The sequence below is a fragment of the Silene latifolia genome, chromosome 6, assembly GCF_048544455.1.
Source record: "Silene latifolia isolate original U9 population chromosome 6, ASM4854445v1, whole genome shotgun sequence".
In the NCBI taxonomy this organism is placed as follows: domain Eukaryota; kingdom Viridiplantae; phylum Streptophyta; class Magnoliopsida; order Caryophyllales; family Caryophyllaceae; genus Silene; species Silene latifolia.
In genome coordinates, this window is record NC_133531.1 from 44,125,567 (window position 1) to 44,269,745 (window position 144,179).

The following is a 144,179-nucleotide window of genomic DNA, read 5'->3' on the forward strand; positions in this document are numbered from 1 at the left end:
TATGTCACTTAATTAATCAATCCAAGTTCAAAATGGAGGAAAAACTCATGTATACACGACTTCAAAACTTTTATTTTAGTACTACTAATATTAGTGAAATTATTTTAAGTTAGTATTTTTTTTTTTTTTGAAAAGTTGTTAGATTAGAGCTTGTCGTCGACTCCCTAGTCTAGCTAGTCCAATAAGCACAAAGGTTGTTTACTTATCAAATACCAATTTTTGACAAAATTTTGACAGCACTTCCCCTAAAAATGGACATATCCAAAAATTTACCACCTGAAAGTGCAACAAAAATATATATGGCAACCCGCCAGACAAAACCACAACTCCAATAATTTTTTTGGTAAACCCAGTTTTTTTAACCCAGTTTTTAGGCCTTGCCTCTCCCCCACACTTAAACTCGACATCGTCCTCGATGAGATTAAACATATAATAAAAATAAGAGGGATAAAGGTACTTAGCGGATTCAATTTATAGGCAACTTTCAGCTGTAAATCTCTCAAAACCGCACAAGTCCCTTGATCTAGTACTGCTGCCAACAGCTCTCAAGCACATCAATATAGTATGATTAACCTCCAGTATGATCTCATCTGCAACTTGCAGCAGGCTTTTTTTTTTTTTATTCCATCATCAATTCAGAAGCAGTCCGACAATTGCATATCATTCCTGCAAAATATAAGAACTCGACCAAGATTCGTGAAATATGGAAGCAGCAAAATACCCAGAATACCAGCATCTAATTTTTATTCTTAACCTAAACTAATTTTTTTGTGCAACCGACACTATTAACATCCCCCTACAAAGGTTGCGAAACTCAGGGAGGCACTTAAGCCGACTCGATGAAAGAATATAAAATAAATACACATGAAAACAATAAATAAGTAAACTTGGGTTGCCTCCCAAGAAGCGCCTTGGTTAATGTCGTGGCTCGACATACTTCTATTCTTCTCAAAAATAATTAAACTTATCAACAACCAGCTCAGTTATTTTTCCATAACTAATATTGAAATCAGCTCCTCTACGGCCAGCCAACTCCAAATGTTACTAACAGCGGCCTTATAACTTAAAATCTTAAACCCACTCCTCTCAAAAATCAGCTAAAACTTGTTATCAAATCACATCCTGTATCAGCTTTCCAGTAATATCTCGTCACACCAGCAAATTATACGTCTTCCACCTCAAATTTCCCTTCCTGTCATTCAAAGTGTCACTCGACTCATAGCAATCAATTAGTACCATAATTTTCAGTCCAGAATGTCACTATTTCAGATTTTCAACCTACTGTTTGCTCCTTCATTTTATCCTTATTCTACAAGGTACTTTATCATAGTTAGTTTAAGTCTTGAAATGATCCTAGCATGGTTACCATATTCTCAATCTAGAGCGCAAAAATCAGGCCTAAAAACACTGTAAACAGTCAAGAAACACATAGCTAGGTATTAAACTCATAGACTAACTCAGTGCTAGTTTAATACTTCACTGACTTAATTATGTTCATGCTCATAATGAATCACTTAACCAATTAAACTTACAGTCCCAAAGCTCCATATCTCCAAATTTTTGCAATCGAATGTCTATGAATAGCCATCGATACTCTTACACCTGCTTGTATCCTTTAACTGACATACAAATCAACTTATATGGCTCCACTGACAATTCAGGAAATTAAATGAGCAACTTTGCTTATGTAGAATAGGCATTCATGAATAGTTACTCTTATCAATCTAACTATGAGTTAAGCTACAAGAATACTACTCAAGATTTTAAAATCAGGCAGAAATAAGAACAAACAACACGAAAACAAATGATTAGGAAACATGTCGTCTACCCAAATCTCCACCTATGTAGAATCCATGATAAATTTTTCAATACAAACTATTAATCTGCCAAGATTCAAAAATAAGAGGAACACGAAAGCAAATAACATGCAAAAATTGTTAGCTAACAAGTCATCTACTCAAAGTGTCCATCCAAGAAAATCTGGCCAGAAAAATAACCTAAAGTATATATAAATGAAAGTTAGTGTTAAACTTACAAATTATATAGAAAATTAATTTTAAATTCAATCTCCCCGGCAACGGCGCCAAAATTTGATACGTGTCGTTAAGCGTATACAAATTAATAATTTATAATCCTATCTTAACCTCAAAAATATAAACATAGTAAAGGATAAGTAGGGTCGATCCCACGGAGAGATTGGAAAACTAATTAACTATTGAGTACTTTTATTCACTAACTTACATATATACCATTTATTTACATATTTACGGCTATTAACATTATATACGATTAAGGGGGGTTTCATTGTAGTTTTGGACTAAACTTAAAGGACTAAATACTAAAGCTAGACGCGAAGTTAAATACCCCATTAAGCTCATATTCTTATGGTAATTTTAGCTTGTCAACCGATTATTGTTTACGTCAAATCTCCGGTTTATTTATAGATTAACTGTGGAATTAAAGATAACAATAACTCCCTATCCTCTCTTAGATTACAACCGACCTGAACTAAGCCTAGATCGATTCTTAACTAACCTACCGATGTAAGTTTGTCGCACCCTACTAAAGACCGGGTTAGAAGCATTATCGAACCAAGAAGACGTCATTAACCCAATTAATCCCTTCAGTGTCGTCACTACCTAAAGATTAATAGACCAAATTTTACTCCTAGCTTAAACTAAACCCCAATTTGCAGAGATCAATCTAAGGTAGCTGCCACTCGTATTATGCAACTCGAACTAAGCCAGAATCACACAAATAGCAGAAGTATACAATTCCAATCATAATAAGATAACAAATTACCACTGAAAATTGCAACTGTCAATCAAGATTGAGTAAAGCTTTGGATACAAATTACTGAACGATTAACAATTAAACAACGACGGTTTCAATACTAAAATTAATCAACGAAAATAAACCATAAATTGAATACTAGAGAGGTAGAGAGAACTTAATTACTGCCCGGAATTTGTAGTCGGAACTTCGGATGTCGCGCCTCAGAAACCGCTTCAAATTCGCCCTTACTCGAACGTGTGCTAAGACTACGCCGGAGTACGGTCTCCTACTACTCTCACGACCCAATTAGGTCTCAAATCGTCACTTTATATCGCTCAGTATCGATGAAATATTTGGGTATTCTGCCTTTCGCCTCCTCGGGAGGAAATCATGAGTATTTATACTCATGATGATCCGTGTTTGGGATAGATTCGGGATAAATTTTGCAAGGAATAGGATAGATTTTGGGATTAAAATATGGGAAGAGATTAATTCCGAGAATTAGACGAGACCCGGTTTCTTTATCTGCTGAGCTCTTCGCTTGGCTTCTCGAATTATACGCTGGTCTTCTCTCTTTTTCATTTTTTAATGATTTGTTGTGTTGACTTCTTATATTAGTTAAATTGCTGCTATTCACCTTCAAATCCACGTGATGTTGGGCTCATTTACTTGTGGTCCATCGTCTTCTTGTTAATTATCGGCCCATTTGATTGGCATCCATCTAATAGTCCAAATTACATACAAATTAGCTCATCTAGTACAAAAAATGATAATTTAATGATTAAACTTGTAAAATGACAAGAGTATATTATGTAGCTCAAATAACGAAAAAGACGACTGTAAAAATATATAGATAAGGGGTATAAATATGAATAAATATCGTCTTATCACCAACCAACCAAAACAATATTTATAACTAAACAAACTACTCTTAGTAGAGTGGCAAGTAAAGGTCGGATCCCAAAGGACGGGTATTGAATTAAGTTATTGGTTGTGAATAGCTATGTCTTAGGGTGTCACAAATTGGGTTGAGATTTGAGGTATCAAACTACACTACTTAACAATGAAATGTAAAGAAATGAAAGTAAAACAAGCAAGTAAAGTAGGGGTTTGTAAACAATAGATTAAGGCACTAGGGTGTCATGGGTTCATAGAGGATTCATGGTGGTGATCATACAAACATGTTTACATAGTTGCAAGCAAATTATTGTTGTAGTGGAATCAAGTTAGTTTATGTCTTAAAATTCCTAGGAAGATTTGGGTCTCGGAGCCGAGTCGGTTAAGACTGTACAATACCTACAAGTCGACTTAGTTTCTTCCTAGTTACTTTTATGCATGGTCTAACAAGACTCCAGTTAGTTTATATCTTATAAGTCTTGTTGAATAGATAAGAGATGTACACATGCAAGGTTTGTTAATCAAGTAATTTATCAAACATATTGTGTGCATAAGTTGACACTACAAACAAGCAAGCAATCTTATGAGAACAAATTAGATTAAGTATGAATCTGCCCCTATGTTATAGTTCCCCTAATCCCCCATTAACCCTAGTTAGGAGACTACTCACTCATGACTATGGTAAACATGCTAATGAAGGTGTCAATCATATATTTTTTTTGCTAAAAGGTAAGAATTTTTATTAATCAATGAAGAGCAGCATTACATAAGTCATTTTCCAACCTTATATTTTCAGTGCTAATGGATTACAATAATTGCACTCTAGACAACCAACAAGCATCCTTATTAGAGATGACTTGAGGTTTACAAGCGCTAAATCGTTGATAAATGACAGACTTAATGAAATTGAAAATATAAACAGGCCTCATCACTGTACCATTGATCCAGACTTCATTTCTCTGTAACTAAATCTGATACCAAATAGCCAGTAGAGCAACAAGACAGATTTGCTTTCTTAACTTACTCTATCTTCTTTTAGCAATGCGATTCAGAATAGTAGGACTTCTGAAATCAGCATGCAACCAGGTTCCAATCAGCTGCAGAAATTGTTGGCTATAAACACATTCAGAGAATAAGTGCAAATGTGTTTCAGTCTGGCATGAACATATGCAGCATAAATCATCAGAACTTATACGAAGCTTAAACAATTTTTGCTTCAACATCAAGGCTTCATTTGAAATTATCCAGGCTATGAATGAATGTTTTGGTATGGCCATTGGACTCCATACAACTTTACATCAATTGACCCGACTTCTTTTAACTCTCAACCAGTTGTAACAAGAGTTAACAATATACTCACCAGTACTTAAGCTCCAACAATAATTAACAAATCCATCTTGAATTAAATCTCTCACTTGACAGATCTTCCTCCAATGTCACCTGGAATTAGAGGAAGGTTGATGTTGATGCCAAGCTTGTTGGAATATGTGTCCTCCGACAATAATGCGATCACAACTGTCGATCATGATGATCACATGTTTAAGTCTCATTTTAAGAATACATGTGGGAAGTAATATTTTACTGTCAACTGGTCCACACATATCGGTAATGATTGACTGACTAGAGTTTGACATTACTGTCGTGCGACGGTGGTGATCAGTGGATCCCCTTAGGTCATACCTAAAGGGTAACACTCTTAATTGAATATTTAATTGGTCGTATGACGATACGAGTCAATTAAATTGCTTAAAATTGACGGACGATTTTGGGAGTAATATTTACGTGTCTCGTTGTAATTTGATTAAATTAGACACGGTCTAAGTAATCGAATTGTTTTATTGCTTAGATGAAATTATTGTTTACGGAAACAATTGAACTGAATGAATAATTTATTATAAATACAAGATGTTGTAATTTATAATTGGTAAAGTGTTTTGGTACAAGTAATTGTGAATTACTAAGTCGATTTTGTACATGACGTATTTTATTAATACGTTGATTTTTAATACGTTAAAAATACATGACAATTTTACATGACTTGTGACATGTGACAAATTGACAAAAATAAAATGAAATCCATTTTATCCAATATAGACCGAAATATGGGAGGGAGTATAATGTTTAATTTGTGTTAAATTATTAAGTGGAGAGCATAATGATGATAACTAGCTTATAGCCATGCAAGCCTAGTTTTTCTTGAGAAGAATTACTTGCCCATGCATTGGCTCACCTCTCCTCTCCTCTCCTCTCTCCCCACCGGTTTTCCAAGTGCAATATAGAGAGTTTTTCTCTATTAGTATTCATTGATACTTTACATAATATTTCTAGTGTAAGAAATATAAAACTCTCTAAGAAAAACTAGAGAAATAAAAACTCCAAATATCTTCCTCTCTGGGCCGAAATACAAGAGATAAAAACAATAGTTTTGGGTCAATTTTATTAAGATTAATATTGTTCTAGTATTAATAATATTAGTCTTTTAGGAGGTTATCTTGGGTATAATTTCTTGGGAGAGATTCTATCCTTGAATCTTTGTTCATCCATATTAGGAAAGCTCAAGAACAAGTAAGAAGGAGATCTTACTTGTGCCCATTGATCCAAATCTCAATGTAAGGATGATGATTTCTTCTCTACATTTTATTTATGTTTGCATGCATAAGATCTAAATTAATTTTATGACTAAATTAAATTGTAACATATAAGAATATGTTGTTTATGAGATATAGATTTCTAACAAGCGGTATCAAGAGCCTTAGGTTGTTTGCATGCAAATCGGTTATAATTTTTCCGAGTTATACGATTAACATATAAAACTTATAAATTTGTGTTTATTATGATATATCACGAAATTAATTATGCATATTAAAGTTTCTGGTCCTAAAATGTATTTAGGATATTTTGGTTAATTTATGGATTTTTATTGTTCACTTTATATTATAATGGCATTAAAATGTGATTTTATGATAAAAATGTCATTTTCGGACTAAAATTAGCTAAACTTCGTTTTTTCCAGTGGTTTTTGGATATGTTTTCACATATATTATATTTAGATGACCTGTAAATTTTCATAATTTTATGAGTTCTTATGCTCGAAATATGGATTTTTCATGATAAAATCGAATTTAAATGAAAAATAGATTAATTTGAGTAATATTTCGAATCTGGTCATAGAAATTTAGTATGTTGTCACATGCAATTTTACAAGATGTGTGTAAAATAATTGGCTATAATGAAGTCTTTATGCATGATTTATGAATTTTTGATGAAAAATAACATAAATAGTGACTTTAATTAGTATAAATTGCTAAAACATACTTCATGACTAAGAAAAAACGTCACATGTTGCATTTTATCTTACTTTTCAGATCTAAAAGTGAAAAGTTAATAAAAATTATTTTTCTCATTTTTTATGGTAATAATTGATAAATCCGATAAACCGCAACATTGTTTTTCTCGATAAATTTCGAAATTTTTAACCTAAGTTTTTGAACATTATGAGTGTCATGGTATTTTTCCAGAATGTTCATGAGTTTAAATTTCAAATTTCAAATTTATTTGAAATTTTTATGATTTATTTGAAGTTTATGGCATTATATTGTAATTTTAAGTCCTTTTATGAACAATATTAAGAAATATAAGTTAATTATTGTCAAATGTTAGTGGAGACTAATTTTGAGTCCTAAGTTGGTTAGGGTAATTAACTTGTACATAAATATGAATTTATGTAATTATAGTGATTATAAAGGGTTAAATCACGCAAATCCGTAAAAACCGATTAATATACGATATTGGCTCCTTAAAGGCGATTTAGCATAAAATTGGGCATGTTCATATATATTATAATGCTGCATTTATTTATGATTGTCATAATTTTATTTTATGTAATTTTTGAATTATGTAATTTTACTTAGTATGGCCTTAGTTTTTAATTGGTATTACCCGAAATGTATGGGAATATCGATTCGGTTGTAATTTATTGTGATCTCGTATCACCGTTTTGTAATTTAATAGATTTATTTTTATTTTAATTACAAATGTATAATAGGAAATTATGTAATTTGTTATGTAATTTATTTATTCCGGAGATCCTTGAAGACGGTGCCACTTAAGAAGGTGATCCATTAAAGACGGTGTTACCTCGAGATGCGTGCTAAAACCGAAGTTCATGGGACCAATGGAGTTGGTTTCCGAATATGTAATAGTCTATTAGATTTACTATTTTTTAGGAAGGCCATACTAGGATTTAATTTATGCTTTGCATTTTATTTATATGTTGCATGCATCGCTAAATCGCCATAACTAAAACATGCATTATAATTTGATCGAGTATTTCGACCGTGTCAATTACAATTATCGTAGTTCACCACTTTAGTTCACTTAAAACGTGATAGATAATAAATTGACATGACCTCTCGCTAAAATAAACAATTGAGACATAGCCTTACCAAAAAGTAGAAACCATGAAAACCTATTTCGTGAGGGAGTGCACTCGGCTTTACCGGGGTACAAACCTTGTTACGTAGGGGAAGTGGGTGATAAATGTCTACCCACCGAATTTATAAAGATGAGGGTTGTTTTCGGCTTTACCGATGCCCAAGTTGATGTAAATTTGGATCATGGACACATTTATTCAAAATTTGGGTTGAACTCAACGAAAGTATTCTCGACGATTGCCGGATGTGTTTCGGGCTAAAGATAAATATTAATGTAATTTTATCAACCAAGAGTTCTAAAAGTAGAATCGATTAAAGCGTTAATCCACCGAGTTATATTGATAAGGGTTGTTTTCGGCTTTACCGATGCCTAAGTTAATATGAATTTGGTCTTGGAATCATTTATAATAGTTGGGTAGAGGTCACTATATAAATGTTCATATCTTGTTAAATTTATTTACAAGTATGATTTAAAAAGACAAATGTTAATATTTCCTTTTCCTCCCTACTTGTAGTTCATTACAATGAATCCATCAAACGCTACCGCACCGATAACTATTGAGTCTTGCCACAATGTTTTTGACGACGTTTGCTTCAACAATGATTTCGACACTACTAGAGAAATTTCTTTTGGGATAGGTTCGGATGGAAACATAAACTTCATCACTTCTTCTAAACCTCCTACTACTACTACTACAAGATCTCTTGTGAGCCGGTCTCAGGAAGACCGGCTCATAAAATCTATAGGATCTTTGTCTTTGGAAGATAAAGATGCCAAAACTAGTGGGAGCTCAAGCAACCAAGTTCTTGCTTCCAAGGGCAAAAAGTTTAAGAAGAAGGGAAAGAAAGGGAAAAACTTCAAGCAAGTTGAAGATGAGTGCCATTATTGCTATGGCATGGGACATTGGATTAAGAATTGTCCCGTATATTTGCGAAATATAAGGGAAGGAATCATCGTTCCAAAAGGTAAAATTCCTAAGGAAATTTATGTTATTGATGTAAATTATACTTCCACTACAACATGGGTACTGGATACCGGTTGTGGTTCTCACCTTTGCAATCATTTACAGGGGTTAAGAGACGTGAAGAGGCTTAGCAAAGGAGATGTGGATCTACGCCTTGGAAATGGAGCTCGAGTAGCGGCCGAATCCAAGGGAACTTATGTATTAGCTTTGCCTAATGGGTTTGAGTTGTATTTACATAATTGTTTTTATGTGCCTACACTTTCTAAAAACATTATTTCAATCGCTATGTTAGACATGGACGATTTTTGTTTTGTCATTAAGAACAATCATTGTACTATTTCAAGGAACGACTTGGTTATAGGCCAAGCCCCTTCCATTAATGGCATTTACATTTTAGAAACCTCGAATCCGACTAATGACATCTACAACATTAATTCAAAGAAACTCAAATCAAGTGATCCAAATGAATCGTTCATTTGGCATTGTCGATTAGGTCACATAAACGAGAATCGCATCAAAAGATTAATTTCGACTAATGTGATTACACCATTTGATTTTCAATCATATGGAACATGCGAATATTGCCTTCTTGACAAAATGACTCGAAATCCTTTTAGTGGTAAAGGGACACGAGCAAGTGAACTATTGGGACTCATACATACCGATGTGTGTGGACCAATGAGTATCACCGCTCGTGGAAATTATGACTACTTCATAACCTTCACCGATGACTTGAGTAGATATGGGTATATCTATTTAATGAAGCATAAAAGTGAAGCTTTTGAGAAATTCAAGGAATTTCAAAACGAAGTAGAGAACCAATTGAACAAAAGAATTAAGGCACTACGATCCGATCGTGGTGGAGAATATCTTAGCCTTGAATTCGATTCACACTTGAAAGGTTGTGGTATTATATCACAACTTACTCCACCCGGAACACCACAACTTAATGGTGTTGCCGAAAGGAGAAATAGAACCCTACTTGATATGGTTCGATCCATGATGAGTCAAACCGAGTTACCAAATTCGTTTTGGGGATTTGCGATTCAAACCGCAATAAGATCTTTGAACAATTGTCCCACCAAAGCCACCGAGAAAACTCCATTTGAGATATGGAAAGGAAGAGTTCCTAATCTATCCTACATGAAAATTTGGGGTTGTAATGCTTATGTCAAAACCAAAAATGACAATAAGCTAGCCCCGCGATCTGAAAAATGCACCTTTGTAGGCTATTCTAACACCCGAGGTTATTACTTCTATAAACCTCAAGAAAACAAAGTGTTTGTGTCTTCTGAGGCTGTCTTCTTAGAAAGGGATTTTATTTCTAAGAGACAGAGTGGGAGAAATTTTGAACTTGATGAAATTCAAGAGCCACAAACCGAGGTAGAGACGCAAGAACATGTTCCTTCGTCGTCTAGCGCGGTTGTCCCTCCTCCTCTTAGAAGAACGGGCCGAGTTATTCGCCATCCCGATCGATATGTGGGACTTATCGAAGAAGATGGAACACTCGATGTGTTGCTTTTAGAAAGTGACGAGCCCGCCACCTACAAGGCCGCAATCTCTAGTCCTAATTCCTCCTTATGGCTTGAAGCCATGAAGTCCGAAATGGATTCTATGCATGAAAACCAAGTTTGGAACTTGGTAGATTTGCCTAAAGGGGCAAGACCCCTTCAATGCAAATGGATTTTCAAAGTCAAGAATGGCATAGAAGGACATGATGATGTCTACAAAGCTAGGCTAGTGGCAAAAGGATTCACCCAAGTCCAAGGTCTCCATTATGATGAGACCTTCGCCCCCGTAGCCATGCTAAGATCCATACGGATTTTGTTAGCGATTGGCGCATTTCATGATTATGAAATATGGCAAATGGATGTCAAAACCGCTTTTCTGAATGGGCATTTAGAAGAGGAGGTGTACATGATACAACCCGAAGGTTTTGTTGATTCCAAGAATCCTGACAAAGTGTGCAAGCTTAAGAGATCCATTTATGGTCTTAAGCAAGCATCTAGAAATTGAAATCATCGATTCGATCATGTTATAAAAGAGAATGGTTTCACTCGAAGTGTTGAGGAACCATGTTTATACATGAAATTTAGTGGGAGCAATGTTGTGTTCCTAATCTTGTATGTTGATGACATACTACTCATTGGAAATGATATTCCGATGTTGTCTTCTGTTAAGAAGTGGTTAGGTAACCACTTCCAAATGAAGGATTTAGGAGAGGCACAACGCATATTAGGTATCCGGATCCATAGAGATAGATCCAAGAGGATATTGGCACTAAGTCAAGAGTCTTATGTTGATAAGATTCTTCGACGGTTCAGCATGGACAAATAAAAAAGGGGATTGGTACCTATGGTAACTGGGACTATATTGAGCAAGTCTCAATCTCCCTCCGAACCTCAAGATGTTGAACGCATGAAGATGATCCCTTATGCTTCCGCTGTTGGATCAATCATGTACGCCATGATATGCACACGTCCTGATGTCTCGTATGCCTTAAGCATGATGAGTAGATATCAAGGAAATCCAGGTGAGAGTCACTGGATAGCCGTCAAGAACATCCTTAAGTACTTGAGAAGGACTAAGGATTCTATCTTAGTGTTTGGAGGAGACACCGAGCTCCGTGTTAATGGTTACACGGACTCAAGTTTCCTAACGGATAGAGATGACATGAAATCACAAGCTGGTTTCGTGTTCATGCTCAATGGTGGTGCCGTTAGCTGGAGAAGCTTCAAGGAAGTCGTGGATCATGATTCAACAACGGAGGCTGAGTACATTGCAGCATCAGAAGCCGCCAAGGAAGCTGTGTGGATCAGGCAATTTACGGAAGGTCTAAGAGTAGTACCTACCGCCAATGATCCCATCACTCTCTATTGTGATAATAGTGGGACGATGTAACACCCCGTAATTTCGGACCGTTAATATATTGCGGAAGTAATTTATTAATCAAGTAAAATTTGATATTAATGTATTTGAAGTAATAATAATTCAAAGAAATATAATTTTATTATATTTTGAAGTAAAGTATTTATTTTGATAGTTTCGAAATGTTTAAAAATAATTTAAACCGTGTAAAAACCTTTTATTTCGAAATAAGGGCATATCGGGAGAAATATGACAACTCTTTTGAAAATTGGGCAAACGATTTTGGAAATGGGTCTTATGAGTACTCAATTTTCTTGTAATCTCGTGTTTAAGATCTTTGGTCTTGTCGGAATTTGCGTTTGACAAACGGTTTTAATTATTGTCGAAACGAGCCAAAACCGACTCATAAAATTCCGTCTCAATCCCGCTCTTTTCTTTCCTTTCCCGCGGCACCTCCCTTCCCCTTCCTTTCTTTCTGATTTTCTCTTTGTCCTTCTTCATTCTAAACTATTCCAAACAATAAAACACCATTATCATACCAAAACTAAGCTTTTTAAGCTAGTTTTCACCATAACTTCCTCATTTCTTGTCGGATTTTCACAAAATTTATATTTCCGGAATCCTCTCTTCAAGATCTACATCCTAGTATGTTTTAATTTCAGTTTTCTTGATGTCGATTTAAGACGATTTTGGCATAATTTCGGTTTTTGTACTTATTATTGTGTTTTTATTGTTTATTTAGGTGAAGATTTCGAAGACGAGTTTGGGGACTCGTATATTGTTGAAGATAGTGGCTAGTTGTGTGTTAGGGTTTGGTATTCAAGGTGCTAATTGCTCATTTTCTAGCTTAAGGTAACATATTTCGAGTTACTCGACGAATAATCGTCACATTCTTTGCTTTTTGTATGTTTTTGTGATTTTTATTTGAGTAATTTGTTTCACATGATAATATGGGTTGCATGCATGTCTAATTCATGTCTTTTGTTAGTTTAAGTTAACATATTAGTATTGGGAACGATTAATTGATGTTTCAGACGATGTTAAACCGAACAAAAATGGAGAAATGGTGGGATGGGGTGGCGGCCGCGAGTTCGGCAGGCCCAGCAGCCCACGGTTGCGCTTGGGGTTGGCCCGGGTTGGTCCGTTGCTTGTTTTGCGGTTTTTCATGCATTGTTCGTCGTTTTAGGTTCATTAATGTTATAGTTAGAATAAGTAACATTTGGTTAAACTTTTGAAATGAATAATGTTTGTAGTAAAGATAATGAGGTTGGAAAAATTATTCTTATATTTGTAGTTAGCACATGTTAGGATAGATTATGATATGAAATTGTAATGAAAAGGCTTAAAGTGAATTTTATAGCAATAATTGCAATGTTTTGATGATTGTGCTTTAAAATCGAGCCTTAGTCCCTTTGATGATTCGATGTCAGTCAATTGCGTGATTGATCAGCCGCAATTTAACCCGTACCTGTCGCAGGACTGGGGTTGTGGGTAAAAATTCGGTTGGATGAAATTTTATATGAATTGGATAATCGGCCTTTTCCTTGTTTTAGACCATTTATTAAGTCTTAGTTCACATGTATTGTTGGTTGAATTTAATAGTTCCTTATATCGTAGAAACGGCCCTAGATTCCCTGAAACCTTTAATATTGTTTATAATGCTAGAATTGGAATTGGTATTAAATACTTTTTGCAGGTTGTTGTGTTTGTCATAGATAGGTCTTTATAGTCTTTGACGAGTATATGTTCACTGCTTAATAGCCTTTGTGTTCCTGACTTGGTGGGATTATATCCAAGTTGGGGCATGACCTCGTTACTTATTTTGATAGTAAGTGGTCAGCTTAAGTACTAGCCAACCCTTTGGTGGACTCCTTAGGGTACTCACTTTGTTTTAGAAAAATTGTGGGTCTTGGGTGCGGTGGTGTGTATCCGCATGTCTAGGTCTGCGCAGATTTTAGGCTAGGGTTGTGTTGTGTCTTGGCCATGTTTTGATAGAACCTCTGAGCCAAGATACCGGTTCGATTACCTTCCCTACCTCGTGGTATAGACTCGAGTTACAGAGTGACTATTGACGGTGCTAAGAACTTATGCTTGTCTTTGATATATTGCCCTTTCTTGTATGGTGATTTTATGAATTGTAATAGGTGAGATGTACGCCGGTTACAATTGATAAAGTTTGGATTACTGCTTGTTATATGTTTCACATGATAGTTTAATTTGGTCAGTTTAGTGTTCAAAGGTTAGAATACTTGATAATTAAATTGTTTATCATATTGTTTACATGTTACACTACATGTTACATTAAATATGACATTTCGTGGCTGGGAGGACTCGAAGTTACTCCCCACTGAATTGTGGCTTTCGTGTTTGTATAAAATGCGATTGACAGGTTGAAGATAACTAGATGGGGTACACAGACGAGCTAGTGAGCAAAAGAACCTTGGACTTAGTTTGGTTATATTTTGTAGAAACCTTTTAACTTTTGGTTGTGTATATATTTTGAAGGGACATATGTCTCCCTCTTCTATTGTGGTTTGTATCACTATATCCCCACGTCTTTAGTTATGTTATGTAAATTAGTTTGTTAGCATTTGCAGGTTTTGGGCACTCTTAAGTTGGAAATGTTTGTGAATGGTTTAGGAAAGTTTTAAAAATTACAGGTTTTATCTAGTTGAACCAATTACAAACATATCCTGTCAGTTTTTCTGTAGAATTTACGTGTTTATTTAACGCTAAAATTTAAGGGTGTCACAGACGATCTTCCAAGCTAAAGAGCCTAAGTCTAGTAATAGATCTAGACATGTACTTAGAAAATATCACGGATGACAACATAGCCGATCCGCTCACCAAGCCTTTATCGCAGGCCAAGCATGATGGACATGTTGTGTCCATGGGACTTAAACGTGTACCAAGTTTATGTTAGATTTTGAAATGAAATAAAAGTGTTGTTTTTGTTCATGTTCATAATCACATTTGTCTTTTATCTTTTCTTTATACATTGTTACATCCAAACGGGTTGTAGTGACAAATTGAACCCCGTTAAAGTGAACACGGATTAACATAGTATTTGCCCATAGTCACTTGTATGAGGTGACGTCTCGAAGTGACTAGAGTGTGATGCGATTGATGGCAAGTTCAAGTGCCATGGAGTCATATGAGAATGACTAGTCGATCACATAGGCAGACTGTTAGGAACACTTTGTCGGGCCTTATGACCGCTTATAGAGTTCTGGCAAATTTATATAGCCTGGTCGTGGCGAGAGCTACTATAGTCTTCTAATGAGTCGATTCTTTTGACTAAAGACTGTTCGCCTAAGATGGCACAGTTTCAGATTAACCTTGATTTGAGTCAAATGGGCATATTTTGGGTTATGATGGCTGTGGCTAGTCGAAGGGAATAAGTGCGATAGGAATTGTCCACCCCTTGTCAGGGTTATAACAATATCTCAGGGCCACTCGAGGAGTAATGAACTGGAAATGCGTGGCCACGCTCGGAAGGTATCCATGGTGGATAAATTCCGGTCAATCAGTTATTCTCCAGATCGAGGAAACCACTCTTGATATGATCACTTGCAAGTATGACCTGAAAGACACCTTGCATTGAGTGGGAGATAGTAATAGGACAAGAGAATTGGTGACGCACACTTGTCGAGGACAAGTGGGAGATTGTTGGAATATGTGTCCTCCGACAATAATGCGATCACAACTGTCGATCATGATGATCACATGTTTAAGTCTCATTTTAAGAATACATGTGGGAAGTAATATTTTACTGTCAACTGGTCCACACATATCGGTAATGATTGGCTGACTAGAGTTTGACATTACTGTCGTGCGACGGTGGTGATCAGTTGATCCCCTTAGGTCATACCTAAAGGGTAACACTCTTAATTGAATATTTAATTGGTCGTATGACGATACGAGTCAATTAAATTGCTTAAAATTGACAGACGATTTTGGGAGTAATATTTACGTGTCTCGTTGTAATTTGATTAAATTAGACACGGTCTAAGTAATCGAATTGTTTTATTGCTTAGATGAAATTATTGTTTACGGAAACAATTGAACTTAATGAATAATTTATTATAAATACAAGATGTTGTAATTTATAATTGGTAAAGTGTTTTGGTACAAGTAATTGTGAATTACTAAGTCGATTTTGTACATGACGTATTTTATTAATACATTGATTTTTAATACGTTAAAAATACATGACAATTTTACATGACTTGTGACATGTGACAAATTGACAAATTGACAAAGATAAAATGGAATCCATTTTATCCAATATAGACCGAAATATGGGAGGGAGTATAATGTTTAATTTGTGTTAAATTATTAAGTGGAGAGCATAATGATGATAACTAGCTTATAGCCATGCAAGCCTAGTTTTTCTTGAGAAGAATGACTTGCCCATGCATTGGCTCACCTCTCCTCTCCTCTCCTCTCTCCCCACCAGTTTTCCAAGTGCAATATAGAGAGTTTTTATCTATCATTATTCATTGATACTTTACATAATATTTCTAGTGTAAGAAATATAAAACTCTCTAAGAAAAACTAGAGAAATAAAAACTCCAAATATCTTCCTCTCTTGGCCGAAATACAAGAGATAAAAACAATAGTTTTGGGTCAATTTTATTAAGATTAATATTGTTCTAGTATTAATAATATTAGTCTTTTAGGAGGTTATCTTGGGTATAATTCCTTGGGAGAGATTCTATCCTTGAATCTTTGTTCATCCATATTATGAGAGCTCAAGAACAAGTAAGAAGGAGATCTTACTTGTGCCCATTGATCCAAATCTCAATGTAAAGATGATGATTTCTTCTCTACATTTTATTTATGTTTGCATGCATAAGATCTAAATTAATTTTATGACTAAATTAAATTGTAACATATAAGAATATGTAGTTTATGAGATATATATTTCTAACAAAGCTTGCCCTTTACAATACACATGATGGACCTATTGCACCTAAAGCTTGTCAGGTTTCTCTGTCAGCCACCAGACAAGCTTACCAATAATAGCTTGATTCCAAATCTGACTTTGCTTTAACCCTAAACATGGTAAATGAGTAAAGCAATAATTAAGCAAAGGTAAAAAGGATTATACCAACTTAAGGATGATCCAAATAATAAGCAAAGAATAATAGAAGAACACTTGATGAATGATGAAGAGTTGTCAAGTCTTTAATAAACCCAAATAGTCTTCAAATTACCCAACTAAAACTAAGAACACTTGAAGGATTAAAGAGGAATTAAGATTTGATTAATATTGAATTGAGTGAATACAACTTGATTAGTAATCTCTAAACTTTTTGGTGGAATGTGAAACTTCTCATTAGAATATTGGCAAGTTAAGTACATACACCATACTATAACAATTTCATCACAACATTACATAAGTTAACACAAGATAACATCCTGAACCCAAGCCATATCCCTACTTGGGACCTTCTCCATTTTTAGAGTATGTATTCTCCCATGAAGCACATCATGGATACGCTTCCTAACAGTCTAAGGCCGAGGAACCCAGTCTCCTATTCTGCATTTGTTACGTCCCTCCCAGATGTAGTAGACCAAACTAGCAAGAGCAGCTAGAATAATTTTCTTACACAACAAGGATCTACCTCTCCATTTCAGGCTGTTTTCAACAACATCAGTAGTCCAGTAATCCTAGGGTAACTAAGTACAAGATGATTAGTGCTTTGCAAGTCTTAGAGAGAGCCGTCCGGATTGAGGATTGGAGCAAACTCGTGCTGCCCAGGGATCCGCTTGACCTGAAGGTGAGATGCCCAGATTGAGGCTTGAGACACCCAGATTGAGGCTTGAGACGCCCAGATTGAGGATTGAGACGCCTGGATTAAGGATTGAGACGCCCGGATTGAGGATTGAGACGTCCGACCTGGGCTCGGGACGCCCGGATCTTTGATCAGCTCTTCTTCTTCTTCTTCTTTGACTGCCTAAGGATCCGTGGGGATCGTTGGGAGGTCGTGGGGGTCTTCATCATTGCCCATTCTACTTCATTTATTCACTTAGGCCTTTAGTAATTGTATCCTCTTTGATGCTTGGTCATTAGATGCACTCCATTTAGCTTTACTTTGCTCCATAAATGCAAGGCTAGCAATCCTCTCCTACCAAGGACACAAAACCTCAAAGAATATGCAAAGTAAGGAACTAAAGATAAGAAACGACTCTTGTAAGCATTAGAAAGCATAGGGACGAGGCTAGTTCGGGGACTAAATGTGCACAAATATGAGTCACATCACTTGTGCCCTTGGAAGTTATTATTCAATTATACGATAATTGATTAATAAATTTATTGAGACGTGTTTTGGTAATTAAATGTTAATTCACTAAAATTGTACTACTTATTTTTTTTTTAGGTGAAATGTGAGTATATTAATAATATAAAAAATAACCAAACATAATTACAAAGGCTAGGTTCGAACCACCCTTAAGGCATTCTAACACGTAAAGCCTATGCTTGCCTGCCAATCAATGTCAACATTGCTATCTATTTTGCACATTTTGCTACGAATTCGTCTTTGAATTAGCTGCTTCAGTTGATGGGCTATAATGTCAGGTCTCATTACATAAAGCTGGTGTCTCGCATTGTTTCTCTGAAACCAGAAAGTATACCAGAATGCAGATTGAACAACCGCAAGAGCCTTCCATTGCAGGCTGTTCTTGTTTGCAGATAGTAATGCACTAAGGCTAGGAAATGGCCTACCAATCCATTCTGCAATACTTTCCTTCACATTACTGGTGAACTTGCACTCTGAAAAGAGATGTGCAATTGTCTCAGGCTGATCCCCACACAAAATGCAGGCATCATCAGGGCATAAACCAAAAGCATGGAGTTTGGTTCTAATGTTTAGTCCATCTTGCATAATCATCCAAGAAACAAAAGAGTGTTTAGGTATATTCCAATTATTCCACACAAGATTAGACCAGCCAGTTTTGGGGTGCTGACCCATCAGCCAGTCATAACCACTTCGAATAGAGTATCCTTTGGTAAAAGGAGTCCAAGAATTGTCAGTAAAACCACTCTTAATCCTTTCCTTAACCTTACAAATGCTCTTCCAGGTCCAAGTAGAATTATTACCAGGGATATAATCATGCCAGTCTGCCCCTTTTAAATACACATTCGCAACCCATTTTATCCAAAGTCTGTCAGGTTTGGTGTAGAGCCAATTCACCAACTTCCCCACTGAGGCAGTGTTCCACATATCTGCTTTTTTAATACCTAGGCCTCCTTCATCCTTAGGCAAGGTAACTCTATCCCATCCCACCAGTGGGACTTGTACTACTTAACTAATATGATTAGTGTTAGTGTTATATACGTGTAAGTGTACATGTGTATATAAGGAGTGTTATTAGACAAAATAATTGGGAAATACTTAAACATATAAGATGATTAAGTGGGTGATTCACATTATATTTGTAAGAAAATATAAGAATTAAAATGGAGCCCATTTCTTTAAAAAAACCGGCCATTAAGAGCATGGCAAATAAAATGATGATTTTGCTTTTGCTTTTTCCTCTTATCTAAGCATTACTCTTCCCAATTCTTTTAGTTTTTTTGCATATTCTATGTAGACCTGTCAAACGGGTCGGGCGGGTCGGGTCCCACGTCGGGTCATACGGGTCGGGTCAGAATACGGGTTGGGTCAGATACGGGCCGGGGTCATACGGGTCACGGGTCGGGTTAGGGTCAAAATACGAGTCAAGAAATAATTTTTAACGTCTTTTTTAAACGATTTTTTTAATTAAAAAAATATTTTTTTAAAAAGTAAAAGATATTTAAAACTATTATTTTAATCATATTCAACATTTACATTAATTATATTGACATAATTATTAAAATAAAGTTTGTTTAATAATTATTTTATTATTAAATATTATAAAAGTTATATAAAATTGACTTTTTAGTTGAATTTGCAATTTTAAGTAATAAAAATAATAATTTTCTAACTATATTTTCAAATATAATATATTAATATTAATATTTTTAATAAAATTCATGATTTTCCCTTGACCCAACGGGTCGGATCTCGACCCTAAAATAACGGGTCATTTCGGGTTCGGGTCAAACGAGTCGTGGGTCGAAAAAACCGGGTTTGTAACCCTAAGACAACCGGGTCGGGCGGGTCGGCTTTTCGGGTCGGGTCGAGTTTTGACAGGTCTAATTCTATGCATGCTATGATGAACAACATAGAAAGCACAAAAACACTCTCCTTTTCCCCTATATCACACGCCCCCTCCTCTTTATAGGCAATTGTTGCTTATAATTTTCTATGATTATTGCACTTTTACAATTTGCCATTATCTCTCTAATAAAACTCTCCCAAAAGATTAGACACATTTACTGAGAGTTAGTGATACTAGATCTAATATTATTCATACTAATTGTTAGTAGTATTTATTCATATTAACAAGGGTTAGTATTATAAATATCAGGTAATATTCTTATATTAGTTAGAGCAAATTCTTGGGTGCAATCAAAGAAGACCTTCTATTTTGGAGGTTGGGTACTTGGAGGATCATCCTAAGCGTTGTAGAAATTCCTAAGACAACAAGTGTTGTTGTTCTTATTGCATTTACTCAATGTGAGGAAATTTCTACTCTATTTATATTTATGCTTTTATATTTGCATGCATGTCACATAGATCCATTAATCACGAAATTATTGTAGTTTGGTAAACTAATTAGAGGAGTCTAATTAGGAGTCCTTGACTTTCATGGGGTATCAGAGATAGCTTGTAGCATGCATGTTGATTTTAGGCATTTTTATCGAGTTATATGATAACTTGTAAAAATCGAAATTTTGTGTTAAAAATGGTTTACGAATTTTTATTTCATGTGTACCTACTGACCTTAAAATCTTTGTGGTAAAATTTGGTCTGATTTGGAATTTAATTGTTATATTTTACCATTTTTAACTAAAAACCGAGTCAATATGCTGTATTCTGGTTAAATGTTAACTTAAAATAGTTGCATATTAATAATGGCCATGAAATTTTGATATTATCCCACATGCATGTTGTACTTAGTTAGTGCAATCTGGAAATTGTTTTTTGGTGATTTTGCATGTTTATTGATTTTTTTTATGATAAAAATCGATAAAAAGGGTGTTTATATTGGTTAAATATAAAAACAAAATTTTTGGGACATTAGAAATTTATATAAATTCACATATATGTTTACTTACTGGAAGTTAACTTAAAAAAAAAAAATTTAATTTTGGATGTTTATTGGTTTTTATGTGATTAAAACTGGTAAGTAGTGATTGTATTTTTCTCAAATTTTGATCGAACTTTTTTGGGTGGTTTTTGGACATTTTTGTGTCTTAGAAATGTTTTAGAATGTACAAAATTTTTACTTCAAATTTTTATAATGGTTATATTTAATTTAATTCGTAAATGTTATGGTAAAAGCGATAAAAATAGCACATATAATCAAATCAAGCTAAATAATTTTCAACAAATTAGTGGGGACTAATTTTTGAGTTATAAATCTGTTTATATAATTATCTTGACCTTAAATATGATTGAAGTATTAATTATTGATTTTTAATGGTTAAAAACCAATGAATTCCATAAAACCGAGCTAGATAAGCATGATTGTTTAGTGGGGCGATTTGGCAGGAATTTTATTGCATTTAAATTATTACATAATATTTATATTATGTTATATTATTATGAATATGATTTATCTATTATTTCAAGTATTTTGTTCCTAGTATGGCCTAGTTTATTTAATCGGTTTTACCCGTAATGAAAGGGAAAATCGATTGGTTTGTAATTAATTGATATTTCGTATCGTCGGTTTGTAATTATAATAGAATCATTTTTATTAGATAAAATGTATAATAGGATATTTGTATGTATTCAATTGTAAAATTTGTAATTTATTTTTACGAAGACCGGCGGATTCCTAAAGACGGTGCCAATCGGAAGGAATTCCGATGAAGTCCGGAGGTTTCCTTTTTTGAAGGTGTTCAAATGAAGATACAAGGGACCAAGGAGTTGGTTTCCGAATTTGTAATCATCTAGTTAATTAGATTAGCTAGGTGGTCATACTAGGAATTTATGTTTTTACATGTTTATACTTGCTTGCATTCATGCGAAGTCGTCGTATCATACATTTTTATTTTTCCCCTATTGTCAATTCACGGTTATTCACAATTTACCGACTTAGTTCCCTTATAGGGAATTAAAAACTACATTGACAAGATCTCTCACATATTTCAAATTGAGATTAACCTTACCAATTAGTAACACCTACGAATCCCTTGTTCATTAGGGGGCGCGCTCGCCCAAGCGAGGTGTTTCCTCTTTACCTTGGGTAAGTAGGGTGATAAGGGTAAGTAGGGTGATAAGGGTTATCACATGCCAAAGTTAGTTGGACTCAACGGGATATAAAGACGGTCTTGTGTTCCGGGGCTAGGAGATGGATTTATTTGAAATCCGTCGATCGAGAGTTCTAGGGGTAGCAATAGTCAAGAGTTGACTTACCGAATTTACATAAATATAGTATGTTTCACCCAAGCGATGCCCAATTTTATCTAAAAACGGATCTTGGGATCATTTTTCTAATTTAGTGATGGGTCATTAAATAAATGCTAAACTTGTTAAAATTGTTTTACAAGTAAACTTACAAAACAATGAATATTTATATTTCTTCTTTTATTGTAGTAATTTAATTCACAATGGCATCATCATCGACATCCGCTCCCATATCGAAAGACTCTTGGTTACGCTCCTTCATGGAAAAGGTTTCCTTAAAGGAAGATGGAAGCAATTTCATCGAATGGGAGGAAAACCTTCGCAATGTCGCCATATCCGATGGCAAACTTCGCCACTTGGTTGATCCCTCCCCTCCCAAACCCACTACTAAGGCATTGACGTCGGTTAGGACCGCCTATAAGGATTACCAAAGGGAATCTAGCGCGATCAAGAATATCTTGATCTTTGCAATGGCTCCTTATCTTTAACGTCGTTGCATCCACCTTAATGCATATGAGATATTCACTAAGGTTACCACAATGTTTTCTCAAGCTCCGCGGATCCTCCAATATGAGGCCGCGGCACGGTTTTTTGATGCAAATCTTGGGAAGGGTCAATCGGTTGGTCCTCATGTGCTCAAGAGTATTGAGCATGTAGAATCTCTAGAACGTCTAGAGTGTCGTATTTCGCAAGAGCTTGCGGTTGACCATTGATGCGTGTATTTTATATAAGGTTTTTACCCTATATTTACACGCATTTCTATGTTATTTATGTGGCATCTAGCTACAAATGCCCCCGAATAGTCTACTTTGGTTTGTCTTGTATTTATTTGCAGGTATGAACCGGAAAGGAGCGAAATTGAGCCTGAACCTGTCCCAATCTCATGCATTTTGGAGAAGGAGGAATCGGAGCTTGGAATTTGTCACTTAGAGATGCGTGAAGTGGCTTCGGAAGGTGTTCAAGAGTTCACCCATGCTAATATAGCTCGATCGACCTCGGTTGCTGTTGTTTCTGGTAGATCGAATGCTTTATGCTGCTGGAGTACCTCGATCGAGTTCTCTCTTTACTCGATCGAGATAGTTGTTTGTTGAAGTCCTTGATCGAGTACCTGTGTTACTCGATCGAGAGGTTTGCTGAGCTTTATCCTCAATCGAGTGGTTTCATTTCACTCGATCGAGAGGTTCGCTCTTATATGCGGATTTTAGTTAATCTTTGGATACTTTTTTTTTTTTGTAATTAGGAATAAATAGGAAGTGAAGGCAGTCATTAGAGGACTTATTCCTTTTCTTTTCTCTTACTCTCTATCTTAGAATTTTACACTGGAAACCTAATTCTCCAGTGCTACTCTCTTGTATTCGGTATTCTCTACTCTTTATTTCAATTAGTTATTTTTGCTTTATTGTTCTTGTTCCTTTAATCTCTTTGCTCTTTTAATTCTCTCCTTAGATTATTATCTACCGATTTGTTATTATGTATAACTCTCTTAGTATATGTATTGTTGTTGTTTATTCAATAATCATGCATAGCTAATCTCCTTTGCTAGGACAAAGGGGAGCCATGATATTAAGGAGATTATAAATAGGTGACTAGGGTTTAGTGCGAATTAGATCTGTGTTGTTAATCACTGCAATAAACTGTACTTGTCTGCTTGAGTCGACGCAACTAGATGATTAACTTTGGTACACCTTGACCTGGATCGAAAGATTGGAAGGGGTAAGACATGCAGTGAACATTAGAGCGTTCTAATGAGGGCGAAACCTAAGTTAGTAATGTTTTAGGGCGAATAGCGGACCGAAAGGACCTTTTTACTACCCTGCAGATCGAATTTGCATTGACTTATGACCCTAGACTAGACTTCTTGAGAATCATGGTAAACCGACTGTCCTAGCTTTTTCTCTCTATTTGGTAAACTCGTTAAGTCTCTACTTTATTTCTCTTTACTCTCTTTTTGTCTTAATCTCCGTAGATTAGAACAAACCATTAAAACCCCCAAGAACTGGTTACTCAGACGGACTTAGTCTAGCATACATTTTCCCATCTCCCTGTGGATTTGATACCCGACTGCCTATACTGCATTTATTAGAGACCGGTTGGTGTTATTTTTGATAGGGTTGCGACAGCCGTGTCAAATTTTAGCGCCGTTGCCGGGGAGGTGGCATAATTCTGTTGCTTTATTTTAAGTTTGTCTCTCGTTTCAGGGAATTTATTTCGTGAGGCTGATCTCATATTTTTCTAGTGCTTTAATAGTGTTGCAGAAAGTCTGTCCTAGAAGAGGACATTGTCATACCTGCCGTTCTATCAACTCTGCTTGCTAAGATGCCGAATATCGCCAGTCACTCAGAACCTACGGTGGATTTTCTGCCTAAAGGTTTCCTTCTTCCTACTACAGATGCAGGCACCTTTGGGATTCATCCATCCTACATACAACTGGTTGAGAGAAATCTCTTCAAAGGGGTACCTGGTGAGGATCCATGTAAGCATATAGAGTTGTTTACGGAGTATTTCTCTACCATTCCTTTATCTGTTGGGGTGACACAGGATAGGGTTAAGGGAGTCCTCTTCCCTTTTTCTTTGACTGATGACGCCCGGGAATGGTTGAGAGACGTGGATAGGGAAGCTGCTGGTGTTACTAACTGGATTTCCCTAGCTTTAGCCTTTTACAGACGGTATTTTCCACCGCAACGCACCAATGCGCTGAGAGACTAAATCACCACTTTTACACGATTGGCCACTGAAGATTTGAATGAAGCTTGGACTATGTTCAAGAAGTTGGTTCGCTCTGTGCCTCACCATGGTTTCTAACGATGGTTCATATGCACCCAATTTTACAATGGGTTGTATGATGATCAAAAAGCCGTGTTGGATAGTGCAGCCAAAGGGAGATTTCAGAAAAATGTCGAAGATGATAAGGGATGGCGTCTTATTGAGAAAATGGCCATTCATGTAGCTGAATATGGGAATCCCAGAGGCGGTAGACGGGCAAGTGAATCTTTAGTGGCTGAAGTGGAAAGTCCTAGTGGAAGGTTTGATAATACGGAGATTCTACAAACTTCGGGTGCACATGAGCAAGTCCATGCTATGATTGAGCAAGAGGTAATTTGTGGTAGATGCGGTACAGAAGGACATGATCCTATTACTTGCATGGCAGATGTAGAGCGAGTCCATGCTTATCAACAATTCAAGAAAGTAGTTTCGTTCTCTAAACTTTATGAAGAATTGACCATGTCAAGTACCTCTAGTCCTCCTAATCCGATGCCACAATAAGACGATTCATCTTCTACAAATGTGGAAGTTGCAGAGTTGAAGTCCTTGGTGCTATACTTAGCACTTCAACTTGAAAGGAAGTCGGACAAAGCTAAAAATTCCATAGAAAAGTTGCAAGATCAAGTCGCGTAACTTACATCAGAGCAATTAAGTCAAGTGAATCACTCACCTCACTGTGATCCGATAAATGCGATCAATCTCGGCAGTGGTCTTACCTATGATAGACCGAAAATGCCGGAAAATGATGATATAACTGTTGACGAAATTCCGGAAATTGTTTTGGAGGAATTAATCGAAGATGCCCCTGCTGAGCATCGTCAAACCACTCGATCGAGTGATAATTCTTCTCGATCGAATGATATGTCCTCCGAAAACACTCGATCGAGCAATCCAAGCATTCGATCGAATGGTGCTCATTCTGATATTCTCGATCGAGGAGATTGTGGTACTCTATCGAGTTGCTTGTCCACCAAAAACCTTCGATCGAGTAACCCAGACCTTCGATCGAAAGGTGCCAAATCTGATGTTCTCGATCGAGAGGTATGCATTCCTCGATCGAGTAATTTACCTGAAGAAAACACTCGATCGAGTATTTGTACCAGCGGAGATACTATTTCAAAGCTTACACCCGCTGCTGTGTCGTCTTCCCCTGCTGTGGAGACGCCATGTTTAGACAAAGGTAAAGAGAAAATCGCAGACCCACTTATTGTTACCATAATTCCTTATCCGGGACTTCTGAAAGATGCAAAGGTTGAGCGACAGTATGGTAAATTCGTGGACGTGGTTAAGAACCTTCAGGTAACCGTCCCTTTTACTGAACTAATTACCAAGGTACCTACTTACGCAAAATTTATGAAAGACATTTTGACGCGTAAGAGAGAGCTTAGTGAATTCGAGATTGTTGCATTTATGGAAGTGTCTAGTAATTTACTTCTCAATAAAGCTCAACCTAAAATGGAAGATCCGGGTAGTTTTTCTATTACCTCTACCATAGGAAATGAAGTGATAGACAAGGCTCTCTGTGATTTAGGAGCCAGTGTCAGCGTCATGCCTTACTCTGTCTACAAGAAACTTAATATGGGTCACCTTAAAACGACTAATATCACCCTCCAGATGGCTGATAGATCAGTTAGACGACCCTTAGGTATCCTAGAGGACGTGCTTGTTAAAGTAGGCAAGTTCTTTATACCAGTGGACTTCATTGTTTTAGACATAGCTGAGGATACCCGGATCCCAATTATATTAGGAAGACCATTCTTATGTACAGTTGGGGCCATTATTGATGTCAAACAAGGGCGTTTGACTCTTACAGTGGGGGATAGTGCCGTCACTTTCAGTTTGCGTAGTACACTTGCCAGACCAATGATAGAGGATACTTGTTATTCAGTTGCTATCGTTGATGAGTCTGTTTATGAGTTCTGGTCAAATTCCTTGATTAAGGATCCACTGGAAGCTTTGATATTGCTAGATGAGTGTGCACATAATCAGGAGAATAATGACGCTGTGTTGGATTTGCTTGAAGCTACATTAGATGAGCGTGAACTAACCGACGCAGAAGGAGAGAGGGTAGAACAATTGGTAAACACTCTCTGCGCTATAGAGGTAAAGGTACCCGAGCGTGAGCCTCTTCCTTCTCACCTTAAATATGCATTTTTAGATGATACAGAGCAATATCCAGTAATTGTTAGTGCTAAATTGGATAATGATCAGCTGACCGCTTTGTTAGCTGTTCTTAAGAAAAACAGGAAAGCTATGGGTTATTCATTGGATGACATTAAGGGCATCAATCTTGATATTTGTATGCACATAATTTAACTCAAGGAAGATCACAAACCTTGCAGACAAGGTCAGCGCAGACTGAACCAGAAGATGCAGGATGTTGTGATGGCTGAGGTAATGAAGCTACTTGATGCGGGTATTATCTACTCTGTTGGTCATTCTAAATGGGTGAGTCCAGTTCAGGTAGTTCCTAAGAAGGGAGGAACTACTGTGGTCAAGAATGATAAAAATGAATTGAAACCTACTAAAATAGTAACTGGTTAGCGGATGTGCATAGACTACAGACAGCTAAATGCCGCCACAAAGAAAGATCACTTTCCCCTTCCTTTCATTGATCAGATGGTAGAAAGGTTAGCTTCTCATAATTTTTTCTGTTACTTAGATGGATACTTAGGGTTCTTTCAGATCCCTATTCATCCGGATGATCAGTAAAAGACTACTTTTACTTTCCCTCAAGGTGTTTTTGCTTATCGCAGGATGCCTTTTGGTTTGTGTAATGCCACCGCCACCTTCCAAAGGTGCATAATGGGGATATTTTTTGAGTATATAGAGTCTATTATGGAAGTCTTCGTGGACGATTTTAGTGTCTATGGAAGTGATTTTGCTAATTGTTTGTCTAACCTTGATAAAGTGTTGCAACGCTGCATTAAGGTTAATCTTGTGCTTAACTGGGAGAAGTGCCACTTTATGATCAACGAGGGAGTTGTTTTAGGGCACTTGGTTTTTGACAGGGGCATTAAGGTTGACAAAGCAAATGTGCAAGTGATTCAGCAATTGCCTCCTCCTGTTAATGTTAAAGGAGTGAGAAGTTTCCTTGGTCATGCTGGTTTTTATCGCCGGTTCATTAAGGATCTTTCAAAAATTGCTAAACCACTTACACATCTGTTGCTTAAGGATGCCCCCTTTGCATTTACTGATGACTGTCTTTCTGCTTTTAACAGGTTGAAGTAGGCCTTGATTTCAACAACGATTATCCAGCCCCCCAACTGGGAACTGCCTTTTGAAATTAAGTGCGATGCTAGTGACTATGCACTAGGAGCGGTGTTAGGCCAGCGGGAAGACAAAGCTTTGAGTACAATCTACTATGCGAGTCGAACTCTAGATGAGGCTCAAGTGAACTACATCACTACTGAGAAGGAGCTGTTAGCTGTGGTTTATGCGCTGGAGAAATTTCGTTCTTATTTAATAGGGTCAGAAGTCACTGTTTTTACTGACCATAAAGCGTTTAGACACCTTCTTGCTAAGAACGAAGCTAAACCGTGGTTGTTAAGATGGATACTCCTTCTTCAGGAATTTGATCTGCAGATCAAGGATAAGAAGGGTGCAGAGAATGTAGTTGCTGATCATCTGTTGCGATTATCGCAGCAGGAGGGGGAGGATTCCTTACCTATTGATGATTCTTTTTCCGATGATTCCTTATTTTCTGTTCTTACTAATACTAACCATGATCCGTGGTATACAGATTTGACTAACTATGTTGTCAGTGGCGAGCTGCCACCTAACCTGTTGATGCGTGTATTTTATATAAGGTTTTTACCTCATTTCTACACGCATTTCTGTACTATTTACGTGGCATCTAGCTACAAATACCCCCGAATAGTCTACTTTGGTTCGTTTTATGTAAATTGCAGGAATAAACCGAAGATGAGCTAAATCAAGCCTAAACTCGTCCCATTTGCATGCATTTATGGAGGACAAGGAGCCGGAGCTTGGAATCTATCACTTTGAAGACGCGTGAGCTGGTTTCGGAAGGTGTCATAGTGTCTAACGTGCCAAAATAGCTCGATCGACTACTTTTCTAGTCGATCAAATGCTTTATATACTGAAGGTTACTCGATCGAGCAGTCCCAGTATCTAATCGAGAAGACAATACAAGGAGTTACTCGATCGAGTGGTTTATTTCCACTCGATTGAAGGGTTTGTCGCTGAGTTACTCGATCGAGTGGTTTATTTCCACTCGATCGAGTGGTTTGGCCCGTATAAGAGTTTTTCCGCCTAATTTCGTATGGGCTTTTGTAATTAAGCTATGGATTAGGTTTAAGGGAGAGATTTTCGTATGCTACTAAAGAGAGTAGAGTGCGTAACTCTTATTTCATCTTTTCATTCACTGAGACTTTTATCTACTTCTACTGCTTATTCATTTTTACTCTTCTTCTACTCCTTTCTACTCGGATTCGGATTTGTAATTGGTATTATTTCTCCAATCATTTCTTAATCGCAATTATCATTTTGTTTCTATCTTTCCCTTATTGCTTTTATTACTGTTTACTTAATTCTCCATTTTCTGTTGTTATTATGTTTAATTCCTATTACCTATATGTTATTGTTGTTGATTCGATAGTAATGTGTAGCTAATTCCCCTTTGCTAAGACTAGGGAATCCATGATTATGATGGAATAGCAATTGCCATATTAGGTCTTATGCTTGTACAGTCTCTGTTGTTAATCGCTGCACTTATTTGTATCTGTCTAATTGAGTCGACGCAATTAGGCATTTAAATTATAGTAAACCTCGACCTGGACCGGAAGGTTGGAAGGGGTGAGACTCGTAGCGAACATTAGGGCACTGTAGTGAGGGCGGAAGCTAAGCTATTTGTGCTTTAGGGCGAATTGAGACCGGAAGGAGATATTCACTGCTCCTCAGACCATACTTGCATTGACCTGAGATTTAGATTGCTTGACTGAATGATCATGGTGAACCGTCTGTCTTAGCTGCTTTCTCTATTTTTTCTTAATCTTTATTCTCTTGCTTTTCCTCTCTTTCTTGGGCTTTTTAGTTTAAAACAAACAAACACAACCCCCCAATTTGGTTACCGTGACAAACTTAGACAAAGCTGACATTTTCCCATCTCTCTGTGGAGATCGACCCGACTTCCCTAGCTATATTAGTTAGAGCCAGTTGGTTATTTTTGATAGGTATACGACTGCCCTGTCAAATTTTGGCTCCGTTGCCAGGGAGGTGGCGCAATTTTGTTGCTTTATTTAAGTTTGTCTCTCATCTCAAGGAATTTATTCCTTCAGACTGATCTCATTTTTGCGAAGTTTTTGATTAGTTTTGTAGGTTATCTGTTCTATAAGAGAACATCGTCACACCTGCTTTGCTTTGTAAACTCTATCTGCCAAAATGCCTAATATAGCTAGCCATTTAGAGCCTAATGTGGATTCGCTTCCAAAAGGTTTCTTATTACCCACTACTGAGTCGGGAACCTTTGGAATCCACCCATCTTACATACAGTTGGTCGAGAGAAATCTCTTTAGAGGGGTACCTGAAGAAGATCCGTGCAGGCATATAGAGCTATTTACGGAGTATTGCTCTACCATTCCTCTTGCTGCTGGGGTGACACAGGACAAAGTGAAGGGAGTTCTTTTTCCCTTTTCTTTAGCTGATGATGCTCGGGAATGGTTGAGGGATCTAGATAGGGAGGCAGCCGGTGTAACCGACTGGAGTTCTCTTGCTTTGGCCTTTTACAGGCGATATTTCCCACCGCAGCGCACCAACGTCTTGAGAGCTCATATCACCTCTTTTGAGCAATTTCCCACTGAAGACTTGGATGGGGCTTGGACTAGGTTCAAGAAGCTTGTCCGTTCTGTGCCTCATCACGGTTTCAAGCGTTGGTTCCTTTGCACCCAATTTTTCAACGGGTTATATCGGAATCAGAGAGCTATTCTTGATAGTGTAGCTAAGGGGAGGTTCACGAAAAATGTAGAGGATGATCAAGGGTGGCGTCTTATTGAAGAGATGGCTATCCATGTTGCAGAATATGGAAATCCCCGAAGGAGTGGGCAAGTTAACGAGTTGGCTGCAGCTGTAGTGGAAAGTCCTAGCAAAAGTCTAGGTAATGTGGAGATTACGGAGACTATGAGTGAGAGTGCACAAGTTTATGCAATTACTGAGCATGTGGAGATATGCGGTAGATGTGGCATGGAGGGGCATGACCCCATTGATTGTCTGGCAAGTATAGAGCGTGTCCTTACTTATCAGAAATACAAGCAAGGGGTTCCTTTTTCTCAATTATATGAGGAAATGAAAAGTGTTTCTACTCCTTCTACGCCAGCGCCGCAGCCGGTCTCTCCTTCTACGAATGGGGAAATTGCCGAATTGAAGTCCCTAATGTTGAGTTTAACACAACAGTTTGGGGAGAAATGCAATAAGAATGAAACCGTTATAGTGGAGTTGAGAGAACAAGTCGCGCAGTTAACACTCGCGAAAGACCAAGCCAACCATCCATCGACATACGACCCAATTAATGCTACGAATCTCCAAGGTGGTCTTGCTCATGAGGAGCCAAAAGTACCAGAAGACGGGGTTGTGACAGCTGATAATACCCCGGATGATGATTTGGACGAGTTTCTGGAAGATATTCTTGCTGCGTGCTGTCCAGACACTCTATCGAGTGAAATTTCTACTCGATCGAGTGAAATAGTCCATCAAATCACTCGATCGAGTGATAATTATGGTCGATCGAGTAATGCCCAAATCATAGATGCTCGATCGAGTAACAAAGTGGTCGATCGAGTAAGTCTGAAAAAGAAATAACTCGATCGAGTGAAGAAAATGATCGATCGAGTAAATGCCAACATGAAACCACTCGATCGAGTGAGGAAAGTACTCGATCGAGTGCTAGAAGCAGCGGAGACCCTATTTTGATATCTAATTCCGCTACCGTGTCATCTTCCCCTGCTGTGGAGACGTCACGCACTGATAAAGGTAAAGAGAAAGTCGCGGGTCCACTCATTGCTACCAGAGTACCCTTTCCAAGTCGTCTGAAAGACGCGAAGGTCGAGCGACAGTACGATAAGTTCGTGGACGTTGTGAAGACCCTCCAGGTAACTGTCCCTTTTACCGAACTTGTTACCCAGGTACCTACTTACGCTAAATTTATGAAAGATATTGTGACGCGTAAGGGAGAGCTAAGTGAATTTGAGACCGTTTCATTTATGGAAGAGTCTAGTAATTTACTTTTAAATAAGGCTACGCCTAAAATGAAAGACCCGGGTAGCTTTTCTATTACCTGTATTATAGGCAATGTGGTTATTGATAAGGCTCTTTGTGACTTAGGAGCCAGCGTCAGTGTCATGCCCTTATCTGTCTGCAAGAAATTGAATATGGGTCATCTTAAGTTGACTAATATTACCCTACAGATGGCTGATAGATCTGTTAGGAGACCCTTGGGTGTCTTAGAGGACGTGCCTGTGAAAATAGGCAAGTTCTTTATACCATGAACTTTATTATTTTAGACATATCTCGAGGACACCCGACCCCAATTATCTTAGGAAGACCGTTCCTTTGTATAGTCAAATATTATTGATGTCAAACAAGGGCGTTTGACTCTTGCAGTAGGGGATGACGCGATTACCTTCAGTCTGCCTAGCACTTTGGCTCGGCCAATGATAGAGGACACATGTTATTCAGTTGATATTATTGACGAGTCTATTTATGACTTCTGGTCGGGTTCTTTTATGAAGGACCCACTAGAAGCTCTTATGCTTTTGGATGAGTGTGCAGATAACCCAGATGACGATGATGCTGTGTTGGATTTGCTTATAGATGATTTAGATGAGCGTGAGCTCACCGACGCTGAGGGAGAGCAAGTGGAACAGATGATCAGTACCCTTTGCTCCATTGAGGTAAAGGTGCCGGAACGTAAGCCTCTTCCCTCTCATCTAAAATATGCTTTTTTAGATGATACTAAGCGATATCCAGTCATCGTTAGTGCTAAGCTTGATAATGATCAGCTGACTTCTTTGTTAGCTGTGCTTAAGAAAAACAGGAAAGCTTTGGGTTATTCTTTGGACGATATCAAGGGGATTAATCTCGATATTTATATGCACAGGATAGAGCTGGAGGAAGATCACAAACCTTGAAGACAGGGTTAGCACCGGCTGAACCAGAAGATGCAAGATGTTGTGATGGCTGAGGTAATGAAGCTGCTCGACGCAGGTATTATCTATTCTGTTGGTCATTCTAAATGGGTGAGTCCAGTGCAGGTGGTCCCGAAGAAATGAGGGACTACCGTGGTTAGGAATGACAAAAATGAGTTAATACCCACTCGAGTAGTGACTGGTTGGCGGATGTGTATAGATTACAGACAGCTGAATGCCGCCACCAAGAAAGATCACTTTTTTCTTCCTTTTATTGATCAAATGGTAGAAAGGTTAGCTTCTCATAAGTTATTCTGCTATTTAGACGGGTATTCAGGGTTCTTTCAGATCCCTATTCACCCAGATGATCAAGCTAAGACTACATTTACTTGTCCTCAAGGCGTGTTTGCTTATCGCAGGATGCCTTTTGGTTTATGTAATGCCCCTGCTACCTTCCAAAGGTGCATGATGGGGATATTTTCAGAGTATATTGAGTCTATTATGGAAGTTTTCATGGACGATTTCAGTGTTTATGGAAGTGATTTTTCTAACTGTCTGACTAACCTTGATAAAGTGTTGTAGCGCTGCATTGAGGTTAATCTCGTGCTTAACTGGGAGAAGTGCCATTTCATGGTCAACGAGGGAGTTGTCTTAGGGCACTTAGTTTCTGATAGGGGAATAGAAGTTGATAAAGCAAAGGTGGAAGTGATTCAGCAATTACCACCTCCTGTTAATGTTAAGGGGGTGAGGAGTTTCCTTGGCCATGCCGGCTTCTATCGCCGGTTTATCAAGGATTTCTCGAAAATTGCTAAACCACTTACACAGCTGCTACTTAAGGATGCCCCTTTTGTGTTTACTGATGAGTGTCTTTCTGCTTTGAACAGGTTAAAGCAGGCTTTGGTCTCTGCGCCGATCATACAGCCTCCCGACTGGGACTTATCGTTTGAGATAATGTGTGATGCCAGTGACTATGCACTAGGAGAAGTGTTAGGCCAACGGAAAGACAAAGCTTTAAATGCAATCTACTATGTGAGCCGAACTCTGGATGAGGCTCAAGTGAAGTACACTACCACTGAAAAAGAGCTGCTAGCTGTAGTTTATGCCTTAGAGAAATTTCGTTCTTATTTGATTGGGTCAGAAGTTACTGTTTTTACTGACCATGCAGCTTTGAGGCATCTCCTTGCTAAGAAGGAGGCTAAACCACGGCTATTGAGATGGATACTCCTTCTCCAGGAGTTTGATTTGCAGATCAAAGATAAGAAAAGAGCTGAGAACGTAGTAGCTGATCATCTGTCGCGACAAGAAGAGAAAGATTCTTTACCTATTGATGAGTCTTTTCCTGATGATTCTTTATTTGCTGTATTATCGTCAATTGTTAACCAAGAGCCTTGGTATGCAGATATAGCTAATTACGTTGTCAGTGGCAAGCTGCCGCCTGACCTTTCTCATCAGCAGAGGAAGCGTTTTCTGTATAACGTTAAGCAGTATTTTTGGGACAACCCTTATTTGTTTAAAGAATATGCAGACGGTCTCTACAGATGGTGTATTTCGCAGTGGGAGACCAAAGTAGTCCTGGAAGGCTGTCACTCCTCTTCCTATGGTGGTCACCACGGTCCATCGCGCACCGTGGCTAAGGTACTTTCCGATCTGGTTTTTACCGCCTTCTTTGTTTGCTTGATGCTAAGTCTTTTGTTTCACTTGTGATGCCTCGCCAACGATCGGGGAACATTTCAAAGAGACATGAGATGCCACAAAATGGTATCTTAGAGGTTGAGGTTTTCGATGTCCGGGGCATTGATTTCCAAGGACCGTTCCGTCCAAAGAAAGGTAACAGGTACATTTTAGTGGCTGTAGATTATGTGTCGAAGTGGGTCGAGGCAATTGCCTCACCTCATTGTGATGCCAAGACCGTGATAAAAATGTTTAAAAAGGTCATATTTCCCCGATTTGGTGTCCCTAGGGTCGTCATTAGTGATGGGGGAATGCACTTTAAAGAAAAGAAACTAACTTCCATTCTGTCTAAAGTTGGTGTTCAACACCAGCGTGGTTTAGGGTATCATGCACCCCCAAACTAGTGGTCTGGTTGAGGTCTCTAATCGCGAGCTAAAAGAGATCTTGTCTAAGGTAGTTTCTAAATCACGGCAGGATTGGAGTCTTAAATTAGAAGACACATTATGGGCCTACAGAACTGCCTTTAAGACACCAATTGGTGCATCACCTTATAGGTTAGTTTATGGGAAATCATGTCATTTACCTGTTGAGTTGGAATGCAAGGCTTGGTGGGCAATTCGTGAGCTTAACTTTGATCCTAAGTTGTGTGGTCAGAATCGTCTTTTGCAGCTAGATGAGTTGGAAGAATTTAGGCTTAATGCCTATGATAGCTCGCGCATTTATAAAGAAAAGACGAAGAGATGGCACGACAAAAGAATTCTACCTCGGGAGTTTCATGTTGGGCAAAAGGTGCTGCTGTTTAATGCCCGACTGCGATTATTTCCTGGCAAGCTGAAGTCCAGGTGGAGTGGTCCTTATACGGTGACGGCTGTTACCAAATTTGGATCCGTTGAGCTAGAAAGCCCCGAGGGAAATAGGTTCAAGGTGAATGGGCAGTATGTGAAGCATTATCACGAGGCAAATGAGGCAGACAATCGTGTTGAAGTCCTGTACTTCGACGAGCTTGACGCGCCAGTTAATTGATGCCAGAAAGGTCGTGCGGAACCTCTTAAACCTGCGCTCTCCGGGAGGCAACCCGGACTGTTTTGTTGAATAATTTCTTTGCCTTTAGCTTTTTGTTGAACTTTAGAACACAAAACTATGCTTTTTCCACATTCCCTATGCTTCTTATACGTGTTTTGCAGGTACAGTTACTCGATCGAGAGGTTTTTCTACTCGATCGAGAACTTTTGCCCAGAGATTCACTCGATCGAGTAAAATTTTTACTCGATCGACAAGCTGCAATTTCGCTATCACTCGATCGTGTGATTATTTCATTCGATCGAGCCCTTTTTGACACCAGATCACTCGATCGACCTGTTCTAGGTCACTCGATCAAGTAGTTTTGTCTTCCAGCCGTTACTTTTCGTCTGTTGAGCTACTGCTTGACTTCCTTTGACCTCCCATGTTCATGGTCGGTTTGGGGAGTTCCCTCTTCACAACGTTTTGTAAGTATTCCGACTCCACTTATCCTTTTCTCCTCAGTTTGCATTTCTTTCCCTATTTTTGGTACAATGAGGGCATTGTACGGTTTGGTTTGGGGAGGTATGCATCCAATATCTGTGTCTGCATGTTTTCTTGCATTTTAAATGCACGTTTATTTATTTTCGCATGCATTGTTGTTTTTAATTCAAAATTTCCAAAATCACATAAATTTCAAAAAATTTCACGTTTAATTTGAGTCGGAACGTTTGAACTTTGACGCTACATTGAATACTTACCTTAGCCTTGCATATTCTTGACATTTAGCTGGCATGATTATGTGCATGATCTACGAGTTTTTGTTTCTCTCTTATCTGAACGAATAGACTTGACTCACATACCGGCAAGCTACATTACATTCTGAGGTTAGAGCTTTATAAACTGGTGACATTCATGACCGGTTTCATTTAGGATGTGAGTAGTACTCTCTGTAAGGCATGTAACATCAATTTGCATAAGCATGAGTCTAGTCTTCTTAATACCTGTATGCATTCGGTCTGTGGATGGTGACACATGTTAGGAGAGGCAGTTCCCTTTTATTTCATTCTACCCATGAGCTCCACATAGCCAAATTGCCCTTTTTGACCTACTAGCTACAAACTATAATTTTTCCTACCCTAGCCAAGCTAGTGATGTGTAGCTATTTGGAATGCTTTACTGCAGTTTGGTTACTTTTATCTGATTTCAGAAGATGGTGGAAGAACTGAAGGGAATGAAAAGAAAAAAATGATGAATGAAAATGAAAAAAAAAAAAAAAAAAGAGGAAAAAAATGAAAAGAAAAAATTGGAAATACGAAAAGGAAAAATCATGTGCGAAAAAATGGAAAATTATATGGATAATTTTTACTCCCATGTTTTACTTATATTTTATGGGGAGCTGACAAGTTTATGGCGTATTGTGAGATGAGTGCATTGAATTTGCACCGTTCTGTTTTGTTATATTGAATACGAAGTTGGGATGCAGTTCAATATTTGGATTCGTTGTTGCTAGCCTGGCTATTAACTCCACATATCCAAATTCATCTTAGCCCCTTCTTACCCATTACCTCACTTACCCAAATGTAAGTCCTCGGCATGTGTTTTGGTCATTAGTATGGTTGGAATGCGTATGTATGGTTGTAGAGACTTTATTCATGTTAACTGCATGCATGTTCTTATTGGTCGAGTTAGGTGAGTGTCTTTACTTCTTTCTATCTTTCACATATATACTCACCTTGTGCCTAATTTTGAGTGATGAGCAACCCGTGAGAGTCCGATATTGAGTATTGCAAGGTCGACGATTCAGTAAGTTTGAAACATTGATTTAATTCGTTTGCACTTATCATTTGCCACTTTGTTAGTTGTTGCATTAAACTGGTTTTGGTGGATGATTTGTAGCTGATGCGTTGGTCCCGTTCCACTGTTATTTCTTAGTTGCATTCATAGTATGCTTGGGGACAAGCAAAGGTTTGGTTTGGGGAGATTTGATGCGTGTATTTTATATAAGGTTTTTACCTCATTTCTACACGCATTTCTGTACTATTTACATGGCATCTAGCTACAAATACTCCCGAATAGTCTACTTTGGTTCGTTTTATGTAAATTGCAGGAATAAACCGAAGAGGAGCTAAATCAAGCCAAAACTCGTCCCATTTGCATGCATTTATGGAGGACAAGGAGCCGGAGCTTGGAATCTATCACTTTGAAGACGTGTGAGCTGGTTTCGGAAGGTGTCATAGTGTCTAACGTGCCAAAATAGCTCGATCGACTACTTTTCTAGTCGATCGAATGCTTTATATACTGAAGGTTACTCGATCGAGCAGTCCCAATATCTAATCGAGAAGACAATACAAGAAGTTACTCGATCGAGTGGTTTATTTCCACTCGATCGAAGGGTTTGTCGCTGAGTTACTCGATCGAGTGGTTTATTTCCACTCGATTGAGTGGTTTGGGCCGTATAAGAGTTTTTCCGCCTAATTTCGTATGGGCTTTTGTAATTAAGCTATGGATTAGGTTTAAGGGAGAGATTTTCGTATGCTACTAAAGAGAGTAGAGTGCGTAACTCTTATTTCATCTTTTCATTCACTGAGACTTTTATCTACTTCTACTGCTTATTCATTTTTACTCTTCTTCTACTCCTTTCTACTCGGATTCGGATTTGTAATTGGTATTATTTCTCCTTTCATTTCTTAATCGCAATTATCATTTTGTTTCTATCTTTCCCTTATTGCTTTTATTACTGTTTACTTAATTCTCCATTTTCTGTTGTTATTATGTTTAATTCCTATTACCTATATGTTATTGTTGTTGATTCGATAGTAATGTGTAGCTAATTCCCCTTTGCTAAGACTAGGGAATCCATGATTATGATGGAATAGCAATTGCCATATTAGGTCTTATGCTTGTCTGTAGATCTCTGTTGTTAATCGCTGCACTTATTTGTATCTGTCTAATTGAGTCGACGCAATTAGGCATTTAAATTATAGTAAACCTCGACCTGGACCGGAAGGTTGGAAGGGGTGAGACTCGTAGCGAACATTAGGGCACTGTAGTGAGGGCGGAAGCTAAGCTATTTGTGCTTTAGGCGAATTGAGACCTAAGGAGATATTCACTCGCTCCTCGGACCATACTTGCATTGACTTGAGATTTAGATTGCTTGATGAATGATCATGCTGAACCGTCTGTCTTAGCTGCTTTCTCTATTTTTGCTTAATCTTTATTCTCTTGCTTTTCCTCTCTTTCTTGGGCTTTTTAGTTTAAAACAAACAAACACAACCCCCCAATTTGGTTACCGTGACAAACTTAGAGAAAGCTGACATTTTCCCATCTCCCTGTGGAGATCGACCCGACTTCCCTAGCTATATTAGTTAGAGCCAGTTGGTTATTTTTGATAGGTATACGACTGCCCTGTCACCTATCTTATCAACAGAGGAAGAGATTTCTTTATAATGCTAAGCAGTACTTTTGGGATGATCCTTATTTATTTAAGGAGTGTGCAGACGGTCTCTACAGACGGTGTATTCCGCAGGGGGAGACCAAAGCAATCTTAGAAGGCTGTCATTCATCCTCTTATGGTGGTCACCACGGTCCGTCATGAACCGTGGCTAAGGTACTTCAACCTGGTTTTTTCTTGGCCTACTTTATTTGCCGATGCTAAATTGTTTGGTTCAGCTTGTGATGCTTGTCAGCGCTCTGGGAATATATCTAAGAGACATGAGATGCCACAAAATGGCATTCTAGAGGTCGAGGTTTTTGATGTCTAGGGTATTAATTTCCAAGGACCATTCCCATCTAGTAAAGGTAACAGGTATATTTTGGTAGCTGTAGATTATGTGTTTAAATGGGTGGAAGCGATTGCTTCACCTAACTGTGATGCCAAGACCATGATTAAAATGTTTAAAAAGATCATCTTTCCCCGATTTGGTGTCCCTAGGGTCGTCATTAGTAATGGGGGAATGCACTTTAAAGAAAAGAAACTCACATCTATATTGTCTAAAGTCGGTGGCCAACATCGTCATGGTTTGGGGTATCATCCCCAAACTAGTGGGTAGGTTGAGGTCTCTAATAGGGAACTAAAAGAGATTTTGGCTAAGGTAGTTTCTAAATCACGGAAGGACTAGAGTCTAAAATTAGATGACATATTGTGGGCTTATCGGACTGCCTTTAAAACACCGTTTGGTGCATCATCACCATATCGGTTGGTTTATGGGAAGTCCTGTCATTTACCTGTTGAACTAGAATGTAAGGCTTGGTGGGCTACTCGTGAATTAAACTATGATCTTAAGTTGTGTGGTCAGAACCGTTTATTGCAGCTAGATGTGCTGGAATAGTTTAGGCTAAATGCCTATGATAGCTCACGCATCTACAAAGAGATGGCACGACAAACGGATCATACCTCGAGAATTCCATGTCGGGCAGAAGGTTTTGTTGTTTAATGCCCGACTGCGCTTATTTCCTGGTAAGCTGAAGTCCAGGTGGAGTGGCCCTTATACAGTGACTTCTGTCACCAAATTTGGGTCCGTTGAATTAGAAAGTTTCGAGGGCAAAAGATTTAAAGTCAATGGCCAATATGTGAAGCATTACTGGTCGGACTAAATATTTTCGGTAACTTGTCGTTAGGAGCACCTAGACCAAAACACAATTTATAACTTCACAAACAACTCTACAATTAGTAAAGAGGCAAGTAAAGGTCGGATCCCAAGGGACGGGAATTGAGATGAGATTTCTATTGCAACTAGTGGTGTCTTAGGGGTGTCACAATTTGGGTTGATGTAGAAGGTCACTAAACTAAATAGCAATGAAAATAAACAAGCAAGATGAATTAAAAGGGTTGTAAACAATTGATAAAAAGCACTAGGGTATCATGGGGTCATAGGGGAATCATGGGAATTGATCATACAAACATGTTCTCAAATTATAAGCAAGCAATTATTGTTGTGATGGATTGAGTTGGGTTATATCTTACAATCCTAGGAAAGTTTGGGTCCCGGAGCCGAATCGATTAGAGTGTACAACACCTACAAGTCGACTTAGTCTTCCCTACTCAACAACATGCATGGTCTAATGAGACTCGAGTTGGTTTATGTCTTACAAGTCTCATTGAAAAGATAGGTGATGGGTAAAAAATGCAAGGATTCATAGGCTCGCATTTCATCAAACATAACATGTGCATGAGTTGAGATCAAAACAAGCAAGCAAATAAACCATGAAAGCATATTAATTTAAGCATGAATCATTCCCCATGTTGGTTTCCCCTAATTACCCATTAACCCTAGCTAGGTGACTACTCACTCATTATCATGTTGAACATGCTAGCAAGGTTGTCAATCATACCAACAAAGTGAAACATGATGAAAAAATGAAAGTAATTAACAATAATTAAAAAGGGATTAAGAGAATTATACCTACTAATGATTCCAATAATAAAGCAAGAATAAAAGAAGTACTTGATGCTTGATTGAGAGGTTGTCAATCTCTCAATAATAACCCAAATAATCTTCAATTACCCAAAATAAAGGATGAACAAAAGAGAGATTAAGGAAATAAAACTTGTATTAAAACTTGATTAATTGTTGATTACAAAACTAAAGAGAGATTTGATTGATATTAACTACCCTAAAGATTGCTAAGAACAACATGCTCTTCCAATTAGACTAATGGGGTATTTATAGTGGAAATTAGGTGGATGCATTAGGGTTAACTAAGGCTAAATTAGTAATTACACTTTTTAGATTTGAGCAAGGAAGCGCCGGTATTTTTCGAAGGATGGGCATCTCTCATTGAGGCTTGAAGAAGATGAAATTGCGCTGCCTTGGAATCCGTGGGTCTTAGGCTCGGGACGGCCGGATTCCTGTGTCTCTGCCCGGGCGTCTTTGGGAGAAGACGGGCGTCTTCTGGTGGCTGCTGCCCAGGCGTCTTTGGTAGAAGACGCACGGATTGTAAGGGGGAGGACGGGCGTCTTCAGCACAATCCGCACGGATTGCTGCTCAGCTTTGTTTCTTCTTCTTTTCTTCCCTTCTCTTCATAAAATCCTTGGGGATTTCCTCGGGGATGCAAGGATCTTTCCTCATCATTGCCCAACTACTATAATATGTACAAAGGCCTTCTAATCTTGTCTCTCCTTGATGCTTGGTTATTGAATTCAATCAATTTAGTCTCATTTTGCCATGAAAATGAAAGGTTTGCACTCCTTTCCTACCAAGGACACAAAACCTCAAAGAATATGCAAAACAAGGAACTAAAGACAATAAATGACCCAAATATGCACTAAAAAGCATGGGAACAAGGCTAATTCGGGGGCTAAATATGCTCTAATTATGGTCACATCAAATATCCCCAAACCGAACCTTTGCTCGTCCCGAGTAAAGAGGTGACAAAGACTAGGACCATTATTTAAACTAACCTAATAACATAGCCGATATGAGACAATTAGCGGGTTTCACTCCGCCCCTTCAACTCACAACAAGACAACCATGAGGTAGGATGCCTTCTTGCAAGGCAAGGTGGGTCTTGCCAAAATGGCGACACATCCAAACATTAAGCACACAAAATCAAATAATAGATGCATCTACAAAAAGAATAGCCACTTCCTCATCAAGTGGCGGAGTCAACTAAAAAGGAACAAATTTAAGAGCATACATTCCGTCACAAATACTAGTTCAACAAATTACTAAGGCTAAGAGGATGGCACTAAATCACCTCCAAATGGTGTTAAACTAGACTACTTTCGTCCTCAATTTCCAAATGCTTTCGTCAAGAGCGATCGGATGGTATGGAATGATGATCCCTATGATGCTAGTAGCATATGACATGACAAGTCTCGAGTTCTCTACAAAAGTAAAGGTCATGGATCGTCCCAAGCTCGACAAAGTGGCTTGACAAAAAGGCTTTTTGGGAATGAAATGCTCAAATCGTTGTAAACAAGGGTGGATATGACTAGTATTCAAAAATTGACCTCATTCAACTTTCACATTTCAAAAATTAGAGATGGGGTTTGTCCCTTCCGTGCTAATGTCCTTTGCTTTCGCCAATCGCTTATTAGGCAACCGGTTAACCTCTAGACAATAGCTTTTCGGGGTGATAGTCACTCTGTCTCTGGGCGGTCGAATTCACAACCGTGTGGGGGCCCAATTCAATGGATCCCTCTCCAAAGCACATCGAAGTGGTACGCCTCCATCAAAACGACTAAAATTCTCAATATTTCAACATTTCATAACATTTGAGGTTTCCTTAGCAATAAAACGTTTCCACATAACAAAATCTTTGAAATGAGCACTTTAAACTTATTGATAGAAAGTATTTTTGGGTTGCCTTACCACAAGGTCAATCAAGGTCACCTAGACAAGTTAACCAAGTCCACATCGCATCACGGGGTTAGAATAGGTGACTCACATGCAAACCCTTGACTAGGCCTTGGGTCATGGGTCGAAAGACACTAGTATGACACAATCTAGGGTGTTTTACAACCATTCTAGTAGGCGAAGTCTTAAGTTGAAAAAGTATTTGTAATGGCTTAGTTGCTCTTGTCAAAGTTCCCAATTAGGCACTTTTCAAAACTTTTCATCTAAATGCAACTATATGCCATGATGCAACTATTATATATATTCTAATGCAAGTGATTCTACCAACTAACATGACATATAAACTAAATGCAAGTCCTAGATTCACATTGTTATACCGCATCAATCAAAATAAAGCCACATAGTCATTAACATAAAGAGGAAAAAGGAGATTGGAAAGATCATACCATGCGGTCTTCAATATCCTCATGTCTCGGATGTGGCGTAGTCGATCAATGTGAACAAGGATAGAACAAACACAATATATACAATATATACATGACTACACTACAAAGGAAATGAACATGTTTTTGGCTTTTCAAATTTTTCAAACTTTTATGGATTTTTGAATAAAAGTTAAGTTAGAATTCCCCATCCCCACACTAATATGGGCATTGTCCTAAATGACCAAAATGATGGGAAATTATGCAAACATGATGCATGATTTCTACACTAAATGCAAGCTACACTAATCTACACTGCATGATGCATGGTTTTTTTGTTTATGACGGAGAGGATAATTTAGATTACCTCCCGTTGTGTATGCATTGACTTCCCCAAACCGAGTTAGACATTATTTCTAATGTCCTAAGGTTGGGTGTAGTTCATGCACACACTATGCAATGCATGAAACTAATTTGTCATTTTGGATTTTAAAAGGTGGGAACAATAAAATGAGAACACCTCAATGGGGCCGAGGTGTGAGTCCTCTATGGTGCTAGGACTACTCCAACAATGATCAAGAAAAATAATTAAAACAAAGAAAGAAGTAGAACAAACCTCAAGAGGGTAGGAGCCTCCAAAGCTTGCTAATCTTCCATCATATCATCACTATCATCACTTTCCTCATTAGAAGTGGACTCATCGCCACTTCCCTCTTCACTTTCTTCTTCATTTTGCTCATCATCCTCTTCTCCTTCTTCACTAACCTCTTCATCAATGTTATCATCAACTTCTTCATCACCAACAACCTCATTGTCACCCGGAAGCTCACCCCTAGATGCACTCGGAAAGAAGACTTCCCTATCCGCCCAACTAGGCAAAGGACATGAAGGATCAAGTAGTCCTTGCCTAGCTAAGTGTAGGAGGGGTGGATATTGGGCTAAGTAAGCATCTTCCCGGTCCTTGAAGGCTTGCTTGCGCATCTCTTGCATAAGAAGAGTCACATAATCCTTGCTTGCTTCGACTCCTTCGGGTTTGAACTCTTGGTACTTGAAAGGATAGGGTGGTGTGACATGGAAGAGGAGGGCATTTAAATTTCACCCTTTTGTTGTCGGATGATATACTCGGCCTCTTTTGAAAGGGAAAGGAGATAATTGGTCCGGTGGACACTTAAACGACAAATCTTCGAAGGCAAAGTAAAAGATCTAGCCTCACTTGTGAGCCATCCATACTTGGTGTCAAGAGGGTTATGAGAGACCCACTTGTATTTGTTTATCATAGTATCAATATCAATGAGATGACCACCCTTCTTCGCTTCATACTTGTTATCCTTGTTGAAGTTCGGATCAAAGTATTTAGCTAAAATAGTGACTAGACCGCCATTCACAATAACGGTAGTGCCTTGCTTCCCACAATCAATGTTTAGCCATCTATCCACCAAAAGCCTTAGAGAGTTGAAAGGCTTGGTGAATTCCTTTCCAATGTTCAAAGCCGACTCAAGAAGAACAAAATCGAGTTTGGTGAAATGGTTGGTGTCTTTTCTTGCAATGATGGTGTTTCCTATGACCTTGTGCCACACTCTAATGCCCGGATGGTGAACTAATAGAGCACGACTAGCATGAAAGTTCTCAAATTTCCTTCCGGAAATCGCCTCCCAAAGAGGAGCGGGGTCATATTTGCCAACATTCTTGAAATAACTCGGTGAATCACTAAGACCCAAAGCTTTACCCATTTCCTCAAAGGAGATGCGCCTACTCACATTAGCTAGGCGAAACTCGATGCTTTCCATAGTCTCAACCTTGTTAACTTTTAAAGAACTCAAAAATTCTAAGGTAAGGGAGGGGTATGTCAATTCTTTTGATTCAAACAATGTTTCCAACCCCATGGCTTTAAATAAGGCTCTAGTTTGCTCAAGGACACCCAAATTATCTAAGGCATCTTCACAAATAAACTTGGTGGATAAAAATGCTTTTCTAGCATACTTGGAAAAAGTGTCCCTATGGGATTTGGAAATGAAAATTACCTCTGGATAGTTCGAAAGTATATCAATTTCCGGAGTAGTAGATGTTGTTGCTTCCATGGGAGGTTGTTGCACTTCCAAGTTTGGGCTAGCTACCACCATAGCCAATGCTTTCTTTGCTTGAAGACTCTTTTGCCTTGATAAGAGTGTCTTTGCCTTTGGTGCCTTTGCCTTTGTTGCTTTTGTTGCTCCCTTTGTCCTTGCCATTGATGATTAAACCAAGAAAAGAGTGAAAAATCTTCAATTTCTAGTGTACCCAAATCGATTTAAAGGTGAAAGGCCTTGCCTTTATGAATTCAAAAATCGACTCAAAGGTTGAAGATTTTGTGCTTGGTTTTGATTTTTGTTGAAAGAGGAGTGATTGATTTGTTGTTAAAAGGATGTTTTGATTTGATTTTGGTGAATGTTGTTGAGGAATCTTGTTTTTGTGATGGAGAGGATGAGGGTTTTGGGGTTATGGGGTTTATGGGTAGTGTTTTGAATGAGGAAATGAAGAAATGAATGTGGGAGGGGGTTTATAATAAACCCAAAATATTTGAAATGTAGGGGGAAGACGGGCGGATTTCCTTCGGGACGCCCGGATTCTGCCTGTTCTGGGTTTCAGAATTCTCGCCTAAAGACGGGCGGATTTGAACAAAGACGGGCGGATTTGAAAGTGCGGGACGGGCGTCTTTCAGAGAAGACGGGCGGATTCCTTTCCAGGGATTTTTCTTGTTTTCCTCAGCCAAAAAGACGGGCGTCTTTCAGTGAAGACGGGTGACTTTCTGAAGACGGGCGGATTCTATTTCAGGACGCCCGAATTCGTTAACAGTCAGAAATTTCAAAAATTCAGCTCAGAAGGACGGGCGTCTTCTGCCCAATATGCCCGGATTGCCTGAAGACGGGCGGATTCTCTTGAAACCGCTCGGATTCGACCCCTTTTACCCGGATTCAGTTCCATCCGTGTACTTTGCATATCCCTTGTCATTTTTCCATTCTTCAAAATCTCGTGTTCTTCATTGTGGGGCCACTACTAAGGCATGAATAGCCTAGGCAATTGCTATCCCCACACTAAGCTAAAGCACTACACATTAATTGAAATCATTAGTCCCTCCCTCACTTCTCTCAAACATGATAATTATCTTGATCAAAGTATAAAAATCCAAAAATAACAAAAATGCAATATAAGAGTTGAAATGCGAGTTAGGGAGTTAGAAATATTTACAAATGGTGGTTTAGGGAGGACTCCACCAAACTCTCATTCTTGATGAGATGTCAAGGGGGCATGTCCAAGGTGTTGTTGATGTTGCTCCACACCTTGAATAAATAATCAAAAGCTTGTTCATTATCGTGATAAAGATCTTCAATAGACCTTTGCCCTTGTTGTCGGTCTTGATCGATAGCATTGCCAATGTAGGGATTAAAAATCTCTTCAAACTCGTCGTCCCAAAGACCACAAACTTCATCCACTTGATCACTAAAGATCTCTTGAGTTGATAGAGACAACTCTCCCAATTTCTTGTCTTGGCCAATGAGGCCATCTTCTTCTTCTTTGCTTGACTTTGATGAGCCTTGCAAGCTCTCTTTGTTACAATTCACTTGCTCTTTGAATGGAGCATCTTCAATTTTCTTCTTCCATTGGAGTTTCGACTTCTTCCTATCATCCTTCCGGCTATAATAATCAATCATAAAACATGGTTCATGCAAACGTGGAGCTCTCATAGTCTTGTCAAGATTAAAAGTTATACTCTCATCTCCCACTTCTAGAGTGAGCTCTCCATGTTTCACATCAATCACCGCACCCGCGGTGTGTAAGAAAGGTCTTCCTAGGATGATTGGAATGTTGGAGTCTTCTTCCATGTCAACAATGACAAAGTCCACCGGGATGAAAAATTTCCCAACTCTTACGGGAACATCTTCCCATATCCCTAATGGTGTCTTCGTCGATCTATCGGCCATTTGGAGTGTAATATTGGTGCATTTAAGCTCTCACATCCCTAACCTTTTACTCACCGAGTACGGCATAACACTCACACTAGCCCCTAGATCATATAAGGCTTTGTTGATCGTGGTGTCGCCAATGGTACACGGTATTGAGAAGCTTCCCGGATCCTTGAGTTTTGGAGGTGAACTCCCTTGAAGTATGGCACTACTCACCTTAGTGAAGGCGATAGTCTCAAGCTTCCGGATCGACTTCTTCTTTGTGAGGATGTCTTTCATGTATTTTGCATAGGCCGACACGTGATTGATTAATTCCGTGAAAGGAATCGAGACTTCCAAATTCTTCACAATTTCCATAAATTTTCCAAGTTGGTCATCAAATTTGGGCTTGGTTTGACGACTTGGAAAAGGAAGTCTAATCACAATGGGCTCCTTCTCCTTGACCTTGTCTTCATTTTTCTTTGAAATTTCTTCTTTTGATGGTTCTACATCCTTGGAGTTTTGCACAATTTCTTCCTTGTCACTAGCTTCCACAACTTCATCCTTAACTTGCTTCCTCGGTGCTTCATACCTTGTACCACTTCTGAAGTGAATGGCACTAACCATTTCATGTCTTGGGGGATTACTTTGAGGTGGTAATTGCCCCTTTTGTCTTTGTGAGCTTGATGATGCTAGTTGAGTCAATTGGGTTTCCAACATTTTGGTGTGAGCTAGGATGTTGTTGATGGTGGTTTCCTTTGCTTGACTATCTTTTTGCATTTGAGTGAAAAATTCTTGTTGATTCTTTTGCATTTGGAGGACCGCTTTTTGAACATCAAAACCTTGGTCATTTTGTTGATTGTATGGAGTTTGATTTTGGTAACCTTGGTTTTGGTTGTAAAAGGGTCTTTGATTTTGGTTTCTCATGGGTGGTGGGGTGTATGTTGTTTGAGGGTTTTGAACATTTTGGCTTTTGTATGAGAGATTTGGATGGAATTTGGTGTTTTCATTGTAATAGTTGGAATAAGGGGTACCACTCTTATATGCTTGGAAAGCATTCACTTGCTCATTTGTTCCCCTACATTCACTTTGGTCATGTCCCAAAGTTCCACAATTCTCACATATCCCACTTGGGATTGATGAAGATGCCGTCATGGCATTAACATGATGCTTTGGTGATTTTGAGGCTTCTTCAATTCTAGCCATAGCTTTTTCAAACTTCAAATTGATTGTGTCAATGTGAGCACTAAGTTGAGCACCCAATTGAGTAATAGAGTCCACTTCATGCTTTCCTCCTCTAGTAGCCTTGCGAGGTCTACTATATTGTGAGTTATGGACCGCCATTTCCTCAATCTTGTTCCAAGTTTGATTGTCATCAACTTCGGTGAACATTCCATTTGATCCCATGTTGAGAATGTTCCTTGAATCTTCATATAGACCGTTCCAAAATTGTTGTACCAAGAACCATTCGCTAAGTCCATGGTGAGGACATGAGCGACAAATTCCCTTGAACCGCTCCCAAGCTTCATACAAATATTCTTCATCCCTTTGCTTAAAACCCGTAATTTGAGCTCTTAGCATGTTAGTCTTTTCCGGTGGATAGAACTTTTTGTAGAAAGCTAGAGCCAACTTCTTCCAAGAATCAATTCTGAGAGTAGCCTTATCAAGGCCCTTCAACCATTGTTTCGCGGTGCCAATTAGAGAAAAAGGAAATAAGACCCATCGAATTTGGTCTTGAGTTACACCGGTTTGAGAAATCGCATCACAATAGTCACAAAAGGTTTCCATATGAGAATGAGGGTCTTCACTAGGCATCCCCCCAAATTGGCTTCTTTCGACTAATTGGATAAATGCGGATTTGGCAATAAAATTTCCGGTTAGATGTTGTGGTGTGGGAGTACCATTGGGTAGGTTCTCCTCGGTGGGTACGGAATGTGATGAAAACTTAGGCATTGTGGGTTGATTTTGTGTTGTATTTTGTGTTGGGTTCTCCTCACCTTATCTTGCAAAAGGGTTAATGAACTCAATTGTTGGTTGAATATCCACAACCTCACTAATACCTCTCAAATTTCTCCTAGCAAGTCTTCTATTGGTTGTCAAAGTTCTTTCAATTTCACGATCAAAAGGTAACAAATCACCTTGTGACCTTTCTAGACATGCAAAATATCAAACAACTCGAAAACAATTAGAACAAACTTTGAGGAGTTTTACTTCCCCAAGGCAAAAAAAGACACAACTAATAACAATATAAGGAAATCTAAATCAAGTTAACACCGTCCCCGGCAACGGCGCCATTTTTGGTCGGACTAAATCTTTTCGGTAACTTGTCGTTAGGAGCACCTAGACCAAAATACAATTTATAACTTCACAAACAACTCTACAATTAGTAAAGAGGCAAGTAAAGGTCGGATCCCAAGGGACGGGAATTGAGATGAGATTTCTATTGCAACTAGTGGTGTCTTAGGGGTGTCACAATTTGGGTTGATGTAGAAGGTCACTAAACTAAATAGCAATGAAAATAAACAAGCAAGATGAATTAAAAGGGTTGTAAACAATTGATAAAAAGCACTAGGGTATCCTGGGGTCATAGGGGAATCATGTGAATTGATCATACAAACATGTTCTCAAATTATAAGCAAGCAATTATTGTTGTGATGGATTGAGTTGGGTTATATCTTACAATCCTAGAAAATTTTGGGTCCCGGAGCTGAATCGATTAGATTGTACAACACCTACAAGTCGACTTAGTCTTCCCTACTCAACAACATGCATGGTCTAATGAGACTCGAGTTGGTTTATGTCTTACAAGTCTCATTGAAAAGATAGGTGATGGGTAAAAAATGCAAGGATTCATAGGCTCGCATTTCATCAAACATAACATGTGCATGAGTTGAGATCAAAACAAGCAAGCAAATAAACCATGAAAGCATATTAATTTAAGCATGAATCATTCCCCATGTTGGTTTCCCCTAATTACCCATTAACCCTAGCTAGGTGACTACTCACTCATTATCATGTTGAACATGCTAGCAAGGTTGTCAATCATACCAACAAAGTGAAACATGATGAAAAAATGAAAGTAATTAACAATAATTAAAAAGGGATTAAGAGAATTATACCTACTAATGATTCCAATAATAAAGCAAGAATAAAAGAAGTACTTGATGCTTGATTGAGAGGTTGTCAATCTCCCAATAATAACCCAAATAATCTACAATTACCCAAAATAAAGGATGAACAAAAGAGAGATTAAGGAAATAAAACTTGTATTAAAACTTGATTAATTGTTGATTACAAAACTAAAGAGAGATTTGATTGATATTAACTACCCTAAAGATTGCTAAGAACAACATGCTCTTCCAATTAGACTAATGGGGTATTTATAGTGGAAATTAGGTGGATGCATTAGGGTTAACTAAGGCTAAATTAGTAATTACACTTTTTAGATTTGAGCAAGGAAACGCCGGTATTTTTCGAAGGATGGGCATCTCTCATTGAGGCTTGAAGAAGACGAAATTGCGCTGCCTTGGAATCCGTGCGTCTTAGGCTCGGGACGGCCGGATTCCTGTGTCTCTGCCCGGGCGTCTTTGGGAGAAGACGGGCGTCTTCTGGTGGCTGCTGCCCGGGCGCCTTTGGTAGAAGACGCACGGATTGTAAGGTGGAGGGCGGGCGTCTTCAGCACAATCCGCACGGATTGCTGCTCAGCTTTGTTTATTCTTCTTTTCTTCCCTTCTCTTCATAAAATCCTTGGGATTTCCTCGGGGATGCAAGGATCTTTCCTCATCATTGCCCAACTACTATAATATGTACAAAGGCCTTCTAATATTGTCTCTCCTTGATGCTTGGTCATTGAATTCAATCAATTTAGTCTCATTTTGCCATGAAAATGCAAGGTTTGCACTCCTTTCCTACCAAGGACACAAAACCTCAAAGAATATGCAAAACAAGGAACTAAAGACAATAAATGACCCAAATATGCACTAAAAAGCATGGGAACAAGGCTAATTCGGGGGCTAAATATGCTCTAATTATGGTCACATCAATTACTATGAAGCAAATGACTTGGTTGGCAGAGTTGAAGTTCTCTACTTCGACAATCCTGATGAGCCAGTAACTGATGCCAAAAGGTCGTGCGGAACCTCTTAAACCTACGTTATCCGAGAGGCAACCCGGCTTGTATTTTGTTGTACTTTTGTTTAAACTTTTTTAATTTTTTTTTGTGTGCTTTAGATGCTAGTTTTACAAACAATAGGCTGAACATTTAAGCTATCGTGTTAGTTCCGTAGATTTTGTTGCGTTTTGCAGGATTCTCACGTGAACTGTTCGATCGAAAGCTTTACTCTTTCGATCGAACGTTTTTGCTTCTCACATTACTCGATCGAAAGCCAGCTCCCCTCGATCGAGTGTCTACAAAATAAGCCTTTTCGATCGACAGTTGTTCCTCTTCGATCGAGAACTTCTGACACCCATACTACTCGATCGAGCCCTTCTGCCCTTTCGATCGAGTACTGTTGATATGTCTCGCGTGCTGCGATGTCACGAGGCTAATTATGACCTCCCATGTTCGTGGTCGGTTTAGGGAGGTCCCTACTTCACGCCTATATTGTAAGTTTTCCGAGTCTTACTCTCCTTTTCTCTTCAGTTTGCATTCCTTTTCCTATTTTTGGTACAATGAGGGTATTATACGGTTTGGTTTGGGGAGGTATGCATCCATATTTGTGTCTGCATGTTGTTTTATTGCATTTCCGTTTGCACATTTATTTATTTTCGCATGCATTGTTGTTTTTCATTCAAAAAAAATCGTGTAAAATTCAAAAAATTCACGTTTTATTTTGCATTTAGGTTGAGTCGGAACGTTGAACTTTTATGCTACTTTGAGTCTTTTACCCTTGCCCCGCATATTCTTAACATTTTTTTGGCATGGTAATGTGCATAATCTACGAGTTTTTGGTTTAAACTTTTCTGAACGAATAGACTTGACTCTTTTATTATAAAACTACATATACATTCTAAGGTTTAGAGCTTGATAAACTGGTGACATTCATGACCAGTTTCATATAGGACGTGAGTAGTACTCTCTATAAGGCATGTAACATCAATTTGCACGTGTATGACATTCGTTTCTCAGTACCTGTATGCATTCGGGTTGTGGTGGTGGCACACGTGGAGAGGTAACTTACAATCCCTTCTTTCATTACTACCCATAAACGTTACAATAGCCAAATTTGCCTTTTTGACCCCTTTAATACATCCAAACTCAGCCTGCCCTGTCAAGCTAGTTCAGTGGTTTTTGTGGGTACGCTGTTACCCATGTTTGTGTGGCTCTCTTTGAAAGATCTGAAGTTGGTAGTGATTGAAGAAGAAGAAAAATGAAAAAAGATTGGAAAAGAAATATGAATGAAAGAAAAATGATGAAAGAAAAATTTTATGAAAAAAAGATCGTTGAATAATACTTCCATGCTTATCATTACTTCTTATGGGGAGTCCCTTGTTGATGTGAGTGATGTTTTGCCACAATGGCACGGTTCTACAATTTGTATTGAGTAGTGAAGTGGAATGAGTCTATTATTTGGTTATGGTTGTACTAGCTTGGCTTTACCTCCACTTATCCAAATTAACTTTGCCCCTTTCTTACCCAATTGCCCCACCTCACATTTTATGTAAGTCCTCGGCGTGTGTCTTAGTCCTGATTGGTTGGAGTGCATATGTACGGTCGGTAGAAATTGGTTTCATGTCAGCTGCATGCATATTCTTATAGGTCGAATTAGGTGAGTGTCTTTACTTCTTTCTATTTCATTAAATTATACTCACCTTGTGCTTAATTTGTGTGATGAGCGACATGTGAGAGTCCGATATATATGAGTCTTGCAAGATCGACGGTTCGATAGTTTAGAGCATTGATTTAACTCGTTTGCACTTACTTATCGCCACTTTCTTAGTTGTTGCATTAAATTGGCTTGGGTGGACAGTTTGTAGCTGATAAGTTGGTCCTGTTCCGTTAGTTATCTTTAGTTGCATTCATAGTTTGCTTGGGGACAAGCAAAGGTTTGGTTTGGGGAGGTTTGATGCGTATATTTTGTATAAGGTTTTTACCCTATATATACACACATTTCTATGTTATTTATGTGGCATCTAGCTACAAATACCCCCGAATAGTATACTTTGGTTTATCTTGTATTTATTTGTAGGTATGAACCGGGAAGGAGCGAAATTGAGCCTGAACCTGTCCCAATCTCATGTTTTTTGGAGAAGGATGAATCGGAGCTTGGAATTTGTCACTTAGAGATGCGTGAAGTGGCTTCGAAAGGTGTTCAAGAATTCACCCGTGCTAATATAGCTCGATCGACCTCGTTGGCTGTTGTTTCTAGTCGATCGAATGCTTTATGCTGCTGGAGTACCTCGATCGAGTTCTCTCTTTACTCGATCGAGATAGTTGTTTGTTGAAGTCCTCGATCGAGTACTTGTGTTACTCGATCGAGAGGTTTGCTGAGCTTTATCCTCGATCGAGAGGTTTGCTGAGCTTTATCCTCGATCGAGTGGTTTCATTTCACTCGATCGAGAGGTTCGCTCTTATATGCGGATGTTAGTTAATCTTTGGATACTTTTTTTTGTAATTAGGAATAAATAGGAAGTGACGGCACTCATTAGAGGACTTCTTCCTTTTTTTTTCTCTTACTCTCTATCTTAGAATTTTACACTGGAAACCTATTTCTCCATTGCTACTCTCTTGCATTCGGTATTCTCTACTCTTTATTTCAATTAATTATTTTTGCTTTATTGTTCTTGTTCCTTTAATCTCTTTACTCTTTTTATTCTCTCCTTAGATTATTATCTATCAATTTGTTATTATGTATAACTCTCTAAGTATATGTATTGTTGTTGTTTATTCAATAATTATGCATAGCTAATCTCCTTTGCTAGGACAAAGGGGAGCCATGATATTAAGGAGATTATGAATAGGTTACTAGGGTTTAGTGCGAATTAGATATGTGTTGTTAATCACTGCAATTAACTGTACTTGTCTGCTTGAGTCGATGTAACTAGATGATTAACTTTGGTACACCTTGACCTGGATCGAAAGATTGGAAGGGGTAAGACCTGCAGTGAACATTAGAGCGTTCTAATGAGGGCGAAAGCTAAGTTAGTAATGTTTTAGGGCGAATAACGGACCGAAAGGACCTTTTCACTACTCTGCAGATCGAATTTGCATTGACCTACGACCCTAGACTAGACTTCTTGAGAATCATGGTGAACCAACTATCCTAGCTTTTTCTCTCTATTTGGTAAACTCGTTAAGTCTCTACTTTATTTCACTCTACTCTCTTTTTCTCTTAATCTCCATAGATTAGAACAAACTATTAAAACCCCCAAGAACTGGTTACTCAGACGGACATAGTCTAGCATACATGTTCCCATCTCCCTATGGATTCGATACCCGACTGCCTCTACTGCATTTATTAGAGTCCGGTTGGTTTTATTTTTGATAGGGTTACGACAGTCGTGTCAACTGTGTTCTTCACTCCTTGCACAAAGGGTTCGCCCACTTTAGGGTGAACTATAACATGAGTAACATGAAGAAAAGACTTCATGAGTTTTGTTCTCTCCTTGTCCAAGCGAAGAAGGATATGCAAAGCCAAAAGTTGGCAAACATTCCGATGCACAATGCTTTCATTGTAATGGCAAAGGCCATTGGAAGAGAAATTGTCCCAAATACCCTACGGACAAGAAAGTCGGGCGTGTGATGCCTACAGGTATTATCTCCTCAAATTGTTATATGATAGACATAAACTTTTCTAGTACATCTACTTGGGTATTTGATACCGGATGTGGCTCTCACCTTTGTATTTATGTATAAGGGCTGAGGGACGCGCGAGCACTAGCTTAAGGTGAACTGGACCTACGAATGAGAAGTCAAGCTAGACTAGAGGCCAATTCCGTGGGAACATACGTACTTGTTTTGGCAAATGGTTTAAAGTTTTATTTAAATAATTGTTATTATGTACCGACTCTTACCAAGAATATTATCTCGATTTCCGTATTAAACATGGAAGGTTTTTGTTTTATGATTAAGAACAAGCATTGTGCTTTTTCTTTTAATGAATTGGTTTACGGTGAAGCCATTTCTATTGGAGGTATTTATGTTCTAAATGTTTCTAAAGAAGTCTACCATGTAGAAAATAAGAAACTTAAAACAGGTGATCCCGATCTATCCTACCTTTGGCATTGTCGTTTAGGTCATATAAACGAAAGACGCATAAAGAGACTTGCTTCATCTAAAGTTCTCGAAGCACTTGATTATGAATATTATGGAATATGCAAGTCTTGTCATTTAGGCAAGATGACCCGTGCTCCTTTTACGGAAAAGGGACACGAGCAAGTGAAGTATTGGGCCTTATACATACGGATGTTTAAGTCCAATGACTCTCGCCACTACAATGGTTACAACTACTTCATTACTTTCACTAACAATTTAAATAAATATGGGTATATCTACTTAATGAAGTATAAGAGTGAAGCCTTTGAAAAGTTCAAAGAGTTTCAACATCAAGTAGAGAACCAATTGGATAAAAAGATCAAAACCCTATGATCCGATCGTGGTGGTGAATACCTAAACAATTAATTTGATTCACACCTGAAAGATTGTGGTATAGTATCACAATGGAATCCTCCTGGCACACCACAATTAAATGGTGTGGCAAAAAGGAGAAATCGAACTTTATTAGATATGGTTCGGTCTATGATGAGTCTAACTGAGCTTCCTAATTTATTTTGGGATTTTCCCAAATTGTCTGCAATATTCTCACTAAATCGAAGCCTAACTAAAGCGGCCGACAAGAGTCCATATGATATATGGACAGGTAAGGTCCCTCATTTGTCATTTATGCGTATTTGGGGATGCGAAGCTTAAGTCAAGAACAAGTCTGGCGATAAACTAGCACTCAGATTTTATAAATGTCTCTTTGTAGGATATCCGAAGGAAATGCGTAGTTATTACTTATACAATAATAATGAGAATAAAGTGTTTGTGGCCCGTGATGTTGTCTTTCTAGAAAAGGAGTTTATTTCTAGAAGACAGAGTGGGAGAAAATTTGAACTTGATGAAGTTCAAGAGCCACAAACCGAGAATAAGGTAGAGGAAAATATTCCCTCTTCGTCTGACACGATGATTGTTCTTTTTATACCTAGGAGGTTGATAGGCTATCTCACACCTAATAAAAATATCCTAGACTTGGCTAACAAATGAATGTAGTAAAGTAGGGGTCGAACTCAATGAGACGAGAGTTGCGTATTAAAATGCTATGAATAGAATTATATCAAGGTCGGTTACGATTGTTTGTTTGGTTTGCTTGATAAACTTGTGATAAAATGATGTAAAATTAATAATGATAAAAGAGTCTAGGGAAGTCGGGTCACACATGAAATTATGTAAATGCTCATGTTAGACTAGGAATAGATAATAACGTTAATTATTTAGGTCTAATGACAACCACCTCTCGGCCTTATTGACAACCATAGAAAGGGTTCTAGCGAGCTCTCGCTATTACTAGACCGGTCTACTAAAACATGATTAGTCTAATTCAATTTCATGAATCTCGACTTTTAAAAGTGAATTAACAAATTTAATCTAAGATAGTGATCAATTATCAAAGACTAGCAAATAAAACAAGTATGTGATAGAAACTATTAAACGATATTATAACATCCTAATTCAATATTTAAAAATACTATTTATGCATGGCTTCTCTAATTCCTAAACAAACAGAACTACTCACTCATATTGAAAATTAAACTAACAACATAGGATATGATAACATGATTGCAGTGTAAAACCCAGGGTTCTGCAATAATGATACTAAGATTGCAGAAGAAACTAAAAATACCAGATGACCTTTAAAAATCCTGAATTTTTGTGACAATTAAGTTTAACTAATAAGCTAAAACTGTGCCAATTTTCAAGATTTATGATGAATTCTAAGTATTTTGAAGATCAAGTGGAAACACCATGCACAAAGCTAATTGCAGATAGTAGACTCAGTGAAGTTAAAGGACTATTTGATTGACAATGAGGATATAGTTAAGATCCTAAACTCCCACAAAATATCACAGGAAATTTAAGAGATTAACTTAGCAAATGTAAACTCAAAATCCACAGTTGTCACAGGATTAAAAGCTTATATTTGTATAACACAATTAAAATGAACCACAGTCAAGCACAGGTTCAATCTAATTATGCCAAACTGACTTTGATCAAATAGCCACAGAGATCACAGGCTAATTATCAGGCCAGGGACTCAAACTACAAATTAACACAAGTTTGAAAGTGTTTGAGAGAAGTCTCAAGGGTTAATTTCATTCAAAAGTATTCTGCTCCAAACAATTGAGACACAGGTCCTTATATAGGCCTTGTCTTACATTGCATCTCGAATAACCTAGCATCCAAGGGCCAAGATCTCTTCTAGGATGAGTAAAAACAACATTAAATATATTACAAAATGGAATTTAAAGTAAATAAGTGAAAATAAAAGCAATGGGGTAAAACAGACTGAAATAAAGCAAGAATGTAGTCTGGTCATTTGTCTATTGTGCACAGGTTGTTGTTGCTTTGTTGGCTAGCTGAGTACTTTCCAAAGTCAAGGCTTTTTGTAGTTTTTCTATAGCAGATTTTGTGGAGAAATGGTGCAGTGTTCCTTCATGGACAGCCTCACAATTGCCTAATCAGAAATGGAAAGTTTGTTTTATGCTTTATCACTTTTCAGCAACATGTGACTGGCTCTCTTGCTTGATTTTCTATGCTGAATTCTTGCATTGCATTTGCTTGGCTTGGCTTGGATGCTTGGGACTCCTGCTGGACTTAGTTAAGGCTCACCCCAGCTGGCCATAATGGCAGCTGAAAGCTGGACCTGGTGAACCTCTTGACAGGCTGTTCTAGTGATGGTACAGGTATGGTGTCCTGGCTTGGGTTGGGTGTCATGGCTGGGTTGGGAGCCCCTGATTTAGATCCAGCTACAATGATGATAATAGAATTATAACTAAATGAATAATTGTGAATTAAGATATTGCGAAATGATGATAAAAACATAAATATTAGAAATAATGCTTAATCAAATAACAAAGGGATGATAGTAATATGTAATTAGCAAAATAACTATGAAGATACATATGTGTGTGTGTGTGTGTGTGTGTGTGTGTGTGTGTGTGTGTGTGTGTGTGTGTGTGTGTGTGTGTGTGTGTGTGTGTGTGTGTGTGTGTGTGTGTGTGTGTGAAAATGCTATGAATAAACTATGATGACAATAACTTACTAATAAAATGTAATAAACTAGTAACAAAATGGAAATGCTAATGACGATAATGAAAACAATGTAATAACGATAATGATGAATGAATTAACGAAATAATGCTAGAAATGAAATTACCGTAACAAAGGAAATAGAACTTGAATAATGAAGAACACAAACTAAAAACCCAAGTAACTTGAATGGAAAGCTTGAATTATAATTGAAATACTAAAGGAAATTGTTTATAACAATAAGGAAACGCTTAAAGGAAATGTAAACTATTCTGAAACCTGGAGTTTTGTGTGCTTAAGCGTATGAAGAGTATGTCCTAAGTGACGGATTCAACACCCCTTATATAGGACTAAGGGGATACAATGTAAACAACATAAATGAAGGTGACCCCGATCGGGGACACCCCACCCCGATCGGGGACGTGGTAATCAGAGTTATTGTCCTTTAATTCTTGATTTATTGGCAAATGGAATCCGATGACACCTCTTAATGCCTTTTAATTCCTCGACTAAATGCACAATTGGGAATCCTAAGCTTGCAACCTCACTTGATTATTGGGACTTCATTTGGGCTTTCATTTTCATTTCTTTACTTGTGCACCAACCCAAGTTGGTTACATGCTCGGGATTTTCCAATTCTTCCCAAAATGCCCTTCTATGGTCAAGTCTTGTTTCCATTATTAGCTTTGTGAACTTTGGTGCATGCTAATTTGACAAGAAAAAGCTACCGAATGTTTCATTTCCCACAAAATGCAATGAGTACAAGCAAAAACATCTAGAACACGAAATTAGCTCACAAATTCACTTATTAAAGTGCAATAATCAAATAAAACCGAGCTAAAATAGGGAGTAAAATCATATAAAAATTAGACACATCAAACTCCCCCAAGCTAAACCCTTGCTTGTCCTCAAGCAAGCACATAAAACCAAGACAAGGGAAACGAGTCACTAAACCTCATCAATTGCAAATCCCAATATAAGCTAACAAGCACAATGAATCATAATCCCAAAACAACATAGGCATAGGGAAAATTTAATACATGGATGAGATTTACACGACGGCGTAGCATAAAGGACTTCACATGGACATTTTAACTCTTGCATGATCTTATTGACATCGAAATCGTAACGGGGTTCACTCACACTCATAATATGAATAAGGCAATTTTATGTGAATGACACTCTCCTATATACGACTCAAGAGAATGCGCCCGCAATCTAGCATGGTAGACATTCCAAAATTAACAAGATAATGCTAATCATGATAAAATATGCACAAGAAAAGAAGCTAAGAAGAAAAATAAGAAGATTAGGGGAAATAGGTAAGTGGGTGGACAAATGTTTTTGGTCATGTGGAGGTAATGTCAAGCTAGCAACTAATCAAAGGTGGAGAATGCTCATCAAAACCTTAACCCTTCCCATGCAACAAGAATTAGAGTCAAAAGCAGCATAATAACTCATTTTTTTCATTACAAATCACTAGTAAACTTCCCACAACAATTCTTTATAAAACATGGAAGTAACTCATATCTTCTTCTCTTCTTTTTCATCATTTCATTTTTTTTCAAGCTTCTTTCTTTTCTTTTTCTTTCATTTCATTCTTTTCATTTTTTTCAACTCTTTTCCAATTTCTTTTCTTCCTTTTTTTTTTCAATTTCCATCCAACATTCACCAAGATACGAGAATCAGCAATCCCGTAACAACAATGTTTACAATAGTAACAAATAACCATATCCCAAATAAGAGAGCACCCCACCACAAGTATAAAGTTACTAGCTCAACAATGGTAGGCAAAGTTATATATAGCTAGGAAAGAGGGTACTTTTTGGGCAATATATGTAAGTGAACAAGTGAATGGCTTCTGAATGCAATCATGATAGCAAAGCTCGTACAAAATGGAACAAAAATCATACTTGTGCATATAGATGTATAACGCACACCAAGAGGAGAAACTACACACACCTAGATGACACTGGGTATAGATGCACTGGCCATTGGAGGCTCTATCTTACCAAATATGTAGCTTACCAATGTCAAGATCAAGTCTACTTTGTCCAAAATCCATCCATCCCTCACTATGTCAAGACATCCCCAAGTATGCAAAACCCGTCAAAAGTGTGATTCATTAGCTTAGAAAGCTACAATAAGGGAAATGCAAGGAGGAATGATATTATGCAAAGGACAAATGGGTGGACAAAACATGGAGTTTTTTATAAAATTTTCAAGTTTTTCAATTTTTTTGGATTTTTCAAATATATGAATGCAATAAACAAGACCACTAAATTCCAACTCCCCCAAGCTAGAACAACACATTGTCCTCAATGTGTAAAACGGTTTTAAGCGCAAAAAACCAGATAGGAGGACAAATAAAATCAACAAGGGGAGATGGGGATGACACATGTGGAAATAAAGAAGGGAAAGAAAGGATACAACCGCGTAGAAGCTCCCCCAAGCTAGCTTAAAAACGGGGCGAGTCCAATCCAAGTAACAGTACTGCGAAAGACAAGCTACTACATACTAAAGCAAGCTTAATTGTCTTATTGTCTTAACTATTACAACCAAATTGAAATCATCCAAAAACCAACATAAATAAATTGTCCAAAAACACTAAATTGCATCAAAACTAACTAAACACGGGTTGCCTCCCAAGAAGCGCAATTTAAAAAGCTTGCTAGACTTGTTTTTCCTCAAGTGACACGACCATCTTCATCTTAAAAAAGCAAGTCAAGGCTCGTAAGAGTCTATCATATACCCGCGCATGAGTAATACAAAAGCAAATGTAAGCAATTGATAGGATTAAATCATGAAATATCAAGGGTAAGGAATGATATATCTTATCAAGGTGCGCATGTGACACTTCAAAGAGAACCACCGTACTACTCCACTCGTCAGCAAGAGATGGAGCAACAGGCTTAAGACTTTGAAACAAACTGTTAGTGCTCAAAATATCATCATGAATGGTTGCAAATTGGTGGCATGAAAACTCAAGGAGGTGGGACTCATAAAAAATGGGGGGTTCATCCTACTTAACCTCTAAATTAGTATTATTAAGATGCATCAACCTCAAATGGATCAACTACACCCTCCGTGAAAGGATTTTCAAAGGTGTCTAAAGGCTCGGACAAAACCTCATCCTTTTCTATACGATCAGGCTCAAGATCACCTATGGCTAGTGTGTCATCTACTACAAGGTCATTGTCTTTAACATGAGTCTCTAAATGGTCAATTGGAATGACACTAGGGGACTTTTATAAGAACAAGTTAGACTATCATCATCGTCATCCAATAATTCAAAATCATTAGGGGCAATAGACTCGCATTGGGAAAGGAGAGATACTAGGCTCACTTACTCTCGCTTTCTTTAGAGAACGTTGTTCCAAACGAGTCTGAACCACTTTGAGCTCCTCTCCGATGCGCCATAAAGCTTGTTGGCGGGCTACCTCCCGACATTGGGCAGCCATGACCCTTAGGAAAACCCAAATCTCCTCCTCACTCTTATAGTAAAGACTCCCACAACTCATGTAAAGAGCCAAATTACGAGACTCAGAATCCATACCTTCAAGCACGACCTGACCCAATTCATATTCACTGTAAATACATCCAAAAGAAGCAATACGGCCTATAAATTCTTCAAATTGGGAAAGATAGTCATGAAAAGGTTGGTTTTGTTATTGCAAGGAAGGGAATACATCCATTATGAAGGGCTAAGCGGATCCCCTTGAGATAGCTTCATTACCTACAAAATAGGCACTAAAACTACAAAGAAACCGTGATAACGGTCCCAAGGAACAAGTGTTCCCCGGGACAAAATAAAACAAGATAAAATTCAACAAATCAAAATGCAACAAAACCGTGCTCCCCGACAACGACGCCAAAATTTGATAGGCTATCGCACACCTAACAAAAACACTCTAGACTTGGCTAACAAATGAATGTAGTAAAGTAGGGGTCGAACACAAGGAGACGGGAGTTGCGTAGTGAATTGCTATGAATAGAATTCTATCAAGGTCGGCTACGATTATTTGTTTGGTTTGGTTGGTAAACTTGTGATAAAATGATGTAAAATTAATAATGATAAAAGACTCTAGAGGAGTCGGGTCATACATGTAATTATGTATGCTCATGTTAGACTAGGAATAGATAATAACGTTAATATTTTAGGTCAAATAACAACCACCTCTCGGCCTTATTGTCAACTATAGAACGGGTTCTAGCGAGCTCTCGCTATTACTAGATCGTCTACTAAAACATGCTTAGTCTAATTCAATTTCGTGCCTCTCGACTTTTAAAAGTGAATTAACAAATTTTATCTAAGATAGTGATCAATTATCAAAGACTAGCAAATAAAACAAGCATGTGATAGAAATTATTAAACGATATTATAGTATCCTAATTCAATATTTACAAATACTATTTATGCATGGCTTCCCTAATCCCTAGGCAAAAAAAATAAAAACTACTCACTCATATTGAAAATTAAACTAATAACATATGATATGATAAAAATGATGATAATATAATTATAACTGAATGAATAATTGAGAATTAAGATATTGCTAAATGATGATAAAAATATAAATATTACAAATAATGCTTAATCAAATAACAAAGGAATGATAGTAATATGTAATAAGCAATATATATATATATATATATATATATATATATATATATATATATATATATATATATATATATATATATATATATATATATATATATGAAAATGCTATGAATAAACTATGATGACAATAACTTACTAATAAAATGTAATAAACTAGTAACAAAATGGAAATGCTAATGACGATAATGAAAACAATGTAACAACGATAATGATGAATGAATTAACGAAATAATGCTAGAAATGAAATTGCCGTAACAAATGAAATAGAACTTGAATAATGAACAACACAAACTAAAAACCCAAGTAACTTGAATGGAAAGCTTGAATTATAACTTTAAATACTAAAGGAAATTGTTTATAACAATAAGGAAATGCTTAAAGAAAATGTAAACTATTCTGAAACCTGGAGTTTTGTGTGCTTACGCGTATGAAAAGTATGTCCTAAATGACGGATTCAACACCCCCTATATAGGACTTAAGGGGATGAAACGTAAACAACATAAATGAAGGTGACCCCGATCGGGGACGTGGTAATCCGAGTTATTGTCATTTAATTCTTGATTATTTGGCAAATGAAATCCGATGACACCTCTTAATGCCTTTTAATACCTCAACTAAATGCACAATTGAGAATCCTAAGCTTGCAACCTCACTTGATTATTTGGACTATATTTGGGCTTTCATTTTCATTTCTTTACTTGTGCACCAACCCAAGTTGGTTTCATGCTCGGGATTTTCCAATTCTTCCCAAAATGCCGTTCTATGGTCAAGTCTTGTTTCCGTTAGCTTTGTGAACTTTGGTGCTTGCTAATTTGACGGGAAAAAGCTACCCAATGCTTCATTTCCTACAAAATGCAATGAGTATAAGCAAAAACACCTAGAACACGGAATTAGCTCACAAATACACTTATAAAAGTGTAATAATCAAATAAAACCGAGCTAAAATAGGGAGTAAAATCATATATAAATTAGACACATCAGAGGTCAAGTAGAATTAGTCATCAACCTGATAGATACCTTGGTATTATCGAGGAAGATGGTGACTATGATGTATTAGTTTTGGAAAGTGACGAACCTGCTACATACAAAGCGGCCATTTCTAGTCCCGACTTCATGCATTGGCTGGAGGCCATGCAATCCGAAATGTATTCTTTGTACGACAACCTGGTGTGGGACCTAGTGGATTTACGTGAGAAGGTTAGACCTCTTCAGTGTAAATGGATCTTTAAGATCAAAGTCGGCATGGATGGACATAAATATGTTTACAAAGTTAGATTGGTGGCATAGGGTTTCACTCAAGTTCATGGTCTCTACTATGACGAAACCTTTTCACCAGTTGCTATGCTTCGTTCCATTAGGATTATCTTAGCGGTTACCGCATTTCATGATTATGATATTTGGCAAATAGATGTCAAAACCGCCTTCCTGAATGAGATTCTGGAAGAGGAAGTGTACATGACATAACCTGAGAGTTTTGTAGATCCATTTAACCCTAAGAAGGTGTGCAAGCTTAAGAGATCCATCTATGGTCTTAAGCACGCATCTAAGAGTTGGAACAATTGTTTTGATCTTGTTATTAAACAAAATAGTTTTACTCGGAGTGTTGAGGAACCATGTTTATACATGAAGTTTAGTGGGAGCAAGGTTTATTTCCTAGTCTTATATGTGGATGACATATTGCTCATCGTAAATGACATACCAATGCTCACTTCTATGAAGATGTGGCTAGGGAATCATTTTCAGATGAAAGACTGGGTGAGGCGCAACACATCTTGGGTATCCGGATCTATAGGGATAGATATAAGAGGATATTAGCATTGAGTCAAGAAGCTTATATTGATAAGATTCTTGATCGGTTCAATATGAAAGACTCTAAGAGAGGCTTTTTTGTTATGGGTCATGGGATCACTTTGAGTAAGTCCCAGTGTCCTACTAAGCCCGAGGAGATTGAACGTATGAAATTGATCCCTTACGCTTCCGTTGTTGGATCAATTATGAAACGCCCCGTAATTTCGGACCGTTAATATATTTCGAAAATAATTTATTAATCAAATAAAATTTGATATTTAAGTATTTAAAGTAAAAATAATTCAAAGAAATATAATTTTATTATATTTTGAAGAAAAGTATTTATTTTGATAGTTTCGAGATGTTTAAAAATAGTTTAAACCGTGTAAAACTTTTTATTTCGAAATAAGGGCGTATCGGGGGGAAAATGACAATTCTTTTGAACGTTGGGTAAACGAATTTGGAAATGGGTCGTATGAGTATTCAATTTTCTTGTAATCTCGTGTTTAAAAACTTTGGTCTTGTCGGATTTTGCATTTGACCTACGGTTTTAATTATTATCGAAACGAGCCAAAACCGACTCGTAAAATCCCGACTCAAACCCGACTCCCTCCTTTCCTTTCTCCCTTTCCCGCGGACCAGTACCCCTTCCTTTCTTTTTTTCTGATTTTCTTTCCTTCCTTCATCTTCTTCATTGTTCTAAATAAACCAAAACACCATTTTTATACATTTCAAGCTAAAAATCGTCACAACTTCCTCATTTCTTATCGGATTTTCACGAAATTTACATTTCCGGAATCCTCTCGTCGAGATCTACAATCTAGTATGTTTTAATTTCAGTTTTCTTGAAGTTGTTTTAAGACGAATTTTGATAAATTTCGGTATTTATACTTATATATTGTGTTTTTATTGTTTAATTAGGTGAAGAATTGGAGGACGAGTTTGGGGACTCGTATATTGTCGAGGATAGCGGCTAGTGCTTGTTAGGGTTTGGTTTTTAAGGTGCTAATTGCTCATTTTCTAGCTTAAGGTAACATATTTCGAGTTACTCGACGAAAAATCGTCACATGCTTTGATTTTTGTATGTTTTTGTGATTTTTAATTAAGTGGTTAATTTCACATGTTAAAATAATTGCATGCATGTTTAATCCATGTATTTTTGTTAGTTTTAGTTAACATATTAGTATTGGGAACGATTAATTATGTTTCAGACGGTCTTATACTGAACAAAAATGGAAAAAATGGTGGTGTAGGGGTGACGGCCAGCAGCCCGGCAGGCCCACGGCAGGCCTTGGGATTGGCCCGGGTTGGTCCGTTGCTTGTTTCGCGGTTTTTCGTACAATATTGGTCATTTCGGGTTAATTAATGTTAGAGTTGTATAAGTCACATATGAGTACACTTTTAAATTGAATCATACTAGTAGTAGAGATTATTCTTATATTGGTAGTTAGCATATGTTAGTATAGGTTATAAAATGAAATGGTAATAAAAAGGCTTAAAATGAATAATGTTAGTAGTAAAGATAATGAGGTTGGTAAAATTAAGCTTATATTGATAGTTATCACATGTTAGGATAGTTTATAAGATGAAATTGTAATGATTAAGCTCAAGGTAAATTTTATAGCAATAATTGCCATGTTTTGATGATTGTGCCGAAAACTGAGCCTTAGTCCCTTTGACTGATTCGATGTCAGTTAATTGAGTGATTGGTCAGCCGCAATTTAACCCGTACCTGTCGCAGGGCTGGGGTTGCGGGTAAAAATTCGGTTGGATGAAATTTTATATGAATTAGATAATCGGCCTTTTTCTTGTTTTAGGCCATTTATCAAGTTTTTGTTCACATGTATAGTTGATTGTATTTAATAGTATCTTATATTGTAGAAATGGCCCTAGATTCCCCTAAAGCCTTTAACATGGTTAATATTGTTAGAATTGGAAATTAGTATTGAATACTTATTGAGGATATTGTTGGATTGTTTGCTGAATAGACATTTATATAGCCTTTCACATGATAGAATGTTAGCATGTATGTTAGTAAGTTGGACTCTTTGCCCTCTTATGGTTAAGTGGGTGTCTTACTTGTCTTGTGTGGTGTGGGCTAAAGTATTCAAGCCGGGACTAGCCGGAACTAGGTCCTAGGTGAGTATTTCGGCCTTCATCATAGATAGGTCTTTATAGTCTTTGACGAGTATATGTTCACTGCTTGATAGCCTTTGTGTTCCTGACTAGTGGATTTATATCCAAGTTGGGGCATGACCTCGTTACTTATTTTGATAGTAAGTGGTCAACTTAAGTACTAGCCAACCCTTTGGTGGACTCCTTAGGGTACTCACTTTGTTTTAGAAAAATTGTGGGTCTTGGGTGCGGTGGTGTGTATCCGCATGTCTAGGTCTCAAGGCAGATTTTAGGCTAGGGTTGTGTTGTGTCTTGGCCATGTTTTATTAATATTAACCGCCGAGCCAAGATACCGGTTCGATTACCTTCCCTACCTCGTGGTATAGACTCGAGTTACAAAGTGACTATTGACCGTACTAAGAACTTATGCCTGTCTTTGATATATTGCCCTTTCTTGTATGGTGATTTTATGAATCGTAATAGGTGAGATGTAAGCGATTTGATTGATAAAGTTTGGATTATCGTTTGTTATATGTTTCACATGATAGTTTATTTTGGTCGATTAGGGGTCATAGGTTAGAATACTTGATAATTAAATTGTTTATCATGTTGTTTACATGTTTTATTACATGTTACATTAAATATGACGATTCGTGGTCGGAGGACTCGAAGTTACTCCCCACCGAATTGTGGCTTTCGTGTTTGTATAAAATGCGATTGACAGGTTGTTGATGCTTTGTTGGGGTCACGATTTAGCGAGCTAGCGAGCATAAGGAACCTTGGACCTAGTTTGGCTATTCTTATAGTAAACCTTTTAACTTTTGGTTTTGTATATAATTTGAAGGGACATATGTCTCCCTTTTCTATTTTTGGTTTGTATCATTCTATTTTCTTATTTAGCTATGGCATGTAAAGTAGTTCGTTAGCATTGCAGGTTTTGGCACCCGCCTCTTGGGAATGTTGGAAATGTTTGTGATTGGTTTAGAAAAATTTTTGAAATTACAGGTTTTGTCTAGTTGAACCAATTACAAACATATCCTGTCAGTTTTTCTGTAGAATTTACGTAATTATTTAAGGCTAGATTTAAGGGTGTCACAGTAAAAAGTTTTACACGGTTTAAACTATTTTTAAACATCTCGAAACTATCAAAATAAATACTTTTCTTCAAAATATAATAAAATTATATTTCTTTGAATTATTTTTACTTTAAATACTTAAATATCAAATTTTATTTGATTAATAAATTATTTTCGAAATATATTAACGGTCCGAAATTACGGGGCGTTACAAATTATATATGTTATGATGTGTACTCGCCCCGAAGTATCGTAGGATTTGAGTCTGACGAGTTCTTTCCAAAAGAATCCAGGTGATAGTCACTGGATAGCCGTGAAGAACATCCTTAAGTACTTGAGAAGGACTAAGGATTCGTTTTTAGTGTTTAGAGGTGATACTGAGTTGCGTGTAAAGGGTTACACGGACACCAGTTCCAGACCGATAGAGATGATTTGAAATACTAGTCCGGCTATGTCTTAATGTTGAATGGAGGAGCTATCTGCTGGAAGAGTTTCAAGTAGAGTGTCACAACGTATTTTAAGACAGAAGCATAGTACCTTGCAGCGCCAAAAGCTGCGAAGAAAGTTGTATAGATTCGGCAATTAATGGAAGGAATAGGAGTAGTTCCTACCGCCAAAGATCCTATCATTATATATTATGATAACAATGGGGCTATGTTTCAAGGTAAAGAGCCCAAGTCTAGTAATAAATCTAGACATGTACTTAGGAAATACCATATAAATATTGATTACGTTGACAGAAAGGAAATAGATGTTTGTAAGGTTGAGACAGACGATAAAATTGTTGATCCTTTAACCAAGCCTTTATCTAAGGCTAAGCATGATGGTCATGTCATCTCAATGGGATTGAGATGAGAACCTGAGTTCCTTTAGATTATGTTATGTGTAATAATTAGATATTGTATCAATTTTTACATATATGATAATCGCATTCATTGTTTGAATTTTTTTAATAAACTCGGTCATTTAGTTTTAACTAAATTTTAGTTATAATACTTTGTTTATCCGAATAGGTTGTTGAGACAACGTTGAACCCTATTCAAGTGAATATGATGAACATTGTATTTTGCCCCAAGTTACTTGATGAGGTGACGTCTCAAAATGACTAGATTGTGTGTCGATTGATGGCGAGTTCGACGGTCATGGGGTCATGGAGATGACATGTCGATTACACGGACAGACTGTATGACACTCTGTCGGGCAGTGACCATTTATAGTCTCCCTAAATCAATTGTTGATGCCTAGTCGTGGCAGAGACTTCTATGTTATTCCTATGAGTCGATTCTTTAGACTGGCCGTTATTTGTCTAAGTCAATGCAATTTTCGATTGGCTTTGGTTTTTGTCCTAAGTCGTGCTGTAAAAGGAGGCTGATGGGCATCTTCTAGTCCATGGTGATCTGTTTTGAACGAAGAAAAATAGCTCAACAGGAGTTGCCCAACCACGTTAGGGTTTTAAATATCTTTGGGCCACTCAGGAAGTAGTGACTAGAGATGTGTGGCCACGCTCGGAAGAGATCTATGGTAGATTTTCCGGTCAGAAAGTTACTCTCCTAATCGAGAAAACCACTCATGATATGATCAAGTGCAAGAACGACCTGAAAGACACCTTGCATTGAGTGGGAGATATAAACGGACAAGAGAATTGGTAACACACAACTTGTATCAGATAAGTGGGAAATTGTTGGAGTAGGTGTCCTCCACAATAGTGCGTTTACATAATAAATCTCATTTAAGGAATATACCCGGGATATTTTATGATGATACTAGTCAGCTGACCAACGTATATCGGTAACGATTGGCCAACTAGGGCTTGACGTTACTGTCGTATGACGGCGGTGTCCAGCTGATCCTTGTCGGTCACATTTATAGGAATGAGCTCCAACAGAAAGCTAATTATTTGTTTGTGATACAGTTAAACTAGTCCCTTAATTTATTGACTAAAAGTTAGTCGATTGAGTTTTAATAGAGAGATCGAGTTTGGAACTTGTGCCATTGAAAGTTATTATTCAATTATACGATAATTGATTAATAAATTTATTGAGATGGGTTTTAGTAATCCCCTATTTACTAAATGAATAGGCGAAACTCCAACTTTTCCCGCCTAAAACATATTTCCTAAAATAGTGCTTGATATTTTTAGGATATACTATAGGTGTGGATATGATAAGTTATAAATGGATATAATCTTTTGTATTTAAATATTTATAACATTTAATATTTACATTCTGCACAAATTTATCTCCGATCTTTTTAGGATAAGGAAATTCTTTTTTACAGAACTTATTGATAAAAATTTATTAACTTTTTATGATAAGAAGTTCCGGCAAAAACTATGGTATTTGTAAATATTTGCTAAAATTCATTGATTTTTTATGATAAAAATTTGTGGCTAAAAAATATGTTATTAGTAAATATTTATAAATTAACATAATTAATTTCACGGTAAAAAAACAAAAAAAAGCACTCGTTTTATTACTTCTTACGATTTAAATTTTTATTTATTTCTCCAATCAAAATACATTAAGGAGAAACATGAAAATAAATGAATTGTCAATTTAAATTCTATAAATAATACATTAAAAAGTAAAACTCTATAAATACCGTGCATATATTGCACGAGTCTATATTAGTAACTTTATAAATATACCGCCCATTCATTGCGCGGGATCTAAACTAGTTAAATGTTAATTCACTAAAATTATACTACTTAACTAATATATGATTAATGTTAGTGCATGTTATATACATGTAAGTGTTCATATATATATAAGGAGTGTTATTAGACAAAATAATTGGGAAATACTTAAACATATAAGATGATTAAGTGGGTGATTCACCTATATTTGTAAGACAAATATAAGAATCAAAATGGAGCTCATTTTCTTTAGAAAAACCAGCCAATAAGAGCAAGGCAAACAAAATGAGGATTTTGCTTTTGCTTTTTCCTCTTATCTAAGCATTACTCTTCCCAATTCTTTTAGCTTTTTGTCTATTCTACGCATGCTATGATGAACAATATAGAAAGCACAAAAATACTCTACTTTTCCCCCATATCACACGGCACCCCCCCCCCCCCCCTTATAGGCAATTGTTGCTTATAATTTTCTATTATTATTGCACTTTTGCAATTTGCCATTATCTCTCTAATAAAACTCCCAAAATATTAGACACATTTACTAATAGTTAGTGATATTGTTAGTAGTATTTATTTATATTAACAAGGGTTAGTATTAGAAATATCTAGTTAATATTTCTTATACTAGTTGGAGCAAGTTATTGGGTGTAATCAAAGGAGACCTTCTATTTTGGAGGTTAGGTACTTGGAGGATCATCCTAAGCTTTGTAGAAATTCCTAAGACAACAAGTGTTGTTGTTCTTATTGCCTTTAATCAGTGTGAGAAAATTTCTACTCTACTTATATTTATGCCTTTATATTTGCATGCATGTCACATAGATCCATTAATCACTAAATTAATGTGGCTTGGTAAACTAATTAGAGGAGTCTAATTAGGGGTCCTTGATTTTCAGCTACAACCAGATCAAGATGCACCCTGGTGATCAGGAAAAAACAACATTCAGATCAGAGCGAGGTTTCTATTGGTATAATGTAATGCCTTTTAATCTGAAGAATGCAGGATCCACCTATCAAAGACTAATAAACATGATGTTCAAAGAACAAATAAGCAACACCATGGAGTGGTACATCGATGATATGGTAGTAAAGTCAAAGCAAGCTTCGCACCATATCGAGCACCTAACTGAAACATTCAGCAGCCTGAGAAAGTATAAAATGAAGCTAAATCCGTCAAAATGCACCTTTGGAGTCTCCTCAGTGGAAAATTTAAGGGTACATGGTCACCCGAGAGAGGGATAAAGGCCGAACCAAGCGGATCGTAGCTATACTACAAATACCGAGTCACCTCGAAACCAAAGGACGTGCGGATTTGACAGAAGAGTGGTCGCCTAAAACAGTTCATATCAAGATCCTCGGATAATTGCAGATTATTCTATGATGTACACAAGAAGAGCCAGAGGTTTGAATGGACGGAAGAGTACGAGAAAGCATTCAATGAGCTAAAACATTATCTCGGTACTCCACCACTCTTTTCAAAGCCACAACCAGGACAGCCAGTGTTCTTCTATCTGTCGGTGACCGAGGTGACAGTCTGCGCGGTGTTAGTGCGAGAGCAGGAAGGTGCACAACATCTAGTATACTATGTCAGCTAGTCTATGCTTCCTGCAGGTACACCTCACTTTAAAAACTCGTCCTTCCACTCGTTACATCAACCTAGAAGCTGCGTCCTTATTTTGAGTCTCATACTATTTCTATGGTAACTAACTATCCTCTTAAGACTATCATGAGAAAACCAGAATTGTCAAGTAGAATGGCCAAATGGTCCGTGCACCTGAGTGGTTATGACTTGAAATTTGAGCCCCACACAGCAATAAAATCTCACGCCCTGAGAGATTTCCTGTCCGGTTTCTGCCTAGTTCTCCAGACCCAGGCAGAAAAGGACATCATCAACCTGGAAGAAGATAAGGGAGAACAACTATGGGAACTACATATGGATGGGGCTTCCAACGCTAGAGTAGTTCGGGTATGATTGGTCCTCAGATCACCTTAAGGAGACCTAACCATCTAGGCAGTACGTTGTGAATTCAAGGCCACAAACAACGAGGCGGAATACGAGGCCTTGATCCTGAGCCTCCAGCTGGCTCTAGATCTAAAAATCAGAAACCTCAAGGTTTGCAGCGATTATCCACTTATAGTCAACCATGTAAATGATTCTTATGCAGCCAGGGATTCCAAAATGATGGCCTACCTAGAAGTAACAAAAGTGTTAACCCTCAGGTTTGCCACGTTCAACATCAAACACACCCCTAAGGACCAGAATGTGGAGGCAGACACACTAGCTACCCTGGGGGCAACGTTCAAACTAGGTATAATCTCTAAAATACCTATTGTTCACATGTTGGAACCTGCGATACTTAAAATTGATCAGGAATAAAGGACGTTTGGAGAAAGCAAGACCCGCACCCAGTGGCTGCAGGAGGTAGGAGTGCTTAGCAACACAACCAGTCAGGAGGAAACCCCTGAATGGAGAAAGCCATACCAGGACTGATTACAGAACAATATATTACCAGTAGATAAAAAAGAGGTAAGAAGCTTCAAAAGGAAAGCGTCCAGATTCATGCTAATCGATGGTGATTTATTCAGGAAATCAATCGTTGCACCCTACTTGAGATGCTTGGATAAGGAAGAGGCCTATGCTGTTTTGCATGCTCTCCATAGTTGTGAGTGTGGAAACTATGCAGGGGGTAGGAGCCTGTCCAACAAGGCACTTAGAAAGGGATAATTTTGACCAACAATGCGTAAGGATGCTGTAGATTATGCAAATAAATGTGATGCTTATCAGAGACATGCCCCAGTCAGCAGAACCCCTGCATCCAGTAATTTCACCCTGGCCCTTCATGAAGTGGGGATGGATATTGTAGGAACATTGCCCAGGGCCCCAAGAAATAATGTCTACATGCTCGCCATGACGAGTTACTTCTTCAAGTGGATAGAGGCACATTCATCGTCTCAGGTTACCGAGAACCAGGTTGTATCTTTCAGTAAACGCAACATCATCTGTAGGTTTGGCATTCCATCTGAAATAATATGTGATAACGGATCTCAGTTTATTTCCCATAAGTCAGAAGCATTTGTGCCAGGTGGAATATTTCACTGCAAAAGTCTACCCCCAGAAACCCTCATTCAAATGGACATGTTGAGTCTAGTAACAAGATCACTATGGAGAACCTAAGAAAGAGGCTGAAAGAGAGAGGGGGCAAATGGGCAGAGGAGCTGCCACTAGTCGATCTGGTCTGACAGGACCACTCCTAAGATTGCAACAGTACAAACTCCTTTCAGCCTGGTATTTGGAGCTAGGGCGATCATTCCATCAGAGGTCAGGGTCCCTACCCACAGGTACAGATGCATAACAGAGGAGCGCAATCAGATAGAAATGGCAAGCAACACCTGGACACGATAGACGAGCTCAGGACCAGCACCCAGATCAGGATGGCTTCGTACAGGTAAACAGTGGCCCAGAGTTATAACAAAAATGTAAAGATAAGGACCCTGCAGGTGGGAGACCTGGTCCTCTAAATTTAAATATAATATAAATTTAAATATAACTGAAATCAATTTCACCCTTCGAACTCTAAATTAGACGTGTAGAGTTCAAAATAGTGAATTTTTGTAGACAGATGGGATAGAAACTAACGACATTTTTGCCAAATGCCTACAAAGGCACAAACTAATGACCAATACGTGCACAACAGTATGAACGTAACATTATCAAGTATCAACACAAGAAGACATGATGGACCTTGCAGGAAAATACTCGACTCCTTCGGGAGGACGTCCTCCTTAAACTCATAGGAGGTCATTTCCATTTTGGTCCTCCTCCTATGAGTGTAAGGAGGACGTCCTCCCAGAGGACGCGAGCATTTTCCGGACCTTGCATTGGTTTGGTGTGATCATTAGTGACGCCTTCAGTCTTCATTTCCCGAGTAGAACTTTTGATGGGAATGCATGCGAGATGATGAGGGTTCGAACGTCGTCTATTCTCCCTATCAAACACTATTTATAATCTCAACAAACTACTCTTAGTAGAGTGGTAAGTAAAGATCGGATCCCAAAGGACGGGTATTGTATCGATTTATCGGTTGTAGAAAGTTATGTCTTGGGTGTCACAATTTGGGTTGAGTTTGAGGTTTGCAATCTAAACTACTTAACAAAGGAAATCTAAACAAATGAAAGTAAAGCAAAGCAAGCAAGTGGGGTTGTAAACAATTGATTAAAGCACTAGGGTATCATGGGTTCATAAGGGAATCATGGTGAGATCATATAAACAAGTTTCATAGATGCAAGCAATTTATTGTTGTAGTGGAATCGAGTTAGTTTATATCTTACAATTCCTAGGAAGTTTTGGGCCTCGGGCCAGAGTCGGTCAATACTTTACAACTCCTACAAGTCGACTTAATTCTCCCTATTCAACTATATGCATGGTCTAACAAGCCTTGAGTTAGTTTATGTCTTACAAGTCTTGTTGAATGGATAAGAGAATCATGCTAGGTTGTCAATCAAGCATTTCATCAAGCATAACATGTGCATAAGTTGAAACTATAACAACCAAGCAATCATATAAACTTATTAAGTAAAGATCTACCCCACGATTAACTCCCCTAATCCCTCATTAACCTTAGTTAGGAGACTACTCATTCATGATCATGGAAAACATGTTAATAGGGGTATCAATCATACTAACAAGTCTAAACATGATGAAAGAGTAAAACAATAAACAAGGATTAAGTAAAGAGTAGAGAAATTGTATCAACTTAGGATGATCAAATATAAAGCAAAGAATAATAGAAGAAAGCTTGATGAATGATGAAGAGTTATCAATTCTCCAATAAACCCAAATAGTCTTCAAATTACCCAACTAAATCTAAGAACAGTTGAATAATTAAGGAAAGATTAAGATGTGATTAAGATTGAATTGTGTAATAAATCTTACTCTTCAGGACGCTTGGGCCGAGCTTGGGATGCCCGTCTCAAGGGTCAGTTTGGCTTCTTCTTCAATTGGCTGCCTCATGATCCGTGGGGATCGTTGAGAAGCCTTGGGGGTCCTTCATCATTGCTCAAATACTTGTTTTATTGATCTTAGGTCTTTACTATTGGTCTCGTCTTTGTTGCTTGGTCGTTAGATGCAATCCATTTAGCTCCGTTTTGCTCCATATATGCAATGCTAGCATTCCTCTCCTACCAAGGACACAAAAACTCAAAGAATATGCAAAATAGGAAGGTAAAGATAAGAAACGACCCTAATGCATGTAAGAAAGCATAAGAACGAGGCTAATTACGGGACTAAATGTGGGTAAATACGAGTCACATCACGAGATTTTGGCATCACCATATCCTTTCGGCAAATACATTCTTCATGTACTGCACTGCATGTGAATAGCATCATAAAAGTTTGTGAATCAGGAATATTGTCTACATAAACAATGACGCATTAACAGTGCCTCAAAATTCAACCAACGCGACACCATTTCTAGCAGGTCAATTTGGTAGGATGTTCGTGGCTTTACGCCTTTACCACTGTTTAAAACCATAGACGCTGATCAGTTGGACCAAGTCTGACGTCCTTGACATCCCCAAGCGCATCAGACGAATTATTTCAAGATAATAAATAATGAAAATTGCGTTAAGAATCACATCTATGTTACAAATAGAAATCGAAAACTAGAACAACGAAATCTTGAGTTTATTACTTGCTGCTGGGAACAGTACGGCATCAATATAAAGTCAAGAATAATGTCTCAAATATACAGCTTTAGTCACTTTTCAGCTATGTACAACATACTGATACACTGAATATTTTTCAAGTTTGCAAGCATAGTTCCTCTCCTGAAAAAATTCTTTGCAGGAATTTTGCAACAATGGATATGAGCTCGTCTGGTTTTTCTTCCTGAGGCAAGTGGCCACAATTCTTAATAATCTCAAGCTCGGATCCGGATATTGCTCGGGAAAGCCTAACAGAATTCCATGCAGGCACAAGGCGGTCACTGTCACCCGTAATTAGCAGCACTGGAAACAGATTAGAAAGCAGAAATATTGGTTATCATCATCCTCTTTTATCCATGAACAAAAATTGCTATAGTAAATGGCAATATTGACAGGGAATTGGCTTTATAACCATCACATAAGAATTTAGGCCATGTTCTTTTGGACTTAATTTCAATTCACTTCACTATGGTTCCGTTTAGTTCGAGTCCTCTTAGTTCATTTGTGTTCTTCACTTCACTAGACTTCAGATCAAGTCTGGTCAGGTCAGGTCTTATATGTTCAGGTCAGGTCACGTCAGGTCAGATCATATAAATTCAGTTCATTTCAGGTCAGAAAGCTCGAGTCCAAAAGAACAGGGCCAGTCTTCAAATAATTTGACAATAACTTTGTTTTAAATATGATTTAGTGGTGACGACATTAAAAGGATTTTATATCATGAATACCGAATTTTGTATGAGACCAACCCATTGTCATATATTCCGCATTTAATTACGGTTAATGGGTTGATCTCACATATATGACTGGTTTGTATAAGTTTTGTGATATATGACACAGCTATGTGCAGTACAGGGATGCCTAAGGACTGACATTTGAAAAATAAAAATTAGAAAACACATTTTCAAATTTCTGCTATTGGTTTACTCTTTATTTCTGTTAGCTATTGATCGTTTTCAATCCAAAAATAATGGAAATTTATTTTTATACGACAATGATTGAAACTTCTAGTCTAACAAAACTTGAAATGTTCAAAAAATTTGATCAGATTAGGTTCAAGCATGAATGAAGCGGTAATATATTTGGTTCAAGTTTTTCAAAATCGGGTCTTTCATTGCTATTGTTACCCTGGGAATTGTTGAGACTTCCGAGGTTTTCAGTTTTCACTTGTCTAAAGATGATATATGGATGAAAATAGCTGTGATCACCTGGACATTTGATCTCTTGGAGTCTTTTCTGCAAAGGAGGCTTCAGTTTTGTTTGAGTATCTGTCAACATTGCTACTGTAAATTCCACAAGAGCCCTGTCCCAATTTTTGGTCCGTAGTGGCTGCATCACAGAAAGAGTATCTTGATCATGCTTAACTTAGCCTTAATGACTTCTTCAATATGCAGCTTATCAATTTAGGGAAAAAAAAGGAAAAATAACAAGGATTACCTTTGTGTAGCCATGAAGAATATGGTCGTTAACTTGAGTAGCATCATACCACGCATTTCTGATGGCCGAGATACCAAACTTATCAATGATCATCCTCACCTGAGAGACATTTCGGGAAACAGTCTCAAATGAGTTAAATATACGTCTGTATAACTCCGGAACATATGAACCTAGAGAGAGAATTTCTTGCAATGGCTAATTTGTACAATGCCTTTGTTAAAAATTTGCTCATAACAAATTTTTTTAAGCTGGCAAAAAAAACATTACCGCAATAGTTTAAGGGATCCTGTGGATGGCGGAGTAAAGCCGGGTTGCATTTACACAACAAGAGAGGTTGTTTCTAATCGAGCCATGATGAACATTGCATTGAGAGTTACATCTAATGACGCCTACTTCATAATGAAGCGCAATATTACCGATGTCACAGCATAGTGGATAACAGATTTCAGCAATAATATTACCAATGTCACAGCAATGGCAGAACGCAGTATTGCAGCCAATGCTTTCATGTACAAGGAATTTGCTATATCCACTATTCCTCTCAGCAATTGCATAATCGTTGCTGAAATGTAGACAAATACTTTTGACAAGATCTGTCCAAGCTTCAGAAATGGGTTTGAAGGTTGATATGAACCAGAGTTGCTTTCTCGGACTTGGTTCTCCTTCTCTAGTTGATTCTCTTTCTTAGCCTTTTCAGCAGAAAGTGGTGCCAGAATAGCTGGTGCCACTAGAATCAAAGCAGCTACTCGGTCAGGGGATTCGAAGTAAGCTTCCACCGCGGTAAGACACCCAGCTGAATGCCTAACACCAATATAATAGACTTTGTCAATATAAAGAGAAATGTAAAGGATACTTGACACCTAGACACTTAATCTTACGCACTACAATATCCGACTTCAATATGCACCTGCATCTGACACTAGCATATGAGTAACATAGAGAAATATTAATGATGATGCTAACATAAGCTGATTGTTATGGATTTAATATCCTCACCAGTCACCACTAGAGTCACAACATGTCAGCATCAATAATCTTTTCTACTCTTTCATTTGAGTAGGTGGCAGTTATACATGAATATATATATATATATCATCAGTTAGCACTTAGCAGCATAAAATAACCTATATAGAAAGAAGGGCATGGATAAAAGGACAGTATGGAGGGACAAACTGTATAGTGTGTATACTACTATGTCTGAAGTGCATAACATAAGCCAACTATAAAAGAAATGAAATTGAAGTTTTGGTGTTGTTGAGGTTCAGGTGTGGGTTTATAAATCATAATTTTCCTAAATGTGTTTTTATCATTCCAAATGCTCTGGAGTACACAAATTCTCCCTAAATGGAGAAACACAAAAAGGCATAGGTTTGAATAAATATCACTTGTCAACTACTCATTATATGACAACAAGATAGAAGCAAGGACGCACCCTACAAGGACAGCCTTCTTCGATGAAAAGAAGTCGATGAAGTAAAGAGTTGCAAGCACAGAAAATGCCATGGAATAAGGATTAAGAGGTATTGTATCATTGGTCGCCTGAGGCTGTACTGGATGACTGACTCGTGATGTCAACCCAAATGCTGGTCTATCAAAGGCCAAAACTTTTGAACCAGTAATCTGTGCGAAAGGTTTCATAACTCGATGCCAAGAAAAAGTAGAGGCACCAAAGCCATGTAACAGTATCATCGGAAGACCAATCTTTCTGCTCTCATTAGCAAGCTGAGAAGAGTTATTTTCCTGTACCTCATTTGGAATCTCTTGTTCGGCTTCACATACTTTATAATGAATATCTACACCTTTGAACTCACAGAAACAGCTATCTGTATCCGCCAAGTGTCTTGGGTCCAGTAATTCTTCCTGATCTATCCCAGCTACGCTCCTTCGTTTTTTCTTCATTTGTCCACCAACTAGTTGCTCTGCAAAATTTGTGCAGACTTAAATTTCTTCAAATATATGAAGAGATATTATGCAAGTTTTTTATGTTTATGCTCATTTTTTAAAATTTTGCTAAGTATTGTATGCTGTGAGAAAATATCGTTCAAAGTCAAATATCATTTGATCACCAAAGTCAAAAGGGGACAATATAATTGGGGCAATGAAGCAGTTTTGCATGCGTAGACTCCTTGGTTTGCCTTCTTTAAATATCCAGAATGTAATCTCTCTAGTTTTCTCATTACCTTGACCCCAAAAATTGGGTGTTGTTCTTACAGTCGTAGAACATTGAAGTTGGCTTTTATTTTACAATTAAGCATAGTGGTTCCACGATTGAAAGATCAAATACGCCTATCATACTTTGATCTGCTATTGTATCTACATCATTAAGGAAATGAATCCCATGAATTCTTAATTTTTATAAACTAAATCATATAGAACCAAACCATAGTCGCGACCAAGCATTTTCTCCAAGCCTCACTTCCTACAGTACTTTGGAAAGACTTACAATCAACATTCCATTTACAAACCCTCATGAAAAAATATCCCGACAGAATGGCAAACGGGGTGGAGGGTAGCTTACTTCCAAATCAAAGAACGAACTAGCCACTGATTTCTATATTTCCAATGAAGCGCCAAAGACTCCATAACTCTTTGGTTCTTGATTATGATGGAATAGATGAAAATGGCTCATTATAGTGTCTACGCTTCTTGTTCTAGTGAAATAGCAATCCTTGGATGCAGTTTTCATCTTGGGTCATTCGGAAACAAGCGCTTTGTGTTGCTACTTCAATTTGCGGTAGCCATTGAGGCACTGGGGTAATGTAGTTGTAACTAACTAGTCACTGGTAGAACTAAGGGGAGCTAACAGAAGCCCCGCTGGCAAATGAAAAACTTATAATTAAAACTATTAACTACAAATCTTGGTTCCGCAACTAGAACTAGTATAATGGATCCCTCCCGCTGTCTATTAAAAACAATGAAAAAGTGAAGAAGAATATTACCAGAATAATCAGAAGCACCAAGTGAAGGAGAAGCAGCAGCAGCAGCAGCAGCAGCAGCAGCACGAATAGGATTGAAATTGTTGTTAGCAACATTCCAGGAATTCCCAAACTTAAATTGCGACCTAAAACTCAAATCAGAGAAGCTAGAATGGGTAGCTAATTTATGATTAGCACTCCAAATTAAATGATGGAATTCAGTTGACACCATCATTGCCTTCATTTTCTGACTTGTGTGTTTCCAAAATTACCCAACTCACATTTTGAGTGTATGAACCCAGAAATGTAACCAAAACTGTCAGATAATGTTTTCAGTTACTTGATTCCTGCACAGCACACAAGCAAGGCCTCTACTTGCTCATCTTTTCTGCATATGTAACACCGGTGTGAAATGTGTTAATGTGTTTGACTCAGTAGCTGCTGTGAATATTAGAATATACAATCTACAATCTATGATGTGTGGCCTATGGCTATGGGAGTGTGTCTTCCGTTAAACCACCAAATTGGCAATTTGAACCCTTGTTGTGCTAGTCGTAATAAAATTCATTAATTAATATACCCTTTTTAATAGTTCTTACAAAATCTACATTTTCATTTAGGAAAAATTACAAATAACCACCACGTATTTACGTAGTTTTACAAATAACCACCACGTATTTCTATTTTTACAAATAACCCCCATATTTTCATGTATACTCCCCAATTACCACCGTATATAATACCCGAGCATCGTTTTTCATATTTTTCGACTGCTTAATTAACGAGCTATCTGAAATACCCATATTACCCTTATCTACTTAAACATAACATTTCTCTCTCTCTTGATTTCCTCCTGAAGACCCAAAATGTCCCAAATCAATTACTGTGTAATTCATATGGAAACCCCTAAATCCCCAAATCAATTGATCCAATATGCTTTACAATTCATTTGAAATGACCTTCTTTATGATTTTCCATAATTCTTGGATCCATTCACATGAATTTAGGTTCAGCTCATACTCACAAGACACATTCCATAAAATTGATCTACGCAGACACCAATTTGAGAAGTATTTATCGTCAATTCGACGCCATACATGGTGGTCTGAATTGACGGGTTCGAATAGAGCAGAAGCGCGAGTTGGGCATGGTGGTTAAATGGTGGTACTGAATTGTTATTCGTGAGTGCGGAACAAATGATGAGGACGAGTTGGGACTCAGTTTCTGGGTTGAGATTCATGGGCAATATGGAGAAGGGGGTGAGTCGTGATGGCCTTATTCTGGGATGCACTAGGTTGTTCAATGGAATGGTGGATCGGAACTGAGTCGAACTGGTCTTATTCTGGGCTGCTGGACTTGTGGTTCGTTTGTGGTGAACTAGTTCAACTTGTCAGACTTTTAAATCAGGTTCCGGTTCCGACTTCAAATACGATGATTCAAATGGTGGTGTGCGGTAATGCCGATGTTGGTCTCAATTGAGCGCGTAATCGGGTTGTTCTTTGCCGCACTTGAATTCGGAGGGTAGAGATGAGTGTTGGTGATATCTTTGGAGGATTTTGGGGATTTAAGGTTTCCGGATAAATCAATTGATTTGGGGATTTAGGGTTTCGGGAAGAAATAGATTTGGGTATTCGGGGGAAATAGAAAAGATTGAAATGTTTTGTTAATTTGGGATTGTATAAGTCGATAAGGGTAGTATGGGTATTTGGATAAATTGTTAATTAATGAGTCGGAAAATATGAAAAACGAGTTTCGGGGTAAATATACGGTGGTGATTCGGGAGTATACATGAAAGCTTGAAGGTTATTTGTAAAAATAGAAATACGTGGTAGTTATTTGTAAAAATACGTAAATACGTGGTGGTTATTTGTAATTTTTCCTTTCATTTATTATTTTTCTTTAGGTACAATAGAGGGACGGACCCCAAAAATAAAAGACAAATTAGTTATAACGCGGGGAGTAGCGACTCGGGGGGCGTCTTCTCGTAAGCTGGCATGGAGATCAGCCGGTGGAATATCAAAAATAACAAGAGTTGATGAAATAACATCTCGATTCGCAAGCCAGACATTGTCTCGATTAGCTTCTTTGTAGACATGCTCAATCCTAATAGACTATCTCTCATCATTAAGTAGATCTTGTAGCGATGAACCAATGGACGAAGGTCATTGCTGAGAAGTTAATCCTCCTTAATTAAACTGACACAAGTCGTATTATCAGTTGAACAAAAAGTTTGTCTATACAAATTGTTATTAGTTTGTAATCCTCTCTAATTAGGGTGATTGGTTTGCATTACTTATATAAGGAGATACTTGAGAATATTCCAGATACAAGATATTATACCAATACAATGAATAAATTAGCCGCCTAATTACAAGGCTGAGCCTATGGTGAAAATACACACATATTTACACTAATACGCTCACACAATTGGAGCGGGAGGAGGTCGGACATTTAAGCTGGACCGAAATCGATTAAAGAGAAAACGAGGAAGTCCCTTTGTAAAAATGTCGTCATATTATATTGATATTCAGCAGGAACATGAAGAAGGCGAACATAACCAACTTAAACTTTCTCATGCACAAAATGAATGTCTAATTTAATATGTTTGGTGTGTTGATGTTGAACGAGGTTGGCAGCTAAATAAACAACGGAAATATTGTCATAATAAACAAGCGTGGTACGAGTAATAGGTACCTGAAGTTCAAAGAGTATGTTTAGTAGCCAGCTTGTTTCAGAAACAACATTCGTAACTCCACGATATTTGGAGGCAGCACTGGACCGGGAAATTTTTGCTTGGCATTTGGAGGACGAAGACATGAGATTATTACCTAGAAAAACACAATATCCAGAAGTCGAGCGTCGAGGATTAGGACAGCCGGCCAAGTTGGCATCAGAATATGCAGTTATAGACAATGATGACGATTAGGAAATAGTGCAAGAGTACCTTTGATGTATCGAATGAGGCGCTTAAAGAAGTGAAGATAGTGGCTCACGCGGGCATGCATAAAAAAGCAAACTTTCTGAACTGCATAGGCGATACCGGCCTTGTGATTGCCAAGTATTGAAGTTCCCAACCAAACTACGATAAAAAGAGGGATCGAAAATGAGAGGACCCGCAGTGGCACCAATTTTCTTTTATTATTTTTAATCACATCCGCCCATTATTTTATTGGAAAATAAAATAATCATTTTTACCCATATTTCCATCATATGATATTAACCCGACCCGTCCTCATCTTGTGACGGATACTCTTCGTCACGAGGAGACTATTGTATTTGTATAAACTGATAGTAGAATGCAAGTTGTGTCGGTTGGAATGGTAATGGAAAGGGGGCTGATTTATATCGACGACGTTTTAGTAAATATCGACGACGTTTTTCATAAAAAAGACGATGAATGCCCTTTTGACTTTATCTCTCTAAAAAAAATTCTCTCAAATTCAACTAAATAAAAAACAAAAAACAACAACAACAACAACAACAATTCACAATATGTCGGATCTCGATTCAACGGTATGTAAATAACTTAATCATTTGCTTAATTTTTCAATTTTTTTTTGCGCATCGTTCATTCTATTCGATAGTTGAATTAATTGACGTATTAACTTAATAGTAGCGAATGTTAGAATTTGTTGCGTAATCTGAAAAATGTCCCCCGAAAGATGAACCATGGCCAAAGTTGGAAACCAACGTTCAGACCACGGTCCAAACGTTGGAAACCAACGTTTGCCACGGACCAAACATTGATTTCCAACGTTTGGCCATGGTCCAACATTGGATTTCAACGTTTGGCCATGGTCCAACGTTGGATTTCAATGTTTGGCCGTGGTCAAACGTTGGAATTCAATGTTTGGCCGTGGTCAAACGTTGGATTTCGTTGTTTGGCCGTGGTCAAATGTTGATTTTCATTGTTTGGCCGCGGATTAAAGTTGGTTTTCGTTGTTCGTCCGCGGTTGATCGATGGAAAGTAATGTTTTGCCGCGGTCGTTTATTGAGTCTCGTTGGAATTCAATGTTTTAGGCATGAATTACTCGTTTTTACATGTTTTTCTTTCGTTTTACGCAACTTATGTTGTTTATTAATCCTTTTTATTATCTTACTATAGTCCTTATTGCTTGTAACAGGAATCGTGGGAGGATTTTGGCGAGAATCCAATTGATTACAACCCGTTGTTCGAGACTACTATAGATTTCGAAACGCGTGACGATGCTTTCAATTGGGCTCAGAAAATCGCATTCGAGAATGGGTTTGCTTTGGTTAAAGCAAATAACGGAGCTAAAAATAGGAAAAAGAACGGGTTGTTGGCAAGTTATTTTCGATGTAAAAGACATGGTAAACCAAAAGAAACGGACGATCTTGAAAAGCCAAGGAGGTCGCAGAAGTGTTCATGCAAGTTTCGTATTCGTGCCGTTCAAAATTTCGTGTCTAAAAATGATAAAGAGACGGTGGTGTGGAACATTGTAACCTCCGAGGGTGGTGGACTACACAACCACAACGTAGCCGTTTATAAGGATGGGGATCGGCACTTTGCGGGATTGGACGCGGAAGAGAAGGCATATGTTAGGCAACAAACATTGGCCGGGGTTCAACCGAGGGATATTAAAAATGGTCTTCATTTGAGATCCCCCGATAAACCTCAACCGTCAAGCACCCAACTGTATAATGAAACAAGGAAAATTAAGAAAGAAGAAATGGGTGAAAGAAACACCGCTCAGCAAATGTTGGCTCTAGCGGTGGCAGCGAAATACGTGCACTTCTACGAGATTTCTTCCGAGGAGTCAAAAGAGTTGACTCACATTTTCATGGTTCATCCTGAAGCGATTAAGTTGTTCCGGGCTTATCCTTATGTGGTCCTCATGGATTCGACTTATAAAACCAACATTTACCAGAATCCACTCATTGAGATGGTTGGTGTGACACCCACGGGATCGTCCTTCTTAATTGCATGTGCGATGATTCCTAAGGAGTCTGACGTGAATTACCAGTGGCTGTTGAGAAAGTTAGCTGCGATTTTAGATGCCACCGGAGTTGCGTCCCCTGCTGTATTTGTCACCGACCGGGAATTGGGTTTGATCAGCGCTCTTGAGCAAGTATTTCCCAGCCGAGCATTTGTTGTGTAGATGGCATGTGAACAAAGCCGTCAATGCAAAAGCCTTGACAACATACCAAACTGAAAGTATGAGGAAATTTGTCATCTCAAATGATGAAGATGGTTGGTTTAAGGTGATCAATTCATATACCGAGGAATCGTTTCAGCGTGCGTGGCAGTGTTTCCAACGTAAGTGGCCAAAAATGGTGGATTATGTACGGACAACTTGGGGTCCACACGCAGGGAAGTTCGTTTTATGCTATACAAACGAGGTCTTACATTTTGGTAACACGGCAACTTCCCGTGTTGAGTCAGCACATTCTCTATTGAAGGCTTGGTTGAAGTCAAAGCATCTCACACTTGACTCCATGTGGTCCCGTATCCACGGCATGCTTGAAAGTCAACACCCGAAGATTAAGAAAGAACTCGAAGATGAAATGAGTAAACCTAGGAGAACGTCTCGTACTTTCTCCTTATTGCAAGGAAACGTGTCTACTAAGGCCATAGAGTTAATGGAGAAAGAACTTACTAGAGGCCTTGGTTTGGGTATCGGATTGAATGATCGTTGCCGACACGTGATGCGAACGACTCATGGATTACCTTGTGCATGCAATTTGGTATCTTTGCACGGAAAAGGTAGGAGGGTCCATCTCGAGGATATTCATGTCTTTTGGAAGACATTGGTGTATGATATTCCTCAACAAATGCCGAAAAATGACGGTGATTTATGGGATGAATTAGCGAATGATATGAGGCACATGACCCTAAGTTAAACTAAGGGCGGCCATAGACTTGTTGCGTGATTTCCAGCACCCGGAGGACCAAGAGATTTTGCCACCCCCTATTAATGAGCACCCGAAAGGTCGTCCAAGAGGTTCAACCACTAGAAACAAGTCGGGTTTTGAGCACGCAGAAAGGAAGTTCGGGACACCAAGTACTCACTGTTCAACAAATGCAGAGGTTCAACAAAGAAATGGTGATTTCGAATCAGGAACTCCCGTTATAATTCAAATGTTACCGTTATAATTCAAAATAACCGTTATAATTCAAAAATAGCCGTTACAATTACTAGCTTATAAATAGGCCGTTCTATTTCAATTTCAATCACAACATCCAATTCTAATCACAACATCCAATTCTATTCACAACATACAATTCTAAAATGGATCTCACAAATGCACAAAAAACCAGAGTTTATCAAATAAGAATCGACCTAATTGTTCAAAATTTACCAATTCTAATTGAGCGTCTTGAATCAGTGGTTCCCAGTGCCACTGTATGGCACATGCTTGAAGAGCCTCCAATTGGTAGCCTTTGTATAATTTTACAAGGAAACCGAGAAGATGTGCTAACTCCAAAGAATTACGAGATGAGGTTGTCTCTGATGAAGCATTAACCGAGAAGATGTGGGAGTTTCGTAGGTTAAAAAGTGACATCTTAACATATTTTGAGCGCATTCTCACCGTGATCGATTACCCAAGACTATCAGACTTATGTCTTTGGTAGAGTCTTAGGGCCAAGGAATTCTATATCTCTACTTGAATGATTTGTTGACTGAATATATGTCTACCCAACCTGAAGAAATTGAGGTTCATGACCATGAAGAAGATAAGGAATCGTCGTCTTCATCATCGGAAGATAATTAAGTTCGATAGTTATTTAATTATGTTATGTTTTAAGTAATAATCGTTTATGGTTTGAGGTTTAGGGTTTAGGGTATGGGGTTTAGGGTTTAGGGTATGGGGTTTAGGGTTTAGGGTTTAGGGAATGGGGTGTTGTTGTTAGTTTTGAATTTATGTTTTAAGTGGTTTATGTTTTAATCATATTTTAAGTGCTTTATGTAATGTCCTTGTATTTCAATTAATGAATGTTTTAATTAAATTATGTTTAAAGTCATTTAATTAAATATCGTTGCATTTACTTAAATACCGTCTCCAAACAATAATAAAAATAAAACATAAAAATTATCCATACAAAGATACTAAAAAAACCATACAAACATCATCCAAACATACATAATCCAACGAAATAGAAAAACATAAGAAAATGAAAAGAAACTAGTCATCATACACGTCTGCATAGTAAGGACGCATCCCCGCAAACAAATCCTCTAGAGTCTCTCTCTCGGTCTCCGCATCATCTTGCTGGAAGACATTCTTCAACTTACGACTAACGGCTAGGGCGACTTAGGCTCCTCATGAAACTCGACAGGCCGAAAATGGACGCGGTGTGAGGGGGGATAAAAGTATGGGTGTGAATGCTCTACATACCAAGACATGTATCCCTTAGTATACTCGAAAGGCATATATGCCTTCTTTGGACAGTGTCGGAGGTGTATGATGGATATCTCGGACATCCATGTCCTATCGGGCTCTTGCCCGAAATCCAGCCTGTAAGTCCCGTTCGCGGGCCGAGACTCCTTCACCGCAATAGGCATCGAGGCGGGACATCCCGACGGTACCCAAATCGACGCATGCATCGATCCGGCTGGTACGGCTCTACTATATCAAGATGTCTGATAAAACCCGAGTAAAGCGATACTCTGCAAGCTCCCTGAGGACGGTTCCCGTAAGGCAACCATCGGACATGCTCTGCCGTAAGATCGTCCAAACTATGACGATACAACTGAAAAGTACGAGACTCGCCCTTACTCCGAGGCAAGTTGGCCCAACCCTCAACAAGAGGACGGTCCTCAAAACGAGAATCCAAAGACCGGTCGGAACACGGGAAACTACTCGTATATCCACGCCTGGAGTAACGGTAGACACCCACTAACACCCAAACTATCTCGGCGCGATGTCATCCCTAGCTGTCGGTACAAGTAAGCCAAACAAGCCGCACCCCAAGCATATGAACCAACCCGCTCAAGACTATCAAACAAGGGCAACAACTGAGCGGACACCCTATCACCACTCTTATCCATGAAAAGAGTATGACCCAGTAACATCAAGAGGTAAGCCCGTAACGAGTCATGCTCGTTCCCTAGGTAAACAACCTGCCTCAACTCCGATGTTAGTATACCGCCATTCTTGTAGAGCGGTGGTGCAACATCGGACTCAGGAACTCCATAAAACCTCGCAATCTTGCCCCGCAAACCATTGTCATCATCCTCGCCCAACCGCCACAATAACCCGATCACCACTAACAGGTATCCCAAGAATATGCTGGACATCATGGAGCATGATACTAATCTCTCCAAAAGGCATATGGAAAGTGTTAGTATCCGGGTGCCACCTCTCGATAAAAGCACTAAGGAGGTTATCATCTAGACCGGTGGTAAAACACTCCTTCAAAACCCCAAGCCCGCTCGCCTGTACCCTAGCTGCAACACCCTCAGTGAGAACCATGTTCCTAATCTCCCTCACAGCTTTCGGCCTCTCGTAGAGCTTGATCCACGACCTCATATTCTCCGGGTTAGGGTCCGACCAACTGTTGAACGCAACGTGACCACCAAAACTCCGTAGGGTGCTAATGTTCCTAGGACCACCAGGAACGGGCTCTCTCAGGACCCAAGAACTATCCCTACTCGGCCTCCTCGACCTATCGGTGCTAGAGGACTCTCTAACACTCGAATAACGTCCTCTACTATCCCGGCCCAACTTCAGACTCAACACTCTCGGCGGTGCCGGGTTCGGTTGGACCACATACTCTCCAGCGTCATCCTCCTCCTCCCCAGAACCGTCATCCGACGGCTCATCATCTCTATCATGCTGGTAACTACCAGCAACCTCCCGAGACCTCGCCTCCTCCGACTCGCTAACGACGTGACCGGGAGTAGGCATCATAACCATACCAGACGTCTCTCGAAGTGGGGGTGGCGCTTGTGGGCTGCTTAACTCGCAAACGACGCTTCGAGCTCAGTAACATAACGCCCGGTGATACGGTCGTGTATGTTAGGCGGAGCCGGAGCATTCATGATTGCCTTTCCTCTCTCATTTCGATCTGCCATCTGCATTAGGAAATTGGAAGTTGTTAGAAAACACGTTAATCGACTAAATATCATATAAAGTTACAAAAATCGGCAAATAATAGCATAAAACATGGTTTTTTAAAAAAAAAAATTAATTTACCGCGGACTAACAAAACAAGCCCCTTCTTTGACCGCGGTTGAACATAAAAATCCCTTAGTTGACGGTGGCTAAACATTTTTTTTTTTTTTTTACCGCGGGCAAACATTTTTTTTTTTTTTTTACCGCGGGCAAACATTTTTTTTTTTTTTACCGCGGCCAAACAATAAAATTGGATATTTGACCACGGCCAAACAATAATTCCCAACGTTTGACCACAGTCAAACGTGAGAATCACACGTTTGACCGCAGCCAAACCTCCAATTCCAACGTTCAACCCACGGCTGAACGTGGATTTCTCACGTTTCACCCACGGCCAACATGCATTCCCCACGTTTGGCCGTGGTTTCGGCCTTAAAACCATTCAAATTCATTTCCAATCCGATTAACAACAACAAATTTCGACTCAAAAATCAATCTCAATCAACTATATTTCGCAAACAACATATAACAATACAAAAATTTACATTAAAACAACTAATTAACATGAATTTTAATAGAAAAAACTAACAATTTCTAAACTAATTCAATTAATTTTAATAAAAATCTAACACATAACCTAATTTACTAACTAATTCAATTCTAAAACAAAATCCAATCAATTTAATCGATTAACAATAACAATAAAGGAAAGAAAACTATTTAATTTCATAGTTTAATTCAATTAGTTTCAATTTCTAAACTAATTTAACAAAAAAAAAACACTTACCTTGTCACCGGCGGCAGGGCAGTGGTGTCGGCGGCAGGGCGGTGGTGGTAGAAGCGGCGTGTGTGGTGGTAGCAGCGGCGGGGGGTGGTAGTGGTGGTGGCCGAATGGATTGAATGTTGGTGGAAGTTGAATGTTGGTGGAAGTTGAGTGTTGAGTGTTGATTGTTGAGTAGAGAGAATAGAGAGAATAGGGAGAATGGGTAGTGAGAGATGAGGGGTAGTGAGCGTTTTTTTTTTAAAAAACTTCGTCGACGTTTACTAAAACGTCGTCGATATTAACGAATCCGGAAATGAGCGGAGAGAAGGGTAAAAGGAATGAATAATAAATGCATAGAAAATGAAAGCCCACAAATCCCCACATTTGTGTTGCTCCATTAACACGGAGTAGCTCACCACTTGTTTGCTTTGCTCATCCCAAAATCACACCACTTTGATACCACTGTAACACTCGACATTTTTCATTCTTTATTTACCATATTCTCATATTCATCCAATATGAGAATTCTATGCACTTTGTTTCCCTTTTCATTTTACCCTTTTTTCCCCCTTATTTTACTACTTTAGGGGGCGTTTGGTTGAAGGTCTATAAGAAAGGGAAAGGGAAACAAAGTTATTGATTTCCTTTGTTGGTGTTTGTTTGACACAAACAAAGAGAATGAAACTCCCTACCTTACCCCTCAATCCATCTAATTCCTTACCCCCACCCCCCCAAAGTATCAGATTTCATTACCCATGTTACCCTTCAACCACCTTATTTACCTACCACCACACTTGCGACTCCCACCACACAAGTCACCATCAAAACGCCATCACCACCACCACCATCTTCAAAACCACCAGCACAGCCACCCCACATAAACCACCACCGCCACAACCACCATGACGCCACCACCACCATCACCATTACCACCACCACCATAGCCACCGCCATCACCATGACGTCATCTCCACCACCACCACCAAAACCACCACCACAACCACCCCACTATCACCACCACCACAGCTAACCTACTGCCACCATCACTACCACCACAACGCCATCGCCACCACCACAGCCACCATATAAACAACCACCGCCACAACCACCATGACGGCACCACCGCCATCACCACCACCACAGCCAACCTACTGCCACCACCACCACCATCACCACCACCACAGCCAACCTACTGCCACCACCACCGCCACCACCACCATCACCACCTCCACAACCACCTCACCTAACCCACTACCCGCACACCAAAATAAACCACAACCCACCATAATTCATTTTGTTGATGTAACCAAACAACTAGTTAAGTTTTAGGTAATCCCTTACCTTTTCCCCTCTTACCCTTTCTTATTTCCTTTCCCTTTCTCTTTCTCTAACCAAACGCCCCCTTAGTCCTTTTTCACTTTTGTTTTTTAATTTTAATGGGCCAACTGTGTACTGTATTAATGAGTGGGAGAAAGAGGGTGACTTAATGCCACATTTGTACTATACTTCATCTCTGAATTAAGCAGCAGCTGATGATACATTGCTCTCATTTTCTAATGGCTGCAACACTCTTATTCCTCTCACTCACCTCACTTGCATAGTCTTCTTCTTCTTTTTCCTTATTTTTTGTGATTCTCTGGAATATTGGACACTCTTGCATTCTCAGGTTTGTGCTCTCTTCTCTCTTTCTCTCCTAACAAATCTTAGCATTTTGCTAACATATGTTATGTCTTTGCTAATATGCTACCGTCCCAATTATTTGTTTACCTTTGAGGCTTTGACTAAAATGCCCGTCACAAAGAATCCCCCCTACTACTAAGAGAATAAAAATTCTCTTAGTTTTCCCTCCAAAAAACATCTAGCTAAATAAGGTAATAAATAAAATTTTCTTTCATTACATTATTATCTTTTCAATGAATATATTTTTATAAATAAACTCTAATTTTTTAAAATAAATTCATAATTATGATGTTTTCATTAAAATAAAATAAAATTGATATTAAATTATAAAGTTAAGTTGCTAAATTTTTCAATAATGCAATAATTATTACTATAGAGAATAACTTTGACACATCCCCCCTACTACTAAGAGAATAATAATTCTCTTAGTTTTCCCTCCAAAAAACATCTAGTTAAATAAGGTAATAAATAAAATTTTCTTTTATTACATTATTATCTTTTCAATGAATATATTCTTATAAATAAACTCTAATTTTTTAAAATAAATTCATAATTATGATTTTTTCATTAAAATAAAATAAAATTGATATTAAATTATAAAGTTAAGTTGCTAAATTTTTCAATAATGCAATAATTATTACTATAGAGAATAACTTTGACACATGCTTACTATTAGCTTTGTGACAAAAAACATTCACTAAAAAAAATTCACAACTTAAATAATTTTTTTTATTAGTTTTTCATTTCAATTTTTTTATTTCATATCAAAATACAATGGAGTAAACTGATAAATATTAATGAGGTGCAAATTTTAAAAGTATAAATCCTCCTATATACTAAGAGAATACAACTTCTCTAAAGTTTTCCCTCCAAAGTGCTCAAAGTTATATATGGAAACAAATTAGATTTTCATTTGTTAAACTAATTTTCCATTTAAAATAATCTATACATAAAAACTGTATCTCCTATTATTAATTTCATCACGAAAAAAGTTTTTTGTAAAAAATTTGATGTAATTAAAATATTTGCATAAAAAACACAATTCATGGAATTATTTAATTCTTTTGATTAGTTTTAATATTAGTTATCATTTATAAAAATTCGCGAGATATAAATCTAAAATCTATAACTAATACACTAAAAATTAAAAGGCTTATATTTACCGCGCATTTGCGCGGGATCTACACTAGTAAAAAAGTTAAACAAATGACCGGTATTATTTAGAGTAACTGTCCAGATCTTATCATTTTTCTTGGTTATGGTTACAATTATCAAGTATTTGGGTTTGTTTATTTTATGTTTACTAGCCTTAAACCCGTGCAAATTGCACGGGGTATGTTGTTTCTGTGAATTCTATGCAAAATTTGTTCGTGGGCTCAGAATTAACAGCTGAGTTTGCCAAATTGCTGGTCATTAAGTGCAGGGTTTCGTTGTTTAGTGCTTAGGATGTTCAAGGAAGTGCCTTAGAAACTTTTCCCTGAAAACTTTACAATTTTTTATTTTTATTCTTTTGTGGATGCCACACAAAGTTAGTAAGTTGGGTCACACATTATGCATCGAGGATTTTACCTGATACTGAAGCCCAAGCTTGCTAGTAGAACTATGAAAATGTGATAAATAGATGGGTCATGATCCCGTTCCGTATACATTGCGTTGTATAACTGGAAATAAAAGTCAATTAGTTTAGTCGGTAAGTTATTAAGGAAGAAATAGCTTCTGCTTGTACAACTAGGCCTTCTCTAGAGTATAGACAATTGAGATAATAAGGCCATTTTGTTAAAATGTACTTATGTGGTTTGTCACTTTGCTCCCTGCTCCCAACTTATTATGGGCCAAACTTTCTGCATTTAAACAGACTTCTACACGGGAGACAGTTTCTACTCTTTCTAGTACTCTATACTGGTGACTCCATATCCCCTCTCCCTCGCTAGTTGTTGCTTACAACTACACCTACAACTAGACCTGACAAATGGGTCAATTGGGTTGGATCGAGTCGGGCCAATTCTTGTTTGCAAGAATTTTGGACCAAGACGGGTCGAGTCGGGCCATTTCGGGTGTGGTGTTATCTAACTTCTTTGGGGATAACGACCACTATATATTCAATAATAAGCGTTTGGGTCCGGGCAATTCGGGAGCGCGAATCAGGTTCAAGTCGGTTTTGCCGGGTCTACTTACAATGGCCTGTAGAAGGGTTGAGCTAGGAGGGCTAGTAGTCTAATAGGAGCAACCCCCTTGGACTTTGAGTAAATACTTGGTAGTCAACAATTTTGGTATATTTCTATGTACTAGTTGTTGTATCGCGCGCGGTGCGCGCGATACCCCAAGATATTGTGACTCGTTTAGTTTAATAATGCGCGTAAAGAAAGATGAATATTGATAAGTTGGGTCTAAATCCTAGTTGTTACACCGCAAGTTTCGCGCGCGATACCCAAGATATTGTTACTCGTTTAGTATTGATTCATGCATAGATAGAGTGCAGTTGTTTTGTATGTATGTTTGTGAAAGGAGACAATAGCGACAAATCAAAACACAGTAGTGATCATATTTAAAATTAATATTCAATGAAGAGTTTTCAAACACACGAATTATAAATGTTGAGTCTGACTCTCTCCAACTCATCCAAATGCTTCAATCGGGTAATTTAGCTAACGAGATATATTAATAGCTGGTAGTTTTGAGTTCAGTAGCTATTCTTTTGTTCAGAGAAGAGAAACGAGGCAACCCATTGTATGGCTCACTACATGCCTATTGACTACTTCACTCGTGTTGGGTAGATATGTGCCTGGAGATGTTAGCAGATATTGTTTTTTCCGATTTCCATGTCGGACTACACTCAAAATTAAAAAAATCCCCTTTTCTTTCACTAAAAAAAAACAATTCACCTAGATCTCCTATCACCAAAATACTCTCGGGCAATAATATGAAATTTCACAAGTGCATTCAATTTAACAGCCTGGTGCATGAAAATAGTGGTGCATGAAAATGTTGATGTATCACAGTGTGTTGTAGTCTTTTAGAACGATTTCCATAACTGAGTAAATCTACTCTTGAGTATAAAAGTGAAATACACGACACAAGAAATAAGAAAATTCTCTAAAATTTAAAGCAGACCTTTCCATAACTGAGTAATCTACTCTTTGAGTACAAAGTGAAATACACGACAGAAGAAATACGAAAATTCTCTAAAACTTAAAGCAGACATCCATATAGCATGTGAGCTCTTCGGTTCTTCTGGACCAACCAACCAGAGCTTGCCAGCTTTATGAAGCAAGGCGAAAAAGGCCATAAACCGGACGCTCATCATATGTACAACAATGGGAGATATCTTCAAACCAAGGGAATCGTCCTTATAAAATTGGAGCATGAAGCACCCTCCAACTCACCTACACCCGCTGTCCTCTGGCGAAGACTTGCAGAAGCAGCTACACTTCCTTTTGGTGGAGTAGTGCTGAAATCAAAACTGAATCCGACATTCACTTTGAGCAATGCTGAAATCAAAACTGGATCCGAGATTTGGCATCTTACTTGGTAGTAAAAGAAACAGAGTCGGATACGAAACTGCGGATACACAGAAGAGATACATTAAGTAAAACATTTCTCCTACAACATGATACATCAAATGTCTAAAGCTAACTGAATTATGGTGCTGTCACCCATGCTTCATTATCTCAAGTCAAACAAAAAACATAGGCAATAAAGAGAGAAAAATCATGCTTCCTCCTCCTCCTCCTCAAGCTACAAACAACACTGACTTTATGAAGAGAAGTCTATCCTTTGTTTTTCAGTAAACCCTCGGGAAAATATTCTCTCTAAAACAAAGGGTTTAAGGAGGGAAGGGAGAGGGAAAGGGAGTTGTTTCCCACCTCCCGCCATCAAAACAAAGGGTCAAACAATAGCTCAAAAAAAAATCTCACGTGGACAAGTCCCAAAAACAGGCAAACAACCCACTGAGGAACACCATTTAAAAGATTTCAAAATTCGACAAGTCCCAAAAACAGGCAAACAACCCACTGAGGAACACCATTTAAAAGATTTCAAAATTCGTAACCGACAAGACGCCTTTTTTATTTTCACTCAAAGCATCACATCCACCCTTTATCAAATCAAAAGAAGAACCAAAATCAGAGAAATGGCCAAAAGTTATCTGTATTCACCTAAAAGTAAGAAAATGTTGAACTGAGCTGATTGATCTCTACCCTACATAACTACTAAAACATGATGACATAGTTAATATGGTTGAGAGTCTTGAAAATCAAACACAATACACTGCACTAAACTAAAGCAATGGACTCCATTCAACAGTTGACGCTCTATCTACACAAGCGCGCGCGCACACACACAAAAATGTAACAACCTCAAAAACAAACAAATGGGCTAAATTACATCATTTTCGACACTTAATCATCAATATTCAAAACATACATTACCATCACCAAAAAAAAAAAAATCCAATCCCCAAACAACGCAAACAACTCCCACAAGCAAATATCTCCTGACTCCTATATCTCCCTAATACCCAAATCATTTTCGACACGATAAATACTACTCCGTACTTCATAATATTTTGATTTGATTTACAATTCGACTAAGTGAATGATATGACAGCTATGCTACAAAAAGAGACATTACCTCTGCAAGGTGAAGATTGAAAGCAGATTTGACAAAAATAATTATCAAAACGCGATTTTAAAATGCAGCTAAAATCTTGCACAACACGAACCCCCTAATCCAAATTCGAAATTACAGTCAAATAAAGCAAACGTAGACAAGATGCAATAGACTAACAAATCAAATAGGGAGAATCAAAAGAGGTCAGCCTTCAAAGTGATGCAATGATAGATTTCGTGGGCTGAATTAAGCGATTTTTGAAGAGAGGTGCAAATTAATCAGCTATTATCTAAATCATGGCTAAAAAAAGGGCCACAAAATAAAACAAATCAATCCCCGGGTGAAGATCCTGCTGAATATAACCATAGAAGGCGGTTTTATGAGCAAAGAGTAAACAACAATAAAAGCATAAATAATGACGAAGGCCTTGGTCTTCAGATGTCAAGCACCCAGATAACCTAACGAAGGAATCGAAAATCAAAGTAAACTGAAAGCTATAATGCACATATCAAATTAGCAGTGCAATAAAGTTGCAAGAAACGTTGACTAATCGAAACATTAATCAAATGAACATTGATCAATCAGAGCCTAAACTGGATCATTAATCATCAACAAATGAACACTCAAAAGGTGACACATGGAGAAAGTAATTAATTACACACCTCGGTATATCCCGACGAAGATCGTTGACCGACTTATGAGTAGGGGTTAATCTGAAATAATAACAAACATCAATTAGCACAGAAAATCAAAACCACCCATTAAACCAAAAAACATCAACACGATAACTTCACATTAAACGCCAAAAATAAAAAATGGAGAAAGTCACAAGCAGGCTATAGCTAAGATCTGGCATAAAATAAAGGAAAAAGGCGGTATTCTGAACTTTGATTGGACCGAAATAATTATCGATATATAACTATACTGAGCAAAATGGATAGGGAGTTAAAGATAAAGGGATAAGTGAGAAGAACATAGAGCAAGTATCGTGGTATCAATTAATGGCAAATTAGGTTTGCAAAAGCATGGAGGTGATCTAGAGAAGTTAAACAAAACCCAAGATCATACAATAAACCCATCAAAATCAATACTTACCAACAAGATAAATAAACCCAAAGATCAAACAACAAACCCATAAATTAAAATAAGAAACATGGGTGGTAAAAAAAATACCTTCTGATTACTTGCGCGAGTTTTTTTGGTGATATCAGGTTTTCTATTCATATTTTTTTCTGGAAAGTTTTCAGGGAAAAGGTGTGGTTAAGAGTTTAGGAAAGAAAAAAAAAAAGGAGGAGAAATGTGTGGTTGTGGACTTGTGGCCTGTGGGGAGAGACGAGAATAAAAGTAAGAGAAAAAGGATAAGCTTCGGATGGGTCATAAAACGACTAAAATTATTGGGCTACTTCCTTAAATCTACGCATGTCCAGTCCATTAGTTTAAGCCTGCCGCAAAGTCAAGCAAAGTCAAGCAAAAAAGCACTATTCATTAGGAATAGTAACATGCCTTACTCATATTTTAGTAAGGTGTATAGATGTATAGATTATTGCTTTTATACTACTTGCGCTTTCGGCCTCCAACACGCCAACCTTAATTTTTTGGCCCCAAACTTAATTTTCTGTCTCCGCCACAGGTATGTCAAAACCGAGTGGAAAACGGCCATGGTTTCTTTTCTTTGCCATTTATATCTTGTCACAACTTGTTCAATATTCTTTTTGCTTCACAAACTGAAGAAGTCAGCTGAAATTGTTTTATAATGACTGATTTGATCTCTCTTTTTCTTATTCGTCCACCTCATTTTCCACTAATTTTTCCATCTACCCTCCCCAATCTATAACCACATTTAGACCATCCCCAAGCAGAAGGTCACCTTAATCGGGTCACCAAAATTTTTCCTCTTAATCGCACCTTATTAATCTTGACCCACTTTCACCCTCCCAAGCAGAAGGTCACGACCTGGGTCACCAACATAATTATTTTTCCACTTTCCAACATTTCCAATCATTTACCACATTCACTACCCCACCAAAACCTCTCTCTTACTTTTACAATTATTATTTAATAACATACAACAATTAAGTTATTCTTTTCATTTTTAAAATAAATTCTACTCAAATATGTTAAGTAAATTAAATTTATAGTGTGCATTAAAAAAAATTATTGGCAATAAATAAACTTTATTGAAAACATGAGTCAACATATAAAAAAACCGCATACATAATTCAAAAAAAAAAACACGATATTAAAAAACATCAAATACTACGAAATAAAAAAATGCATTCTAAACTAATTCAAGTTACGAAAGTTTTGCCAAATATGCTCACCATAAATTTAAAAAACATCAAATACTACAATTTCTTTACAAAAAAAAAAAAAAAAGAAAAAAAAACAAAAAAAAAACAAACGTACACCAAATATCAGAAATCATGTCTATCCAGTATCCACACATTCATATCATCATTCATCCCACCAACTATCTACCCATCCACATTCATCCCACACACTCTAAACCCAAAAAAAAAACCCAAAAATCTCATTCATATCGTCATTCATTGCTATATCATTCATAAATTGCTATATCATTCATAAATTTGGGTTTTATTTCGATTTGGGTTTGATTTCGATTGGTTTTCTGATTGGAGATTTCATCGAGTTCATTCATCCCGATTTCTGATATGCAGGTAAATTCTTGTTAAATCGTTTTCATTCATCGATTTCATTCATCCCGCTTTCTGATTTATTTTCTGATTCATAATTAATAATCGAAATATTGTGGGAATTTTGTTGGAATTTTGTTAAATCGCTGGAAATCTCGTTGGAATTTAATCGTTGGAATTTTCTTGTTACATTTACATAGTTGTTGCGAGATTGATGATTAATGATTAATAATTAGACTTATATTGTTGCGAGATTGATGCGAGATCAATAAATCGACTTACATTGTTGCGAGATTGATGCGAGATCAATAAAGAAGTTGGCGAAAAGAAAAGCAAGGAAGAAAGGCAACGGCTGATGCATGCGTGAAAAATGAGAGAAAGTTGCACTTTTTTTTTGTACTTTTTTTATTTTTTTGATTTTTAATGTTGTAAACCAATAGAAAGACGCCACGTGTAAGGTCACCAACTTCTAACAATTTCTCTACTCAGGGTCATGGGTTGCCCCTGAGTTATTCAAGGTCACCAAAATCGTGTTGTTAATCCTAGTTTAAGGAGTCATTAGCGTGACCCGACAAGGTCACGACCCAGTCGGTGACCTTGCTTGGTGTTGGAAATATAGTATCACTATAGGGGCGAAGATATAATTAGAGAATATTTGTTGTTGTGTCGTGGTATGGAGGCCACTGAATGAGAAACGAAATCGCCCCGACTACGGTACAAATCGATATAGGCGTCGTCCCCCAAGGTCATACAACACTCCTAAAAGTTGTGTACTCAACCATTAGGAGTTGGAACTCATATGGTATGCTCAAAATTATCATAGAGAAGTAGTAGAGATATATGGAAGATGTATATTTCTCAAATGACTACACTTCTCTATTTATAGTGGTAGAAATGGACATCATAACCACAAAGTTAATGGCATAACCACTACCCATAAACATGGGTCAAACATGATGTTAGTGGCTATAAACATGCAAGTAGTGGAGAGAGTGTAGAGATTCTCTTACGAGGCAATGGAAGGCTTCTCTACAATGTAATCTATCTAGACGACATTGCTAGCCTTTGCATTACTTCCAACAATCCCCCACTAATGCAAATGATAGACAAAATTCTGAGCATATTAATAAGGATTGATACTTAAGCATTAATATCTTTCGATTTGAATTAACACATAGTGAAATGGAACAATTCTTTCATCACCTAGAGAGTGAACGAATCTTGAACTCCTAGACTCCGGGGTAAATTCCAAACACATATCTCACCTTAAGTTCCAGACGAGTTCCGCGATACAATTCAACAAATTTATGGCCAAATGAACCTTGGGATTCTCACGAGTGCTCTAGAGAGATAGCCTAATCTCTCATAGAAGGAGGCCAATCCTTCACACCCACGTAGGTGATTCCAACAAGTCTATCTCCATATAAACCACTCAAGCATGAGCTATAGAATCATTAAGAGCTCTAAGGCTCAACCTCTCAACATAGCGGTGAATCCATCAAATCCTTCTCAATAAGACCACCCAAATAGGGATATAGATTCATTAAAAGCTCTAAGGCTCAACCTTTCAACATTGCGGTGAATCCATCAAGTCCTTCTCAATAGGACCACCCAAATAAAGGGATATAGATTCATTAAGAGAAATATCTCAACCTCTATCATTACGGTGATCTCATCAAGTCCGTCTCACAAGGACCACCCAATTTTGGGCTATAAGACCATTAAGAGCTATATGCTCAACCTTCCAAAATAGTGTACATGTCATAGGAATGGGATGTGTACACAAGTATGAGTTATCTATGGCTTCGTTAGACCACCCTTGCATAGCAAGTTCCGGTATCCACCACAAATTCCTCAACTAATAGGCTTTTGCCCATTCCCCTCGACAATTCTAGGACATTTTTCTTTCTTAGTCCATTAGCTTAAATATGCTTCACTCAAATTTCACAAAGATAATAATTTGTGAGCATATTATTCTCAAACAACTATCTCAAATCTCAAATCTGCATAAAATGTGTAAATCTGCAAGTCATTATACACATTATTTTTGCATTATTAAGTTGATGCTAGCATTATGCTAAAGATAAACATTAGGCAAAACTACATGCCCCCACAATTAAGTAGTAGTTAATAATAGCTTCACAATCACCTTGCATCTTACCCTGCAAGATTATGAGCAATATAATATGCTTACACAATAGACAAGGTTATAATAGTCTTCTCAATAGACTTAAAACAAGATCACCATTAAAGGTGGAAATGTATAGTACTCACCATAAATCTCACCTTGTCGATCGTCATTACCTTTTTGTCGATCCAATATCTTTCTAGATATTCAACATAGTGCAATTCTTAATATTGCGCCTTAGGCACTTCACTAAATGTGAATGATAACTTTGGTAATGAATACACAAACAAAATGTACTTAGCTGCATAAGCTACATTGAAACAACTATAATTATACATATTAGACTTCTCACAATAGTCAAAACATGTTTTCTAATAACTCATTAGCATCATTGTTCTAATTAAATATAGAGCTCCACTCTCATGTCGTTTAAATGAACAAATAATCTTCTTTATTATTTTCTCTTTCTAATAAATTGACATAGAATAAAGCATACACGTAGTATTTGTGATTTTGCACCCAAAATCATATTATTTACTAAAAGCTCTATATACATCATCATTCTTATATTAGAAAACAACGAATCTCGATGATTGTTTCACTTATATTTACTCTTTGCAAATCCACAATATTTTACAAAAAGAATTTTACACCTTACTCATATAATAACAATCACCAGAATCTCATATAATGTGGTATAAGCTAAGTGACGTAACCAACAAAATACACTACAATATTTTAGTCAGTTAATCATGTATAAAACATACACTCGTCATTTTCTATGTACCCCCACAATCAAAATATTTCTTAGATACATACTCCACATAGCTGAAATATCAAATCTAAACATGATGAATAATTTTATCAAATAATAAATTGAACGTCTTCCCCCACATGTTGTCACGCCACAAATTAGTGACAAACATAATCGTTCAAACAAAATATGCACATTATTCATTCATTAATCATCTCAACTTTTAGATATCATATAATTGTACACGACAATTTATAATCTCCATAATCTACTTTTATGAAGGTTTAACAAATAATCATTTCCAATTTTTGTCACACATGTCCAAGATATTATATCAATTTAAAACAAAATATTTAGCCCCCACATTTGGTTCATAACTCAAATATCAATTTTAATTCATCTCATAATCAAAACTAAAATAAGAAAAAACAATCCAAATGTGTGAAATATTTTGCTTGATAAACATATACACATAACAATATCTTGGTCACTCAATCATTCTAGCTACTTTGTCATTCAAAATCTTGGAACAATTTCATTCACATAATCTCGAAATCAATTATTAAAAATAATTTTACCACGATTATAGACATGTCTTACCAAATAAAGTAGTAGCTTAAACATATGAATGATTAAGGCATATATAATTTGACCAAACCTTCATATTTTACATCAAAAATATTTGTAAAGCAAATTCACGGGAACATACCTTAATCACAAGAATGAATTGAGCAATAAAATTATAGATAATACCATTCTTTTATGAATCTCCATAAACTTTCCAGCACACTACCATGACATTGCTGCCTATTTTAAGGAAGCTAAATGACAAAATCTGCTCCCGGCTTCAACTACAAAGTTGTAGCCCTTCTTCTTAGCTTTCCAACGCCATATTACACGCCTCAAACAAAGGTCTAGAGACCAAGTTATGGCCAAAATACCGACGTGCTGTCTCACTCCATACGGGCTGAATCTTCTAGACGAACATAAATATTTTCTCCAATCAAATGATTCTCAATGACGAGAATACAACAACAATAATAGTGACAAGATTTCGTTTCTCAATTGTTGGAAATATAGTATCACTATAGGGGCGAAGATATAATTAGAGAATATTTGTTGTTGTGTCGTGGTATGGAGGCCACTGAATGAGAAACGAAATCGCCCCGACTACGGTACAAATCGATATAGGCGTCGTCCCCCAAGGTCACACAACACTCCTAAAAGTTGTGTACTCAACCATTAGGAGTTGGAACTCATATGGTATGCTCAAAATTATCATAGAGAAGTAGTAGAGATATATGGAAGATGTATATTTCTCAAATGACTACACTTCTCTATTTATAGTGGTAGAAATGGACATCATAACCACAAAGTTAATGGCATAACCACTACCCATAAACATGGGTCAAACATGATGTTAGTGGCTATAAACATGCAAGTAGTGGAGAGAGTGTAGAGATTCTCTTACGAGGCAATGGAAGGCTTCTCTACAATGTAATCTATCTAGACGACATTGCTAGCCTTTGCATTACTTCCAACACTTGGGGATGGTCTTATGCAACAATGGGGTTCCTTATTTACCTATAAAAAATTGGGAACCTCCCCCAAAGAAACATAATTTACCCTTGCTTTTTTTTGGGAACCCTCCCTATTAATGGTGGAGCCTCAAATTATGGGGAGGTTGGTGCATTAGTGAGGTTCCCCATATGAGGAGAAAAAGTGCATATGGGGAGGTAGTTCTACACCTTTGCGGATGCTCTTAATAACCCTCCCCTTTTATGAAAGGGCACGAGATTTAAGGGAGGGGAGTATTATATGGTAAAGTATTGTAGTGGGGTATGAGATTGGAGAGAGGGTAGGTATTGTGTGATTAAAATAAGTATTGTTGTGGGGTAAGGTGATTAAAATAAGATAAAGTATGAGTATTGTGTGGTATTGTTGTGGGGTGAGGTGATTAAAATAAGTATAAAAGTTTGCCAAATAAGGAAATAGGGAGAGTATTGTGAATAGATGAAAAAGGAAATATGGAGAGTTATTTAGAATAGGAGGGAGTATATGTTTGGTACGTGGTTAACTTATGTCTTCTGGTTTTTAATAAGAAATTCTGGAAGTTAGTTCTTGGAATAAATGCCTGTATTCTTGCAACGAAAGTGTACTGTCAAGCTCAAGGGCCATGTCCTGAATTTGTCTAGACATGGCATGTTGCCTTTACTTTATTTATATCACAAAATCTCATTTGTGACGGCGCGTATCCGTCACTTTGGAGTGACGGATACCATTTTCCCTCACAAATGACCCAAATAGAGGAGAGAGGGAAGCACATGGGGTTCCCCCACCTTGTCCCCCCTATCCGTTTTGTGAGTGGCATTATCCATCACTTGCTCCGACCCGTCTTCAGCAAGACTAATTATATTTATATATACTTTATTTTTGTTGCCAAATTATTGAGGTGATTGATATGCAGGAATATATTCCTGGAAACAACAGTGGACATCTGGTTTTGAAAATTTAAAATTTAGCCATGCTAATAACAATATAAACTTAAATTATACTCCGTACAAATGAGTTCAACGCCCATGAACGATTGCAATTTTTGCGAAGCTCAAGTATGTGGTACCGAATACCTCTGTTGTAACCAATACATGTGATTACACCAAGAACTTTGTTGGTTGGACGGCTGGCGCTTCTCCCATCTGCATCTCTTGTCGAAAACCACTTAATCCAAACCCCAACCATACAGCCCCTAATCAATTCTTCCGTTTCCCGATTACCTCCAACCATACATCCCCTTAATTTGTCCTAAAAATTGATTAGGGACACATCGTTTAACCTTTTATTTTTGTTCTTTGTAATTGAATTTTTGGTCAAACCTCCTTATCCTTACCGTGATGAATACCGCTGTCCTTTTTTTCTCTTTCTCAAAAACCAAATATCCTCCATAATAGACAAGATATAGAAAATCATATATTCTTTTAGGTCGGATGTTTTACTTGCATTCGTAATCTACATCTTACTTAAATCCCATTTTTTTTTGCTTTTAGCCCTTGAAATGTTTGTGTTAAAAGTTTATTAGTTTTAAGTTTTAACTAGAAAGCCCGTGATGAGAAACTTCGCCTACATTGTATGAGTTAACGGTGATAAGTAACATAAAATATCTGAGGTCGCCTTTTTATTTGTATGGCTTTAAACTCATTCCCATAATCCCATGCATGGGTATTTTTGTTTTTTTACTAAAGGTTGTATACACATCTTGATTTTGTGTATTATAAGCTTTGTTGTCAATTATTAAATAACGTTTGGTTGATTTAATCAGGAGGCCAATGAAGAGAAACTTTTTGCCTACATTGTTTGACTCAAAGATGATAAGGAATAGAATCAATAGATTTTACCGAGGCCTTCTTTATGTTTACGTCAAAAGTGGGTTCGTTTTCAAATGTCCACGTCTAAACGATCGCTATACTCGTTCTTGATTTTTGGTTGCATTTCATTTTTGGAAAACATTTTCTTGACTACAAATTGGGTTGTGGCTACACAAGTTTCGTGCATAATATTTTCTACTTAACTTTGACTGAGGCCTTCTTGATGTGTGTGCCATGTGTGCTCATTTGCAACAGTTCTTCCCTAGTGATGGGTTAATGGTTTGGTATTGATTCTCTGCTTTTTGTGTGAAATATTTACTGCAGAGAATTCGGATCTGCTCTGAACTTGTACAGTTTTGCAAGTTTTGTGTTCAATGTAGTTTTTCTCTGACAAATCATTACTACCAGGATTTAAAAGTTCATAAATTAATTTCGGTATTTTGTAGTTCGACAATAATCTTGATATTTTACGCTTGGTCAAACTTCGTTCTCTATGTTACATGATTCTCTATGTTTAAGAGGCCAATGATGACTAATCTTTTGTCTACATTGTATGATTAACGATGATATGGAACAATATTATCTCGAGGCTGCTTGAAATGTTTATCACGATGGGATCACTTTGAATATACTTTGCCGAGAGACAAATTATGTTATCAAACCTGTTCAAACGCCTTCATGATAATTGAGCATGTAATATGCATTATTAGTACCAACTTCGTTTGTGGGTTGTTCGATTCTTGAACAACTCTATTTATTAGGTAACTTCAAACAGAAAACCTAGTATATATCGTGGAAATTTCATTATTAAGGTTGAGTTCATTTTTTCCAGTTATTGGTTCTTGTATCCTCTGAAGTATCTGTTTAATATTGATAATTTGCACCAAAAAAAATTGATAATTTGCTATTATGAGTAATCGAGTAGTTTTTTTTTCTCGCAACAAAGTGGTTCGGGACGTTACGTGGCTCCAATCAAAACTGGTTTTGTTGCTCGTGTTGGACGAAGGAGCGCGCTTGAGGTCTTTGGTTTGCTCTTGGCGGTATTACACGAGAAACACTTGCAAGCATCCTCAGCTCGTCTTGTTATGATGAATAAATCCTTGTTTTGTGTATCTTGTATCGATGTATAAATGGTGATTTGGGACTGTTTTCCTTTTACAAATCTTGATTAGTTTGTGGTTTGGTATGGATGTTAAATACTTAATACAAGTACTCTTTGGTTCTAGATTATCACCGCTTGGTGCGATTTTCATCATAGATTTCCTTTCAGTTTATAGGGTTCAATCAACCCCTTTTAACTTGTCATTTACAGAAGGTTTTGCCAATATAATGTTATCAACTCGACCCCTTTGGTTTTAACTTAACCAGAGATCTTGGTTTTAAGTCTTCAGAAAAATTTAGTGTTAAAAATTCATGAGAGTTTTTCATCTTGTTTCAATTTGACTCGAAAAAAGGTCGTTGACTCGCGGTTTGGGAGCAAATTTTTACACTTGGTTGCTTGCGTATCCTAGTGTTGAGATGTGTAGCTAGACCTGTCAAAATTTGACCCAACCCGTAAAACCGACTCAACCCGTTTTTTTTTCAGGGACAGTTCGAACCCGAAATAAAGCGTTATTGTAACAAACCTTAATTTTATCTAATCAGGAACTAAAAATTGTAATAAACAACATTTTTTTTAAAAATCTATTCACAAATTACTCCTAGTTTTGCATTTATGATTTAAAGTCGCCCGCGAATTGAGGTTATTACGATTTACGAGCAAATTTTTAATTGATATTATCCCGTTTTTAGTGAGATTAGGCCACGACAATCCATAGAACATGATTGAACTGAGATTTGATAGAACGTAATTGATCATTAATCATAATGCTTAAAAAATGTCTCGTGATAAGGGAAACTTCATTAGAATAGTCGGGAACAAAAAAATTGTCCCTTGTGAAAGAAAAATCCTGAATCCGCCATTGAGCATTATATATATATATATATATATATAGAGGCGGGATCTCGTGAGTTGGGGTCTTATGGTGAGTTGTGAGTTGGGGAAATCAAGGGCTGAGATTAAAAGAAATCAAGGGCTGAGATTAAAAGATAAATTAGAAAAAAAAAAAAAGGAAAAATCGAAAAATACAAAAGCGCTGAAACATGAAAACAGAAACCTCATTCTAACGATATTCTCTCTCTCTCTACATCTCTCTACAAATCAAAAACAGAGAAAACTCAAAAATCAGAACGCCGACTATAGAAAATTCATAAAAAAACCTAATAAAATTACACAAAATCGTTGATTTTTAGCTGCAATCGAATTACAGGTAATGTAAATTCGTTGATTTTTAGTATATTCAATCGTATTTTCGGAATTAATGTAAAAAACCTAATTAATGTAAAAATCGTTGATTTTTAGTGTAAATTCGTTGATTTTAATTGAATTCAATACTTGATTTTACTGTTTTCAGGTATAAAAGATGGACAACGAGCTCAATAACAATGTTAGCGAAGAAATCACCTCGACAGTGAATATGGAAACAGGTAATACTGCTATTGATTCTTATCTCTTCATCCGCCGTTGTTTATAAATAAATTATTGATTTCTACGTGTTTCTCAAATTTGTTATTCGATATTATTGTCTTTATCGGCTTGTATTAGAGTAGAAAAAGAGAACTCGTTATTCGATATTAATGTACTATTATTAGCTTGAGTGTTTATAAATCAATTATTGATTTCTATGTGTTTCTCAAATTTATTATTCGATATTATTGTATGTTATCGGCTTGTATTAGAGTAGAAAAAGAGAACTGTTATTCTGATATTAATGTACTATTATTAGCCTGAGTGTTTATAAATCAATTATTGATTTCTATGTGTTTCTCAAATTGTTATTCCGATATTATTATCAGATTTGTCTGCTTGTATTACATGTAGAAAAAGAGAATTTATTCGATATTAATGTACTATTATTGTAACCGTATGCGAAACATGATTATATTATTCGATTGTTATTGTGATATTATTGTAATATTATTGTGCTATTATTGTGCATAACATGAAAATATATGCCTTGCAAAAAGAGTAACATAATAAATACAAATTATCTCGTATGTAATAAAGTAGAATCGAGAGTACCGTTATTCGATATTACCGTACTATTATTGTAAAAAAGTAGAGAAACATGTTGATATTATTGTACTGTTATTCTGATATTATGCTACTATTGTTGTGATATTATTGTGCTGTAGCGTGAAAATATACGGCTGATAAGAGAGTAGCATAAGATAAACACATTTAGTGTTATTGATTGTCGTCTGTTTCACACCTGCTGTTATCATACTGTTATTGTCACATTACTGCAATGTTGATCTCTCCCCCGTGCTACTGTTATTGTGATGTTATTGTGATTTTGTTATCCAATAACTGTACTCATTATATTAATTTACTGTCGCAGATCTTTCTACTGTGTCTATTGTTGAAGACAATGCAGTCTTACCTATTGGGGATTCTTCTAATAACAATATATAAACCAGCCCAACCTGTTCAGACGAAGAAAACGATGAGTTTGTTTCAACTCTTCATTACAAAGAAAGACACCCGGGGACCGAGCGAAAGGGTAAGGACTGTTGAGAGTGATTTTACGCCTAAACGTGGCATGTTCTTTCTTACCTTGGAGGATGCAGTACAGTTCTGTGGACAGCGGGGGCCACGGGGGCGGAGTCGCCACCAATTTTTATGGGAAATTGGAACCGTTCGAATACCTCGTGTCATGTCAAGACACAAAGTAGAGACATGAACACTAAGCAATCGTTACCCTTAGCATTCTATGTCTAGAATGACTCTCGTGGATGCCAATGAACACGGGTGTTCACAGATATCTGGAGTAAGGGGTGAGGGTACGTATTAGGAAGCTCTTTTGATCGAACACCTAATCCCGCCCGCCTCGATAGCGGCCTCTACTAATGATTAGGGAAGTTATTCGTACTTGATATATCGTCGGCTATATGCATGCAATGCAACATCCATTAGATTAATCCTAGCATGTGAAGAATTAACTAAGTCGGTGAAACACGTAATTAGCATACAATTGGGTCGAAGTGGGATTTAAGTTCAATTACATGTGAAAACATACAAGCAATAAAAGAAATACAATAATTATAAATTACAATAATGAAAATTACAATAATTACAATGGATTAGGCGATTTATGTCGAAAATACCTTTAAAACGGATAATTTGATAAAAGGATAAAGGAATAAATAACGAACAAAACAGAAGGTGATAATACGATTAATAGTTAGTTATACGTATGCTAATTAAACTAGGTCAAGGCAGGAACGGAGTTCAGGGACAGAACTCAGCCAGGAACAGGCGCAGCAGAGCTGCGTCCTTTGGAATAGGCGCAGCAGACACTGCGTCTATTCCTTGGCTCAGTTCTGGCTGTGAAGCCGTAATTGCAAGTCGTTAATGTCGATTGGTGAATTTAATGAATTGATTGATGATATTTACTCGGATGAAAGTGATTAGCAGGTTATTTAACATATGAATGAGTCGTGAAAACAGTAAAACATGGATGAGACGGAATTGAACGAATTAACATAAGATGGAATAATGACAGAAGTGAAAAATATTAATGAGTCAAACAAATTAATTCAATTAATTAGGTTAGATACGATGGTTTGATGACGAATATGCAACGAACATGTGAATAAGCAGATGTAAACTATATCAAAGACGAATTCCAGAAACCCAATATTGACGAATTGAATCTCTACAACCTGGAATTGAATTTAATGACGAAAACCCGCAAATATTGGTTTATTAGGGATTTAAGTCGGATTTATGATGATTAAAACATATTAATGATGATGATGAAGATATACGTATGAATTATATACTATTATGGCGAAGAATAAACAAACAAACGAAACAATCAAAAGGATTTTGGAACGAATAACAGAGGACGAACGAAGAAGAAAGGAAGCGAGAATGAACTGCGGCCTCACGAAGAGGCGCAGCAGAACTGCGCTCCTTTCAAGAGGCGCGGCGATTCTTTGCGTCCTTTCTCGACGGTTATCTACTGGAAATCCGTAAAAAAAGGTTTTAAAGCATGGTTTTAGAAATCGGTTTTAATGATATTTTCGACATAAACCTTACAATTGATGATACAAAAAGGTAAATACAATAAATAAAAGAGAGATTTACACCCTCAGACTTACATGTTGACGAAACGAGAAGGACTAAGATATCGATTAGTGATGCTCGACGCGAATGCAAAGAAAGTGCCCTCGTAAGAGGAAAACGATTAAGTTAATTAAGTTGATTGATGTGGAGTTGGTCAAATTGGTCGGTCATGCAACGGGGAGGCTGGTACTCAGAAGGATCCGAGCTTACGTGGTCGAAAGTTCAAGCACGTAGGCGCCAGTAAGTAAGAACAAAGTCTAGAATGCAAAGGGAGAAGAGAAGGGCGGACACTCGCGTGAGAAATATGAGGAGCGAAGGCTCCTATTTATACTAATCACGTGAAAGAATTAGGGTTTCGGATACTCTTTGGAAGTGAATCTCGGAAAGATATGAAAAAGATACGAAAAACACGCGAGAAAGGGCACGGGAAGAGGCGCGCAGCCACTGCGTCTCTTGGAAGAGGCGCAGCACTGCTGCGTCTATTCCCGGAGGTTTCCTCTGCTTTGAAGAAAGATTTCCGCGTTTGAGTTATGGTAGGACGGAAATAATTCGATCTTCCTTAATATTTTATATGAATATTACGGGATTTTATTTGCCAAAAGATAAAATTTGTGAAATATGGAATAGAAATATCTGGAACATTCCAGAACATTCCGACTCGGGATTTAACGGTTATCAGAAAATGGAGACGGTTTTAGGCCCGGCTCCGAATGTACTCTAATTATCACAAAACGACCGTATCGGGACGTAGATGACAACTAAGAGGTAGACATTAATATTTGAGCAATCACTTGACGATAATCTTACGAACTGTCACAAATCGTTCCGCGTATCAAACATGCGGCCCAATCATCACCGGGTGGTTTGCGGGAGGTGCAGAAATGAGGTATCTACAGAGCCCCCACTTTGACTGAGGCTTGGACAAGGCGAAAGTCAAAGTATAGCCATCAGGTCAATCGAAGATTACAACCTGACGACTATGGCGACGCGAGGCTGTTCAAGGGGTCTGAATCAAGGACCTGTCGTCGGGAACATTTTAGAGTCTGTCGACTATCGGGGAGGGTCGTTTAAAATCCATTAGACTACGTAAGGAGGCTCGCCAGCCATAAGAAGAGACCATACCTGAGACTTCTTCTCTAGATGCTTCCGGAGTTGCGTAGGAGCTAAGGTTAAGACCTAAAGGATATATAAAGATTGTGCTAAGGTGTGGGACCCTAAAGGAAAGCATTGACGGGAAGGAGGTCAAATGGTAAGTTCGACTAAGGATAGCAAAGGTTCGGGTATAAGAACTCTATTGGTTTGGGAACTTGAAGGCTTATGAATCTAAAAGGAGTGTGATCCTATAGTTGAAAAGTCCTAACTTCGGGTTTACGAACCTAAGAAAGAAGGCTTTGGGTTTGGGAACTTCTGGAGAACGACACCCTGTCGAACTCCGCGGGGAAACGAGAAATATTGAGAGTAGCAGGACACGGCTGAGAACTACTGAGAGAAAACTGCTTCGGGTAGTCTTCGGGAAAATATTGCAAGTAGCAGGACACGACTGAGAACTGCTGGAGGGAAGGATATGCCTGGGTAGATGTTAATCCTCACGTCTTGAGAGAGACAGTACGTCCGCTTACTCTCGCTGGAGACATCGTGGGGGATTATTCTTCTTGTCATGAGAGGGAAAGTATATCCGCTTACTCTCGCTTGAGACATAATGAACGTGTGTCGAATTCTTGTGAATAAGTAGATGCTCGTTGCGACAAGCAAAAACGGGTCTTGGAAGGAATAAACGACTGCTTTCTTGGGTGGGAAATGCGAGCCGGAACGAAAGAAAATCGTCGAACGGACCAAAAGAGTAAAATAGCATCGGGGAAGAGGCGCACCAAAGATGGGCCCATAAATAACGAACTTATAACGAATTTTTGAAAATCCGTATGGAGGGAACAAAAAAGAAGAGGCGCAGCAAGAGCTGCGTCTCTTGGAAGAGGCGCAGCGCCTGCTGCGTCTATTCCCCAATTTGGCTTTCCTACGTAAAAACGCGAAAATCAGAGGGATTGTATTCATTTGCATTCGAAACACAAATCACTCATTTCTCTCTCAAATCTTCACCATTTCCGCCAAGGTTTGATTCAAAAGCTTGCTTTAAATATGACTAATTGAGGTATATATCTCAATCTTGCATTAATCTTCTACATTTGTTGAATTTTGAGCCGCAAAATCTAGGGTTTTCGACCCTTTTTGATCGAAAATTTGGGGCTTTTCCCCCAAACGAATTTGCTTTGTCAAATTGACATTAGAAATGGATAGTAGGTAATGTTAGGAACATAACCATGTATTTGTCTCGAATTTTTGTCGAGTTTTGAGCCTTTGAGTGAAATTTGAGACGGTTTTACAGCTAAACCGTAAATTGCTTCGAAAATAGTCCTAGGATTGCCCATTTGCGGTGAAATTTGATATTTGGGATCCCTGGGTGATGGGTAAACTTTCTATAATCTTGGAATTTTGGTTTGTGACAACTTTTTCAGGACACTTTTCTAGGGCATAATCGTCGTTATAGCGAAATGCTGCCGAAATTTCGACTTGAACCCAGAACTAGGCTTCGAATTAGGCTTGACTTGACCCAATTTATCACATGAGTGATCGGGTTGATGGGAATATGGCCAAGGATGGCAAGGAAAGGGCGATTTCAGGGCTTTGAAAGCTCGAAAACTCCTTAACAAAGGCTCGTCGTCATGTGACGCGGCCTGAATTTGCTTTAACGTTGCAGGTGATGAGGCTTCTACTTCTGGGAGAGCTCCCATGGAGATAGACGCCGCTACTGTTGAGGAGGCTTTAGAGCAGGCCTTCACCGCGGGTGATGGGCCGCCGAGTTTCACGAGGAGGAGGCCGTCGAGGAGGAGGAGATCCCGAGACGGACCAACGTCAGCGAGGAGGTCGTCGGTGAGGGGAGCTCCTGCGTGGGCTGAGACCTGGGAGAGTAGGCACCTCGTGTGGGCTGCAGAGGGTCACCTGTCCTACAGGACGGTGAAGAGTTTGGTAAATAGGAATTCACTACTCACTACTCGTCCTCTTTCATTCTTCCGTCCAAATTTCTTTCAAATTTCATTCAAAACTAAAGATAGTTTTTATTTCAAATCATAATAGGAGGCCGGGAACATCAGGTCGTTCTCGGGTTACACGACGGCGATGGAGCACTACGAGCGGCTGTCGGCGGAGGAGAGGGCCATGATCGAGCGTGGAGCGTTCGGTCCTTTGGTACAGGTCTGGAGGGATATCGTGAAGAGGAAGTTGCGGGCTAACCTCAGCCTGGTCCGCGCTTTCTTGGACCGATTCTGGGATCGACTTCCACGTTTCACCTGCCTTTCGGTGAGGTGGGAGTCACTTTGGAGGATTACGGCATGATTTCTGGTCTGCCGTGCGGGACCGAGGAGGTGGTGTGGCCAGAGACCGCCATGAGAGTGGACTCGGCCGAGGCGAGGAGATTGATCGGCTGGAACTTGTCGCCGAAGGCTGCTGCAGTGCCGGGTTTGGTACCCAGTTCTTACATTCGAGACTACTTTGCGGGGAAGACCGCGGCACTGGTGACGATTGACGGGAGAGAGACGGCTCCTCCTCCTTGTACAGCTGAGCAGAGGGCTCGTCTGTGGCTTTGGTGGTTCCTGTCTTCGATTTACCTCGGAGACAAGGGCGAGAGGCTGTCGAAGAAGCTTCTTCCCTTTCTTTCTGACCTGAATTCCCTAGGGCGTTGGGACTGGGTCACTGCTGGTTTGCGGTCCTCATCCGCTTCATGAGGGCCATGGTTCGTCCGGAGTTGATGGAGAAGGGGACTTCTCCAGGTGCTGTCGGACCTGGACTACTGTTGGAGGTATGAATCTTCCTTTAGACCAAAGTAAATTCCTTCCCTTATCAAATCACGAAAGATCGTCATTGATTATTTTGCTTTATAGGCGTGGGTGTACTCCTACTTCCCGAGTCTCGCGCCCAAGAGGACGGAGCCGTGGAGAGGGCCTATCCGTGGTGAGGGATTGGGTGATGTGCCGGACGAAGAGCAAGCGTTCTTCTCACAACGTCTACCGGCGGGACGTGAACGCTCTTCAGCTGAGCAGCGTGAGCATCTCATTCGTATTCATTCATACTTCTTATACTTTGCCTTTAATTGATCATAGGAATGACCTCTGTTTTATTTTGTCATAGTGGGTGCCCCGACCTTGGGCGGAGTACGTTGGAGCGCCTCCTTTCGTGGCTGAGGTCCTTCGACCTAGGAGCCCGAGTCGACTGCTGTTGAGGACGTCGATGGGTCCTGTGTGGTACTTGGGCGAGCGTTTGGCTCGTCAGTGCTCTCGGGACGCGTTGAAGGTTCCCGTCGATCCTCCCGGGACGATGTTTAGGGAGCCTTCGAGGCCGAGAGGGAGGCGGACTTGGCTGGTGCCAGTGGTGACGACCTTCTTCTTCCTGGCGAGGACTACTCGGCGTTCCTTTACGGGAGGTTGGCGTACTGGCCAGTAGTGGTGAGTATCTTCACTTTGATTTTGATATTTTTGAGAATGATGAAAGATCATCGATTAGTGAGAATCATTTGACTTTGCAGGAGGTTGAGGCGGCGGGCATCGAGCCCCCAGAGTACCCTGAGACCCTTGAGTACACTGACGCGTCCGGGAGGACGACGATCTCCGAGCTGCGTGACTTTGACGTAGCCGTGACGGATGCTGGCCTAGACGACTGGCAGCATCTGATTCGGAGGGTGAGTCTCTAACTTGTATAACTTTCGTGTAGGAACACATTTGATTGAGTTTGTTCAATTTGCTGAGAATTTCCTTTGAGAATGCAGGTTGCGCCGTCCCGGTTCGTGGCATTATGGAGGGTGGCCAACCGGCTGCGAGCTACTGCCGTCGAGGCGCTCATTGGCGGTCGAGGTCGTCAGGTATGAACCTTACACCTATTTCTCTTTTTGATTTTTAATTTTCTAATTTTGCTTGAATTGATTGACATGAGCCAATTTTCTTGTTTATAGGGTGACCGCGAGCTGGAGCGAGAGTTGACCCAGTCCCGGGAGGAGACAGCTCGCGTGTTGAGGGAGCTCGAGGTTCGGGACGCCGAGATCGCCGCTCTTGTGGCGAGAGTTGCAGAGTTGGAGGGCGCCCAGCAGTAGTTTTGTGTAGTTTTGTAGACTTGTACATTTGGACATTTGATTTTGAACATTTTTGGACTTTGTTTGGGGCGCAAGCCCCCAGTTTGTACATTTCCTCCATATATATACAATGGCCTGAGTGCCTTTGCTGCTGGGTTGTGTTGCTTGTATCTGCAGGTTAGTTCTTGAACAGGTTTGGTAGATAACGGTTTGCGCCGTTATGCTGCCGAAATTTACATAGAAATCACGCAAAACATACAATTTTTATGTATATATGGCCTTAATTAGCGCAAAATGAGACTCAAAAGAACACAAGAAAAAGCAAAAATTTGCCGGAAATGACTGGACGGTAGGGAGGGTTACCCCCTAAAAAAAGAAAAAAAAATAAATCTATAAGTTAGAGAATGTAGAAATGAAATTAAGAAACTGAAATTAATATATAAATGTTGAGCTTCGTTAAAATAAATGAATTTAAATGAGAAATGTAAAATTAAAACGAAAATTATTTTCTAAAATGGTGAATTAAAATGAAAATTATTTCCTAAAATGAAAATATACAAGGGTGATAAAATGGCAGAAATGTCGATGTCGCCTTGAAATGCGTGCCCGCGAATTTAGGAAACCTGAAACATGGTAATCTTCCCGGATTTACCAAAATAAAACCCCGTAGGAATAGGAAATCATTCGTTATAGAATTAGGAAAGATCCAACGCGGAAATCACAGAAGTGAGATCGGGAAGAGGCGCGAGCATGAGCTGCGTCCCTTTGAAGAGGCGCGGCGAGTCTGCGCTGTTCCTGCCGGTCCGTTCTGACGGATTTTTGGAAACAGAGAACAGTATAAATATAAGCGTCGATGGAGCTTTAATTCTCATAAATCTTCCGTCTCTTCTTCGTCTATTCACATAAAACTCTCAAAATAAATCTTCAAAAGAAAATTGTCATTATGAATACTTTGGAGATCCGCATGAAGGAGTGGACCAACGAATTTTCGAATATGGAGAAGCATGACATGGGTGCTTATAACCTTGGGTCTTTATTGAGTTTGAAACTCATCAAGGTTGTAAAACCGTTCTTGGATGCTTGCCTTGACTATTGGGACCCGAATTATCATGTTTTCGTGTTCCCAGGAGGTGATATTTGTCCTTTTCCTGAAGAAATTGCTGCTATTGGTGGGTGGGACCCTAAGCATTTACCTGCCATTCCTTCCACTTCACAAGGGTATAAGAGCAAATTTAGAGACTTGCTTGGACTGACCAGACTTGAGGTGGATCGTCTAGTTACCCCGAAAGGCGTGCGAATGTTGGACTTTATAGATCGATTCATCAACAGGGCCGACCCTACCGTTTCTCATGTTGCTAGGAGGAGGGCATTTGGCATTTGTTTGTTGCATGTGTATGTCTTCCAAGGACACGTTGATGAAGACTTGAGAGGTGATCCCCGTCTTTTGGGCCTTATTGAGCAAATGGAGCTGCGCAGGAGCCCAGCTTGTTTATGCTTAGGAGAGATTATTTTGGGTTTGGATAATAGGAAATCCAACCGCGATCTGCCGTTCTTGGGGAGTCCCGTCATTTTGCAGGTAAAAGACACTTTTTGTTTTCTCTTTTTTTTTTCGTTTTTTCGTTTTTTTTTTCTTTTTTCGTTTTTTTTTTTTCGTTTTTCTTTCTTTTTTTTTTTTTTTGATGTCTAATACCTGCTTTTGGTAGGTTTGGCTTATGGAACGGCTCCGATTGATCGAGCCCCCAGTTCATGCACTTTCCTATCATGCTCGTTCGATCGCGATGAGGACAAGGTTGTACTTGGTGGACTTTACCCGGGTCTGCGATTACTGGAAGAACAAGCTGAAGAATGATGATGGTCCGTTGATCAGGTGGGTTGTACAGTGGTGGCACCTCAAGTTTGTCACTGGAGTGTCTTCTTTGGATCCCACTAGGTCGGTGCGCATTCCTGGATTGGAGTTTATGGTGTGCATCTTCCCGGAAAGGCTAATGAGGCAAGTTGGGCTGAAGCAGACGATCCCGAGGCTTGACACCGTCCCGCAGACTGCTATGGCACTTACTACAGAGAGCCGAAGGGAATGGGCTATCAAATGGGCCCAAAGGAACATGTGGTTCTTGAATTTCTCCGCCAATGCTTTATGGGTGTCGGATTCTTATCTGAGGTGGAGAAAGACTACTACTCCGGAAGAGCACGAGAGACTGAGGAAACGCGAGCCTGTTGATTACAAGGTGCGCGAGGGAGAGAAAGAGAAGGAGAAGCATCTGACAGAGGGAGAAGAAGAAGCCGGGTTTCAAGTTGTTCATCCTTCAAAGAAATCAAAGACTACTCCTGTCGCAGAAATGGTGGTTGGCAAAAATGGAAGAGCCAGGCCTCGAGAAAGACCGTTGGTGATTAGGTCTAAAGTGGTGCAAGAGCGTCCGGCTCGAGGTCGTGACAAGAAATATGACAAGAATGACAAGGGCAAAGGGAAGATGGAGGAATAGCCCGAGTCTTTATTTATTATTTGATTATTATTATTATTGTTGTAATAAAAGGTGGGGTTTTTAGAATCCTAGCCTATTCTATTTTTTATTATGTAACGTACTATTATTATTAGAAAATGAATGAAAATAAAGAAGGTTAAGTGGTTATGAAACCGTTGTGATTTTCTATTTATTATTCTTGTCGAATTTCAAATGCAATGCAAATGTCCTTCTATTTACATTTTAGATATGATGGGTTGAATCCCGTGAAGGATTGCCTACGTATTCACTTAAAAAAGCGAAATCAAACCCTTGCGCGTAGTTCGAGTAAATGTAAAAGAATAATTGTTCTAAGCAAGAGCTTGTAATGAACTTAGAAAAGAAGCATGAGCTTTTGCTTACTCAGAAGGTGCGAATTTAGTTTATTTGATGATATGAGGATGACAAGTTTGTCAAAATGCAAGAGCATAGTGACACTAGCTTATTTCAGTTTGGCCAGGGGTCGTTTATTTAGTGCCACAAGAGCGACACGTGGGGTTACGCGAGGCGCGTGTTTGGTCCTATTCTAGGCATAGTATCGTTTCAGTTGGTCAAGGTTTGTGGGGTTTGAAAACTCATTCCCATCTAGGCCTGTGATCCTAACCGCACCCCCTGGGAGTATGGATTTGACTAGAAATGGTCCGGCCCAATTAGGTTTGAACTTTCCCCTTGGGTCGACAGGTAAAAGAGCTCTAACCGATTTGAGTACTAAGTCTCCTTCTTTGATGTTTCTTGGCCTAACCCTTTTGTTGAAAGTTCGTTTGATACGTGCTTGATATGTTTGGACATTATGTAAGGTGCGTAGCCTACGTTCATCCAGGAGGATGAGTTCTTCATATCTGTCCTTTTTCCAATCGGCCTCCGGGATTTGACTTTCTAGTAGAATACGCAGGGATGGTATTTCTAGCTCGACTGGTTGTACGGCTTCCATGCCGTAGGTCAAATAGAAAGGAGTAGCCCCAGTGGGCGTCCTGACAGATGTACGATACCCCCATAAGGCAAAGGGTATCTTGCTTGGCCAATCTCTATAGTTGTCGATCATTTTCTTGAGAATTGTGACAACATTTTTGTTTGTTTTCGCCTCTCTTCGCCGTTAGTCCGTGGTCTATAGGGCGAAGAGTGGTGATGCTTAATCTTGTATTTGGCTAGCAATTGCTCGGTCTCAGCTTGGAAGTGTGACCCGTTATCGCTAATGATCTCATGTGGGCAACCATATCGACAGATGATGTTGTTTTGTATGAACTTTGCCACATTTTTAGCCGTAAGACCAGTGTAGGAAGCCGCTTCTACCCATTTGGTAAAATAGTCGATTGCCACTAGAATGAAACAGTGACCTCCTGTTCCGGCTGGGGTTATTCTTCCCGATTATGTAAATTCCCCATGCAGAAAATGGCCAAGGAGATGTCTTTGTATAGAGCAACGAAGGAGGGACATGCTGTACATTCCCGAAGATTTGGCAGTTGTGGCAATGTCTTACGTATTTGATGCAATCGGATTCCATTGTGGTCCAATAATATCCCAGACTTGTGATTTTCTTTGCCATCATGGGCCCACTCATGTGAGGGCCGCATTCTTCGTCATGGACTTCTTCCATCACCTTTCGTGCCTGTGAATGATCAAGGCAACGTAGGACTACACCAAGAGGTGTTCTTTTGTATAATTCTCCTTGCATGAGAATGTATTGGGAAGCTAATAGGTGTATAGCACGTTGTCCCCTCTTGTCCATATCTGGTGGATAGGTGCCATTAAGCTTGAAATTCAGGATCGCTTGGAACCAGGGTTCCTGCGCGATTTCCTCTTCATCGGTGATTTGGTGGACATAAGCCGGCTCTGACCGTCGTTCGATGCACAAAGGCATTTCCATCATGTGATCCGGCATATTTATCAAAGATGCAAGTTTTGCAAGAGCGTCTGCAAATTGATTTTCCTCCCGAGGTAGGTGTAAGTAGGTCACGTGATCGAAGAATTGAGCGACTTGGTCTATCCTAGCTTGATAAGGTGCGAGGCTTTCGCTTCGGATTTTCCAAGATCCTGTAACTTGGTTAATTATCAGTGATGAATCCCTATGTACCCGGAGGTTTTTGATGCCTAAGCTTACTGCCGCTTGTAGCCCAATGAGACAGGCTTCATATTCTGCAGCATTGTTTGTCACCTCGAAGTCGAGTTTGACAGCAATCGGTGTATGCTCACCTTCAGGAGAAATGAGCAACACTCCTATTCCGAATCCTCTTAAGTTTGATGCTCCATCAAAGTATAGGTCCCAGGAGTCTACATCAGTTTGAAGTATATCCTCGTCGGGAAATGACCAAGTATCTATCATTTGTGCGTCGTTGATAGGATTTTCTGCGAAGAATTCGGCGGCGGCGCGACCTTTTATAATTTTTAGTGGTACGTATTTGAGGTCGAATTCTGAGAGCATCAAGGTCCATCTTGCTAGACGTCCGTTGAGGACGGGTTTTTTGAAGAGGTATTTGACTGGATCCATTTTGGAGTATATCTTGACGGAGTAGCTAAGCATGTAGTGGCGTAGCTTCTTCGTTGCCCACACAAGAGCGAGGCATGTCTTTTCGAGTTGTGAGTATTTGCACTCGTACTCCAAGAACTTCTTACTAAGGTAGTAGATAGCTCTTCCTTCACTTCCTACAGTTTGAGCTAGCATGGCGCCCATGGCGGTTTCAGTTACTGTGAGATATAAACCAAGAGGGTGATCTTGTAGTGGCGGCATGAGCACTGGTGGTTTAGCCAATATTTCTTTGATTCGGTCAAACGCCTTTTGACAATCATCGTCCCACATGGTGTGGTCTGTTTTCTTGAGTTTCTTGAAGATAGGCTCACAAATCATCGTAAGTTTCGATATGAATCGACTTATGTACTGTACTTTTCCCAAGAATCCTCTGACTTCTTTTTCTGTTTGAGGTTGTGGCATTTCGATCAGAGCTTTGATTTTGGAAGGATCTATTTCTATACCCCGTTGGCTAACGACGTATCCTAGGAGTTTGCCAGATGTTACCCCAAATGTGCATTTCTGAGGATTGAGCCTCATGTTGTACTTTCGTAGCCTTGCGAAGAACTTGAGAAGGTTCGCAATATGCCCTTCTCTTTCCTTGGATTTGACGATCATGTCATCAACGTATACCTCAACTTCTTTGTGCATCATGTCATGTAGGAGTGTAGTTGCGGTGCGTTGGTATGTAGCTCCGGCGTTGATCAATCCGAACGGCATTACTGTATAGCAATAGGTTCCCCAAGACTTATCAAAGTTTGTTTGAAGACGACCCAAGCAGCTCCCCCAGCAGAGTCGCCAAACTGTGGACAGCGGGGGCCACGGGGGCGCTTGGGAAACAAGCGTTTGCATTTTGTATGGAGTCGCCACCAATTTTTATGGGAAATTGGAACCGTTCGAATACCTCGTGTCATGTCAAGACACAAAGTAGAGACATGAACACTAAGCAATCGTTACCCTTAGCATTCTATGTCTAGAATGACTCTCGTGGATGCCAATGAACACGGGTGTTCACAGATATCTGGAGTAAGGGGTGAGGGTACGTATTAGGAAGCTCTTTTGATCGAACACCTAATCCCGCCCGCCTCGATAGCGGCCTCTACTAATGATTAGGGAAGTTATTCTTACTTGATATATCGTCGGCTATATGCATGCAATGCAACATCCATTAGATTAATCCTAGCATGTGAAGAATTAACTAAGTCGGTGAAACACGTAATTAGCATACAATTGGGTCGAAGTGGGATTTAAGTTCAATTACATGTGAAAACATACAAGCAATAAAAGAAATACAATAATTATAAATTACAATAATGAAAATTACAATAATTACAATGGATTAGGCGATTTATGTCGAAAATACCTTTAAAACGGATAATTTGATAAAAGGATAAAGGAATAAATAACGAACAAAACAGAAGGTGATAATACGATTAATAGTTAGTTATACGTATGCTAATTAAACTAGGTCAAGGCGAGAACGGAGTTCGTGGACGATAACTCGGCCGAGAACAGAGCAAATGAAGTAGTGCGTCCTTTGAATAGGCGCGAGCAGACAACGCGTCTATTCCTTGGCTCGATCTCCGGGCGTGAAGCCGTAATTGCAAGTCGTTAATGTCGATTGGTGAATTTAATGAATTGATTGATGATATTTACTCGGATGAAAGTGATTAGCGAGGTTATTTAACATATGAATGAGTCGTGAAAACAAGAAAAACATGGATGAGACGGAATTGAACGAATTAACATAAGATGGAATAATGACAGAAGTGAAAAATATTAATGAGTCAAACAAATTAATTCAATTAATTAGGTTAGATACGATGGTTTGATGACGAATATGCAACGAACATGTGAATAAGCAGATGTAAACTATATCAAAGACGAATTCCAGAAACCCAATATTGACGAATTGAATCTCTACAACCCGGAATCGAATTTAATGACGAAAACCCGCAAATATTGGTTTATTAGGGATTTAAGTCGGATTTATGATGATTAAAACATATTAATGATGATGATGAAGATATACGTATGAATTATATACTATTATGGCGAAGAATAAACAAACAAACGAAACAATCAAAAGGATTTTGGAACGAATAACGAGGATTTAACGAAGAAGAAAGGAAAGCGAGAATGCATGCGCGGCCCTCACGAAGAGGCGCGGCGAGGAACTGCGCTCCTTCAAGAGGCGCGGCGATTCTTGCGTCCTTTCTCGACGGTTATCTACTGGAAATCCGTAAAAAAAGGTTTTAAAGCATGGTTTTAGAAATCGGTTTTAATGATATTTTCGACATAAACCTTACAATTGATGATACAAAAAGGTAAATACAATAAATAAAAGAGAGATTTACACCCTCAGACTTACATGTTGACGAAACGAGAAGGACTAAGATATCGATTAGTGATGCTCGACGCGAATGCAAAGAAAGTGCCCTCGTAAGAGGAAAACGATTAAGTTAATTAAGTTGATTGATGTGGAGTTGGTCAAATTGGTCGGTCATGCAACGGGGAGGCTGGTACTCCGAAGGATCCGAGCTTACGTGGTCGAAAGTTCAAGCACGTAGGCGCCGATAAGTAAGAACAAAGTCTAGAATGCAAAGGGAGAAGAGAAGGGGCGGACACTCGCGTGAGAAATATGAGGAGCGAAGGCTCCTATTTATACTAATCACGTGAAAGAATTAGGGTTTCGGATACTCTTTGGAAGTGAATCTCGGAAAGATATGAAAAAGATACGAAAAGCACGCAAAAGGGCACTGGGAAGAGGCGCGGCGACCACTGCGTCTCTTGGAAGAGGCGCGGCACTGCTTTCTATTCCCAGGAGGTTTCCTCCTGCTGAAGAAAGATTTCCGCGTTTGAGTTATGGTAGGACGGAAATAATTCGATCTTCCTTAATATTTTATATGAATATTACGGGATTTTATTTGCCAAAAGATAAAATTTGTGAAATATGGAATAGAAATATCCGGAACATTCCAACATTCGACTCGGGATTTAACGGTTATCAGAAAATGGAGACGGTTTTAGGCCGGACTCCGAATGTACTCTAATTCTTCACAAAACGACCGTATCGGGACGTAGATGACAACTAAGAGGTAGACATTAATATTTGAGCAATCACTTGACGATAATCTTACGAATCGTCACAAATCGTTCCGCGTATCAAACATGTGGCCCAATCATCACCGGGTGGTTTGCGGGAGGTGCGAAATGAGGTATCTACAAGTTCTACAAAGATATATGCACCGGCTTGTGGATTTGATGTGAGAAGGTACACAGGACACTTTTTAGGGCATCATCGCATTTATAACGAAATGCTTGCTTGAAATCTCGACTCGAACACGAGACTAAGCTTAATTGAGGCGACTTGACCTAAATTACCACATGAGTGATCGGGTTGGTGGGAATATGGCCAGGATGGCAAGAGAAGAAGCGATTCGAGGAGCTTAGAAGGCTCGAAAATCCCTTAACCAAGGCTTATGCGTCATGTGGCGGCACTAAATTTGCTTTAATGTTGCGGGTGATGAGGCTTCTCTGCACCGGAGGCTCGGCAGGAGATGAAGCGTTATCTGCGTCGAGGAGGCTTCGGCAGGCCTTCACGCTATGCAGTGATAGGCTGCTTGAGGACCGAGGTCACGTGAGAGGAGGGCGTCGAGAGGAGGCCAAGACAGGCATACGTCGAGCGAGAATGTCACCGGTTGAGAGAGTGCTCTGCGTGAAGTGAGACTTAGGAGAAGCCGAGGCACATTGAGTGTGGGCTGCGAGTCACTTGTCTCTGAGACGGTGAAGAGTTTAGTAAATAGAAGTTCCTACTCATTACTCGTCCTCTTTCATTCATTTGTTTCAAATTCCTTTTAAATTTTATTAAAACTAAAAATAGCTTTGTTTCAAATCACTGATAGGAGCGGCAACATGGTCGTTCTCGGGAATTACGGCAGCGATGGAGCACTACAGCCGGTATCGTGGCGGAGGCGGGCCATGATCGATCGTGGAGGCGTTCGGTCCCTTGGTTAGTCACGGAGAGGCTATCGCGAAGAGGAAGTTGCGGACTAACCTTAGCACAGTCGCTTTCTTGGGCCGAGTCCGGGATCACGACCTCCATGTTCCACGTACCTTTCGGTGAGGTGGGAGTCACTACGGAGGACTCACGGCGTGATTCACGAGTGCTGCCAGTGCGAGGCCGAGGAGATGCAGTGGCTTCGAGAGCGCCATGAGCGGACTCGTCGGCGAGAGATGATCGAGTCGGAACTTGTGCAGAAGTAATCGCGATCTCGGGTTGATACCAGTTCCTATGTTTGGGAGACTAGCTGCGGGGAAGACCAGCATGTAGTGACGATTGGCGGGAGGGAAGCTGCTCCTCCCTCCCCGTCTGCAGGTGAGTAGAGCTCGTTGTGTGTCTGGTGGTTTCTCTCTTGATTTACCTCGGAGACAAGAGGCGAAGGCTGTTGGCGACAGCTTACTTCCCTTCCTTCCGGCCTGAGTTCCTAGGGCGTTGGAGTCCGAGTCATTTCTGGCCAGTTTTTGCGGTCCTCATCAAGCTTCATGAGAGCCATGGTTCGTCCCGGAGTTGATGGAGAAGGGACTTCTCCTGGTCTTTGTTGGACCTGGACTACTTGGTGGAGGTATGAACCTTGCCTTTGGACCGAAATTAAATTCCTTTTCTTTATCAAATCCCGAAAGATCATCATTGATTATTACGCTGGCTTTCGAGGTAGCACTCCTGCTTCCCGAGCCTCGCGCCGGAGAGGGCGAAGCGGCCTTGGAAGGCTATCCGTGGTGAGAGATTGGAGTGATGTCTTGGGACGAAAAGCGTTGCTTCTCACAACGTCCTACCGGCGTGGGCGTGACACGCCCTTGGCGGCGTGAGAGTATCTCACTTATATTCACTTGCTTCTTATATTTGCTTTTAATTGATCATGGAATGATCCCTTTTATCTTATCCACGGTGGGTGCCCGGACCTTGGGCGGAATGCAGTTGGAGCGCCTCCTTTCGTGGCCCGAGGTCGCTTGGCTCTAGGAGCTCGAGCCAGTTAGCTGATGAGGGCGTCGATCGGTCTGTGTGGTACTTGGCGGCGCTTGGCTCGTCGGTGCTCTCGGGGCCGCGTTAGCCAGTTCCGTCGATCCTCAAGGGCGATTTTTAGGGAGCCTATACGAAGTGAGAGGAGAGGCGGACTTGGCTGGTGCTAGTGGTGGCGCTCTTCTTCTTCACAGCGAGGACTACTCGGCGTTCGCTTCTGGAGAGGTTGCATCGTGGCCGTAGTAGTGAGCATCTTTTATTTTTCCTCTTGATTTGATTTTAAGATTTATGATGAAAGATCATCGATTACCAAGAACCATTTGTCTTTATCAGGAGGTTGGCGGCGGGCACGAGCCCCGAGTACCGAGACCCTCGAAGTACAACAGCGGCCAGGAAGGACGACGATCTCCAGTTGCGTGACTTTAGCGTAAGCTGTGACGGATCTTGGCTGGGCGATTAGCGGCATTTGATTGAAGGTGAACACTATAACTTTTGTGTAAGAACACATTTGATTGAAGTTTGTTCGATTGTTGAAAATTTCTTTTGAAAATGCGGAGTTGCGCGTCCCGGTTCGTGGCGTTGTGGAGGTAGTGGCCATGAGGCTGCGAACTCTGCCGTCGAGGCACTTGTCAGTGATCGAGGTCAATCAAGTATGAACCTTACCTATTTCCATGGTCCGATTTTTTGATTTACGATTTTGCTAGAATCGATTGACGCAGATAATTTATTGTTTATAGGGTAATAGTGGTGACCGAAGATTGACCAGTCTCGAGAGGAGGCTACTACGCTTGTTGAGAGCTGCGAGTTGGAGACGCCGAATCGCCGTTCTTGCAGCGAAGTTGCGAGAGTGGAGCGCCAGCTTGATAGTTTTGTGTAGCTTTTTTTGTTGTATTTTGTACATTTGTACATTTAGACCATCATTTTGAACATTTACGGACTTTGTTTGGGGCTCAGGAGCGGTTTGTTGCACATTTCCTTTGTTTGGTGTATATCGGCCTGGCTGAGTGCCTTTGCTTTCTGAGTTGTGTTGCTTGTGTCTGCAGATTAGTTTTGAAACGAGGTTTGGTAGATGACGATTTGTGCCGTCATCTTGAAATCTCTAAAAACCGCAACATAAAAACATATAAGCATACATTTATATATACATATAGGCCTTAATTAGCGCAAAATGAGTGACTCGAAAGAGAATGCAAAAATGCATTTTGTAAATCAATGAGGACGGTAGAGGATTACCTAAAAAAGAAAAAAAAAAGAAATCTATAAGTTAGAAATGTAGAAATTAAGAATGAAATTAGTATAGAAATGTTGAGATTTGAGTAAAATAAATGAATTAAATGAGAAATAATGAAGCAAAAATTATTCTCTAAAATGATGAATTAAAATGAAAAGTACTTCCTAAAAATGAAAATATCTGAATAGTGATAAAATGAGGAAAATGTCGATGTAAGCCTTGAAATGCGTGCCATGAGATTAGGAAACCAGAAACATATGTGATCTTCTCTTATTTACCAAAATAATAACCCGTAGGAATATGAATTATTCGATCATAGAAATTAGGAAAGATCCAGCCTGGAAAATCACGAGTGAAGTAGGACTTAGGAAGCGCGGCATGGTGCGTCCTTTGAAAGGCCAGTCTTGCCCTTTATTCCCACAAAGTCATTACGATGCAGTTTTGGAAAGCAAGGAGTAGTATAAATAGAAAATGGAAGTGGAGCTTTAGTCGCACAATTCTTCCGTCTCTTCTTGTATTTACATACACAAAATTCTCAAAAGAAATTTTTTCATGTGAATAGCACTTTGGAGGTGTTAAGCAGAAGAGATGGACCATGAATTTTAGGAATATGGAAGCATGATATGTGGTGCTTATAATTTTGGTCTTTGATAAATTTAAACTCATCAAGGTTGTTAAACCTTTCTTGGATGCTTACCTTGACTATTTGGGACCAATTACCATGTTTTCACGTTCCTGGAGAACGATATATGCCCATTTCTGAAAAATTGTTGCTGTGGTAGATGGGATCCCGAACATTTACGCATTCCTTCTACTTAGCGAGTGCAAGAAAATTTGGAGACTTGCTTGGATTGACTAGACTTGAGGTGGACCGTCTGGATTACCTCGAAAGCGTGAGAATGTTGGACTTCATAGATCGATTCATCAGCAGGCCGAGCCCACCGTTTCCATGCATTGCTAGGCGGAGGGCATTTGGGTTTTGCTTGTTGCATGTGTATGTCTTCAAGGGCATGTTGATGAAGACTTGAAGGTGATCCAGTGCCCCAACTGGCGGAGGGCATTTGGCTTTTGTTTGTTGCATGTGTATGTCTTTAGGGCATGTTGATGAAGACTTGAGGTGATCCCTCTTTTGGGCCTTTTGAAGCGGATGGGCATGTTGACTTGCTTATGTAGGGAGATTATTTTGGGTTTGGATAGTAAATCAACGCTGATACAAGTATTGGAAGTCAGTCGTAGGTAAGGCGTTTTTTCGTTTTTTCGTTTTTTTCGTTTTTGATATAATACCTTTTTGGTAGGTTTTGGCTTGGGCAGCTCGAAGAGATGGGTATTCGTAGCTAAAGAAACAGTTCTTGAATTTCTCTCATGCCTTGTGGGTCAGTTCTTATCGAGATGGAGAAAGGCTACTACTCCGGGAAGAGCGCGCGAGGGGCGGGAAGCGAGCTGTTGACTACAGGTGTGAGGAGAGAGAAAGAGAAAACATGCATCGGAGGAGGAAGAAGAAGCCGGGTTTCAAGTTGTTCATCTTTCAAAGGAACCAGCGACTTCTCATGTGCGTGGAAATGGTGATTGGCAAGAATGGAAAGGCTGAGGCCTCGAGAAAGACCATTGGTGATTAGGTCTAAGTGGCCAAGACCGTCCGGCTCGAAGATGCGTGACAAAATATGATAGGAATGACAGAGGCGAGGAAGATGGAGGAATAGCCCGAGTCTTTATTTATTATTTGATTATTATTATTTATTGTTGTAATAAAAGGTGGGGTTTTTAGAATCCTGGCCTATTCTATTTTTATTATGTAGCATACTATTATTATCGGAAAATGAATGAAATAAAAAGGTTGAATGGTTATGAAAGCATTGTGATTTTCTATCTATTATTCTTGTCAAATTTCAAATGCAATGCAAATGTCCTTCTATTTTGTTTTAGATATAATGGGTTGAATCCTGTGAAGGATTGCCTACGTATTCACTTAAAGAAGTGAAATCAAACCCCCTGCTTGTGGTTCGAGTAAATGTAAAAGAATAATTGTTCTAAGTAAGGCTTGTAATGAACGTGAAAATAAGCATGAGCTTTTTGCTTACTCTGGAGTGCGAATTTAGTTTATTTGATGATATGAGGATGACAAATTTGTCAAAATGCAAAACCTGTGACATTTAGCTTATTTCGGCTTGGCGGGCCGTTTATTTAGTGCCACAAGAGTGACATGCGTGGGGTTCACTGGCGCGTTTTTTTCCTATTCTAGGCATAGTCTCGTTTAGTTGGTCAAGTTTGTTGGGTTTGAGCTCATTCCATCTAGATCTGTGATTCTAACCACCCCTGGGAGTATGGATTTGACTAGAAATGGTCGGCCCAATTAGGTTTGAATTTTCCCTTGGGTGGCAATTAAAATAGCTCTAACGATTTGAGTACTAAGTCTCCTTCTTTGATGTTTCTTGGCCTAACCCTTTTGTTGAAAGCTTGTTTGATACGTGCTTGATATGTTTGGACATTGTGTAAGGCGCGTAGCCTTCGTTCATCCAGGAGGATGAGTTCTTCATATCTATCCTTCTTCCATCGGCTTAGGGATTTGACTTTCTAGTAAAATACGCGAGGATGGTATTTAGCTCCATTGGTTGTACGGCTTCCATGCCGTATGTCAAATAGAAAGGAGTATCCCCGGAGGGCGTCTTGACGGATGTGCGATACCCCCACAAAGCAAAGAGTATCTTGCTTGGCCAATCTCTATAGTTGTCGATCATTTTCTTGAGAATTGTGACAACATTCTTGTTTTGCCTCTCTGCTGTGCCGTTAGTTACCACATGGTCTATAGGGCGAAGAGTGGTGATGCTTAATCTTGTATTTGGCTAGCAATTGCTCGGTCTCAACTTGGAAATGTGATCCGTTATCACTAATGATTTCATGGGCAACCATATCGACAGATGATGTTGTTTTGTATGAACTTTGCCACATTCTTGGCTATAAGACTAGTGTAGGAAGCGCTTCTACCCATTTGGTGAAATAATCGATTGCAACTAGATAAACGGTGACCTCCCTGTTCAGGCTGGGGTTATCTTCCCGATTATGTCAATTCCCCATGCGGAAAATGGCGAGGGATGTCATTGTATAGAGTAATGAGGAGGGACATGTTGCACATTCCGAGAAGATTTAATTAGTGGCAATGTTTACATATTTTGATGCAATGGATTCCATTGTGGTCAATAATACCTCCACCGCGTGTGATTTTCTTTTGCCATCATGGGCCGCTCATGTGAGGACCGCATTCTCCGTCGTGGACTTCTTCCATCACCTTTAGTGCACCTTGAATGATCAAGGCAACGTGGGACTACACCAGAGGTGTTCTTTTGTAAAATTCTCCTTGCATGAGAAGCGTGTTGGGAGGCTAGTAGGCGTATAGCACGTTGTCCCCTCTTGTCCATATCCGGTGGATAGGTACCATTAAGCTTAAAATTGAGGATTGCTTGGAACCGGGGTTCTTGCGCGATTTCTTCTTCATGTTGGTGATTTGGTGGACGTAAGTGAACTCACCGATGTTCGATGCACAAAGCATTTCCATCCATGTGATCGGCATATTAATCAGAGATGTGAGTTTAGCAGCGTCTGTAAATTGATTTTCTTCCCGGTAGGTGTAAGTGGTTCGTGATCAAAGAATTGAAAGCGACTTGGTCTATTCTGCACGATAAGGTGCGAGGCTTTAAGCCGGATTTTCGAGATCTTGTAACTTGGTTGATGATCGATGATGAATCCCCATACTCGGAGGTTTTAATGCCTAAACTCACTTTGCCACTTGTAGTCAATGAGACAAGCTTCGGATTCTGCGGCATTGTTTGTCACCTCGAAGTCGAGTTTGGCAATGGTGGTGTATGCTCGCCTTCAGGAGAAATGAAAAACACTCCCATTCCGAATCTCTTAAGTTCGATGCTCCATCATCAAGTAGGTCCCGTCTCATCGGTTTGGAGTATATCCTCAAATGCAGGAAATGACCAAGTATCTATTGTTTGTCGTCATTGATAGGATTTCTGCGAAAAATTGGCGACGAGCGCGACCTTTATAACTTTGGTGGCACGTATTTGGTCGGTCTAAACGCATCGGGGTCCATCTTGCTAGGCGTCGGGTGAGGCGGGTTTCTCGAACGGTATTTGGCCGGATCCATTTTGGAGTATATTTTGATGGAGTAGCTAAGCATGTAATGGCGTAACTTCTTCGTTGCCACACTGAAAGCGAGGCATGTCTTTTCGAGATGTGAGTATTTGCACTCGTGTCAAGAACTTCTTACCTAAGGTAGTAGATAGCTCTTTCTTCACTTCCCTACGATTTGAGGCCCTTGGCACCCATGGTTTTGATTCTTGTGAGATATAAACCAGAGAGGTTGATCTCGTTGTGGTGGCATGAGCACTTTGGTTTAGTTTTGCTATATCTCTTGATTGATCAATGCCTTTTGACAATCATCATCCCACATGGTGTGAATCATTTTTCTTGAGTTTCTTGAAGATAGGCTCACAAATCATTGTAAGTTTCAATATGAATGACTTATGTCTTTGCACTTTTCTAGGGAATCCTCTGACTTCTTTTTTACGAGGAGGCTTGAGGTTGTGGCATTTCGTCGAGCTTTGATTTTGGAAGGATCTATTTACCCATGCCTCGTTGGCTATTACCGCGTATCCCGGGAGATTTGCAGGATATTTGATATGTGCATTTACGAGGATTGAGCCTCATGTTGTACTTTAAATAGCCTTCTGAAGAACTTAGAAGGTTCGCAATATGTCCCTCTCTTTCCTTGGATTTGACATCATGTCATCTCGTATACCTCGAACTAACTTTGTGCATCATGTCATGTAAGGTGTAGTTGCACGCGTTGATATGTAGCTCGGTGTTGATCAATCAAGCAGCATTACCGTATAACAATAGGTTCCCATTGGGTAAAAAAGGCGGTCTTATGCATATCTTCCGCAGCCCATCTTGATTTTGGTTATATCATATCCGTTCATGAAGGATAGTAGCGTGATGATGTTCACCAATATGTCGATGTGAGGTAGAGGGGAAGTCTTTGGACTTGCTTGTTTAAGTCCTAAAAATCGACACAAACTACGGATTCTCCGTCCTTTTTTGGAGTGCGGTACTATTGCTTCTTGATCGAATACTCGGAAACTTTGATGAACCGGTTTGAATTGTTTGTCAACCTTCTTCCTTAATCTTTAGGCATTCCTCATTCGTGAAGACTTCTGTTTCTGAGGTTTAAAACTTTGGCTTAATCGAAGGAATCCCATGTTCGAAAGATATCCCCTGTCGATCCACTAACATGTCTTTGTAGGACCAAGCGAAAACGTCTTTGAATTCATTTTAGGAGGTCTATAAAATCGGCCCTTTGGGTGAGAGCTCAAGGTAGTCCCTATCCTAAGTTCTTGGGGTTCTAGTTCGGTTCCTACATTGATGGGTTCGGTGTCTCTGTCTTTCCCGCTTCCCTTTGTAGTATTTCTTTGGCTAGTGGGAGGTGTTTTCGTCGATGCAGGTCTTTGGTCATCCTGGTATCATCAGTAAACAATTGCTCAAGATAACACAAGAGTAAGACACGATTTATTCATATCAAAATTTGAGTAAAGTTGAAACAAAGAAGCCAAGTCCATGTGGTGTGTGAAAAAGGGTGATGGTTGAGGCATTTCCGAACTACCGTGACCTTTACTCGAGCTAAGCTAGGAGAAACAAAGGGAGTGGGGATGACGACGGGGACTCTCTAATGACTCTCACGGAATGAAGGCTTCGACTCAAACTCGGGGCTGAACTCATCGTCGCCCGGTTCTCCTTTGAACATCTCTCCTTCTCCAGTGGTGAGCTTGAAGAGTCTTCTTGATTGTTGGTCCATTTGATTGATTTTTCTCCATCCTTTCTGCTTGTCTTGGTTGGTTTTATGATTAGCAGCGGTGGGGTTGAAAGCGATCGTCTTGATGTATCTGGTAATGATCTCATCTGTGGCCTTAATGGTCGATCTTCTCAAACAATAGGCCCCATGACTTGCTCGTCTAATCAAGGTGCTTTTTGGCCATAAAGACCATTTGGAGGAGGGATAAAAGTAAGCAATCGTGAAAGATCTCGATTCCATTGTAAACTTCCTCTCGAGATAATGCCAAGGTTAGGAAATGGTGAAAGAGTTCTAGACTTCCTTCTTGAACAAATACCCATTTAAAGTAGGGCGATAGAGTGCATTTGGACTCCTACGTGCTACGGTTTTGGACTCGGGCAAGCATTTGAGAACCTCCTCTTTGTGGGTTTGTACCTAGTCCCGATGGTATCCTCGTTGATTGCCTTCCTTGTATGGTGCGAAGGTGTTTCTTGATAGGGTTTAAAGGCATTCGAGAAATATCACAGGTTTTGAGTATGTGGTTGACCACCAAGTTGGAGTAGGGATTATGAATAAAGGTGCCAATTAAGCGGCTTTCATGACACTTGTTGCTTTGGAAGCCCCCAGAAGAAGTTAGGTTGCAGGATCGCAAGGACTTGATTATTGAAGGTTTTTCGATTATTGCCTTGATGGGTGATGAAGTGATCGTCACTACCTTGCCATTTAGTGGGATCTTGATCTTTTGATGAAGGGTGGATCTTCTAGCTTTGGGCGTGAATCCAGCCTTCAGTATATTGAAGGAAGCTTAATACACTATTTGGAAGTTAACCTTTCGTTGATTGTTTCTGTGGCTATGGTTAAGTTAGCAAGTCCTACCACCTTTAAATCGTGTAAAGTCATATCACCGCACATCTTGATTGGTAGGGTCCAATCGCTCTTTCGTACTACAACATGTATCCGTTTTGAGGTATTGTAGCGTTGAGCTGAGCCATGGTCAACCAAGGTCATTGGCACATTCTTCTTTACGACAAATGTGGTGATGTATAGGCGAGTTGTGACCAGCGCCAAAGGTGGCAAATCTTAGGTCGAGAAAGTAATAGGATTACTTAGCTTTGCTGATTCTTGGAAGACCAAGTTGACTACATCTTGAGTGGAGTTATGTCTTTACATTAGTTTGTGAAAGGCTTGCGGTAAAGCTTGCGATGTCAGGAATGAGCTTGCTATTAATGCTTGAAGTGAAAGATCAAACCTTTGTCTTAGTTGTGAGCAAATGATCGAGTGGAGTCCTCTTCGTTGTCGCTTGGTGTGATAGCGTTGGTTGGACCATTTTGAGTGGTGCTTTGATATGAATGGCGAGCGAGTTGGTGGACCACATCTTGGTCTTCACCATTTGGACTATTTCTTTGACTAGGCGTTTTCAATGAATGCTGAGATCACTGCCGTCATATTATGTAAGCCCAAACTCCAACGATTGCGATTGGTTCCTCGTTCTCGTGATATATCACCTTCTAGTCGTATGATTTGATCGACTAGTTTATCAACCAGGTGATTACTTCTTGTATAGTAGCATTTTGAGAAGATTAGTGGCACATATTCTTGGCGGGTGTTGCGTTGGGATCACGTAGGTTGTCACCACATTTAATTCCCAGACTTGTCTATCACGCTCCTTGCCCATGTGATGAAGTCGGAAATGGTAGGGAGAGATGGTAAGCCCTTCATTCGATTGCATAATTTCATCTTCATGGAAAATGAGGTGTGAGCAATCTAAGGTAGATTCTTCAGCACTTGTGATCACTAGAACTCCAAGAGGATTAAGTGTTGTTGGGCTTTTACCTCACGATGGTATTGGTAGTCGACCATCACCGATCATGTCTTGAAGCACATTTTGACTTTGTAGCATTTTTACGTAATACCGTGTCCCTTGCCCTATGGTATTCCGATCTGAGTTCTCGTCCCCGAGAATTTGGACTTTCTTTTGGTTGGGAGTAGGTCAATGGGTTGGAGTTGCCTTGCTTCATTAACCTTTTTAGGCGTTGGAGTAAGTGTCCCAATTTGTGAATTTCCTTGGTGGGTACTTTTCTTGGATGGCTCGAGAAGGTTAACTTCATCAGTCTTGCTAGTAGGCAGAGCGTATGAGGCGACTTGTGGACCCTTGATATCCTCGACCTACCGTTTTGGACAAGAGTCGGCTACGGATGTCATCTTGATCCTTGTCCTAAATGCGGTTTAAGTCGCTTGAAAGTTTTGATGTTTTGGTATCTCCCGAATGATTGGCATAGATGGGTTTGAGTTGTCCACAAACTTTTCCACAAGGTAGCCTCATCCGGGCGTTCAACTAGTTGGTGCTAGTCTTCCTCCACCTACTTAGGAAGTGAGGTGAATCCTTCTTTTGTCATTTTGGGTAAGAACCTCTAGAAGTACGCATGTTGACTTGGATCTCGGCATTATCCATATTGTTTGAATAGCTCGATTGCGGCGTCTTCCTGATAAACGGCCTTCTTGTGATCTAAAAGAGTAGAACCATTGGCTTGAGGATGGTGTCAAAGATGAAGGAAAGATCATAAGAACATCTGGGTTTGATACAGCATTAGACATGCAATCATTGAAACGCGGATGTGGTTCAAAGTTCGTTGCTCCCTTGAACTTGAGGATATCCGTCATATTGAAATTAGTTGGCAATTTGGAATTGACGGCCTCATACTTCGATTGTTCTCCCTATAAATGTCATCCCCCTTAAAGTGTCAATTTATCCTCTAAGTATTCAGTCTTTTTCTCTCTGATCATCCCCATGGAGGATTTTCATCCTTGGATTCATTGTCAGAGTCACGTAGTACTTTACTTTGGGAGGTAACCTTCCTCTCGACATAGATCGGCCTTCAATAAGTTCAAAGCGGTCAAACTTGGTCTTGGGTGACTGCATTTGGGCTAGCGGCTGGGATTAATCATTACCATCTTGAAGTTGGTGGAGGTTTGTTTCATCACTTGAATCGGGCATCTTGAAAACTGGATAAGAGATGTTGACGAATCAAAAACACGATCGACCATTCTAACACACTTGCTAAAGAAGAAATGTTTTGACTCGTGAAGTGGGTGTGTGCCACTTGTGTTAGTGAGCTTTGAAGAAAGAAGACAAAGGTTTTTGAAAATGTGTGTCCTAGCCAACTATAAGTGGTTGTAGGAGTGGACTACAAGTGAGGTTTTGAAATGGGCTTGTGGCCAATTTTGACATGACAAGCGAGGGCCAAGTTTGTGCCAGGATCTTGCGCTAATTAGAAGCTGTTGAAAGTTTTGTTTGAAAAATGGGTTTGATTTTGAAAAAATGCGTCTCATGGTTTTGTTTAGAAGCGGTGATCATCGTAAAGGTACAAACATTTATCTACAAGCATTATAGCAGGATCTTGAGTGCATTTAAAAAGGGTTTTGGTTTAAAGGGTGGGTTGCCCATCTTGAACCATCAAACCGAGAAATCATCAGAGAGCTCGTGCAAGAGCAAGGAAGTAGTAGATTCCTAGTCCATTTCCTCTCAAGTAGTGAAGGCCCTTGATAAAAAAACAGAGTAAGCATCATGGTATAGATGGCGTCAATGCTTCTATCCATCCTTAGGCCCAAATAAAATTAGGGCGTTTAGGCAGGACGATTGGTCGAATGGGTTGGGTTGGGCCTAGGAAGGAAATGGGAATAAAGCGGTCTAGGAAGACCGAGTTATGAAAACCGACAATTGTCTTGTACAAACTATTCCCAACCTTGTTCAAGTTTCACCCTTGCTACCACGTAAGTGTATTGTTCCCAGTGAGTCATAAGCCCATGTGGACAATGGGCGCATGCGGAGGCGCTCTTCAGGAGAAAAAGAAACAAGTGTTTGCATTTTGTATGGAGTCGCCACCAATTTTTATGGGAAATTGGAACAGTTCGAATACCTCGTGTCATGTCAAGACACAAAGTAGAGACATGAACACTAAGCGATCGTTACCCTTAATTCTATGTCTAGAATGACTCTACGTGGATACTTGATGAACACGGGTGTTCCACGGTATCTGGGTAAGGGTGAAGTGCGTATTAGGAAGCTCTTTTGATCGAACACCTAATCCCGCCCGCCTCGATGGCAGCCTCTACTAATGATTAGGGAAGTTATTAGTATCTTGATATATAAATCCGGCTATATGCATCTGAAATGCAACATCAAAGTTTAATCCTAGCATGTGAGAATTAATCTAAGTGTCGGTAAACACGTAATTAGCATACAATTGGGTCGAAGTAGGATTTAATGCTCATTTACATGTGGAAACATACAAGAATGAAAAGAAATACAATAATTATAAATTACAATATTGAAATTACATTAATTACAAGGAATAGGTGATTTATGTGAAATACCTTTAAAAGCGATAATTTGAGAAAAAGAATAAAGAAAGAATCAAAATAAAGCTAACAAGCGGGGAATTAGGCGTGATATTCGGATAATAGTTGATTATCGTAAGCTAATTAAACTAGTCAACAACAACGAGGTTGGTGAAGCTGTTCGGCCCGAAACGAAGCGTGACCGTCGCTTTGGAATATTTGTGACGTTGCTGCGTCTATTCAACCTGATTCTGTTTGTAAAGGCGTATACAAGAGTCAATATTAATTCGTGAATTTAATAATCGTTGATGATATTTACTCGGATGAAGAAGTGATACAAGGAGCATTCCCGGCTTGTGAAGGACATGTGTTGGGTAAGGAATACATGTGTTAATATGGTTCTGAGGGATAGTAGAAAAAGGAAAGGGAGGAATGATGAGCTAATCAAGGTAAGGAACATGTTGGTGAGATATGGTGAGTGATATAGTCGTGTGTTGAGTAATATAAAAGTAAGTGTATATGGGCAAGGGTGATGTAAGTGTAAAGAAACGTGAGAATGAAAGATTGAAATAAGGCATACGAATAGTGGCATATTGGGGTGTGTAAGGAATTATGGAGGGAGACAGTTAGGATTGAGTTGCTTAAGGATATATGTAATGAAAGGTTGTGGTACAGGGATAGAGAAGTAGGGAATGTAGTGAACTTAGATGGAGTTATGTCGCGACGTGGATTTGTAGATAGTGACTGAGTTTGGGAATTTGGAATATCAAGGGGTGAGCATAGTGTGTAATTCTTTGGGAAATTAACGGTAGGAGGTAATTTTTTTTTTTGGTCTTCTAGAGATACGAAAGGGAGATACGACTAATTGAAGAGTAACTGTTAGTGTGTGGACTTGATGGTGACAAGGGAAGTGAGAAGAAAGATAAGAGAGGATATATGATAAGAAGAATGATAAGATATTGATATGAATTAAGGGAATTAGAGTTGGGGAGCTATGAAAAAAAAAATTAAAGAGTTAGGTAGAAAGAGAAAGGAGATGAATTATTAATTGGTATTATTGAGTAAAAAGGGGGAAATAAGGATGGAAGTAAGTTGAGAGAATGTTGACCGGAGTTAAGGAGCATGAAGGTAGGAAATTATGGAAATGTACGATAGTCTCACTAGAGGGTGTGAGTTAATGGTTATATAAGAGAGTAGGACGACATGTTAGCCGTGAGTTTCGAGGTATTAATGGAATGAGAAGCTTGTAGAGTGTTTGCACGATCTGAGACTTTGATGGAGAGTTAGGTAACGATATGATAAATGATAGAATTGGGAATAATTTTGAGGTAGATTTTGTTGATGAATTGGATGTTCGTTATTTGGGATGATAACCAAAGAGAGGAAACAGAGTGTTATATTAAGAGGTGATAGTAAGAGAGTGGTCACATGAAGGATGTTGGTGTCATAGTATTATCACTAGTGGTTGAGGATGATGTTACTTTAGGGAAGGTAGTTGTTCTAATGAGGTTGATTTTGTGGAGGTGATTAGTATGTTTGGTTGTGAGGGAGTATAAGATGTGGATATATGAGGTGTTCGCTCGAAGTTGGGTACTGACGTTATGGCTACATTTGCCAGAGGGGTGATAATTGTGTTCCGGATGAGAGGTATTCATTGTCAAGTGGTAACCTACGTGCTCAGGATTGGCTAGCTAGATTCGATTATGGGTCCATGAGGTGTGTGAAACTTTGTGTGAGGTCCTGGCCTCACGAGTAATGGTGTGGCGTGATAGTTACGAGTCTTTATGTGTGTGTTCCGCGTCATATGTTAAACTTATATGTGTATGTATGACATCTGTAAGTGATGGTGTGAGGTTCCGGCCTCAAGAGTCATGGTATGGATAATATTCATAAGGTTGGTATTTGTGATCCCGTCTAATATGCTGCGTTGTGATCTGGTAGAGCAGTTTTAATAAAGTCTTGTGGTCAAGGAAGCTGTGTTGAGTCAGTGTTATGAGATTGTAAGAGTTGTGATGGCTATCGATGTAGTTTTGTGCACTGTGCACGGTAATCTGTGTGGTGATACGGGTATTTTCATGTTGTCACGTGATGTTGTTTGTTTACTGTTGTTTACTGTTAGTGTCGGTGTTGGCATATCGAGTGTTGTTTTGTTTGTTAATGTTTCCTATCAGTTTCGGCTTCGGATTGAAGGTAGAGTGGGATATGAAAGAGAGTTAGGTATGGTTTTGTTGTTGTCATGATATAGTAATATTATGTTAATAGGACTCAGTAGTGAGAGGTTGTTGGAGTACTTTTGATCTTGTTTAGATGAGGCATTGGTGGGTATAGTTGTAGCAAGAGTTTGTGGAGCATGTTTGGTATTGAACTGGAACTACAAGTGGTTTAGCACCTTTCCTTGGGACAGCAAAGACGATGAGTTTTAGGACTTAGTATCATGTTAAGTCAAGGGTGAGTTTTGTGGTAATAGAAGTGATGAACTTGAAAACCTAATGTGAGTGTGTAACAATTGTGAATTGTGAGTTTAGATCGTGTAGATGAGCGTATAAGTATATAGAAGTATGTTGTTCTTGCGGTAATGTGGAAGAGATGTTGTGGTGGTTATATTGAGGATTTTATGATATATGTTATGTGAGTACAAAACAATTGGAGGCACGAGAGCTGATAGAGTAAGAGAACCTTGGATATAGGAGTAGATGTAGTAGGTGTCGAGGCTATATGCGGATATCGTTGACATGCGGTCGTGATGAGGATAATGAGAAGTTATATTTAAGGATCTAGTATTAGTGAGTTACGAGGACGTAACATTTATCTTAAGAGGAGTAGGATGCAACAAAGTGAGTTTGATGCTTGTACATGTTACAATATAATTGGAAGTTTGAGTGTTGGTGTAGAGTAAAGGATGGATTTATGTTGGGGTTTATGTTATTACGGGTAATGGCAGTGCTCATAGTAGTATGATGTTTATGAGTGAGCGTAACGGGTTTATGTTATTACGGGTAATGGCAGTGCTCATAATACTACGGATTTTGTTAAGTTGAATACTCGACCGAATAGAGCCTACTCGGCCGAGTAGTGCTAAGTGTGTATTCTGTTTGGCTTCTGCCGAGGAATACTCGGCTGAGTATGCTAATTACTCGACTGAGTAGAGGATACTCGGCCGAGTATGCTCTATACTCGACCGAGTATCCGGTCCTTCGAGTGTTGTTTTCACGGTTTGATTTGGAAATGGTTAGGGCGTTATATATTACGATAAGCAGTTTCTAATTACAAATTACAAAACCTAAAATATCCTACGACGCTCTAGTCATGTCCGAATCTCTCCTTTGGGTGATCATAGCAATCGTATTCTATCCTTTGATTCATCGTCGGTAAGTCCTCATCCTTATATTCAATGATTGATATTTAGGGTTTGTCTTTGATTAGGAATTGGGGGAAATGGGGTTTTGCAGTTAGTGATTGGAATTATATGATTGTTGTTATAGGTGACGATGTGGTAATTGTTATGCATTTGTACAGTTGATTGCAGCGTAAGCGGATTGCGAAAAGGTAGGGTTTCTCCTACTCAGTACTATTAATTGATTGAGATTGCATATGTTCAAAATTGTTGTTATCTGCTGATCATCGGAGGATGGGTGTTGTGGAGATGGTGTTGGTGTGGTTGTGTTGTGACGGTTGTGGTGTTGTGACAGCTGTGATGCTGTGTGTGTGTGTGATTGTGGTGGAGTCACTTGCGGGAGTGGCTTCACACCCTAGTTCGCCCTCCGTGGACCCCGTCACGGGAGGGGATGTGCACATTAAGAAACAAGGATTTTTAGTCGCTCGTTGATGAGCTGGACTAGGTGGGGATGGGCTGCGGTCACCCACTGGCGGCGAGGATTACCTGTTGCACTGGGTAATCTGGCAGGGCTACACACATCGCTGTGTAGTCGGTTACTGTGTGAGATCGGGAGACCGAAAATGGAGGATGATCAGCCGGTTACATGGTTTGTTTGTCTTATCTTGATTGAACGGTAACTGACCCCGGTTGTTGTTTTGTAAAACCTGCGGTGATCCATTCGGGGATGGTGAGCAGATTGTGACAGGTAATGAAGATGTTTAGCTATGGGACAGTCGTGGGGAGGCACCACTCGAGTCTAGCTTCCGCCGTCAAAAGACTTTACTTACATTCTCTGTAGTTGTTAGACCTTTCATAGTTAATGCTTGGTTGATTTTGAAAACATGTAATCACTAAGTCTTTATACTTTAATAAAGTGTTTGGAATTGGTAACTTTGATATACTAACCTCGGGAAACCGAGATGGTAACAGCCTTTCATGCAAGGGTAGTCCTTGGTAAGGTACCTTGGTATGAGGGGGTGTTATAGTCGTGTCCTTGAGGACTGCTTACGTATTCACGTGAAGTGGAATCAAACCAGCTCGTAGTTCTGGTTTTGTTAATTTTATTTGAGTGTTGTGGTTGTATCCTTTCTTGTGTAAGAAAGCACTGCCTACATATCCACCTGAAGAGGTGAAATCAAACCATGCTCGTAGTTCAGGTGGGTGCCTATGTTATGTTGTTAGGGCCTTAAAGTGCATGGGTGAAACTGAATTGGATATTTGGAATGTGGGGCTCGGAAATAAGACGCTTTGATGAGCAAACCTCTGGAGCTTTAATTTTGTGGAGGTGAGGCTCGATGGGATTATGGCTTGTAATATGGCTTTGAAAAGGAGTCTCTTGGCTTGATGTAGCCTGAGCACATAAAGGTAGGTTAATTGATGCGGGATCAAGTTTCCATGTCTTGGCCCTAAAGGATGGGTATATTTGATGAGCTTGAGAGGATTGTCAAAATTCCTAACTATCTCCCTGTAATGGTTTCGAGAAGGACTTAGGGTGTGTGATGGGTTAAGGCTTAGTGAGGGTGGTAGCTGACCATGTTCATCGATGACTTGATTCTATATAGAATTCAGCATTATTCTGTTCAGCATTTGATTTCATACTCATTCTTTATTCATACTCAGATTCTTGTTCTAGAATATATCTCGGCTTTTTGCTCAGATTCTTGATTCAGGTTTTTGAGGATAACTTTGACTTTCGATATTGACATTGACTTGCTTGATTGAGCCTTCTTCTTTTGATTCTTTTGTCTTGGATTATGGGCATAACCGCGGCCTTGGATATTGACACCAGTTTCTCTTGATTGAGCCTTTGTCTTTTATCATGGCTCGTATCGTCTTGCATTTGTTTGCTACAATGGATTTGAGTCAGACTAGCACCTTTGGTGTGAAACGGGTTGGTCTTTAGTAACACGGGTTGTTTATTGTGGGGAATGGGCTTGCCTTCCATCATGGATCGTTAACAAGGTAGATGGTCTGGATTCGTCCTAGAATCTCTTGAGATAGACTCGTCCTAAACTGGGGTTGCAACGAGGTCTCTATTGCCAGACATGAAATAGGTAAGAAAATGGACACAGAGTTTCAGGTCCTCTACAACTTGGAATGGAACATCATTTAAATGTACTAACATCGACTTGCCATGCTTTGTTCGTTTTAAAATGTCTCAAATCAATTCTTGTTGTCACAGGAAAAGGGTAAAGGAAGAGATAGGATAGAATATGTGGATTGAAAAGTGTACTTTTATTGAAATGAATAATGAATATATAGACTCGAGAAGACATGTGACTCGTGGGACAGCCCCCAGGTTGTCACTAGGAATGGAAATGGACACGAAGAAAGACACTAGAACAATTAGGGGAAAGAAAGCCTAAGACTCGGAGTCGGACGCAGACTTTGATTCGATGTCATATCTAGACTCCTAATCATCGGCTCATTCTTGAACATTTATTCTTCTGGCAACTGGCTTCGGCATCTGACTTTGAGAATTCACCCATTTGAGCACCTTGTCCTCATCATGGGGAACATTGGAAGGATAACAGTCAAGAAGAGTTTCATGATAAGTGGTATATCCATGAGGATTGCCTAAGCTGCCTTATGGGCTAAAGGTTGAGAGGGACAATTTTCCACTTTCAATCATATCCTGGATCGCATGCTTGAGCTTATAGCACATCTCAGTATTATGTCCTTTGCTCCTGTGATACTGGAAATGGGCATTACTATCCCAGAACCTAGACTTCTTTTCTGGATCTGGTGTAGGACCGATAAACTTCAACATTCGTCGCTCCATGAGTCTCTGAAGGGCATCGGTGTATATAATACCAATGTCGATAAATTTTTTAGG

At 38.9% G+C, this 144,179-nt stretch overlaps 3 protein-coding genes, 1 long non-coding RNA gene and 2 other non-coding genes across 6 annotated transcripts; 4 read left to right on the plus strand and 2 right to left on the minus strand.

The window, feature by feature from the left end:
* The first annotated feature begins 49,137 nt into the window (after positions 1 to 49,137).
* On the plus strand, positions 49,138 to 49,244 carry LOC141588967 (small nucleolar RNA R71). The gene has a single exon (XR_012519931.1). It is a non-coding gene; the product is annotated as a small nucleolar RNA R71 (small nucleolar RNA).
* Positions 49,245 to 73,922: 24,678 nt separating this feature from the next.
* Positions 73,923 to 74,360, plus strand: LOC141588027 (uncharacterized). The gene has a single exon (XM_074409485.1). The coding sequence runs from the start codon at positions 73,923 to 73,925 to the stop codon at positions 74,358 to 74,360; it is 438 nt and encodes a 145-aa protein (XP_074265586.1).
* A 2,487-nt stretch (positions 74,361 to 76,847) lies between these two features.
* LOC141586775 (uncharacterized) lies at positions 76,848 to 81,740 on the minus strand. Its single transcript, XM_074408107.1, has 6 exons — positions 81,262 to 81,740; positions 79,755 to 80,241; positions 78,784 to 79,123; positions 78,323 to 78,421; positions 78,094 to 78,214; positions 76,848 to 77,191 (listed from the first exon to the last, which is right to left on the minus strand). Exons 1-6 carry the CDS (start codon positions 81,479 to 81,481, stop codon positions 76,986 to 76,988), a joined length of 1,473 nt encoding a protein of 490 aa, XP_074264208.1. The 5' UTR covers positions 81,482 to 81,740; the 3' UTR covers positions 76,848 to 76,985.
* A 2,989-nt stretch (positions 81,741 to 84,729) lies between these two features.
* Positions 84,730 to 86,357, plus strand: LOC141588028 (protein FAR1-RELATED SEQUENCE 4-like). The gene is made up of 2 exons (XM_074409486.1): positions 84,730 to 84,750; positions 85,362 to 86,357. Exons 1-2 carry the CDS (start codon positions 84,730 to 84,732, stop codon positions 86,355 to 86,357), a joined length of 1,017 nt encoding a protein of 338 aa, XP_074265587.1.
* Positions 86,358 to 95,720: 9,363 nt separating this feature from the next.
* Positions 95,721 to 98,680, minus strand: LOC141658734 (uncharacterized). The gene is made up of 3 exons (XR_012549383.1): positions 98,540 to 98,680; positions 98,029 to 98,079; positions 95,721 to 96,316 (listed from the first exon to the last, which is right to left on the minus strand). It is a non-coding gene; the product is annotated as an uncharacterized LOC141658734 (long non-coding RNA).
* Positions 98,681 to 106,217: 7,537 nt separating this feature from the next.
* On the plus strand, positions 106,218 to 106,304 carry LOC141589005 (small nucleolar RNA SNORD34). Its single transcript, XR_012519966.1, has one exon. It is a non-coding gene; the product is annotated as a small nucleolar RNA SNORD34 (small nucleolar RNA).
* The last annotated feature ends 37,875 nt before the right edge of the window (positions 106,305 to 144,179 follow it).

What these genes read in the sequence shown, in the direction of transcription:
- LOC141588027 (XM_074409485.1), top strand. Translation starts at nt 73,923, where the DNA reads ATGCGTAAGGATGCTGTAGATTATGCAAATAAATGTGATGCTTATCAG.
- LOC141586775 (XM_074408107.1), bottom strand. Translation starts at nt 81,481, where the DNA reads ATGAAGGCAATGATGGTGTCAACTGAATTCCATCATTTAATTTGGAGT. An exon ending in CTGCCATTGCTGTGACATTG is followed by an intron (nt 78,422 to 78,783) that starts GTAATATTATTG and finishes AATGTCTCTCAG; the next exon opens with GTGAGGATGATCATTGATAA. An exon ending in CCAAGAGATCAAATGTCCAG is followed by an intron (nt 77,192 to 78,093) that starts GTGATCACAGCT and finishes ATCTGTTTCCAG; the next exon opens with TGCTGCTAATTACGGGTGAC.
- LOC141588028 (XM_074409486.1), top strand. Translation starts at nt 84,730, where the DNA reads ATGTCGGATCTCGATTCAACG. An exon ending in TGTCGGATCTCGATTCAACG is followed by an intron (nt 84,751 to 85,361) that starts GTATGTAAATAA and finishes TGCTTGTAACAG; the next exon opens with GAATCGTGGGAGGATTTTGG.